This window comes from Centropristis striata, chromosome 16 (genome assembly GCF_030273125.1).
Source record: "Centropristis striata isolate RG_2023a ecotype Rhode Island chromosome 16, C.striata_1.0, whole genome shotgun sequence".
Lineage (NCBI taxonomy): Eukaryota > Metazoa > Chordata > Actinopteri > Perciformes > Serranidae > Centropristis > Centropristis striata.
Genome location: NC_081532.1, coordinates 25,862,149 through 25,999,910, shown reverse-complemented (window position 1 = coordinate 25,999,910; position 137,762 = coordinate 25,862,149). Strand labels below are relative to the sequence as shown.

Sequence of the window (137,762 nt, the reverse complement as noted above, 5' to 3'; positions counted from 1 at the left end):
ACCGCTAACTATTATTTTGGTTGATTTTCTCAAAATTCTAATTCGAGGCTGACATACTCAATATATTTATATGCTAGTTTGTCAAATGTTGTGGGTTTATTTTGTCACAATATTTAAATGTCTTTTCATTTAGTGGTGTGTTGTGACTGGACTTGCTGTCTCTTTGTTCCATAACTACATTTCCTGCTGACAACGCCAATCAAGTATTTTTAAAGATGAGCTAGTTAACACAAAGTGATGTAAATATGAATTGCTGTGCATGACTTTCATGCCATAAAAAAACACCTCACTTCTAATACTTGGCCGTATTATTCTGAGCATTCTGGCTATGGGTCCAAATTTCACAGTTGCAAATCCTTCCCATATCACTTTTTTGTCTTGCCACCAAAATAGATCTGGTTTGGGAACCTGTCTCAACTAATTGACATGTCATATGGCACTGAACCAACTTGTGCATTGTAACTTATTTTAAGCATGCATAATGTACAAAAAAGCATGTGAAAATAAAAGTGAGACCTGTTATTTGCAACATTTATTACTGTTCATAAGCACATCCATCTCTCCTTCAGCACTCCAGCTTCTTTTCATTTGTTCTGCGTCTCACAAATATTCTTCTTTTTGATCCAAACACCTCAAACTTCAATTCATCTGTCCATAACACATTTTTCCAATCCTTGTCTGACCAATATCTGTATTTGCCCATCTTAATCTTTTCCTTTTATTGGCCCATCTCAGATATGGCTTTTTCTTTGTGACTCTGCCTAGAAGGACAGCATCCTGTAGTCGCCTCTTCACTGTTGATGTAGAAACTGTGTTTGTGGGTACTATTTAATGAAGCTGCCAGTTGAGGACCCTTGAGGCGTCTGTTTCTTAGACTAGAGACTCTAATGTACTTGTCCTCTTGCTCAGCCGTGCACCGGGGTCTCCCACTTTTCTTTCTTTCTGTTCTGGTTAGTGCGAGTTTATGTTTTTCTGTGAAGGGAGTAGTACACACCGTTGTTTGATATCTTCAGTTTCTTGGCAATATCTCGCATTGAATTGCCTTTATTTCTGAGAATAAAAAAAGACAGATGAATCTCAGAAGAATGTTATTTTTTTCTGGTCATTTTGAGACTCAAATTAAACACACAAATTCTGATGCTCTAGATCAGTGACATACAGATCATGCTATTACAAATCACATTTTTGTAATTTTGAAATGTATTTATTTAGCTCCAACTAAATAGCTGCTGATTAGTGAACATGCAGGAACCCATGGTAAGAGTTAATAACTTTATTGGGGCTGAGATGGATAAAACAAAGGAAATAAAGGCAAAATTTATTATGACCTCTTTGAATCTCACACCCAACACACAGCCCATTACAAAAAAAAATTAAACTAACACTAAAACATTTAGTTAAGCATTTTCAAAAATAAAAAACTAAACTAAAACTAGCAAAATCCCTCTAAAAACGAATCAAATTAACTGCATTTAAAAACAAAAATTCACAACAAAATTAAAACTATATCTATATTGTTAACATTTCAAACAATGTTTGAATTTTGTATGTGTTTATCAGTTCCAAAGTTTAATAAATCAGACACTGATGGCACAGCGCTCTGTTTTTAAGTCTTTTTTTTTTTCAACCAAAAAGGCTTTGCCCTGGTTGGCTGAAAAAATATTTCACAGGGGGTACATCACTGGGGTTGAGGTTGAGGACCACTGCTCTAGATACTCAACTAGCCAAAGAAAGCTCATTTTTTTGCTTCTCAAATCAGCACAAAACAGTTTTCAGCTGTGCTGACCAGCACAGGTGTTTCCTAATGATCAATTAACACAATAAACATGGTCCAGTGCTGCCCCACAGAAGGTAAACTGTCCTTATTTCCCAGAGGCATTCAATCAATCTGCTAGCTAGCTGTCCATGCATGTTGGTGAGAGGCCCTTAATGCTTTGCCATCTTTGTTATGATATATTACCAAAAAAATAAGGGTATTTGCTGGTGCTGATAAATTACACCTGAAGACACACTACACAGAGGCTGGTATTACGACCCAGCTCCTTTTGGAGAGCAGTAACATATAATTGGGATAGGAAATGTGGAATGCGACAACTGGACAGTTCTGGTTACAGTCAGGCGTTTAATTAACCAGAATAACAGAAAGACCAATGCACAAAACTAAGTTGAATAAATTAGTTACTTAGCTCTTGGCTAAAAAAAGAAAATGCTCTAAAGCAGTAGTTCTCAACCTTTTTGAGTTGTGACCCCCAATTTAACATGCATATTGTCCGCGACCCCCGCTCACTGAACAGAATCTCACACGCACAGTTCAGATCACTAAAAAAAGGAAACAAAATGACCAAAAAAGACACAAATTGACCACAAAATGATCAAAAAAGACACAAAATGACCAAGAAAGACACAAAATGAGCAAAAAAGACACAAAATGACAAAAAAAATACACAAAATGACTACAAAATGATCAAAAAAGACACAAAATGACCAAAAAAAGACACAAAATGATGACCATAACAAGGATTTCCTGGACAATTTCCAGCCACTGCTCCTGTTTTGGAGTGTTCACATTGAGCCAGTTTCTTGTGACCGCTTTCTTCCTTGCTGCCAGTAATACTTTAGTCAAGTACAGATCTTCTTTCATTACAACCTTCTCAATATTCCCAAGATACATCACTAGACAAGTATTTGGAATTTCATATCCCAAGACACAACCGAGTTAACATTTTGCCAGTATTTACTCATTTTTTTACAGTTCCAGAAGATGTGTGCATGGTCTGCCTCCACGCTCCCACATCATCTCCAGCAGTCCTGTTGTATAGCGAGTTGCCTAGATTTTATCTTTGGTGTTATAAAATAGCGAGTTAGATTTTTCCAGAAGAACTCCCTCCATATTAATTAATTTGTTGATGTACATTGTGTCACCTTATCTCTTCTGTGAAATAATCTCTCAACTGCATGAATCAAACAAACTTAGGCTACGTTTACATGATGACTGTCTGAACAGAAGACGTAAAAGTGGTGTCACGTTTTCGGGTGGAAATCTGCTGCATACGGTGACGCAAAAGTGTGTGAACTGGATTGGGTATGCAGCCAGGCGGCATCACTTAAAGCGATAAGAGCATCTTTGAGCATGTAGAAGTTTTCACGCCACGCATTTTCATCAGCTACTCCTTCCACAAAGTTCTCCACCATCACTAGATCTCCCAGGTTTCGTCCAAAGCCGCCTGGCTCGCCTCCGACCAATTGGTGCATCCAAAATGTGATAGAGGTAATTCCAGATCCTTCTCTGTTCACTAATACTATCTGTACATATCCTGTACATTTGGTGGAAAGACTCCTGTAAGTGGGAAGACCTGTAAGACCTGCCAGAGCAGCTTGAAGGTCCGATGCATGGAAATAATCCACATGTTTCTTTATTTCCCTGTACTGGAGCATGTATGTGACGTAAACACATACGTGACGTGAGCAGATCTGAGTAGAGTTTTGCGTCTTGGCGGTGTAGACGGACACGCTACGGCAGAGCGGATTACAGTTTTCCACTCTGGAAGGTGGTTTCAGATTTTTTGCATATTTAAGCCCTAAAAACGCCATCACCGTCTAAATGAAAGGCACTTCCGATTAAATATTTTGTCGTTTTTACCTGCAATCTTCCTCGTGTAAACGGGGCCTTAATTACAAAGGTTTCAAAAGCACTGGCTGAACCACTTCGACAGGAAACAGCCAGGCAATATTACAACACTCTAAATGCTTTCTACTAACACAAATGATGCACAACCAAGAGCAAGGCATACAGTTCACTGGTTTACAGCCGCCTCAAATTTGGACACAAAGCTAGCTTTAAAGCTATTTAAAGTGCAGCTGGGTTTGAAGACTCCTGATTGGTAAACTTGGTCAAATCACAGCCGCACCAATCACAGACACCAGCGAACAGCCACCAGGAAGTAGGCGGTCTCAGCTCCAGAAGGACCAGTCCACTACAGGGAATCACACAGCTGGATTTGAATAATTGGAAGAACCACTCTTAGAAACAATACAATTAATACATGCTAAAGGGGCAGCCAGCGGTAGCTGTAACACTGGTGAAAGTTAAAATAAAACATTGAAAACATTGTACATTTAAGGTCATGTATTAAAAGTCCTTGAAAACAGTAACTACAATTAGGACCTTGATGTAAGCTCATTCTCTTTTTACTTATCTTCCTTTTTGCTTTTTCCAGTTTCATTCTGTAGGGAGCTACAAAAGAAAAACAACCTCCTGTAAAATGACGATATTTATCTATTTTATGAGTTGTGGGTTGCTCAGTCCAACACTCTTACCTCTGGAGAGCAGGGACAAAACTTTAAAGATTGAATAGAGCAAGTTAATTGCTCCCAATTAAATATCACACAACCCTTTTTACAATTACCATGTGGCTGGGGGGTACTCGAACATCATAAGTAAAAAGCTATGTCTTTGATGAGTACATTTCAAATATATCTTGTCGCACCAAGATTATCTGAGTGAACGCAGATTGAAAAACACACAGGGCAAGTGTGAGGCCCACTGGAGATCAAACAGAGTGGAAACACAGAGAGAAAGTCATCTGAAGGTAGACACGCTCCCCTGCTCTCTGTTTCTATTTAATTTCTGATTATCACACAGATATGTGGTGTGATTATTACAGAGCAATGCCAAATGCCACTCGCCCTGTTTGCTCAGGGCTCCTCTCCTTGGCAAGGCAATCACTGATGAATATTTAAAGCTCTCACTAACAGAAATAGATTGTCGGGGTCATATGAGGTGTCTGCACAAAGTGTCCCCCATCCTGTTTCGATGGACACATTCAAGGACGCTTAAAAGCTCATCAAAGAACTAAAAGGTTGACATGCTGATCTGAGGCCAGCTTGAACAGGAAGCAATCATTTTTCAGCAATGCAGCTCTAACAGTCTGAACAACATGATTAACTGTCTGTGAATAACCATTTATTTCCTACAAACTTCACTGCTGAAGCTGGTGCTAAATAAGTCACTCAATTCTTTCTAACATCTTATTAGGGCTGTACAGAAAATATCAATGGGGCAATATGCTGTGCTGATGCATGTATGGATACAGACACTACTGTACTGATACAGCAGCAAATGCTCTAATGTCGATTTTGAAAAAGAAACATCCCCTTTTATGCATTGCTCAAAAAAGCCAAAAACAAAATTCAGTTGAAGGAAATTATTTAAAATTCCAATGATGCTGCATTTGCATTAATTCATACTATAGATCAGGGGTCGGCAACTATTACTAACAAAAGAGCCATTGTTGGACAAAAAAAGAGAAATAATGTCAGAACGGAGCCGCAAAGCTTATTTTGAGCCTCACAATGAAGATGTAACAGCTAGGGCTGCACAATTAATCAAATTTTAATCATGCTCAAGATTTTGGCCGCCACAATTAAATTAACCTGATCGTCAGTGATATTTTCATTTTAAAATGTGGGCTCTCCTCCACATCTAATCAAGCACTTTCTACACCAGTAGTCCACCAACCACCAGGGTGCGAATGCATAGTTAAGGTTTCAAGTAGCTGCCTAAATAAATTACGAGCGATCGATAAGCAGGATGTGATGTAGTACTCAACGCCACAACAACACGTGCCATTTTTAAAAGCCGGCGAGGCAGTGTTGCCAACTTAGCAACTTTGTAGCTATATTTAGCGACTTTTCAGACCCCCATAGTGACTATTTTTCAAAAAAAAAAAAAACGACTGGCTACAAATCCAGCGACTTTTTCTGTTGTTATTGGAGACTCCTTCTTATTCTACGCGAGTCGAAGCGGCTCGGGGATGTTAACCCCTTAGCGTCCAGTCTGCAAATTGCTAATAGGCTAACAGTTAGCTCTGTAGCAGTACAGTGTGTATGTGCTGCTGCTGCAGGAGGTGTTCACTTAGCGATCTCTGTTTGTTTACAACAAGCACCGGACACTCTGTGCAGACACTAAAAACTGTTTCAATTGTTTGTTTAAAAGTAGTGCAATAAAGATACAGATGTTTTCCCTAACATGATGGATAATCATGATTACAATATTGATCAAAAGTCTGAGTCTAAATTAGCCTACCAACATTACTAATACATAATAATGAGCATTTATTAATATGATTTTGTCAGACTTCAGCGAGGAGCCAAGTGCAAATGAGAGGCTGGACACCAAAGGAATATCTCAGGAGATTGGGAAACGAAAGCTAGTCTAGCTACAGAGACTCAAAACTAGACTTGAAGTTGGCCAAATGTAGTTAAGGTGGTTAAAGGTTATAGGGAAAACAGAAATAACTGTTTATGTCGTATGATTTTTTTGTCACAGCCACAGAGAGCCACTGCAGATGGCCTAAAGAGCCACAGGTTGCCTACCCCTGATATAGACTGTCTTTTTAAAATGGGTAAGTAACCCATAGGCTGCAGCTCAAAACTATATGTTCAGAGCTTCATTTTGATGTATAGGTTTGTTTGAAAGTAACTGAGGTGCCACACCAGGCATTCGCCTCGCTATGGGCCTATGTGTGGTTGTGCAGAACTCAGTCCAGCACGTAATAAGGAGCAAGTTCAGGCAGTATATATCTGTTCCCATCTCTTTATTGTTGCTTTCCCATTTTGGATTTGGGTACATCGATCGCATGGACACCTCTTTGGGCGGAGGTTGTTTGAGTGTTGATGGATCAACCAAAGACATGACCACTGTTCACATTTGTGTCTTTTAACCATGACTACAATCTTTTCCTAACCTCAACTAAATGCTTGTGTTTACAATAACATCACCATAGAGATGGCACATCAGGAAATTATCTTGTCACAATAACCGTTATAATCTGGATGTGGAGAGATTTATAAAGAATGACCAACTTGAGGACATTAGAGTTAATATCAAAATACAGATGTATAACAGTCTGCAGTACAAATGGGTGAGTTGAAAGACGTTCATTTACTGCATTGGGACCCAATGTTTTGAAAACTTGGTCCATACTATGGATTAGAAGTCAGGATACCTATTAGTGATGGTCAGATGAAGCCTCATGAAGCCTTGAAGCTTTTCATCCAATTGGTTCAAAAAAAGGTTAATTTCTCAAGGCTTCATGTGCTGACAAACCCCCCTACTGGTCAAAACATTTATTGTCATTTCAACTAGTTGTGATGGCCTCTTGTCTGTCTTGCAACAGTGTCAGCATGGGAATAATTACTGCCAAGAAGAATTTCATTTGATTTTGTGTGGTTCATTCATTTCATTTAATCTTTTAATAAGTCACATCGGACTTTTAACCTAAAAATCGTCATGGAAAACCTGATGTGACGTATTTGTCACAATAACAAATATGGTAATAGGCCACTCAATTATTTTCGCAGTTTAAACAAATCTGGAAATGTAATATATGTTGTGAAGATGCAGAGAAAAAGGCAAATTTGTGGTTCTGTAAGCAGGAAAGGTGTCTAGTTTATTGATTTTAAAATAAGAAATACCATAAACGCCCAATGTGATATATATATATATATATATATATATATATATATATATTAATAGTGCAACAAATTCATTTCCAGATTTGTTTAAACTGCGAAAATAATTGAGTGGCCTATTACCATATTTGTTATTGTGACAAATACGTCACATCAGGTTTTCCATGACGATTTTGTCACATCACAGGTCTTTGGCATTTAGAGGTAGTATTTTTTAAAATTCATCAGAAATGTGTTCTATGTGGTCCACTTGGTCTGTGGTATAGCCCCCATTATTTTCCTTCAAGGATAAATGGGTCTGGGTTCTTATGGGTTGAGTGTCTGCAGCTATGATCAGGCTCTTTATAACAAACACCTACATAGATTCATAGAGAAACCATCCAAAGTACTAAACACAACTCAAGGCTTAGCATGCAAGCTGTCAAACAACTGTGGGAGAAGCGATAGCATCACTTTGACAGCAGAGGGTCTTTATCGTTGCTTTTGGAATCAGCTTCAGCAGCCACCTTGGCGCTGCCCACTCTGTCTGAGGATAAATCAGGTTAGCAGTGGATTAAAGAGAGGCACCTTGTTTATGTAATGTACTTTATTTTCCTCAGAAAGCTTTCACCGGTGTCAGGAAGCATTAGTGCAGAATTGTCAATCTTCCTCTCTCTCTGTCTCTCCCCTGCAGCTGCTAGTGCTCGCTTTCTCTCTGTTTGACTTTCTCCTCAGAGATTTGGTGAAGCTGCAGGATGATAGTTACTTCAAGTGTACGTCTCAGCTTTTGAGAGCTGATATTGGATAGAAATGAATGCTGAGAGAGGGAGAGACTTTGATCTACTTAGTGTCATAATCCCGGCTGTAAGGTCCTGGCTCTTGCAAGTGACAAATTGTCAACTGCTAATGATGTCATCAGGGCAGAGTGATAGAAAAGCAGCATTTTCACCTTGAGCTAGTTGTCTGCTTTACACAGACAACACATTTCTGTTTTTGAAAGCCCCAGAGAACTGAAAGACATCAATGAATCCACAAAGAACCCTAAGACTTTGTGTTATTTGCCCATCCTTTCATTTGAAAAGCATTTTATATTTTTTCATCGCTCCATTTTTGAAATAATGTGTTGATTTGAAGCCATTCCAGAACTAGAACAGATGTAAAATGAGAGTGTACTGGCTCAGATGCTGTTTATCTGATGAATTCATGTAATGCAGAAATTTTGCTTTTTCTGCCAAAGCAACTGTCAGTGTATGCCAACACAACCATAAAGTTACTTTCCTTCAAATCCTGCTCCAGCATTATCAGCTCATTTTCACAGAGATATTTGCTTTAGTCAGATAGCTGTGAAATCATCTGCAATTACGCCACATAATCTGAGTCTGAAATGGCTGGATAAGTGAAATCCATTCACTCATCCTCTTCCTTTCCTCCAAACATTCACTGTGACTGGAATAACATATTTTTATATTACAGGGTGTGCTGGTTTTTGCAGTGCATTTTGAGAAATGCACATCAGTGTTCTGTAAATGTCCGTCTGTTTTCTGTGATATCTAAGAATTCCAGTTCATGATTTTTCATAGGAAATTATATGAACCATTCATGAGGACATTTGGGCTCAAGCTAACTACCCATAGCTACTGAATCACTCCCAACACAAGAGGAATTCAATTGGGCAATCCACTTTTTTAAAGTATATTTTCTTGGCACCTTCACCTACGTATATTAGACAGACAGACAGACAGACCAAATATGTTATTCATGCATTGTATTGCATAGGTGAAACCTGACTTTAATGTAGGGCTGCATTATTATGGCGATTATTAATAACTATTATTCATCATGTTAGGGAAAACATCTGTATTTTTATTGCACTACTTTTAAACAATTAATAGGAACAGTTTTTAGTGTGCTTGTTGTAAACAAACAGAGATCGCTACGTGAACCCCTGCTGCAGCAGCAGCACATACAAACTGTACTACTACAGAGCTAACTGTTAGCATATTAGCAATTTGCAGACTGGACGCTAAGAGGTTGACATCCCCTCTGGCTCTGCAGCTGGGAAAGACTGCTGCAGGAGGACTGTGCCTCTTCGACTGGTTCTTACTCTTCTTAACGAGCCGCCGGCCCCCTCGGCTCCTTAAGAAGAGTAAGAAGGAGTCTCAAATAACACCAGAAAAAGCCACGGGAAAGTTGCTAAATATAGCAACAAAGTTGCTTAGTTGGCAACACTACTTTTTCAAATGGCGCGTGTTGTTGTGGCGTCGAGTACTATGTCACATCCTGCTTAGCGTTCTATCCAATCAGCAACCAGGCTTTTTTCAGGGGAGAAAAACGGCCCTGCCCCCTGGTGGTTGGGGGACTACTGGTGTAGAAAGTGTCTGATATACAGGAGAGCCGCATTTTGAAATGGAAATATCGCCGACGATCAGGTTAATTTAATCGTGGTGGCCAAAATCGTGACCACGATTAAAATTTGATTAATTGTGCAGCCCTACTTTGATGCACCAATCATCTTTTGTTGTTTTTGTCTTTATTCTATCACAGTGGTTCTTTATTAAACAGGTTACAAGAAGTGTGTTTGCATTCACTTCAATAACATAGGAGTCAGCTCTCTGCTGCAATCTGATTAAATTAAACATCATGTAAAATCTGGTTTCCGAAATCGATCTAGGGTATTGAAGGAACATGATTTGCTTCTTCAGCTAGGAAAGGAATGCCTGTGACAGCAGTGTACCACACTAAATGTAGAGATCATTATATGCAGTACACCTCTTTGGAACTGGAGAACAGCCTCCTCTCTGTTTGTGCATGTTCTGTTAATTGTGCACTGTGCACTTGTGGTTAACATAACATAACATTACAGATCTAATGTATGGTGGAGTGGGTTCAAATTTCAATATGCATTGTTGTTTAAGTGTGATTCTACGACCATTTATGTCCAACTGTAAGATTGAGAATTAAGTGCATGCCATTGCATCCACAGTGGTTGACATGCATAAATGACAATCAGGTGCATAGCCCAAAAATCACAATGTGAATCTATCGCCTTGTGGGCCCACCACTTGCAGGGTTAGGCCTAGGGGTTTGGTGTAATGCAAGCCAGGCAGCAGGCAAGGATGGATATCTGGGCTATTGACCCCCGGCTTTGACTACTGGCTCTAGGGAATGGAACATCACCTCGCCGGCAGACAAGGAGCCAGAGCCGGTACAGGAGGTGGAGCGTTACCAACTAGATATAGTTGGCCTCAGCTCCATGCATTGCGTTGGCTCCCCAGGGTGAGAGGCGCTAGGCGTGTTAGGGAATACTCACAAACCCCGGCTGTACATCACTGTGTTGGAGTTCTGCCCGAGGAGTGAGAGGGTCGCCTCAATGCCATGTGGGTTGCAGAGAGGAAATCTTTGACTGTTGTCTCTTCTGGGAGACTTCGTATGTCTGCTGTGTGTCTTGGACACTCAGGCCCCCTTCACCACTCCTCCTTTTTTCACGTCCTTCTTCAGGCTTTTTGGGATTGGTTGGCCCAGGGTTCTCCGGAAGCAGCAGGCCGGTATGGATTGGCCAGAATGGCTACAAAAATTTGGGTTTCGGAGGATTCAAGGAGACCATGGAGAAGGACTTTCAGCTGGCCTCAAGGAGGTCCTGGCAATCTGTCAGAACAGTTCAAACAGGGGAAGCAGGGCTTGGCTCAAGCTGTGTTCAGCGGGGGAGGATAACTGCTGACCCGGACAGGGGATATCATTGGGCGGTGGAAAGAAAACTGAGGAACTCCTGCATCTGACCATGATGTCCACTGAGGAGGAGGCAGAGCTGGAGGACTCAAGGGAAGGCTTGGCTGAGACAGTCAAAAAACTCCTCCACCAGGTTTGGTTGAGAATTGCCCTGAGATGCTGAAAACTCTGGACCTTCTGGGGCTGTCTTGGTTGACATGTCTGTTTAGTGTTGCAAGCAAGACGATTATGGTACCAGTGGAGTGTCAGACTGGGGTGGTGGTTCCCGTTATAAAAAAGGGAACTGGAACGTGTGCTCGACTAATCGAGGTATCACACTGCTTAGCCTCCCCAGGAAAGTTTATTGCGGAGTGCTGTAAAGGAGACTTCAATTGATTGTCAAACATCGGATCCAGGAGAAGCAATACCTGTCCTGGATGTAAAACATTGGATCCAGCTCTTAACCCTAGCAGGGCTTCCAGAGGGGGGAGTTGGGAGTTTGCTCATCCAGTCGACATGTGTTTTGTGGACTTGGAGAAGGCTTCCCCGGGAGGTCCTGTTGGGGGTACTTTGAGAGTATGGGGTACTGTGTTCATTTCTACAAGCCATCCGATCCTTGTACACCCAAAACATTAAAGCCACTAAAGTAAAAGTACAAAAGTATCAGCATCAAAATGTACTTTAAGGATCAAAAGTCAAAGGACTTGTATACAGAGTAGAAGAATGAAGCTACGTTAAAATTTAAATACTCTAGGAAAGTGCAAGTATTTACATTTACTCAATACTGTACTTAAGTACAGTACTTGAGTAAATGTACTTAGTTACACTCTATCACTGGTGGTGACATCACAGTGCGGGCAAGCTGCAGCACTGCATACAGCTGAGCTTAATAAATAAAATGAGTTCTGACCTTAGGGATGGGAGGCAATGTCATCAAACAGCTTGACAGCTTCTTGGCGTTGTGGTCGGTGCTTGCATGGAGACTCATTGAAAGAGGAGGGAATGATGAATATTGTGTCCATAAGGTGGAGTGTGGAATTAAGTTACATTTGCCAAGTTCATGAGCCATGTCAGCTCAAAGTGGTGGTTATGGTAATATGGTTCAAAAAGGTTAACACTATGTTTAATTATTTTAAGACTAGTAACACAGTGTGCTTAAAGGTCATCACCAAATGAAAACAAACAAGGTATTCAAACAACTTTGGTATTCTTACGTCTTATAGGGCAAAAAAGGTGTATAAAAACAAAATGGATGAAAAAATATTCATAAAAAGCTATGTAAACTGACCAATCTGGTTGTTGATGTTTCCTGTCCCACTGGATTTTGTTGGAGCAGTATATCCACATATCAGATTACTTATCTTTGTGCAGGGTACATAACACATATAAGTGATATGGCCAAAAAATAATTGTAAAACAAAAAAATTTAAAACTCTAGTACAGGGGTCTCAAACTCAAATTACCTGGGGGGCGTTGGAGGCAGTATCACAATCACCAAAACAGACACAAAGTTACTAAAAAAGACACAAAATGACAGAAAAAAACGAAATTACTAAAAAAAGACACAAAATGACCAAAAAAGACACAAAATGACCAAAAAAAGACACAAAATGACTTAAAAAAGTCAAAATTACCAAAAAAAAGACAAAATTACCAAAAAAGACACAAAATTACCAAAAAAGACACAGAATTACCAAAAAAGACACAAAATTATTTAAAAAAGACACAAAATTACCAAAAAAGACACAGAATTACCAAAAAAGACACAAAATTATTTAAAAAAGACACAAAATTATTCAAAAAAGACACAACATGACAGAAAAAAACTAAATTACTTAAAAAAAGACACAAAATGTTTTTAAAAAAAGACAGAATTACCAAAAAAGACACAAAATTACCAAAAAAAAGTAATAAAGGGACCTTCCACACACAAAACGGTAAAGTGCCATTCATATAAAACTCACATTAAACTTTCATATCAAGGTGAGGGCCACAAAATATCATCACAAGGGCTGCAATTGGCCCATGGGCCGCAAGTTTGAGACCCATGCTCTGGTACAACTGGATCAAGCTTTCACACATTCAATAAAGTAACGCTGGCTTGATTTCATGTATTATAGTTTTATTGTGATCCTGACATAATGCGAAAGAAGATTCCTCCAAAAACTTAGATTGTATTAAAAGTCAAGTTGCCGACTTTCAATTATGGCGGCTTGCTGAAGGGACACATGTAACACTGCTCCGCTACTGAAACCTCCAAATCCTTTCCAAAAAGCTTAATTCATATACCTCATTCGGCCCAACAACAACACAGGTGTTAAAGAGAGTACCGATGCCACCAAAAAGACAGCTCGCAGCCAGGTACAACAATCTAACCTAACTAATTTTGCAACTCCAAGCTCACTGCAAGCAGCATGCAAGTTACCATTGGCACCAGCGCCAAAGCTAGCATTAGCCCTGCAAAGCAGTCGAAACGGGACATTACTACTGCCAGGCAGGAGTCCCATACAACTTTAACAGCAATACTAGCAGCTATCAATGAAACAAAGTCTGAGTTTTCATCCAAATTTGATGGAAAAACAGCAGAAGAGAGTAAAGGTGGTTGTCTGAGCTATCTACCACTCTCCCCTTAGAGAAAATTACCTGTACATAAGACCATCAAGAACAGAATTTTCACCATATCTGGGACCCCTTCATTTGCTATGTATTAATAACACACTTGTCACATGTGACAATGTGGTACTCAATAGGCAGAAGTGTTTTTTCTTCTTTTTCCCCCTTTTTTCTTATACAATGGACTGAAATGGACTATAACTAATTTGATTCCCAACCTAGAATTGGAGTCATTTGTATGGGGGTTGGGTTGACATGTTTGTTTAATGTATGTAATTGTATTTCTCTGTTATGTTGAGAAAACAATAAAAAGATTGTTGGTAAAAAAATAAATAAATAATAATTATAATAAAAAAGTCAAGTGGCCAACCAACTATTAACATTCGATTAAAAAAAAAAAAAAAAAATTAAGAAAAAAATAAGTTTATTCATTTGCTGTTTCACTTCATTGTGTACACACATTTAAATAACTTCACCACTATATTTTAACTTGCACTGTGTTGTCTTAGATCCGGATTTTGCTTTACTTGCGTGATGTTCTTCTTTTTTTTTTTTTATTGGGTTTTTTTCCTGTCATTCACATACAAAAATAATGAAGACGTGTTAATTTATGCTTCAAATCAACACGAAAGAACAGAATAATAGTAGAAAAATGAAAGCACAAAAAACAACAACAAAAAAACAAAAACCTAGGTGGAGTCAAATCAAATACCAAAACAATAATAATAAGGTTTACAAATAAAAGAAATATATTTAAATAGCATTAATACAACTTGGAGGATGTCAAGTGTTTTAAAATTTACAGTTGTTAAATTTTACACTTTTTTTCTGCAGCACCCAACTCAAGGCAAAAAAGAGCACAAGGCAACAAAAATGATTGATGTTTTCAATCGAGCTATGGTGGATTATTTTTTGTCTGTTGGCAATGATGCTGTCAAGTGGAGGGAGGATGTGTTTGTGAGGCCTCTGGAGGCTGGCGGAGGACTCCCTGGGACTGATGCTCTGGATGCTGGCTGTTTGACAAGGACAGGGAAGGCTCCCTGCAGAGCGCACAGGAGATGAAATATGGATTGGACAAATCTATTTACTGTCAGCGCACTTTTACAAAGTAAGATATCAAAGGGGTAACTCAGAGAACACAGTGTTCGGAATGGCATTATGACAGAGAAAGATACTTCACTAGAGTGGGGCTCACTGAACAAGCAGGTGGCTGGAGGTGACAGAGTGTGAAGCCATCAAACATTGTTCAAGATTTGACTTTATCCACTACAATGTGTAAAAATAACTGAAGAGTATTTGACTTTTTGTTTGACCTGAACTGTATTTTTTTGCTCTGTAGTTTGCAGTCCTGACTCCACACTGGTTGGTCAAACTCAAAAGACCTGAAGCAGTTCAGCATATTTAATTAAGTGCAAGTTTGTTGCAATTACATGGTTGAATGCACTTATTGTACATTGTTTTGCAAGATACAAGTGTCAGCTAAATACAGTCTTGATTGGAAAAAGTTGCAAACCCTTTGTGCTGTAATCAACTGAATGTAGGTCACAACAAGACATCTAGGGGTGGATTCACAGAGAGTGTACGGCTTTTGCAGCCACTAATCATGTGCCAATAGGAAAAAATAGACAGTGTAATTCTCAAAGCACCCGCAAAGGGTGAAATGCACCTCTAACTGCGATGCCAAGCTAATAGCAGCTTGGTGCTCCTGCTATACATGCATGTACACTGCAAAAAAGGTGTGTCTAAAAACAAGATAAAAACACTAAATCTGAGGGAAATTATTTTGCTGCATGGACAGATAATTTCACTTGACAAGATTTCTTAAATTAAGATTATTAAATCTAGAAATAAGCATGTTGTACGCTTAAAATAAGAAATTAACTCTTAAAACAAGATAAATTAAAGCTGCAAGCAGCGATGAACTGGCCCGAGCAGAGTGACCTGACAATTATTTGTTTCTTACCAAGATAAAAAAAAGCCTTTAGATTGAGAAGTGTTACATAATTTTTTGTTGTTTTAAGAGTTAATTTCGTATTTTAAGCGTTCAACATGCTTATTTCTAGATTTAACAATCTCAATTTAAGAAATCTTGTCAAGGTAAATTATCTGTCCATGCAGCAAGATCATTTCCCTCAGATTTAGTGTTTTTATCTTGTCTTTAGACACACCTTCTTTGCAGTATATCAACTTGGTACTCCTGTTATATTTGCATGTATTTAAATGAGGTAATGTGCATACATTTGGTGCAAAAGCCGCCCTTTCTATGCAAATGACCCATTTCACAAACACCGTCTCCTGGATGTGTAGACCACCACAGACCGGCCGATCGGTCAGGACCTAATATTAATTGAAGTTCTGCCTCTAGAGATTTAAATGATCAATGGAGACCTGCTGTTGTGCATCTCTCTTATCTCTGAAGACACACTTAGTGTATCTTTACGGTTGAATGAGCCAAGTCTAATCAATTAAGAAAATCTGTATTAGCCCAGCCCAAGTACGGCGTGTCCAATTGGTATTCACCCCTCACAACCCACCCTTTAACCTCTAGTGCATGTATAGTCTGCCGCTTGAATAATTGCAATCATGTGTAAAAAGGAGATAAATTGCATTCATCTTCAAAACTTTATGGGTGTCATGGTACTATCTTCCACCCCCAATCCATTCTTTGGGAATTTTCCTCCTGATGTTCAAACTAATAAACTTTTGTTTTATGAAAATGATTAATTTAATGCATTCTGTTTTTATTTACTAATTACAGAGCATTGTACAAAAAAGATCATAGTTTCATTGTTATACTTTACAACAAAATAAACTTGATTATTTTATAAAGAGTCACTTATTAGAACACATTTTGACTATAATTATCAGGTCTTTGGGTTTTTATTGCTTAGACTGTGTATCCTTCTTTCCTTAATGTATAAATCTGAACTCTTGTTTCTTTACTCAGCTGCTTCTTTCTAGCCATTTATTTGGTAGTTTGTCAGAGATATGAAAACAGTTGAGATTTATTGGAATTTTTCTTCAAAGAGCTAAAACGAATAATGCAAATTGTGATTATTATTTTTTTTTTTTTTTTACTTTTGTACTGAAGTTGTCACTCTTCCAAATCTTCTCAACCCTAAAACTAAAAAAAATAAATCCAAAATCCATGCTGGTTTTTAAGAAAACCATTGTGAACAGAAAATTTAAGTTACTTTGAAACTTTTGGCCTGTAGTGTATGTCTTGGACAACATCATCAGAGATACAGTGGTGTGGAAAGGTGTTCGCCCCATTCCTGATTTGTTAATTTTTGCATGTTGGTCACACTTAAATGTTTCAGATCATCAAACAAATTTAAATATTAGTCAAAAATAACACATGTGAAAACAACATGCTGTTTTTATTATTGTGATGTGGATAAAACATCATTGTACTGATTGACTTCCTCATATATTTCAGCTGGTTTTGATTTATTTCCTCTCATCGAATGAAAAAGTGAGACCAAACTGTCTAGATGAAGGTTGTATTTTTAACACCAGCACTTCATAAATTGGTTTTCTAAAATTGGGAACTGAAAAGATGTAAAACATTGACTTTATTCTATTGTATATATATTTTGTACAAAATTTGTTTGTTGCAGTTCGATGAATCGCAAATGAGCTGGTAACACTGTTAAAGCAAAAATATAAAATGAAATTATTTTGGCATATTCTTGAGGCTAGTTGTTCTATAAAAGCATATTTTCCATCAGCTCCTCTCTATAAATAATAGATTCCTCAAGGAACACACTGTACACAATTTTACATCTGTATTTCTGTGCATGGAGATCATATAAAAATGAAATAATACTTCGTAGTTTTCTCAAACAATGGTAAAGAATATATTAAATAGTAGTGTAGAGTTTATGTGAAGAGACAAACACAGCAGCAGGTGATGATGCGCCACCATTGGCCAGTAGTGATGGTGAGTGTAGAGTGGACCAGGAGAGGAACATTCCCATCTGGGGCCGAACCAGATCCACAGCAGTGAGACCAGCAGGAGTGATGGAGCAGGACCACAGCTCCACACCCTGTGAAGAGAGAGCAGAGAAAAGTGCGAGTATTCTGGGAAAATAAAAGCTTGTGTCATCCCCTCACCTTGGACCTCTAACAATTAACACAACACAGTCAGCTTGGAACCTGGGAGTCATATTTGACCAGCAGCTCAACTTCAGTCAGCACATTAAAAGCCTTGTTCAGTCTTGCTACATACAAATTAGAAACATCGTCAAAGTCAAACCAATGCTCCCCAGAAACATACTTAAACAGCTCATCCACACTCTTATTTTTTCCCGCTTGGACTATTGCAATTCATTGTTCACTTGTATAAATGATGCAGCAATTACTAGACTACAATTGGTACAGAATGCAGCAGCAAGACTTCTCACAAACCTGTCCTCGCAGCATTACATTGGCTCCCCATCCGTTACAGAATTCAGTTTAAAATCCTCTTAATCACATATAAATATCTCCATGGTCTTGCTCCACTATTAACCTCCTACTCTGCACCGAGATCCCTCAGATCTGAAAACCACATGCTGTTAAGCGTCCTAAAGGGAGATCACGCCTTTACTGTTGTAGCTCCAACACTGTGGAACAAGCTTCCCTCAGTATCAGAACAGCGTCAGAACAGAGTCTGTGTATCATTTTAAAAAGCTTTTAAAAACCCACATGTACAGACTGGCATTTGTGCAGTAATTGTCATGTTTTTACACATATTTAAATTTTTGTTTCTATTATTTTATCTATTATTTTATGTAATGCTTGTTCAATGTTTTGATGATGTTCTCTTATTTTGTTTTAACTGTTGTATTGCCTCAATGACATTGTATTTTGTAAAGCTCCTTGTAACCCAGGTTTTGAAAGGTTCTATATAAATAAATAAATAAATACATGAATAAATATTGATGCCAAATTTCATCCTTATGTGATAACCATAGCAGGTTAGTTTGGTCCTGGCAGCAATATCAAAATATAGAGCTTTTGTCATGTAGAAATCTGATTGATGTTTATGAGATCATAAATATTAATGAGGTGAGATGGACACAATAGCTAAACTAATCTCTTTCAATGTCTATTGTGTATATATTTCAAATGTTGCAAGTTACAGATGGACAATTGTAGATGAACTTTGATTTCCTTTCAGTCTAGCTGTAATAGCTTTTTGGATTATAAGCTTTTTTTGTGCTTGAGCTTCTCTTCATTATGCAACAGGACACAGTTTGGAATGCGAAACAGCCGAGACATTGGCAGGCCAGACTGCTCACTGCTCATCTTCTGGCTGACCCCCTCTGCATATCAGTATATTTCCACAGCCCATTGGTATGCATTTGGCTCTCGGTACCGACTGGGTATAATCGTAGCCTCAGTTTCATGATGCCGTGTGCACAGTCCTCTCCCATCTGATGCCAGGAGCTCTGCTCAGCACTATCAGGACAGGGAATAAGCAAAAGTAGACAATGAATATTTTAAAACACTTTAAAATGCATGGAAACACTTTACTTCAAGAAACCTTCTCAGGTCAGATTCCCAGTTCGGACTTGTAAATCAAACTGTTCAGCATCAGTTCTTGTGACGATATAGCACTTTGACAAATTAAATTATATAAATAGTCCAGAGAGAGAAAATTCCTCTGCTGGAGAGGGGCTGCACTGAAGTTCATGGTTTGTAATTATACTATTCCTCTCTGTAGAGGAATGGCCTGAATTCCTTTCAGAATTGTTGATCTTGAGAGTTGTCACCACAAAGTTAATTTCCCCAGGGAGCGCCATATAAATTACATGCCACTGAACAGAGGTAATAGCTCTGGTCTTAGAGATATGTTTGGCAGCAACTTCCAAGAGGTACACAGAGAGAGCTGCCCTGATTTTTCTGTTACTCACAGCAGCACAGTGCTTCTTGCTCATTATTTTACAATTGGGAACAAGCATTTTGGCAACATCTTTCTATATTGCCTTGTGGTCTCTCAGCAATTTGTTGTGATTATATTCATATTTTTAAAAGGTGAGATAGATTTTGCAGTAATCTCAAAGCTGATCAAACGGTTTGAAGTGCATCTGTTGATTGGAGAACAAAGGATTTGGAGAATTGTAACCTACAGCTTTGTCACATGAGCTAATTGTTATCGAGTTCATACAAGTAGTTAACAGCAGCTGCCCCTACATAATCAACTACAACACAAACAAATTCAGCATCATGTGGATTCTTTAGAGCTAGTAGGTTGGGAGGAGTTTTACCACATGCAACTGTAAGATGGTATAGAACAGGGGTCTCAAACTGTGGCCCCCACCTTGATATGAAAGTTTAATGAGAGTTTTATATGAATGGCACTTTACCATGTTGTGTGTGGAAGGTCCCTTTAATTATTTTTTTGGTAATTTTGTGTCTTTTTTTAATAATTTTGTGTCTTTTTTGGTAATTCTGTCTTTTTGTGTGTGGTAATTTTGTGTCTTTTTTAGTCATTTTGTGTATTTTTGGTCATTTTGTTTATTTTTAAAGTAATTTAGTGTTTTTTCAGTCATTTTGTGTCTTTTTTTAGTAATTTTGTGTGTTTTTTTTTGGTCATTTTGACACTGCCTCCAGCGGCCCCCAGGTAATTTGAGTTTGAGACCCCTGGTATAGAGACTAGAGCTGCAACAATTATTCGATTAATCGAAAAATTAATCATTAATCATTAATTATTAAATTAATCGTCAACTATTTTGATAATTGAATAATTGGTTTGAGCAGTTTTTTAAAGGCAATAATTCCAAATTCTCTGATTTTAGCTTCTTTAATGTGAATATGTCTGGTTTCTTTGTTCCTTTATGACAATAAACTGAATATCTCTTTGGTTTGTGGGCAAAACAAGAGATTTGAGGTCATCTTGTGGTTTGGGAAACACTAATTTTATTTGATATTTTATTCACCAAACAACTAATCGATTAATCATTTAAATAAGCCCTAATAGAGACTAGTGTAGAGAGACTATCAACCTCTCCACAAGATCTTCAACCTCAGTCTACAGTTGGGGCGTGTGCCGGCACTGTGGAAGATTTCCTGTGTTGTGCCGGTACCAAAAATAAAATGTCCAGCAGAACTTAATGACTATGGACCAGTAGCCCTCACTTCTCGCACCATGAAGACCTTGGAGCGGCTGATTCTACGCCTACTGAGAGCTGAAGTCAAAGACAAACTCGACCCCCTGCAGTTTGCATAGAAACAACACATTGGAGTGAACAATGCTGTCCTCTACATGCTTCACCGTGCCCTTGCTCATCTGGAGGAAACTGGTGCTTATGTGAGAATCATGTTCTTTGATTTTTCAAGCGCATTCAACACCATCCAACCCAACATACTCAAAAACAAGCGAGTGGTTGTAATTTGGTTGTGAATTTTTGTTTTCAAATTCAGTTAGTTTTAATTACTTTTTAGAGTGATTTTGCGAGTCTTAGTTTATTTTTTATTTTTTTTAGTGTTAGTTTTAGTTTATTTGGAAGGGGCTTTGTAATGCGAGATTCAAAGAGGTCGTAATCGATTTTCCTTTTTTTCCTTCGATTTATCAAACATCCAAAGAGTGTTGAGTCGGTGACATGTTTGCTCAAGCACACTTCGGATTATCATAATAACTGAACGGATTGCGCTATCGGAAAATTTCCAATGTTTTCTGAAAGCTGAGAAGTTGCTCTTTACAGCCAATTTGGTGTCATTACGGTAATTTCACTGGTGCTTCTCCCGGAAGCCACAAAGCAGGAATAAACACACTCAGCGGCGGAGAAATAGAAACACTGGATTATGATTGAAAAAAACTTGATAAAGACGAAAACGAAGGACATTTTCACTATAATTTTAGTTAGTTTTAGTTAGTTTTGTAACCACATAATACAGTTTCAGTTAGTTATCGTTTTTTTTAAAAACTCCAATTCTACTCCAATTCCAATTCTCTCAAATTCAATTCTAGTTTTCGTTATTTCGTTAGTTTTCGTTAAGTATAATAACCTTTGTGCCAAGTTATAAGTATCTAGGTGTATACCTGTATGGCCGGGCCAAGCAGGGCCCTTTCCCCAAATTGGGTCTAGAACTCGCGAATATTCACAGAAACCCTGTTAAACAGGCTGAACCAGCCAGGACCCCACCTGCCCCTTACAAAAATACCTGTGACAGTCAATAATGGTCAGAGACAAGGAATTTCCCCAAGATCACAAATTTTATTAAATTCACAACTTCACATGTATTAAAATGTATTAAAGCTACCTAGTTAAAACTGTACAAAGCTTATTAAAAACAACATCTCTCGCATGTAAATCACACATATCATAGTTGCTTTTTGCGTATAAACCCTCTATAGAACCCCCAGGTCTTCTGGTAGTGGCATTTTAATAATCCCTAAGGATAATAAGTCAGAACCAAAACCCATGGTGCGTCTTTTTATTACTATTGTCCACAGCCTTCCTGAAGATCTGAGGGCAGCAGAGAATGTTGATATTTTTATTGTCCTTGTTGGTCTTACCAGGGTTTATGAGCATTTATTTCCTTTAAATTGATTATGAAAGTTTGAAAATGCATTACACACAAAAACAAAAACAATGCAGAATGTTTAATGCTGATACAGACTCTCAGCAGATAAATCATTTCAGTGTCTTAGTGTGTAAGTGCCGGTTTGGTGTTCCTTAATAATGCAAAATAGCAAATTGGATTTTTCTTGACTTTCACATAAATAGAATGTTGAAGAGGATATGTCGACCCATATGGTGCCATCCAGAATTGATGCCCTTTTGATAGAAGCGGCCCTTGTGTGATGCTGTAATTTACAGTGTGAAATGAATCAGTCAAGTGAGTCTTATTTGGGTTTATCGTCCTCAATATTGTATGTTTGAAATGGCTTCCAATTTTTCATTTAATAGGATTTTACACATATCGTAATTGTGGATGCCGATTTATGGCCAAAGCTTGTAACCTTTTGAATATGACCAGGAAGACGTGTCATTAATCCTGAAGGTTAATCACCACATCTGCGTGACACATTTCTGATTGTGTTCATACGGCACCATCGCTTGCTTCCTACTGAGACTGCTTTATGCTTTGGTTGCACAAACATTCTCCATCAGACTGGGGCTCTGTGTCTCAGAGCTCACTAATTACGCCCTCGATGTAACCAGCCTCCTTTTATGAAACTAACAACTTTCCTGTTATATATATTTTTTTCAACAACATCTTTATTGAGTTTTGTTTTACAAAATTGACACATAGGTCACAAGAAAAATACAAAACAAGCAAACATACAAGAACATGACGGCAAAAGGTAGCATCAAAAAAGAGCACATATATTTGTATAGAACAAATGAACATAAGTATAAAAATGCAGAGGGTAAAATTATTCTGCTCCAGGTTTGTTTATTAAATGAGCCAGATTATTATTCTTAATATAATGTATATAACGTCCCCATGCTGGTTGAAACACCTCTTGTTTATTCTTCAGCATGTATGTAATTCTTTCCAGGGACAAACTAAAGCTAATTCCTTAAACCACTGTGATATGCTTGGTTTACCAATGTTTTTCCATGTTAAAGCAATCACTCATTTTGCCTGTAACAAACACAAATTAAGAAAAACTTGTTCATGGTAATTTATGTTTTCCTGTTCTATTTTTATTTCCATCACCCTGTGTTCTCTGTCAAGCTTGATTGTTTATTTCCCATGTCAACGGACACAAAGACATACATAGGACAGTTTACCTTGTTAAATACAAACCCAGCTGTTCCTAACTGGCCTTGTGATGCATTTTTAAGAGTACCAGGAGGCCTAGGATAGAAGGGAGAAAATCCCTCCCACAGTTTCTCTGGTGATATTTGAGACAGCCTCAAATCCTAACATGTTTCTCTGCCTATCAATTTAAATTGATAGGCAGAGACATGCACACACATTCCATGGATGGATAAAATCAATTAATGAGAAGACAATGGGGGCGCCTCAATGGCTGAAAAAGTGCGCTAAAGTGCCCTCAAGAGTGGTGAAAACGAGAGGAAGTGCCTTATTGGCTGCTCTTTACACATGTAAATATAATTGGGTTACCTCTAGGGTGCCCCTTCATATAATAAATTATGATGATGTGCCCTCTAGAGCAAGAAAATTTGATAACGTGCCTTAATGAGTGCCCTTCTAGTGCCCTTCTACCAGTCTGGTTTCTCCATGGTTGTGAAGGTGTTGCTAAAGTGCCTCTAGATGGTGAAAACGAGAGGAAGTGCCTTATTAGCTGCCCTTTACACATGAAAAAAATGATTAAGTACCCTCTAGGGTGCCCCTTTACACAATAAATTATGATGATGTGTCCTCTAGAATATGAAAATTATGGCAAACCAAAAAACATGTTATGGTTAGCTAATGAGGCATAGACATTCCTCTCTTTGGTAGCCGACGAACAGGGAATGCCAAAGAGGCATTGGTTTCCTTTTGGCGTTGTTATGACAAAAATTAGGTGTTTGCTCTCATTTAGCTCTCAAAGTGAACAAGATTGATGCATTTTACTAGCCTGGCTAACGCCAGACTAATCACAAATGAGATTAATCGGGACACCAGCCATTCATTTCTCCATAGAGGAGGCGTGGTTTATGATCCTCCAGAGCCGTTTATTGGGCGTTACGAATGTCTATCAAAAGCGTCTGTACGTAGCTCTTAGCCAATCGTATCAGTTATACCAGATGACGTATGTACAGCGACAGAAATTGATGTTTACATAGCCAGACTAGCCCATCTCTACTTTGAGACCTAAAATGCTCAATTCTGCAACGTTTTTCAGCAGCATGTTTTGACTCTGGCTGCTCACACTCTCCTGGCAGTGTTGGTGTGTGTGTGTGTGTGTGTGTGTCTGTCTGTGAGAGGGTGTTGCTTGCTGCTTTGCTTCTCCAGTTCTCGCTTTCCGCAAGATTATTTTTACGCCTTATTCCCCCCTCATGTCATTCAGCCACACACATCCACTGATTTTATGGTCAATAGACGAGCTGCTGGGCGTCTCTGGGCAACATCCTTTTTGGTGGTGAAACAGGAGTTTAAAGTCAAACGTTGTTCTTCTTTTAAAATCAACTTTCGCTCTAAACTATTTAAAACGCCTTCTACAGCTAAATTGAAATAGAGTTTTGCGTCTGCTGCAGCCATGTTGGATCCGTAAGAAAATTACAAGCTTCCGTCTGTCGAGTAGTACGCGTCATCGTCTTGCCGTCCCTCCCCGTTCTGTGATTGGATCCCTAAAACAGGGCTAAGAAACGGCCTTCGTTTCCAGACTGTGTGGAGGTTCGAAATGAAATTTGAGCGTGCAAGGCAGTATGGGTATACCCAGGCTAGCATTTTACTTAAAAATGTACAAATTTTCTCCCAGGGAGCATGCCCCCGGATTTCCCTACATGGTTTGGTTCGATGGTTTTAATTGTCAATTAATTAATTTGATCTGGATCTCCTTTTAACTTAATGCTAATTGTAATCAAGGATGAGGACTATATGTCAAAACTATCTTTAACTTTGGTTTTGTCATATTTTCCCCCAAACCTCTCTACTTCCACAGAAAGTCTGTGCTGAACAAAATCTCCATTATCTGCTGACAGAGTAGGACACATGCAAAACTCACCCAGTACAATAATGCAATCATAAAATTGATTGAGGCTTCCTACTAGATTTTCCCACCATACAACATTTTGCAAGTTCTGCACCACCTCTATATACTGTGCATACATTCTGCACTCCTCAGTAGAAACACAAAAGGCTGAGATTCATAGCTTGTCTGAGGCTGCATGGCATGTACACAAATCTTTTCAATTAGGCTTTGTTACAGTCCGGGCTGGCCTACTTCTTCTCTCGGACCTATATAAAGGCCATCTGCATGAGGATATTTTTAGCCCAATTTTTCTTGTATATTTGATGTAATAAGAAAATCCTGAATCGTTGATGACGGCAGTTGCACTTGCTGATGAACATCAGCTGACTGTTGCTGCAGAACTGTATTTATTTTGTCTGTTTAATACTGTAAAGTGGGCAGAACAAACACCAACACATCCTATTCCAAGTGATAGTGTCCCTGAAGGGCACACAGATTATTCTTTATAAACTATTAAGATTTTATGGTTGATAGAAGTCTTCCTCTGAGGTTATGGAGTATTCCTGTGGGGACCTTTTAGAGCAAGCTGATTGTTATCTTGGCCTCTGAGCACACAGAATCTCTATCAAATAGAAGTTTGAACTTCATTTTAAGTTCTGTACAAAGTTGGATGGTGGCCAGAGACAAGGGGAACATTGGCTGAAGAGTACGGTTAATGTTCCTAAAGCTGCTCATCACACAGTGTGATTTATGCTCACGACCACTGTAGCCAATCAGATTTTCAATTAAATCACACCTGGCAAGTGTTCAATGGAAGGGATGTTTTCATTAAAAAAAAAAAAAATCATGAACAGGTCAGTCAGTCATCAAAAGAATAAAAAAAAAATAAAAAAAAATATTTCCCCTACAGTGTTGGAATAACATTCATGTTGCAAGCATTGTTATATTTGAAATGATGCTGTTTGTTTCCAAACCCTTCCACGACCGTTCCGCGCCCGGTGGAAATCAGGCTTTACACTATCCAACCAACAAGGTGTTATTGTTCCCATAAATGCAACCTCACTACATTTTCTCATATAATTTAAATACCATACAGTTGATCATTCCATTTGCTCTGCTTATTATATGAGATAGAAATACAGGTAACACTTTACAATAACCATCATTTATAAATGGTAAACAGATAGTTTGTTAATGTTTAATCATCATTTATATACCGTATTTAGGCCATTTAGAATTGTAAATACATAATTTATTAATGTTTAACTTACTACATCATTTATAAATGCCAAATAGATGGTATATTAATCTAAGTTTATAGTTACTTTACCATTAACAAACAATTAAATTATAATTAATAGTTTATTAATAGTTAATAATAATAACATTAATAACATTTTCAACACAATATTAAGTATATTAATGATTTTTGAAATGATTCATATAACTTTAAGAAATCGGTTGAATTTTTTTAAAGATTAAGTATGTATAGCACTTTGTTAATTTTAATAATTGGTTTATAAACCATCTATAAACATTATTTAGTTGGTTATTGTAAAGTGTTACCGAAATACAATATTCTGGTCATCTTCAAATCACATGCCATGTATGATGTATAGTAAGAAGAGTTAACGTAGAAGTGTTTCAGAAAGACAGATTTCCATCACAAACTCCCGGGGACATATAAATAGTAAAGCTGTGAAAAATCCATATGACTGGTGAGAGATCTCTCGCTGCACACCACCATACAGATTCAATCAGAGCCTCTCACACCACCCACCATGTGTCAGAATAGAGCAATCCATCACACACTCCGCTCACACTGTGGAAAGAGCTAAAGATCCAAGGACCAATGCAACAGCAGCATTCTCACATTTATCAGAAACTTTGAAAACTTAATTGTAAATGGGTCTTAAATCTAATTGTGGGATTTACTTTCCCTGTCTGTGTGAGAGCCTACACATCCTGATTGGATATTTGAGGCCTGCGGGGCTGTGTCTGCCTGACCCCTGGGCTCTGTGATTGGTGTGTTTGCTAATCAGAAGTGGCAGCCTGATTACACGGCTGGTCTGGGGAATAAAAAGCCACGAGGAACCTTGGAGTCACCTTACACCATATGAGCCCACGGAGCTTGGTGTCAAGTTGGATGTTTCTACGTCACTTTCTACCTACACACACACCTGAGATAATGACCGCAGGTTCTGAGGTCGGACGGTACAAGGGAATGATGGTATGGCCTCGGTTTCATTAGGAGATGGAGTCCATGAATCAACAGACTATTTCTATCCAGAGGAGCAGTTAATGAGGTCCAGTGTCATTGCAATGTGATGAGAATATAATTGTAACTGACATTTTTCTTCATGTGTAAATTAGATTTGCTCACAGTGATGCAATATCCAGCAAGAGTTTTCATGGCAGCTAGGATGAGTGGATTCGTGACAATGGCTTGCTCTACCTGTAAGTGAATCATGTTACAAAGTCGAGGAAATTTCAAGCATCAATTAAACTTCCAGATACAACAGGAATGGAGTGACAGGCAGCAAAACAGAGAGAGAGACAGAGAGAGAGAGAGAGAGAGAGAGAGAGAGAATTTTCAGCACAAAGTTAAAAAAATCTGCTTATTATTGCCTTTGAACAAACATTTTTTTTTTCTTACAGCGCTGTTTACAGTGAATACATAGTCTCTCGCACAGCTATTCTCAACCTTTGGGTCCTGACCCCAATTAGATGATTTTCTGTTGTTTTTTTTGATTTGTGTTGGGTTTTTTTTTGTAATTTCGTGTCTTTTTTTGGTCATTTTGTCTTTTTTTGGACATTTTGTGTCTTTTTTGTTCAATTTGATTCTTTTTGGGATAATTTTGTGTCTTTTCTGACAAATCCCAAAGTAGTAAGTTATTACTTTCCAAGGAGTCTCTGGCTTGAAGCTGACTGTTACACACTCAGGAGGTCAGAATGGACCTTTAAATTTATAGCAAAGGACTTAGATTAAAAGTAACAATAAATTGTCCAAAATTTGTTGTATCAACTGAGTTTGCATGATCTGAACTGTGCGCATGAGATTCTGTTCAGTGAGCGGGGGTCGCGGACAACATGCATGTTAAATTGGGGGTCGCGACTCAAATAGGTTGAGAACTACTGCTCTAGTAAATCCTGTTCTCAATGTGAAATTTAAGTATGTGTATTAAGTACAGAGCTGGGGCTAAACCATAGACTGTATATAAATAATGGACGTAGTCACCCATTGGTTTGTGGCCCGTTGGAAGCATCGAGTTCAGCGTTACACTCATCTCCATCTTGTTTCTGATACGGGGAGCAGACCATATCTGGACTGTGGAGGAGGAGAGGGATCTGATCACTGACTACAGCCTCTCTACACCTCAACCTGACTGAGAGAAGCTTCTGCTGATTCATGTTAGCATTAACTGGAGCATTAACTCGGATGTTAGTTTTGGCTAGCAAAAAACAAAAACTTACCTCAGAAAACTGAGCAGCGACTCCTTGGAGTGTCTGTTAGTCCAACCAAACACTGAACAAGACATTTTTACTGAACAAAAAGTTCACATAAACTGTCATTAAGTGAAAATACAGTGAAAGGGTCAAAGTTGTGAAACCAAACCGCTAAACGTCCTTTTTTATATCTATATAACTATATATATAACTTTATTGACACGTTGCCGTGGATACGCATTGTTCTTCTTCTCTCCTGATAACGGCTTGCCTTGTTAGTGACCTGTCAATCAAAGGTAGCCCCGCCCCAAATCATATGATTCTTTATCTTCTGTTTTCTTCTAAATGGGGCCATTATAAGAACTATTGACATCAAATTGTCTTGAAGAAGATTTTTTACTAGCGATTGAGACCATAGTGTTGTCCTGAAAAAACATTTCTGAGGTAATAAGTCAAGTGAGAAGTGTTAGCAGAGTAAACTTCACAGCTCCAGATGAAAGTGGCGAGATAAACAACACTGAAAAGATAAATCAGAATGAAACACTGAGATTTGCTGTGTTTTGTGTCATCATGACGTCAACCGCAAACAGCTGTGTCTGATGGCCTTTTATTTGACACGCCCACAATCAGTCACTGTCGGAATGCAAAATACATGATCAATAAACAATGTCACGATTGCCCATCATACATGAAAAACAAAGCAAATAACATTTAATAATTGAGAGCATTAACTCAACAAGAAGTTTTCAAATTTTTTCACTGAAATGAATGGACAGAATTTTTTTGCAGCCAAATTTAGCGCCCCCTGCTGGAATTTTCGGTAGAATGCAGCTTAAGGCACTTCCTGGTTTGCCTCCATGCTCAGACCCGGAGGTTGCCGCCTGGGCTAAACAACTCTGTAGCTTCTCTATTCTCTGTGTATAATTGTAGAAACATAGTTCTCTATACACATGGTTCCTTTTCTGGAATTTCAATCAATGTGAAAGTGGGCCCACTAACAAGCCTTACTCCTAATCCCACAGTTAAAAGAATGTAGGAAGGCTCTTAATTGCTTGTTTGCCTAGCAATGCCTTTGAGTAATACACCAGTATTTAAATGAGTACTCCTGATTTGGCAGTTTTTTTTTTCATTCTATAACATTGTTTGACTCGCTATGGACATATTATGCAGTTGTACTCACCAACACACCTGGAAACACACTTCAGTGTGTAAAATCAATGGTTCTCCTTTAATAGAATGCCTTTATTGTCACTATACGCAAGTACAATGAGATTTCAAACCTGACTCCAAAAAGCAGTGCGACAATAAATAAGAAATATATAAAATATGTATAAAATATTAAAATATACATTATATACATAAACATACATAGGCAAGTAAATGTAAAGACAAATATATATGATATCATGTAAACATAGGCAAGGAAGGGAGGTGAGGTGCACAGTCTTCAATTTACCAGAAGCAGATATGATGCTATGCAGTGTTCATAAATATATTGCACGTTGAACGACAAATTATTGCACAAATTATTGCACATTGCCAAGTATTGGTTATATAAAAAACAAATATTGCACAGTAAGACAGTCCGTATGGAAATCAGAGCATATTTTTTTATTTATATATCTATATCTATATCTATATCTATATATATATCTATATATATATATGTATGTGTGTATATATATATATATATATATATATATATAAAGGAAATGAGTGCATATGAGAGTTCAGGATGGTTCAGGAAGAAACTGTTTTTGAATCTGTTTGTTTTTTACCTTAAGCTCCCAGCATGCACGGTGTGGCCCCCACAGCCCCCCTCCTTACAGAATTAAAAAGCATGCAGAAGCTGCATGTGACGTTTCTTTTTTTCACATTTCTTAGTCAAAAATGTTATATTTTGCCTTTGTAAACCAAGTGCACTGTTAAATTGTAAAGATGACCATTATGCTAGTGTTCGCTCCACTTTCACTGTCTGTCATTCACAGTCCTGCTTTGTAAAACATGAGAGTCCATCACTGACGGAGTACATGGAGATGTTCTCCTTTAAAGGCCTGTATCTCAGTAATAAGGCGGAGGTGTAATCTGCTGCTTGACTGCTCTCCAGGGATCACACAAACATTAACATTTTATTACCAGACCTTTGAGGCCACAATGATGAATTCTGTTCATCAGCTTGTGTTTTAACACTTTGGCTCCCTGATGTCTTTTTAAAAGGCACTGCTCAATAGAGACTATATGAGGTGCGTCCGCATATAAAATGTCACTATTAAAAATGCCCATAAAAAGAGCATCTTCCACAGCCCCATGCAGCTGACATCTCTTCCGCTCCGACGTTGGCAGACCTTTTATACTTTTTTTCTCTCATCATGCCTGAGTGAGGTGAAAAATGAAAGGCAATAGTGTCTTGCTCCTGGAACGGGAGGGGGAAGTGGAGCGTGGAGCTCTCTATGTGGCCAACTGATGAGGAAGACATGGGGAGAGTTCGAGGGAACTCTTGGCTGCACATCACTGGCTGATGAGACATGATGTTTACATCAGCATGATCGCAGCCATTTAGCCTTTCTTACTGCCACAAATGACATTTTAAATCAAATGTTATTGAAGGTTTTAAGAAAATCTTTGAGATTTAAGCAAAGCCAGATATCATTAGGTGTTCCTCTCTGCTCTCTGTGTGGATCTCGTGTTTTAGCTGCATGGCTCCAGGGACGGCAGAGTTGGTTGGTCACTTGATCCCATTTTGGTCCAGACAATATCCAGGGTTCATGGTGCTTGAAATCCTTGAAAATGCTTGAATTTAAATGTTGTATATTCAAGGTTTAAAAGTGCTTGGATTTTGGATAAAGTGCTTGTAAATGCTTGAAATTCTATGGTTAAGTGAAATCTCCCCCTTTTAGTATGTAAGTACTCATCTAAAACATGCAATTTACAACAGGTGTAAGATACTGGAAAAGCTTGAAAATTTACCCTGAAAGTCCTTGAAAAATGCTTGAATTTGACCACTGCTGAAGTGTACGAACCCCGAGTATGAGAAATATCTTTCCAACTACTAGATGAATTGCAATGACAATTAATTCAGACATCCATGCTCCTCACATGATGAAACACAGAATTCCATCCCAACCCCCCGAATGCTAATGTTGCTTTGAACGTCAAATCAGTTTATATCTCAATCTTATATCTTATATATATGATAATATTAATTAATATAAGGATATGTCAGGGATCGAACCACCAACCTACCAATCAGTGTGTGACCGCTCTACCAGCTGAGTCCCATCTGTGCTTTGTGCTTCTAGTTGTACTTGTGTGAAATTCTGTTTTCTTTCAGGGCCTGCAGGCACCAGGGGCTGCAGATGAAATGGATAAATCTGGCAAAATTAGTGTACATGATGGACTCAAGTGCTCATATTAATTGATGTGTATTTTATCTTCTTAAAAAATATACATAATCAGATTACATCTCAATGTTTTAAAAAACTAAAGTTTTTATTTTTTATTCATAGTTTTTTAAAAACAATATGATTATTGACATTTTCTTACATAACAAAACCACATCACAAATGAACTATACAGGGTGGGGATTCTGTTCGGAGTGTTCCTGTATGTCTGTGTTTTATTGTGAAAAAACTTAATAAACAAAGTTTTAAAAACAAACAAACAAATGAACTATACACATACACATCACAAACATACACTTCTCAGCCACATAACACTTACATAATCATTAATGACTTCATACAATTGCAGGTATTGAACTATTGATTCATTCTGTTATAAGGTTTACGTAGCGGACCATTATTCCTCTTCATTGCCAGATCAATACCATTAACAAACACATTTAATGGTTTCCATGTCTTTTCAAACATATCCTGCCGTCCTTTCCGTATATATGTCACTTTCTCCAAAGGAAAAGTTGTGAGCATTTGCTTCACCCAATACGTAACATTTGGTCTGTTGGTCTTTTTTCCAGAACAATGCAATGGATCTTTTGGCATGTAATAGACACATATCAATTAATATTCGTTAACTTTTGTTAAATTTGTGAACTTTTGGGCAAAGTCCAACGACAAAAAGTGCAGAATCCATTGGAATGCTTTTTGAAATAATTTTTCCTATTGCCTTTTTAACCTCCTGCCAAAAAGATTTTATCTTACTGCATTGCCACATATAATGGAATAATGTCCCCTTCACCTCAGTGCATTTTCTACACACATCTGGGATATTCCTATTATATTTATTTAATTCAACTGGTGTAATATAAGTCCTCATCAACCATTTATACTGCAATAGTCTAAATCGGGTGTTGATTGACTGGGTGTGAGCCTTATTACATATAGATTGCCAGTCCTCTAAAGATATATCTGTGCCTACATAGCAAAATCGGGAGTGTTAATTCAACTCAGAGTGTTACATTTAATACTTTTTCTGAGTTTATATAATTCTCACAGATTCTGAGTTAAAATTACACTTTGAAAAGTGTTAATATTTTAACTCTTTAATAGTGTTAAATATTTGACATCCTTGGTGTTGTTTTATGACACCACATAAGTGCACTTTTAACTCGAAATTGTGTTATTCCTTTTCACTGTGAGTGTTAATTTTTAACATTCATTGTGTTACTTTGACACATTAAAGTGTATTTTTAACCCTAAAATCATGTTATTTCCATTCACTCATGTGATAATTAACATTCATTGTTTTGTTTTACGATACATTAAAAGTGCATTCTGTCTTCAGCCTAACATACAAGTCACAAAAACTGAAAATCAACTCCAACTGAAGTGAATCTAACTCAGGTGTTAACATGTAACTCGCTTGATTGACAACGCTGGCTGAGCTTTTTTTATCACTACAAGTGTTAAAACAACTCCAAAATCAACACTCACCAACTCAAAATTATTAACACTGAAAAAAAAACAACACTACAGAATTTGCTGTGTAGCTCTTCCTTCCATGCTTCTCGTTTATGATCTGTATTGTCAACCGCATTTGATAACAAATAATTATATATCTCTCCTATAGCACCTTTACTTAAGCTGTTCTTAGAGAAAAAATTTTCCATGTCCAAAATTGGAGGTCTGGTTAAAAGACTTTTTTGGTTCGCTTTATTCATAGTTGTTGATGTGGTCATACATATAATTTCTGTGGTGAGTCTAGAATAACAGAAGTGAGCTCATCAGTCATCACCTTGTCGCCCCGTGTTCGATCAATAGCAGCCGTCCAGGGCCAAGTCACATCGGCAAGGTGAGAACATTGGACACCCTGAACCAGAACTGATGATCAGACAGAAGTGAGCCACCTTGCTGGCTGTAGTCTTCTGTGGATTTCAGCTTCCATTTACCAGAGTGTCCCTCAACTCAGCAAAGCATCTGTCTCAATCAATGAGGCCAGTAACCACAGGCTCCAGACAGCCTGACTGTCTGCCACTGTGTTGTCTCTGACATTTACTCTGACTCGCCGTCTGAAGTTACCAGCTGCTGAACGCTCCCACTGAGCACTGGGTCAGCCAGCAGAAATCATTATGAAAGGCTGCAGGCCCAGAGCACGCCACACAATGCAACTGTGTTGCAAACACATGCTCATATCTCTAAGGAATAGAAGATATAAAAAAACCAAGTGTGTGTGCATGTGTGTATATAACGCCCACAAACGTAATAAAAATCTGCAGCTTTTAACTAGGGCCGTGACTTTAACGGGTTAATTTAGATTAATTAATTACACAAAAATTAATGCGTTAAAAAATTGTCGCATTTTAATCACACTTATTTTTGCACCGTTTCAGTTTCAGGCAGACCGATTATACTGGAGCACCAACTAGCGTTGATGAGTTGAGACAACAACAAACCACAGTGAACATGAAGGAAGAAGCTGATGAGACGCTTTGGTTGGCCCCGTGGATGATGGGACATTTAGTTACTAAAAACCAACGGATGGAAGCGTCGATAAGAGCGTGGTTGTGTTGCTATGCAACAAGGAATTCACATATCACCGCAGCACATCCAGCCTCAAGTATCACCTCAATGCTAAACATATAGCAGCTAGCGGCTAGTGTGCTAGCTAGCGTGGATTGTGTTTTACTTAAAAAACCAAAGTATTCTAGTTTACAGAAGGTCTACCTACCTATAGGCTACCTGAATTTATGAAATGTACTATATTTATAAATATGCTATTGCTACACTTAATGGCAAAAATTGCACTGGTCTGTTGGACTTGAACAAAAATAAACAATATTTTTGTTGCTTAAGCTTATGTATTCAGTCATTATTGAATGGTATACTAAAAATCCATGTGAAAAAAATTACTTTTCACTGTTCTCAGGTCAAATATTTATATGTGATTAAAATGCGATTAATTTCGATTAATTAATTACAAAGCCTGTAATTAGTTAGATTAATTTTTTTAATCGAGTCCCGGCCCTACTTTTAACCCTTTTAAGCCGGGAAAGCATTACCGCATTTCTACCATCAAAACCAGGGGCGCTGTTGTGTTATTCTACCATTAAAGCTGGGAAAGCGGATACTGTTGTTTTGTAGTATTTGTAGTTTTTTCCACCTATTTTCGATGACTTGGCCAATGAAATGCATCAGAATACATGTGGGAGTGTCGCAATGCAACATGGGACTTTTCCAGAACTGAAATCATGGCTGAAGACGACTATAGCAGAGGGATATAACAGAAATAAACTATAACAGGTCAGATATAACAGGTGTAAGCTCTCAAATACTTTTTGAATTTCATTTCTATCTGCTACAGAGGGTGAAAAATCTATTATTTAGTAGGCGTTGACACTTCTGTTGAATTTCCATAAAAACTTCCGGTTTTAGGGGGTTATTTTAAAATCGGCCAGAGGTTTTACAGGCATTTTTTCCAGGCGTTTTAGGCCTAAATGGGTTAATGCAACAATCCAACAAACATAATACATTTTTCACAAACGTAATAGCCGCTGCCTACTAAAAACGTAACACGAGATTTCCCACAAATGTAGTCACTATTACGTTTGTCCTAAATATTGTCCCAGATTACTAAGGACATATCATTCAATGTGATAAAATACTGGTAAATACTTTGTGTTGTCTGTTACAGCTGATAATATCTTTTAGTCAGATTAGATAGAATCTGTTTATTTGTAAATCAGATGATTGTAATGATATGGCAAATTGTTATCACATTGGGTCATACTGGTATAATCTTGGACAATAAGCTATGGCTAACCTCTACTATTACATCTGCGGAAAAAGTTCATTTAATTTATTCTGCTGCTCTGTGCGAGCTTTGACAAGCCTGAGAAAATAACTGATGATGTCATCAAGTTATCTCTCCTTAGGCTGGGTAAACTGAGGCACTAAAAAAGGACACAGACATTAAAAAAAAAGGACAATTGATGAATCACTTTGAAACAAAGTTACGTAAAGGATAATGTAAAGAATAATTTAGGGTGTGTAATGCCCGTGAATGTAATAATACCCACAAACATAACCACAAACGTAATAAAAATCTGCAGCTTTCAATGCAATAATCCCACAAACATAATACATTTTCCATAAACGCAATAGCCGCTGCCTACAACAAACGTAACCCGAGATTTCCCACAAATGTAATAACTATTATGTTTGCAGGGACTTATTACGTTTGTGGGGAAGTGAAAATCTTCAACTTTCAATATTGTACTAAGTTCCCACTAGTCAATCATTAAAGACTCCTTCTAGAGATGTTTCAAGGTGTATATAAAATACCTTTATTTGAATAATAGGCTAATGTGACTCATATAGTTGTCAGACCCAAAAGGTTAAATTATCTTGTTAAAATCCTTTTCCCTCATTAAAATCCTGATTCAAGAAATATGCAAATATATGGCATCCCAAAAGTTTGAAACCCAAACATTCAAGTGTAGGAGCAATATGAAAACACATTTTTGAGTGGAGGGGGAAAATCAATAGACTTGGCAGGTAGCGATGCATCTTCTTTGGTTCAGCACTGCAGAGAGAGAGAGAGAGAGAGAGAGAGAGAGAGAGAGAGAGAGAGAGATACTGCTTGCGTGCGTACGTACGTTGTGTGATAGCAGAGCGCAGATCCAACAGCTGGATTTTGCACCCACAGTCAGTATTAGTAGTGTGTATATAGAACAGGGATGGGCAACTTAAATGCTGCAGGGGGCCACATTTTTTCATGGACACTACCACAGGACCACATATAGGACCGTGCACTTAACCAGATATGATAAAACTGCAATTTTAAATATGTTTACAGTGCACTAACTTAACATATTTCATGCTCAAATGCATGTATAACAGTATAAATAGGAATACAAAAGGCTTAAAACAAATAAAACATAACCACTTACTGTGATTTATTTTTTTTTCAGTGCAAGAACAGCAGACCAACATTAATTGCAAGAAGTAATTTTGTGCATTTTTACACAACACTTTTAAGATTTCACTTTTCATTTCTTTTAAATGCATGTAGTTGTACTGAGGCCCATCTCAAGTGAGGGCCATATGCCGCCCCCAGGCATCCAGTTGCCCATCCCTGATATAGAAAAACAAACAGAAAACAACAACAACAACCACAACCATTATTCATTGCGTTATTACATTTGTGGGAACTTATTACAATATTGAAAGTTGAAGATTTTCACGTAATATGTCCCTGCAAGCTTAATAGTTATTACATTTATGGGAAATCTCGTGTTACGTTTGTAGTAGGCAGCGGCTATTACGTTTGTGGAAAATGTATTACGTTTGTGGGATTATTGCATTAAAAGCTGCAGATTTTTATTACGTTTGTGGTTTATTACATTTGCGGGCATTATTACATTCGCGGGCGTTACATGTATATGTTAGCATTAGGTATCTCTCACTTGAAGCAGAGTGATGACTTGTGCACAGATACAAGAATTATCATGAAATGTGCTTGAACAATGTATTGTGTCAAATTAATCCCATAATTAAAGTGTACCGTTAATAAAAAAAATAAAAGCAAAAATTCACCTGCAGGGTTGTGTTTTCACTTCTAAAAAGAAGTAATTTATTCTTTTATAGTTAATTAAGAAGTTCTGAAGGGAACCATGGCATAAACATTGCAAAAGGCAGTCTGACAGCGATTTAACAGTGATTAAACAAAACCAGAGCGAGACAGGATGTCATCTCGCAGGGCGGGCGTGGAACAGATTCAGCTTTGAAGCAGATGCCAGCTTTTGGAGCCTGTGAGATCCATCAGGCAGACAGGATGGAAGACGGTAAGCTGCTGAGAGGAAGTGAGCACAGCAAAGATAAATGCCTCCATGCTGGCTTTTGGCTCACTGAGGCCCTCCCAGAGCTTCTGGGGAAGGAGCGGGATGTAGGTGTGGAGAAATCAATGCGAACATATCATCTGTGTGTGGAGGTGGACTAAGTGATTTTCAGGAAAAGCTCTGACCACTTATAACAGTTGAGGGGTATAGTAGAGCCACTGTGGTGTGGGTCTGAACATAGAAGTAGTTCAGTCAGTATTGTACATATGTACATAAATGTTTGAGTTTTAAAATGACAGAATTTGTGAATTGTGATTTTTGATGACACTGTATCCTGACATAATACATGAGACAGACAAACTTTGAAAACATATCATGTTCCTCTCTCTCCTCCTGGTGCTACTCAACAACCAATCAGGGCTGATGAGTCTCAATGACTGCTTTGCAACTCGTCACATGAGGGACAGCTGATCAGATATGAATTAGGATTCTGTTACTGCATTTGAGAAAGTTTATGACCTGGCTGCCCTTTTGAAAACAGAGCAGTGAGTGGAGGGAGGGAGCTGCAAGAACAGGGGCCTTTCTCATGTTGCTCATTTTATATCTCATCTATCCTCTATCCTCGCTTGAACCGGAAGTTCTTTGTGTATGCCATCTTTACGAACGTCCCAAAGCTCTGATTTGTGCTTGGAGGATAGGGAACAGAGGATAGGGGATAGAGGAGGTATTCTGGCTAACACCAGACTATATCATAAATGAGATATAGTCTAGAGACCACCTATTCATTTCTCCGTAGAGGAGGCGTGGTTAGCGATCATCCAGAGCCGTTTATTGGGCGCTACGAATGTCTATCATAAGCGTCTGTACGTAGCTCTTAGCCAATCGTATCAATTAATAACAACAACAACAACAAAACCTGACATCTGCAACTCTTGATTGCATTCTCCTCCTCGGGACCCAGCTGTGCCGATGGAATACCGGGTGGGGCTGCCTCCTTTATCTGGTCTTCCATCAAGGCGATCAGTGGCGAGATGACCACAATGACCGGGGTCTGGCTAAACCCCAATAGCTTAGCCATTAACGGGGCTAGTTGGTAGATTAGGCTTTTGCCAAATCCTGTTGGAAGCAAGGCTAAAACATACTTTTTGGTGGTGATAAAGGAGTGGAAAGACAAACAATGTTCTTCTAAAATAAACTTTGGCTCTAAACTATGTAGAACACTGTCTACAGCTAGATTGGAAGAGAGCTTCACGTCTGCTGCAGCCATGTTGGATCTGTAAGAAAACTACAAAGCTACAAGCTTCCGTCTGTCCAATAGTACGCATCATCGTCTTGCCGTACTTCCCCGTTCTGTGATTGGATACCAAAAGAAGGGCTAAGAATTGGCCATGGACACCATGCTGGCTTGCAGTTCGAAACGAAATCGAGCATGCAAGGCAGCATGGGTAGACCCAGGCTATTGATGAGGCATATCGGAGGAGCCATTAGTGAGGATACATGAGAGCATCCTATGCGGAAATGTTTTAGCGGTGCCCCCGCCCCCCTTACTGGACATCAGCTAGTAAGTGTGTCATCACAAGTTTTATATTTTATTTATCTTCTGATTTGCCATCGAGTTAAAATTGTTATGTTTATTAAATAAATATTTTATTTATTTATTTATTTATTGTGGTATCTAAAAACTGACCTATGTGGCAAAGTTTAGTTCAATCCCCAATTGTAACAATCAAGTTTTCTATGACCACATCTCCTAATGAAGGTGTCTGACTTCAGATCAGAAATGTTAGTGTTTCAGTGACTGTGTTGAAAATTTTCAGCCTGATTTCTGTATACATGGCAGAATGTGGAAGACCATGGCTATCACACCTAGTTGACATTCAAAAACTTGTTTATTTTTGTACATGTGATTCAGTTTTTTCAACTGTATAACATATGTTAATTAAGGGCCAACCACCTGAGATGAAAGTGTTTATTTGCTCTGTAGGAACAAATACTTTGGGTCAAGTTTGGCATTAACTCCATTCATGTTCACATGTGAATTCAACAGTAAAACAATTTAGCTTTCCCTCCTTAACCAGGTCAAACTTGGGATGTGATCACATCTTACTGACATTTAAAAATTATTTTTCGTACATTCGGATTCAGTCTATTTCTGGAAAGAATTTCAATGGAAAATTCTACAAAACTAGGCCGGTTAGCTCAGATGGTCAGAGCGTGGTGCTAATAACGCCAAGGTCATGGGTTCAATCCCCATACTGGCCAGAAACTTGAAGTCAACACAGACAAGTACTTGACGAGGGCTGATGTTCTTCCAGCTTACTTATACATGTGATGTGAGCTGATTGGAATTTAAGCTAATTTCCCTCCACACAAGCGAACAAGCCATCTAAAACCTGACCTATATGGCAAAGTTTAGCTAACTCCCCAATGAGCTTAGTTCAAATAAACAAGGTGTGAAGGAGCTTTGTCACAACCTCAAGCTCAATGTTTACAGCCACACTTGTCTAAAGGACAACCACCTGAGATGAAAGTGTTTATTTGCTCTGTAGGAACAAATACTTTGGGTCAAGTTTGGCATTAACTCCATTCATGTTCACATGTGAATTCAACAGTAAAACAATTTAGCTTTCCCTCCTTAACCAGGTCAAAGTTGGGATGTGATCACATCTTTCTGACATTTAAAAATTATTTTTCGTACATTTGGATTCAGTTTATTTCTGGAAAGAATTTCGATGGAAAATTCTGCAAAACAAGGCCGGTTAGCTCAGATGGTCAGAGCGTGGTGCTAATAACGCCAAGGTCATGGGTTCAATTCCCATACTGGCCAGAAACTTGAAGTCAACACAGACAAGTACTTGACGAGGGCTGATGTTCTTCCAGCTTACTTATACATGTGATGTGAGCTGATTGGAATTTAAGCTAATATCCCTCCACACAAGCGAACAAGCCATCTAAAACCTGACCTATGTGGCAAAGTTTAGCTAATTCCCCAATGAGCTTAGTTCAAATAAACAAGGTGTGAAGGAGCTTTGTCACAACCTCAAGCTCAATGTTTACAGCCACACTTGTCTAAAGGCCAACCACCTGAGATGAAAGTGTTTATTTGCTCTGTAGGAACAAATACTTTGGGTCAAGTTTGGCATTAACTCCATTCATGTTCACATGTGAATTCAACAGTTAAACAATTTAGCTTTCCCTCCTTAACCAGGTCAAAGTTGGTCAAGTACTTGACGAGGGCTGATGTTGTTCCAGCTGACTTATACATGTGAAGTGAGCTGATTGGCATTTAAGCTAATTTCCCTCCACACAAGCGAACAAGCCATCTAAAACCTGACCTATATGGCAAAGTTTAGCTAACTCCCCAATTGTAACAATTAAGTTTCTGCGATCACAAATTATTTTTCATACATTCAGATTCAGTTTAATTCTGGAAAGAATTTTGATAGAAAATTCTACAAAAACAGGCCGATTAGCTCAGATGGTCAGAGCGTGGTGCTAATAACGCCAAGGTCATGGTTTCAATCCCCCTACTGGCCAGAAACTTGAAGTCAACACGGACAAGTACTTGACGAAGGCTGATGTTCTTCCAGCTTACTTATACATGTGATGTGAGCTGATTGGAATTTAAACTAATTTCCCTCCACACAAGCGAACAAGCCATCTAAAACCTGACCTATATGGCAAAGTTTAGCTAACTCCCCAATTGTAACAATCAAGTTTCTGCGATCACAAATTATTTTTCATACATTCAGATTCAGTTTAATTCTGGAAAGAATTTTGATAGAAAATTGTACAAAAACAGGCCGGTTAGCTCAGATGGTCAGAGCGTGGTGCTAATAACGCCAAGGTCATGGGTTCAATCCCCATACTGGCCAGAAACTTGAAGTCAACACAGACAAGTACTTGACGAGGGCTGATGTTCTTCCAGCTTACTTATACATGTGATGTGAGCTGATTGGAATTTAAGCTAATTTCCCTCCACACAAGCGAACAAGCCATCTAAAATCTGACCTATATGGCAAAGTTTAGCTAACTCCCCAATGAGCTTAGTTCAAATAAACAAGGTGTGAAGGAGCTTTGTCACAACCTCAAGCTCAATGTTTACAGCCACACTTGTCTAAAGGACAACCACCTGAGATGAAAGTGTTTATTTGCTCTGTAGGAACAAATACTTTGGGTCAAGTTTGGCATTAACTCCATTCATGTTCACATGTGAATTCAACAGTAAAACAATTTAGCTTTCCCTCCTTAACCAGGTCAAAGTTGGGATGTGATCACATCTTTCTGACATTTAAAAATTATTTTTCGTACATTTGGATTCAGTTTATTTCTGGAAAGAATTTCGATGGAAAATTCTGCAAAACAAGGCCGGTTAGCTCAGATGGTCAGAGCGTGGTGCTAATAACGCCAAGGTCATGGGTTCAATCCCCATACTGGCCAGAAACTTGAAGTCAACACAGACAAGTACTTGACGAGGGCTGATGTTCTTCCAGCTTACTTATACATGTGAAGTGAGCTGATTGGCATTTAAGCTAATTTCCCTCCACACAAGCGAACAAGCCATCTAAAACCTGACCTATATGGCAAAGTTTAGCTAACTCCCCAATGAGCTTAGTTCAAATAAACAAGGTGTGAAGGAGTTTTGTCACAACCTCAAGCTCGATGTTTACAGCCACACTTGTCTAAAGGCCAACCACCTGAGATGAAAGTGTTTATTTGCTCTGTAGGAACAAATACTGTGGGTCAAGTTTGGCATTAACTCCATTCATGTTCACATGTGAATTCAACAGTAAAACAATTTAGCTTTCCCTCCTTAACCAGGTCAAAGTTGGGATGTGATCACATCTTACTGACATTTAAAAATTATTTTTCGTACATTCGGATTCAGTTTATTTCTGGAAAGAATTTCGATGGAAAATTCTACAAAACAGGGCCGGTTAGCTCAGATGGTCAGAGCGTGGTGCTAATAATTCAGATTCAGTTTAATTCTGGAAAGAATTTTGATAGAAAATTCTACAAAAACAGGCCGGTTAGCTCAGATGGTCAGAGCGTGGTGCTAATAACGCCAAGGTCATGGGTTCAATCCCCATACTGGCCAGAAACTTGAAGTTAACACAGACAAGTACTTGACGAGGGCTGATGCTGTTCCAGCTTACTTATACATGTGACGTGAGCTGATTGGTATTAAAGCTAATTTCCCTCCAGACAAGCGAACAAGCCATCTAAAAACTGACCTATATGGCAAAGTTTAGCTAACTCCCCAATTGTAACAATCAAGTTTCTGTGATCACAAATTATTTTTCGTACATTCAGATTCAGTTTAATTCTGGAAAGAACTTTGATGGAAAATTCTTCAAAAACAGGCCGGTTAGCTCAGATGGTCAGAGCGTGGTGCTAATAACGCCAAGGTCATGGGTTCAATCCCCATACTGGCCAGAAACTTGAAGTCAACACAGACAAGTACTTGACGAGGGCTGATGTTCTTCCAGCTTGCTTATACATGTGATGTGAGCTGATTGGAATTTAAGCTAATTTCCCTCCACACAAGCGAACAAGCCATCTAAAACCTGACCTATATGGCAAAGTTTAGCTAACTCCCCAATGAGCTTAGTTCAAATAAACAAGGTGTGAAGGAGCTTTGTCACAACCTCAAGCTCAATGTTTACAGCCACACTTGTCTAAAGGCCAACAACCTGAGATGAAAGTGTTTATTTGCTCTGTAGGAACAAATACTTTGGGTCAAGTTTGGCATTAACTCCATTCATGTTCACATGTGAATTCAACAGTAAAACAATTTAGCTTTCCCTCCTTAACCAGGTCAAAGTTGGGATGTGATCACATCTTACTGACATTTAAAAATTATTTTTCGTACATTCGGATTCAGTTTATTTCTGGAAAGAATTTTGATGGAAAACTCTACAAAAACAGGCCGGTTAGCTCAGATTGTCAGAGTGTGGTGCTAATAACGCCAAGGTCATGGGTTCAATCCCCATACTGGCCAGAAACTTGAAGTCAACACAGACAGGTCCTTGACGAGGGCTGATGTTCTTCCAGCTTACTTGTACATGTGACGTGAGCTGATTGGCATTTAAGCTAATTTCCCTCCACACAAGCGAACAAGCCATCTAAAACCTGACCTATATGGCAAAGTTTAGCTAACTCCCCAATGAGCTTAGTTCAAATAAACAAGGTGTGAAGGAGCTTTGTCACAACCTCAAGCTCAATGTTTACAGCCACAGTTGTCCAAAGGCCAACCACCTGAGATGAAAGTGTTTATTTGCTCTGTAGGAACAAATACTTTGGGTCAAGTTTGGCATTAACTCCATTCATGTTCACATGTGAATTCAACAGTAATACAATTTAGCTTTCCCTCCTTAACTAGGTCAAAGTTGGGATCTGATCACATCTTACTGACATTTAAAAATTATTTTTCGTACATTCGGATTCAGTTAATTTTTGGAAAGAATTTTGATGGAAAATTCTACAAAACAAGGCCGGTTAGCTCAGATGGTCAGAGTGTGGTGCTTATAATTCAGATTCAGTTTAATTCTGGAAAGAATTTTGATGGAAAATTTTACAAAAACAGGCCGGTTAGCTCAGATGGTCAGAGTGTGGTGCTAATAACGCCAAGGTCATGGGTTCAATCCCCATACTGGCCAGAACCTTGAAGTCAACACAGACAAGTACTTGACGAGGGCTTATGTTGTTCCAGCTTACTTATACATGTGACGTGAGCTGATTGGCATTTCAGCTAATTTCCCTCCACACAAGCGACCAAAGCCATCTAAAAACTGACCTATATGGCAAAGTTTAGCCAACTCCCCAATTGTAACAATCAAGTTTCTGTGATCACAAATTATTTTTCGTACATTCAGATTCAGTTTAATTCTGGAAAGACTTTCGATGGAAAATTCTACAAAAACAGGCAGTTTGGCATTAACTCCATTCATGTTCACATGTGAATTCAACAGTTAAACAATTTAGCTTTCCCTCCTTAACCAGGTCAAAGTTGGTCAAGTACTTGACGAGGGCTGATGTTGTTCCAGCTTACTTATACATGTGAAGTGAGCTGATTGGCATTCAAGCTAATTTCCCTCCACACAAGCGAACAAGACATCTAAAACCTGACCTATATGGCAAAGTTTAGCTAACTCCCCAATTGTAACAATCAAGTTTTCTGTGACCACATCTCCTAATGAAGGCATCAGACTTCAGATCAGAAATGTTCATGTTTCAGTCTCTGTGTTGGAAACCTTCAGCCTGATTTCTGTATACATGGCCGAATGTGGAAGACCATGGCTATCACACCTTGTTGACATTTAAAAAGTTGTTTATTTTTGTACATTTGATTCAGTTTTTTCAACTGTATAACATATGCTAATTGGGACCACGTGGCCTAATGGACAAGGCGTCTGACTTCGGATCAGAAGATTGAGGGTTCGAGTCCCTTCGTGGTTAGAAACGAGAGCTTAGTTCAAATAAACAAGGTGTGAAGGAGCTTTGTCACAACCTCAAGCTCAATGTTTACAGCCACACTTGTCTAAAGGCCAACCACCTGAGATGAAAGTGTTTATTTGCTCTGTAGGAACAAATACTTTGGGTCAAGTTTGGCATTAACTCCATTCATGTTCACATGTGAATTCAACAGTAAAACAATTTAGTTTTCCCTCCTTTACCAGGTCAAAGTTGGGATGTGATCACATCTTACTGACATTTAAAAATTATTTTTCGTACATTCGGATTCAGTTTATTTCTGGAAAGAATTTCGATGGAAAATTCTACAAAACAAGGCCGGTTAGCTCAGATGGTCAGAGCGTGGTGCTAATAACGCCAAGGTCATGGGTTCAATCCCCATACTGGCCAGAAACTTGAAGTCAACACAGACAAGTACTTGACGAGGGCTGATGTTCTTCCAGCTTACTTATACATGTGATGTGAGCTGATTGGCATTTAAGCTAATTTCCCTCCACACAAGCAAACAAGCCATCTAAAACCTGACCTATATGGCAAAGTTTAGCTAACTCCCCAATGAGCTTAGTTCAAATAAACAAAGTGTGAAGGAGCTTTGTCACAACCTCAAGCTCAATGTTTACAGCCATACTTGTCTAAAGGCCAACCACCTGAGATGAAAGTGTTTATTTGCTCTGTAGGAACAAATACTTTGGGTCAAGTTTGGCATTAACTCCATTCATGTTCACATGTGAATTCAACAGTTAAACAATTTAGCTTTCCCTCCTTAACCAGGTCAAAGTTGGTCAAGTACTTGACGAGGGCTGATGTTGTTCCAGCTTACTTATACATGTGAAGTGAGCTGATTGGCATTTAAGCTAATTTCCCTCCACACAAGCGAACAAGACATCTAAAACCTGACCTATATGGCAAAGTTTAGCTAACTCCCCAATTGTAACAATCAAGTTTTCTGTGACCACATCTCCTAATGAAGGCATCAGACTTCAGATCAGAAATGTTCATGTTTCAGTCTCTGTGTTGGAAACCTTCAGCCTGATTTCTGTATACATGGCCGAATGTGGAAGACCATGGCTATCACACCTTGTTGACATTTAAAAAGTTGTTTATTTTTGTACATTTGATTCAGTTTTTTCAACTGTATAACATATGCTAATTGGGACCACGTGGCCTAATGGACAAGGCGTCTGACTTCGGATCAGAAGATTGAGGGTTCGAGTCCCTTCGTGGTTAGAAACGAGAGCTTAGTTCAAATAAACAAGGTGTGAAGGAGCTTTGTCACAACGTCAAGCTCAACGTTTACAGCCACACTTGTCTAAAGGCCAACCACCTGAGATGAAAGTGTTTATTTGCTCTGTAGGAACAAATACTTTGGGTCAAGTTTGGCATTAACTCCATTCATGTTCACATGTGAATTCAACAGTAAAACAATTTAGTTTTCCCTCCTTTACCAGGTCAAAGTTGGGATGTGATCACATCTTACTGACATTTAAAAATTATTTTTCGTACATTCGGATTCAGTTTATTTCTGGAAAGAATTTCGATGGAAAATTCTACAAAACAAGGCCGGTTAGCTCAGATGGTCAGAGCGTGGTGCTAATAACGCCAAGGTCATGGGTTCAATCCCCATACTGGCCAGAAACTTGAAGTCAACACAGACAAGTACTTGACGAGGGCTGATGTTCTTCCAGCTTACTTATACATGTGATGTGAGCTGATTGGCATTTAAGCTAATTTCCCTCCACACAAGCGAACAAGCCATCTAAAACCTGACCTATATGGCAAAGTTTAGCTAACTCCCCAATGAGCTTAGTTCAAATAAACAAAGTGTGAAGGAGCTTTGTCACAACCTCAAGCTCAATGTTTACAGCCACACTTGTCTAAAGGCCAACCACCTGAGATGAAAGTGTTTATTTGCTCTGTAGGAACAAATACTTTGGGTCAAGTTTGGCATTAACTCCATTCATGTTCACATGTGAATTCAACAGTTAAACAATTTAGCTTTCCCTCCTTAACCAGGTCAAAGTTGGTCAAGTACTTGACGAGGGCTGATGTTGTTCCAGCTTACTTATACATGTGAAGTGAGCTGATTGGCATTTAAGCTAATTTCCCTCCACACAAGCGAACAAGACATCTAAAACCTGACCTATATGGCAAAGTTTAGCTAACTCCCCAATTGTAACAATCAAGTTTTCTGTGACCACATCTCCTAATGAAGGCATCAGACTTCAGATCAGAAATGTTCATGTTTCAGTCTCTGTGTTGGAAACCTTCAGCCTGATTTCTGTATACATGGCCGAATGTGGAAGACCATGGCTATCACACCTTGTTGACATTTAAAAAGTTGTTTATTTTTGTACATTTGATTCAGTTTTTTCAACTGTATAACATATGCTAATTGGGACCACGTGGCCTAATGGACAAGGCGTCTGACTTCGGATCAGAAGATTGAGGGTTCGAGTCCCTTCATGGTTAGAAACGAGAGCTTAGTTCAAATAAACAAGGTGTGAAGGAGCTTTGTCACAACCTCAAGCTCAATGTTTACAGCCACAGTTGTCCAAAGGCCAACCACCTGAGATGAAAGTTTTTATTTGCTCTATAGGAACAAATACTTTGGGTCAAGTTTGGCATTAACTCCATTCATGTTCACGTGTGAGTTCAACAGTAAAACAATTTAGCTTTCCGTCCTTAACCAGGTCAAAGTTGGGATGTGATCACATCTTACTGACATTTAAAAATGATTTTTCGTACATTCGGATTCAGTTTATTTCTGGAAAGAATTTTGATGGAAAATTCTACAAAACAAGGCCGGTTAGCTCAGATGGTCAGAGCGTGGTGCTAATAACGCCAAGGTCATGGGTTCAATCCCCATACTGGCCAGAAACTTGAAGTCAACACAGACAAGTACTTGACGAGGGCTGATGTTCTTCCAGCTTACTTATACATGTGATGTGAGCTGATTGGCATTTAAGCTAATTTCCCTCCACACAAGCGAACAAGCCATCTAAAACCTGACCTATATGGCAAAGTTTAGCTAACTCCCCAATGAGCTTCGTTCAAATAAACAAGGTGTGAAGGAGCTTTGTCACAACCTCAAGCTCAATGTTTACAGCCACACTTGTCTAAAGGCCAACCACCTGAGATGAAAGTGTTTATTTGCTCTGTTGAAACAAATACTTTGGGTCAAGTTTGTCATTAACTCCATTCATGTTCACATGTGAATTCAACAGTTAAACAATTTAGCTTTCCCTCCTTAACCAGGTCTAAGTTGGTCAAGTACTTGACGAGGGCTGATGTTGTTCCAGCTTACTTATACATGTGAAGTGAGCTGATTGGCATTTAAGCTAATTTCCCTCCACACAAGCGAACAAGACATCTAAAACCTGACCTATATGGCAAAGTTTAGCTAACTCCCCAATTGTAACAATCAAGTTTTCTGTGACCACATCTCCTAATGAAGGCATCAGACTTCAGATCAGAAATGTTCATGTTTCAGTCTCTGTGTTGGAAACCTTCAGCCTGATTTCTGTATACATGGCCGAATGTGGAAGACCATGGCTATCACACCTTGTTGACATTTAAAAACTTGTTTATTTTTGTACATTTGATTCAGTTTTTTTAACTGTATAACATATGCTAATTGGGACCACGTGGCCTCATGGACAAGGCGTCTGACTTTGGATCAGAAGATTGAGGGTTCGAGTCCCTTCGTGGTTAGAAACGAGAGCTTAGTTCAAATAAACAAGGTGTGAAGGAGCTTTGTCACAACGTCAAGCTCAATGTTTACAGCCACACTTGTCTAAAGGCCAACCACCTGAGATGAAAGTGTTTATTTGCTCTGTAGGAACAAATACTTTGGGTCAAGTTTGGCATTAACTCCATTCATGTTCACATGTGAATTCAACAGTAAAACAATTTAGTTTTCCCTCCTTTACCAGGTCAAAGTTGGGATGTGATCACATCTTACTGACATTTAAAAATTATTTTTCGTACATTCGGATTCAGTTTATTTCTGGAAAGAATTTCGATGGAAAATTCTACAAAACAAGGCCGGTTAGCTCAGATGGTCAGAGCGTGGTGCTAATAACGCCAAGGTCATGGGTTCAATCCCCATACTGGCCAGAAACTTGAAGTCAACACAGACAAGTACTTGACGAGGGCTGATGTTCTTCCAGCTTACTTATACATGTGATGTGAGCTGATTGGCATTTAAGCTAATTTCCCTCCACACAAGCAAACAAGCCATCTAAAACCTGACCTATATGGCAAAGTTTAGCTAACTCCCCAATGAGCTTAGTTCAAATAAACAAAGTGTGAAGGAGCTTTGTCACAACCTCAAGCTCAATGTTTACAGCCATACTTGTCTAAAGGCCAACCACCTGAGATGAAAGTGTTTATTTGCTCTGTAGGAACAAATACTTTGGGTCAAGTTTGGCATTAACTCCATTCATGTTCACATGTGAATTCAACAGTTAAACAATTTAGCTTTCCCTCCTTAACCAGGTCAAAGTTGGTCAAGTACTTGACGAGGGCTGATGTTGTTCCAGCTTACTTATACATGTGAAGTGAGCTGATTGGCATTTAAGCTAATTTCCCTCCACACAAGCGAACAAGACATCTAAAACCTGACCTATATGGCAAAGTTTAGCTAACTCCCCAATTGTAACAATCAAGTTTTCTGTGACCACATCTCCTAATGAAGGCATCAGACTTCAGATCAGAAATGTTCATGTTTCAGTCTCTGTGTTGGAAACCTTCAGCCTGATTTCTGTATACATGGCCGAATGTGGAACACCATGGCTATCACACCTTGTTGACATTTAAAAAGTTGTTTATTTTTGTACATTTGATTCAGTTTTTTCAACTGTATAACATATGCTAATTGGGACCACGTGGCCTAATGGACAAGGCGTCTGACTTCGGATCAGAAGATTGAGGGTTCGAGTCCCTTCGTGGTTAGAAACGAGAGCTTAGTTCAAATAAACAAGGTGTGAAGGAGCTTTGTCACAACCTCAAGCTCAATGTTTACAGCCACACTTGTCTAAAGGCCAACCACCTGAGATGAAAGTGTTTATTTGCTCTGTAGGAACAAATACTTTGGGTCAAGTTTGGCATTAACTCCATTCATGTTCACATGTGAATTCAACAGTAAAACAATTTAGTTTTCCCTCCTTTACCAGGTCAAAGTTGGGATGTGATCACATCTTACTGACATTTAAAAATTATTTTTCGTACATTCGGATTCAGTTTATTTCTGGAAAGAATTTCGATGGAAAATTCTACAAAACAAGGCCGGTTAGCTCAGATGGTCAGAGCGTGGTGCTAATAACGCCAAGGTCATGGGTTCAATCCCCATACTGGCCAGAAACTTGAAGTCAACACAGACAAGTACTTGACGAGGGCTGATGTTCTTCCAGCTTACTTATACATGTGATGTGAGCTGATTGGCATTTAAGCTAATTTCCCTCCACACAAGCGAACAAGCCATCTAAAACCTGACCTATATGGCAAAGTTTAGCTAACTCCCCAATGAGCTTAGTTCAAATAAACAAAGTGTGAAGGAGCTTTGTCACAACCTCAAGCTCAATGTTTACAGCCACACTTGTCTAAAGGCCAACCACCTGAGATGAAAGTGTTTATTTGCTCTGTAGGAACAAATACATTCGGATTCAGTTTATTTCTGGAAAGAATTTCGATGGAAAATTCTACAAAACAAGGCCGGTTAGCTCAGATGGTCAGAGCGTGGTGCTAATAATTCTGATTCAGTTTAATTCTGGAAAGAATTTTGATGGAAAATTCTACAAAAACAGGCCGGTTAGCTCAGATGGTCAGAGCGTGGTGCTAATAACGCCAAGGTCATGGGTTCAATCCCCATACTGGCCAGAAACTTGAAGTCAATACGGACAAGTACTTGACGAGGGCTGATGTTCTTCCAGCTTACTTATACATGTGATGTGAGCTGATTGGAATTTAAGCTAATTTCCCTCCACACAAGCGAACAAGCCATCTAAAACCTGACCTATATGGCAAAGTTTAGCTAACTCCCCAATGAGCTTAGTTCAAATAAACAAGGTGTGAAGGAGCTTTGTCACAACCTCAAGCTCAATGTTTACAGCCACACTTGTCTAAAGGCCAACCACCTGAGATGAAAGTGTTTATTTGCTCTGTAGGAACAAATACTTTGGGTCAAGTTTGGCATTAACTCCATTCATGTTCACATGTGAATTCAACAGTTAAACAATTTAGCTTTCCCTCCTTAACCAGGTCAAAGTTGGTCAAGTACTTGACGAGGGCTGATGTTGTTCCAGCTTACTTATACATGTGAAGTGAGCTGATTGGCATTTAAGCTAATTTCCCTCCACACAAGCGAACAAGACATCTAAAACCTGACCTATATGGCAAAGTTTAGCTAACTCCCCAATTGTAACAATCAAGTTTTCTGTGACCACATCTCCTAATGAAGGCATCAGACTTCAGATCAGAAATGTTCATGTTTCAGTCTCTGTGTTGGAAACCTTCAGCCTGATTTCTGTATACATGGCCGAATGTGGAAGACCATGGCTATCACACCTTGTTGACATTTAAAAAGTTGTTTATTTTTGTACATTTGATTCAGTTTTTTCAACTGTATAACATATGCTAATTGGGACCACGTGGCCTAATGGACAAGGCGTCTGACTTCGGATCAGAAGATTGAGGGTTCGAGTCCCTTCGTGGTTAGAAACGAGAGCTTAGTTCAAATAAACAAGGTGTGAAGGAGCTTTGTCACAACGTCAAGCTCAATGTTTACAGCCACACTTGTCTAAAGGCCAACCACCTGAGATGAAAGTGTTTATTTGCTCTGTAGGAACAAATACTTTGGGTCAAGTTTGGCATTAACTCCATTCATGTTCACATGTGAATTCAACAGTAAAACAATTTAGTTTTCCCTCCTTTACCAGGTCAAAGTTGGGATGTGATCACATCTTACTGACATTTAAAAATTATTTTTCGTACATTCGGATTCAGTTTATTTCTGGAAAGAATTTCGATGGAAAATTCTACAAAACAAGGCCGGTTAGCTCAGATGGTCAGAGCGTGGTGCTAATAACGCCAAGGGCATGGGTTCAATCCCCATACTGGCCAGAAACTTGAAGTCAACACAGACAAGTACTTGACGAGGGCTGATGTTCTTCCAGCTTACTTATACATGTGATGTGAGCTGATTGGCATTTAAGCTAATTTCCCTCCACACAAGCGAACAAGCCATCTAAAACCTGACCTATATGGCAAAGTTTAGCTAACTCCCCAATGAGCTTAGTTCAAATAAACAAAGTGTGAAGGAGCTTTGTCACAACCTCAAGCTCAATGTTTACAGCCACACTTGTCTAAAGGCCAACCACCTGAGATGAAAGTGTTTATTTGCTCTGTAGGAACAAATACTTTGGGTCAAGTTTGGCATTAACTCCATTCATGTTCACATGTGAATTCAACAGTTAAACAATTTAGCTTTCCCTCCTTAACCAGGTCAAAGTTGGTCAAGTACTTGACGAGGGCTGATGTTGTTCCAGCTTACTTATACATGTGAAGTGAGCTGATTGGCATTTAAGCTAATTTCCCTCCACACAAGCGAACAAGACATCTAAAACCTGACCTATATGGCAAAGTTTAGCTAACTCCCCAATTGTAACAATCAAGTTTTCTGTGACCACATCTCCTAATGAAGGCATCAGACTTCAGATCAGAAATGTTCATGTTTCAGTCTCTGTGTTGGAAACCTTCAGCCTGATTTCTGTATACATGGCCGAATGTGGAAGACCATGGCTATCACACCTTGTTGACATTTAAAAAGTTGTTTATTTTTGTACATTTGATTCAGTTTTTTCAACTGTATAACATATGCTAATTGGGACCACGTGGCCTAATGGACAAGGCGTCTGACTTCGGATCAGAAGATTGAGGGTTCGAGTCCCTTCATGGTTAGAAACGAGAGCTTAGTTCAAATAAACAAGGTGTGAAGGAGCTTTGTCACAACCTCAAGCTCAATGTTTACAGCCACACTTGTCTAAAGGCCAACCACCTGAGATGAAAGTGTTTATTTGCTCTGTAGGAACAAATACTTTGGGTCAAGTTTGGCATTAACTCCATTCATGTTCACATGTGAATTCAACAGTAAAACAATTTAGTTTTCCCTCCTTTACCAGGTCAAAGTTGGGATGTGATCACATCTTACTGACATTTAAAAATTATTTTTCGTACATTCGGATTCAGTTTATTTCTGGAAAGAATTTCGATGGAAAATTCTACAAAACAAGGCGGGTTAGCTCAGATGGTCAGAGCGTGGTGCTAATAACGCCAAGGGCATGGGTTCAATCCCCATACTGGCCAGAAACTTGAAGTCAACACAGACAAGTACTTGACGAGGGCTGATGTTCTTCCAGCTTACTTATACATGTGATGTGAGCTGATTGGCATTTAAGCTAATTTCCCTCCACACAAGCGAACAAGCCATCTAAAACCTGACCTATATGGCAAAGTTTAGCTAACTCCCCAATGAGCTTAGTTCAAATAAACAAAGTGTGAAGGAGCTTTGTCACAACCTCAAGCTCAATGTTTACAGCCACACTTGTCTAAAGGCCAACCACCTGAGATGAAAGTGTTTATTTGCTCTGTAGGAACAAATACTTTGGGTCAAGTTTGGCATTAACTCCATTCATGTTCACATGTGAATTCAACAGTTAAACAATTTAGCTTTCCCTCCTTAACCAGGTCAAAGTTGGTCAAGTACTTGACGAGGGCTGATGTTGTTCCAGCTTACTTATACATGTGAAGTGAGCTGATTGGCATTTAAGCTAATTTCCCTCCACACAAGCGAACAAGACATCTAAAACCTGACCTATATGGCAAAGTTTAGCTAACTCCCCAATTGTAACAATCAAGTTTTCTGTGACCACATCTCCTAATGAAGGCATCAGACTTCAGATCAGAAATGTTCATGTTTCAGTCTCTGTGTTGGAAACCTTCAGCCTGATTTCTGTATACATGGCCGAATGTGGAAGACCATGGCTATCACACCTTGTTGACATTTAAAAAGTTGTTTATTTTTGTACATTTGATTCAGTTTTTTCAACTGTATAACATATGCTAATTGGGACCACGTGGCCTAATGGACAAGGCGTCTGACTTCGGATCAGAAGATTGAGGGTTCGAGTCCCTTCATGGTTAGAAACGAGAGCTTAGTTCAAATAAACAAGGTGTGAAGGAGCTTTGTCACAACCTCAAGCTCAATGTTTACAGCCACACTTGTCTAAAGGCCAACCACCTGAGATGAAAGTGTTTATTTGCTCTGTAGGAACAAATACTTTGGGTCAAGTTTGGCATTAACTCCATTCATGTTCACATGTGAATTCAACAGTAAAACAATTTAGTTTTCCCTCCTTTACCAGGTCAAAGTTGGGATGTGATCACATCTTACTGACATTTAAAAATTATTTTTCGTACATTCGGATTCAGTTTATTTCTGGAAAGAATTTCGATGGAAAATTCTACAAAACAAGGCCGGTTAGCTCTGATGGTCAGAGCGTGGTGCTAATAATTCAGATTCAGTTTAATTCTGGAAAGAATTTTGATGGAAAATTCTACAAAAGCAGGCAGGTTAGCTCAGATGGTCAGAGTGTGGTGCTAATAACGCCAAGGTCATGGGTTCAATCCCCATATGGCAAAGCACTAATAGCTCTTATTGCACTATACCTTGATTGTTTGCTTTTACTCTTCCTGTAAGTCGCTTTGGATAAAAGCGTCTGCTAAGAAAAAAAAAAAAAAAAAGAAAAAAAAGTTTAGCTAACTCCCCAATTGTAACAATCAAGTTTCTGCGATCACAAATTATTTTTCGTACATTCAGATTCAGTTTAATTCTGGAAAGAATTTTGATAGAAAATTCTACAAGAACAGGCCGGTTAGCTCAGATGGTCAGAGCGTGGTGCTAATAATGCCAAGGTCATGGGATCAATCCCCATACTGGCCTGAAACTTGAAGTCAAGACAGACAAGTACTTGAGAAGGGCAGATGTTCTTCCAGCTTACTTATACATGTGATGTGAGCTGATTGGAATTTAAACTAATTTCCCTCTACACAAGCGAACAAGCCATCTAAAACCTGACCTATATGGCAAAGTTGAGCTAACTCCCCAATGAGCTTTGTTCAAATAAACAAGGTGTGAAGGAGCTTTGTCACAACCTCAAGCTCAATGTTTACAGCCACACTTGTCTAAAGGCCAACCACCTGAGATGAAAGTGTTTATTTGCTCTGTAGGAACAAATACATTCGGATTCAGTTTATTTCTGGAAAGAATTTCGATGGAAAATTCTACAAAACAAGGTCGGTTAGCTCAGATGGTCAGAGCGTGGTGCTAATAATTCAGATTCAGTTTAATTCTGGAAAGAATTTTGATGGAAAATTCTACAAAAACAGGCCGGTTAGCTCAGATGGTCAGAGCGTGGTGCTAATAACGCCAAGGTCATGGGTTCAATCCCCATACTGGCCAGAAACTTGAAGTCAATACGGACAAGTACTTGACGAGGGCTGATGTTCTTCCAGCTTACTTATACATGTGATGTGAGCTGATTGGAATTTAAGCTAATTTCCCTCCACACAAGCGAACAAGCCATCTAAAACCTGACCTATATGGCAAAGTTTAGCTAACTCCGCAATGAGCTTAGTTCAAATAAACAAGGTGTGAAGGAGCTTTGTCACAACCTCAAGCTCAATGTTTACAGCCACACTTTTCTAAAGGCCAACCACCAGAGATGAAAGTGTTTATTTGCTCTGTAGGAACAAATACTTTGGGTCAAGTTTGGCATTAACTCCATTCATGTCCACATGTGAATTCAACAGTAAAACAATTTAGTTTTCCCTCCTTTACCAGGTCAAAGTTGGGATGTGATCACATCTTACTGACATTTAAAAATTATTTTTCGTACATTCGGATTCAGTTTATTTCTGGAAAGAATTTCGATGGAAAATTCTACAAAACAAGGCCGGTTAGCTCATATGGTCAGAGCGTGGTGCTAATAACGCCAAGGTCATGGGTTCAATCCCCATACTGGCCAGAAACTTGATGTCAACACAGACAAGTACTTGACGAGGGCTGATGTTCTTCCAGCTTACTTATACATGTGATGTGAGCTGATTGGCATTTAAGCTAATTTCCCTCCACACAAGCGAACAAGCCATCTAAAACCTGACCTATATGGCAAAGTTTAGCTAACTCCCCAATGAGCTTAGTTCAAATAAACAAAGTGTGAAGGAGCTTTGTCACAACCTCAAGCTCAATGTTTACAGCCACACTTGTCTAAAGGCCAACCACCTGAGATGAAAGTGTTTATTTGCTCTGTAGGAACAAATACTTTGGGTCAAGTTTGGCATTAACTCCATTCATGTTCACATGTGAATTCAACAGTTAAACAATTTAGCTTTCCCTCCTTAACCAGGTCAAAGTTGGTCAAGTACTTGACGAGGGCTGATGTTGTTCCAGCTTACTTATACATGTGAAGTGAGCTGATTGGCATTTAAGCTAATTTCCCTCCACACAAGCGAACAAGACATCTAAAACCTGACCTATATGGCAAAGTTTAGCTAACTCCCCAATTGTAACAATCAAGTTTTCTGTGACCACATCTCCTAATGAAGGCATCAGACTTCAGATCAGAAATGTTCATGTTTCAGTCTCTGAGTTCAACAGTGAAACAATTTAGCTTTCCGTCCTTAACCAGGTCAAAGTTGGGATGTGATCACATCTTACTGACATTTAAAAATTATTTTTTGTACATTCGGATTCAGTTTATTTCTGGAAAGAATTTCGATGGAAAATTCTACAAAACAAGGCCGGTTAGCTCAGATGGTCAGAGCGTGGTGCTAATAACGCCAAGGTCATGGGTTCAATCCCCATACTGGCCAGAAACTTGAAGTCAACACAGACAAGTGCTTGACGAGGGCTGATGTTCTTCCAGCTTACTTATACATGTGATGTGAGCTGATTGGCATTTAAGCTAATTTCCCTCCACACAAGCGAACAAGCCATCTAAAACCTGACCTATATGGCAAAGTTTAGCTAACTCCCCAATGAGCTTCGTTCAAATAAACAAGGTGTGAAGGAGCTTTGTCACAACCTCAAGCTCAATGTTTACAGCCACACTTGTCTAAAGGCCAACCACCTGAGATGAAAGTGTTTATTTGCTCTGTTGAAACAAATACTTTGGGTCAAGTTTGTCATTAACTCCATTCATGTTCACATGTGAATTCAACAGTTAAACAATTTAGCTTTCCCTCCTTAACCAGGTCTAAGTTGGTCAAGTACTTGACGAGGGCTGATGTTGTTCCAGCTTACTTATACATGTGAAGTGAGCTGATTGGCATTTAAGCTAATTTCCCTCCACACAAGCGAACAAGACATCTAAAACCTGACCTATATGGCAAAGTTTAGCTAACTCCCCAATTGTAACAATCAAGTTTTCTGTGACCACATCTCCTAATGAAGGCATCAGACTTCAGATCAGAAATGTTCATGTTTCAGTCTCTGTGTTGGAAACCTTCAGCCTGATTTCTGTATACATGGCCGAATGTGGAAGACCATGGCTATCACACCTTGTTGACATTTAAAAACTTGTTTATTTTTGTACATTTGATTCAGTTTTTTCAACTGTATAACATATGCTAATTGGGACCACGTGGCCTCATGGACAAGGCGTCTGACTTCGGATCAGAAGATTGAGGGTTCGAGTCCCTTCGTGGTTAAAAACGAGAGCTTAGTTCAAATAAACAAGGTGTGAAGGAGCTTTGTCACAACGTCAAGCTCAATGTTTACAGCCACACTTGTCTAAAGGCCAACCACCTGAGATGAAAGTGTTTATTTGCTCTGTAGGAACAAATACTTTGGGTCAAGTTTGTCATTAACTCCATTCATGTTCACATGTGAATTCAACAGTTAAACAATTTAGCTTTCCCTCCTTAACCAGGTCTAAGTTGGTCAAGTACTTGACGAGGGCTGATGTTGTTCCAGCTTACTTATACATGTGAAGTGAGCTGATTGGCATTTAAGCTAATTTCCCTCCACACAAGCGAACAAGACATCTAAAACCTGACCTATATGGCAAAGTTTAGCTAACTCCCCAATTGTAACAATCAAGTTTTCTGTGACCACATCTCCTAATGAAGGCATCAGACTTCAGATCAGAAATGTTCATGTTTCAGTCTCTGTGTTGGAAACCTTCAGCCTGATTTCTGTATACATGGCCGAATGTGGAAGACCATGGCTATCACACCTTGTTGACATTTAAAAAGTTGTTTATTTTTGTACATTTGATTCAGTTTTTTCAACTGTATAACATATGCTAATTGGGACCACGTGGCCTCATGGACAAGGCGTCTGACTTCGGATCAGAAGATTGAGGGTTCGAGTCCCTTCGTGGTTAGAAACGAGAGCTTAGTTCAAATAAACAAGGTGTGAAGGAGCTTTGTCACAACGTCAAGCTCAATGTTTACAGCCACACTTGTCTAAAGGCCAACCACCTGAGATGAAAGTGTTTATTTGCTCTGTAGGAACAAATACTTTGGGTCAAGTTTGGCATTAACTCCATTCATGTTCACATGTGAATTCAACAGTAAAACAATTTAGTTTTCCCTCCTTTACCAGGTCAAAGTTGGGATGTGATCACATCTTACTGACATTTAAAAATTATTTTTCGTACATTCGGATTCAGTTTATTTCTGGAAAGAATTTCGATGGAAAATTCTACAAAACAAGGCCGGTTAGCTCAGATGGTCAGAGCGTGGTGCTAATAACGCCAAGGTCATGGGTTCAATCCCCATACTGGCCAGAAACTTGAAGTCAACACAGACAAGTACTTGACGAGGGCTGATGTTCTTCCAGCTTACTTATACATGTGATGTGAGCTGATTGGCATTTAAGCTAATTTCCCTCCACACAAGCGAACAAGCCATCTAAAACCTGACCTATATGGCAAAGTTTAGCTAACTCCCCAATGAGCTTAGTTCAAATAAACAAAGTGTGAAGGAGCTTTGTCACAACCTCAAGCTCAATGTTTACAGCCACACTTGTCTAAAGGCCAACCACCTGAGATGAAAGTGTTTATTTGCTCTGTAGGAACAAATACTTTGGGTCAAGTTTGGCATTAACTCCATTCATGTTCACATGTGAATTCAACAGTTAAACAATTTAGCTTTCCCTCCTTAACCAGGTCAAAGTTGGTCAAGTACTTGACGAGGGCTGATGTTGTTCCAGCTTACTTATACATGTGAAGTGAGCTGATTGGCATTTAAGCTAATTTCCCTCCACACAAGCGAACAAGACATCTAAAACCTGACCTATATGGCAAAGTTTAGCTAACTCCCCAATTGTAACAATCAAGTTTTCTGTGACCACATCTCCTAATGAAGGCATCAGACTTCAGATCAGAAATGTTCATGTTTCAGTCTCTGTGTTGGAAACCTTCAGCCTGATTTCTGTATACATGGCCGAATGTGGAAGACCATGGCTATCACACCTTGTTGACATTTAAAAAGTTGTTTATTTTTGTACATTTGATTCAGTTTTTTCAACTGTATAACATATGCTAATTGGGACCACGTGGCCTAATGGACAAGGCATCTGACTTCGGATCAGAAGATTGAGGGTTCGAGTCCCCTGTGGTTAGAAACGAGAGCTTAGTTCAAATAAACAAGGTGTGAAGGAGCTTTGTCACAACCTCAAGCTCAATGTTTACAGCCACACTTGTCTAAAGGCCAACCACCTGAGATGAAAGTGTTTATTTGCTCTGTAGGAACAAATACTTTGGGTCAAGTTTGGCATTAACTCCATTCATGTTCACATGTGAATTCAACAGTAAAACAATTTAGTTTTCCCTCCTTTACCAGGTCAAAGTTGGGATGTGATCACATCTTACTGACATTTAAAAATTATTTTTCGTACATTCGGATTCAGTTTATTTCTGGAAAGAATTTCGATGGAAAATTCTACAAAACAAGGCCGGTTAGCTCAGATGGTCAGAGCGTGGTGCTAATAACGCCAAGGTCATGGGTTCAATCCCCATACTGGCCAGAAACTTGAAGTCAACACAGACAAGTACTTGACGAGGGCTGATGTTCTTCCAGCTTACTTATACATGTGATGTGAGCTGATTGGCATTTAAGCTAATTTCCCTCCACACAAGCGAACAAGCCATCTAAAATCTGACCTATATGGCAAAGTTTAGCTAACTCCCCAATGAGCTTAGTTCAAATAAACAAAGTGTGAAGGAGCTTTGTCACAACCTCAAGCTCAATGTTTACAGCCACACTTGTCTAAAGGCCAACCACCTGAGATGAAAGTGTTTATTTGCTCTGTAGGAACAAATACTTTGGGTCAAGTTTGGCATTAACTCCATTCATGTTCACATGTGAATTCAACAGTTAAACAATTTAGCTTTCCCTCCTTAACCAGGTCAAAGTTGGTCAAGTACTTGACGAGGGCTGATGTTGTTCCAGCTTACTTATACATGTGAAGTGAGCTGATTGGCATTTAAGCTAATTTCCCTCCACACAAGCGAACAAGACATCTAAAACCTGACCTATGTGGCAAAGTTTAGCTAACTCCCCAATTGTAACAATCAAGTTTTCTGTGACCACATCTCCTAATGAAGGCATCAGACTTCAGATCAGAAATGTTCATGTTTCAGTCTCTGTGTTGGAAACCTTCAGCCTGATTTCTGTATACATGGCCGAATGTGGAAGACCATGGCTATCACACCTTGTTGACATTTAAAAAGTTGTTTATTTTTGTACATTTGATTCAGTTTTTTCAACTGTATAACATATGCTAATTGGGACCAAGTGGCCTAATGGACAAGGCGTCTGACTTCGGATCAGAAGATTGAGGGTTCGAGTCCCTTCGTGGTTAGAAACGAGAGCTTAGTTCAAATAAACAAGGTGTGAAGGAGCTTTGTCACAACCTCAAGCTCAATGTTTACAGCCACACTTGTCTAAAGGCCAACCACCTGAGATGAAAGTGTTTATTTGCTCTGTAGGAACAAATACTTTGGGTCAAGTTTGGCATTAACTCCATTCATGTTCACATGTGAATTCAACAGTAAAACAATTTAGTTTTCCCTCCTTTACCAAGTCAAAGTTGGGATGTGATCACATCTTACTGACATTTAAAAATTATTTTTCGTACATTCGGATTCAGTTTATTTCTGGAAAGAATTTCGATGGAAAATTCTACAAAACAAGGCCGGTTAGCTCAGATGGTCAGAGAGTGGTGCTAATAACGCCAAGGTCATGGGTTCAATCCCCATACTGGCCAGAAACTTGAAGTCAACACAGACAAGTACTTGACGAGGGCTGATGTTGTTCCAGCTTAATTATACATGTGAAGTGAGCTGATTGGCATTTAAGCTAATTTCCCTCCACACAAGCGAACAAGACATCTAAAACCTGACCTATATGGCAAAGTTTAGCTAACTCCCCAATTGTAACAATCAAGTTTTCTGTGACCACATCTCCTAATGAAGGCATCAGACTTCAGATCAGAAATGTTCATGTTTCAGTCTCTGTGTTGGAAACCTTCAGCCTGATTTCTGTATACATGGCCGAATGTGGAAGACCATGGCTATCACACCTTGTTGACATTTAAAAACTTGTTTATTTTTGTACATTTGATTCAGTTTTTTCAACTGTATAACATATGCTAATTGGGACCACGTGGCCTCATGGACAAGGCGTCTGACTTCGGATCAGAAGATTGAGGGTTCGAGTCCCTTCGTGGTTAGAAACGAGAGCTTAGTTCAAATAAACAAGGTGTGAAGGAGCTTTGTCACAACGTCAAGCTCAATGTTTACAGCCACACTTGTCTAAAGGCCAACCACCTGAGATGAAAGTGTTTATTTGCTCTGTAGGAACAAATACTTTGGGTCAAGTTTGGCATTAACTCCATTCATGTTCACATGTGAATTCAACAGTAAAACAATTTAGTTTTCCCTCCTTTACCAGGTCAAAGTTGGGATGTGATCACATCTTACTGACATTTAAAAATTATTTTTCGTACATTCGGATTCAGTTTATTTCTGGAAAGAATTTCGATGGAAAATTCTACAAAACAAGGCCGGTTAGCTCAGATGGTCAGAGCGTGGTGCTAATAACGCCAAGGTCATGGGTTCAATCCCCATACTGGCCAGAAACTTGAAGTCAACACAGACAAGTACTTGACGAGGGCTGATGTTCTTCCAGCTTACTTATACATGTGATGTGAGCTGATTGGCATTTAAGCTAATTTCCCTCCACACAAGCGAACAAGCCATCTAAAACCTGACCTATATGGCAAAGTTTAGCTAACTCCCCAATGAGCTTAGTTCAAATAAACAAAGTGTGAAGGAGCTTTGTCACAACCTCAAGCTCAATGTTTACAGCCACACTTGTCTAAAGGCCAACCACCTGAGATGAAAGTGTTTATTTGCTCTGTAGGAACAAATACTTTGGGTCAAGTTTGGCATTAACTCCATTCATGTTCACATGTGAATTCAACAGTTAAACAATTTAGCTTTCCCTCCTTAACCAGGTCAAAGTTGGTCAAGTACTTGACGAGGGCTGATGTTGTTCCAGCTTACTTATACATGTGAAGTGAGCTGATTGGCATTTAAGCTAATTTCCCTCCACACAAGCGAACAAGACATCTAAAACCTGACCTATATGGCAAAGTTTAGCTAACTCCCCAATTGTAACAATCAAGTTTTCTGTGACCACATCTCCTAATGAAGGCATCAGACTTCAGATCAGAAATGTTCATGTTTCAGTCTCTGTGTTGGAAACCTTCAGCCTGATTTCTGTATACATGGCCGAATGTGGAAGACCATGGCTATCACACCTTGTTGACATTTAAAAACTTGTTTATTTTTGTACATTTGATTCAGTTTTTTCAACTGTATAACATATGCTAATTGGGACCACGTGGCCTAATGGACAAGGCGTCTGACTTTGGATCAGAAGATTGAGGGTTCGAGTCCCTTCGTGGTTAGAAACGAGAGCTTAGTTCAAATAAACAAGGTGTGAAGGAGCTTTGTCACAACCTCAAGCTCAATGTTTACAGCCACACTTGTCTAAAGGCCAACCACCTGAGATGAAAGTGTTTATTTGCTCTGTAGGAACAAATACTTTGGGTCAAGTTTGGCATTAACTCCATTCATGTTCACATGTGAATTCAACAGTAAAACAATTTAGTTTTCCCTCCTTTACCAGGTCAAAGTTGGGATGTGATCACATCTTACTGACATTTAAAAATTATTTTTCGTACATTCGGATTCAGTTTATTTCTGGAAAGAATTTCGATGGAAAATTCTACAAAACAAGGCCGGTTAGCTCAGATGGTCAGAGCGTGGTGCTAATAACGCCAAGGTCATGGGTTCAATCCCCATACTGGCCAGAAACTTGAAGTCAACACAGACAAGTACTTGACGAGGGCTGATGTTCTTCCAGCTTACTTATACATGTGATGTGAGCTGATTGGCATTTAAGCTAATTTCCCTCCACACAAGCGAACAAGCCATCTAAAACCTGACCTATATGGCAAAGTTTAGCTAACTCCCCAATGAGCTTAGTTCAAATAAACAAAGTGTGAAGGAGCTTTGTCACAACCTCAAGCTCAATGTTTACAGCCATACTTGTCTAAAGGCCAACCACCTGAGATGAAAGTGTTTATTTGCTCTGTAGGAACAAATACTTTGGGTCAAGTTTGGCATTAACTCCATTCATGTTCACATGTGAATTCAACAGTTAAACAATTTAGCTTTCCCTCCTTAACCAGGTCAAAGTTGGTCAAGTACTTGACGAGGGCTGATGTTGTTCCAGCTTACTTATACATGTGAAGTGAGCTGATTGGCATTTAAGCTAATTTCCCTCCACACAAGCGAACAAGACATCTAAAACCTGACCTATATGGCAAAGTTTAGCTAACTCCCCAATTGTAACAATCAAGTTTTCTGTGACCACATCTCCTAATGAAGGCATCAGACTTCAGATCAGAAATGTTCATGTTTCAGTCTCTGTGTTGGAAACCTTCAGCCTGATTTCTGTATACATGGCAGAATGTGGAAGACCATGGCTATCACACCTTGTTGACATTTAAAAAGTTGTTTATTTTTGTACATTTGATTCAGTTTTTTCAACTGTATAACATATGCTAATTGGGACCACGTGGCCTAATGGACAAGGCGTCTGACTTCGGATCAGAAGATTGAGGGTTCGAGTCCCTTCGTGGTTAGAAACGAGAGCTTAGTTCAAATAAACAAGGTGTGAAGGAGCTTTGTCACAACGTCAAGCTCAATGTTTACAGCCACACTTGTCTAAAGGCCAACCACCTGAGATGAAAGTGTTTATTTGCTCTGTAGGAACAAATACTTTGGGTCAAGTTTGGCATTAACTCCATTCATGTTCACATGTGAATTCAACAGTAAAACAATTTAGTTTTCCCTCCTTTACCAAGTCAAAGTTGGGATGTGATCACATCTTACTGACATTTAAAAATTATTTTTCGTACATTCGGATTCAGTTTATTTCTGGAAAGAATTTCGATGGAAAATTCTACAAAACAAGGCCGGTTAGCTCAGATGGTCAGAGAGTGGTGCTAATAACGCCAAGGTCATGGGTTCAATCCCCATACTGGCCAGAAACTTGAAGTCAACACAGACAAGTACTTGACGAGGGCTGATGTTCTTCCAGCTTACTTATACATGTGATGTGAGCTGATTGGCATTTAAGCTAATTTCCCTCCACACAAGCAAACAAGCCATCTAAAACCTGACCTATATGGCAAAGTTTAGCTAACTCCCCAATGAGCTTAGTTCAAATAAACAAAGTGTGAAGGAGCTTTGTCACAACCTCAAGCTCAATGTTTACAGCCATACTTGTCTAAAGGCCAACCACCTGAGATGAAAGTGTTTATTTGCTCTGTAGGAACAAATACTTTGGGTCAAGTTTGGCATTAACTCCATTCATGTTCACATGTGAATTCAACAGTTAAACAATTTAGCTTTCCCTCCTTAACCAGGTCAAAGTTGGTCAAGTACTTGACGAGGGCTGATGTTGTTCCAGCTTACTTATACATGTGAAGTGAGCTGATTGGCATTTAAGCTAATTTCCCTCCACACAAGCGAACAAGACATCTAAAACCTGACCTATATGGCAAAGTTTAGCTAACTCCCCAATTGTAACAATCAAGTTTTCTGTGACCACATCTCCTAATGAAGGCATCAGACTTCAGATCAGAAATGTTCATGTTTCAGTCTCTGTGTTGGAAACCTTCAGCCTGATTTCTGTATACATGGCCGAATGTGGAAGACCATGGCTATCACACCTTGTTGACATTTAAAAAGTTGTTTATTTTTGTACATTTGATTCAGTTTTTTCAACTGTATAACATATGCTAATTGGGACCACGTGGCCTAATGGACAAGGCGTCTGACTTCGGATCAGAAGATTGAGGGTTCGAGTCCCCTGTGGTTAGAAACGAGAGCTTAGTTCAAATAAACAAGGTGTGAAGGAGCTTTGTCACAACCTCAAGCTCAATGTTTACAGCCACACTTGTCTAAAGGCCAACCACCTGAGATGAAAGTGTTTATTTGCTCTGTAGGAACAAATACTTTGGGTCAAGTTTGGCATTAACTCCATTCATGTTCACATGTGAATTCAACAGTAAAACAATTTAGTTTTCCCTCCTTTACCAGGTCAAAGTTGGGATGTGATCACATCTTACTGACATTTAAAAATTATTTTTCGTACATTCGGATTCAGTTTATTTCTGGAAAGAATTTCGATGGAAAATTCTACAAAACAAGGCCGGTTAGCTCAGATGGTCAGAGCGTGGTGCTAATAACGCCAAGGTCATGGGTTCAATCCCCATACTGGCCAGAAACTTGAAGTCAACACAGACAAGTACTTGACGAGGGCTGATGTTCTTCCAGCTTACTTATACATGTGATGTGAGCTGATTGGCATTTAAGCTAATTTCCCTCCACACAAGCGAACAAGCCATCTAAAACCTGACCTATATGGCAAAGTTTAGCTAACTCCCCAATGAGCTTAGTTCAAATAAACAAAGTGTGAAGGAGCTTTGTCACAACCTCAAGCTCAATGTTTACAGCCACACTTGTCCAAAGGCCAACCACCTGAGATGAAAGTGTTTATTTGCTCTGTTGAAACAAATACTTTGGGTCAAGTTTGGCATTAACTCCATTCATGTTCACATGTGAATTCAACAGTTAAACAATTTAGCTTTCCCTCCTTAACCAGGTCTAAGTTGGTCAAGTACTTGACGAGGGCTGATGTTGTTCCAGCTTACTTATACATGTGAAGTGAGCTGATTGGCATTTAAGCTAATTTCCCTCCACACAAGCGAACAAGACATCTAAAACCTGACCTATATGGCAAAGTTTAGCTAACTCCCCAATTGTAACAATCAAGTTTTCTGTGACCACATCTCCTAATGAAGGCATCAGACTTCAGATCAGAAATGTTCATGTTTCAGTCTCTGTGTTGGAAACCTTCAGCCTGATTTCTGTATACATGGCCGAATGTGGAAGACCATGGCTATCACACCTTGTTGACATTTAAAAAGTTGTTTATTTTTGTACATTTGATTCAGTTTTTTCAACTGTATAACATATGCTAATTGGGACCACGTGGCCTCATGGACAAGGCGTCTGACTTCGAATCAGAAGATTCTAACTCCCCAATTGTAACAATCAAGTTTTCTGTGACCACATCTCCTAATGAAGGCATCAGACTTCAGATCAGAAATGTTCATGTTTCAGTCTCTGTGTTGGAAACCTTCAGCCTGATTTCTGTATACATGGCCGAATGTGGAAGACCATGGCTATCACACCTTGTTGACATTTAAAAAGTTGTTTATTTTTGTACATTTGATTCAGTTTTTTCAACTGTATAACATATGCTAATTGGGACCACGTGGCCTAATGGACAAGGCGTCTGACTTCGGATCAGAAGATTGAGGGTTCGAGTCCCTTCGTGGTTAGAAACGAGAGCTTAGTTCAAATAAACAAGGTGTGAAGGAGCTTTGTCACAACCTCAAGCTCAATGTTTACAGCCACACTTGTCTAAAGGCCAACCACCTGAGATGAAAGTGTTTATTTGCTCTGTAGGAACAAATACTTTGGGTCAAGTTTGGCATTAACTCCATTCATGTTCACATGTGAATTCAACAGTAAAACAATTTAGTTTTCCCTCCTTTACCAGGTCAAAGTTGGGATGTGATCACATCTTACTGACATTTAAAAATTATTTTTCGTACATTCGGATTCAGTTTATTTCTGGAAAGAATTTCGATGGAAAATTCTACAAAACAAGGCCGGTTAGCTCAGATGGTCAGAGCGTGGTGCTAATAACGCCAAGGTCATGGGTTCAATCCCCATACTGGCCAGACACTTGAGGTCAACACAGTCAAGTACCTGACGAGGGCTGATGTTCTTCCAGCTTACTTATACATGTGATGTGAGCTGATTGGCATTTAAGCTAATTTCCCTCCACACAAGCGAACAAGCCATCTAAAACCTGACCTATATGGCAAAGTTTAGCTAACTCCCCAATGAGCTTAGTTCAAATAAACAAAGTGTGAAGGAGCTTTGTCACAACCTCAAGCTCAATGTTTACAGCCATACTTGTCTAAAGGCCAACCACCTGAGATGAAAGTGTTTATTTGCTCTGTAGGAACAAATACTTTGGGTCAAGTTTGGCATTAACTCCATTCATGTTCACATGTGAATTCAACAGTTAAACAATTTAGCTTTCCCTCCTTAACCAGGTCAAAGTTGGTCAAGTACTTGACGAGGGCTGATGTTGTTCCAGCTTACTTATACATGTGAAGTGAGCTGATTGGCATTTAAGCTAATTTCCCTCCACACAAGCGAACAAGACATCTAAAACCTGACCTATATGGCAAAGTTTAGCTAACTCCCCAATTGTAACAATCAAGTTTTCTGTGACCACATCTCCTAATGAAGGCATCAGACTTCAGATCAGAAATGTTCATGTTTCAGTCTCTGTGTTGGAAACCTTCAGCCTGATTTCTGTATACATGGCAGAATGTGGAAGACCATGGCTATCACACCTTGTTGACATTTAAAAAGTTGTTTATTTTTGTACATTTGATTCAGTTTTTTCAACTGTATAACATATGCTAATTGGGACCACGTGGCCTAATGGACAAGGCGTCTGACTTCGGATCAGAAGATTGAGGGTTCGAGTCCCTTCGTGGTTAGAAACGAGAGCTTAGTTCAAATAAACAAGGTGTGAAGGAGCTTTGTCACAACCTCAAGCTCAATGTTTACAGCCACACTTGTCTAAAGGCCAACCACCTGAGATGAAAGTGTTTATTTGCTCTGTAGGAACAAATACTTTGGGTCAAGTTTGGCATTAACTCCATTCATGTTCACATGTGAATTCAACAGTAAAACAATTTAGTTTTCCCTCCTTTACCAAGTCAAAGTTGGGATGTGATCACATCTTACTGACATTTAAAAATTATTTTTCGTACATTCGGATTCAGTTTATTTCTGGAAAGAATTTCGATGGAAAATTCTACAAAACAAGGCCGGTTAGCTCAGATGGTCAGAGAGTGGTGCTAATAACGCCAAGGTCATGGGTTCAATCCCCATACTGGCCAGAAACTTGAAGTCAACACAGACAAGTACTTGACGAGGGCTGATGTTCTTCCAGCTTACTTATACATGTGATGTGAGCTGATTGGCATTTAAGCTAATTTCCCTCCACACAAGCAAACAAGCCATCTAAAACCTGACCTATATGGCAAAGTTTAGCTAACTCCCCAATGAGCTTAGTTCAAATAAACAAAGTGTGAAGGAGCTTTGTCACAACCTCAAGCTCAATGTTTACAGCCATACTTGTCTAAAGGCCAACCACCTGAGATGAAAGTGTTTATTTGCTCTGTAGGAACAAATACTTTGGGTCAAGTTTGGCATTAACTCCATTCATGTTCACATGTGAATTCAACAGTTAAACAATTTAGCTTTCCCTCCTTAACCAGGTCAAAGTTGGTCAAGTACTTGACGAGGGCTGATGTTGTTCCAGCTTACTTATACATGTGAAGTGAGCTGATTGGCATTTAAGCTAATTTCCCTCCACACAAGCGAACAAGACATCTAAAACCTGACCTATATGGCAAAGTTTAGCTAACTCCCCAATTGTAACAATCAAGTTTTCTGTGACCACATCTCCTAATGAAGGCATCAGACTTCAGATCAGAAATGTTCATGTTTCAGTCTCTGTGTTGGAAACCTTCAGCCTGATTTCTGTATACATGGCCGAATGTGGAAGACCATGGCTATCACACCTTGTTGACATTTAAAAAGTTGTTTATTTTTGTACATTTGATTCAGTTTTTTCAACTGTATAACATATGCTAATTGGGACCACGTGGCCTAATGGACAAGGCGTCTGACTTCGGATCAGAAGATTGAGGGTTCGAGTCCCCTGTGGTTAGAAACGAGAGCTTAGTTCAAATAAACAAGGTGTGAAGGAGCTTTGTCACAACCTCAAGCTCAATGTTTACAGCCACACTTGTCTAAAGGCCAACCACCTGAGATGAAAGTGTTTATTTGCTCTGTAGGAACAAATACTTTGGGTCAAGTTTGGCATTAACTCCATTCATGTTCACATGTGAATTCAACAGTAAAACAATTTAGTTTTCCCTCCTTTACCAGGTCAAAGTTGGGATGTGATCACATCTTACTGACATTTAAAAATTATTTTTCGTACATTCGGATTCAGTTTATTTCTGGAAAGAATTTCGATGGAAAATTCTACAAAACAAGGCCGGTTAGCTCAGATGGTCAGAGCGTGGTGCTAATAACGCCAAGGTCATGGGTTCAATCCCCATACTGGCCAGAAACTTGAAGTCTACACAGACAAGTACTTGACGAGGGCTGATGTTCTTCCAGCTTACTTATACATGTGATGTGAGCTGATTGGCATTTAAGCTAATTTCCCTCCACACAAGCGAACAAGCCATCTAAAATCTGACCTATATGGCAAAGTTTAGCTAACTCCCCAATGAGCTTAGTTCAAATAAACAAAGTGTGAAGGAGCTTTGTCACAACCTCAAGCTCAATGTTTACAGCCACACTTGTCTAAAGGCCAACCACCTGAGATGAAAGTGTTTATTTGCTCTGTAGGAACAAATACTTTGGGTCAAGTTTGGCATTAACTCCATTCCTGTTCACATGTGAATTCAACAGTTAAACAATTTAGCTTTCCCTCCTTAACCAGGTCAAAGTTGGTCAAGTACTTGACGAGGGCTGATGTTGTTCCAGCTTACTTATACATGTGAAGTGAGCTGATTGGCATTTAAGCTAATTTCCCTCCACACAAGCGAACAAGACATCTAAAACCTGACCTATGTGGCAAAGTTTAGCTAACTCCCCAATTGTAACAATCAAGTTTTCTGTGACCACATCTCCTAATGAAGGCATCAGACTTCAGATCAGAAATGTTCATGTTTCAGTCTCTGTGTTGGAAACCTTCAGCCTGATTTCTGTATACATGGCCGAATGTGGAAGACCATGGCTATCACACCTTGTTGACATTTAAAAAGTTGTTTATTTTTGTACATTTGATTCAGTTTTTTCAACTGTATAACATATGCTAATTGGGACCACGTGGCCTAATGGACAAGGCGTCTGACTTCGGATCAGAAGATTGAGGGTTTGAGTCCCTTCGTGGTTAGAAACGAGAGCTTAGTTCAAATAAACAAGGTGTGAAGGAGCTTTGTCACAACGTCAAGCTCAATGTTTACAGCCACACTTGTCTAAAGGCCAACCACCTGAGATGAAAGTGTTTATTTGCTCTGTAGGAACAAATACTTTGGGTCAAGTTTGGCATTAACTCCATTCATGTTCACATGTGAATTCAACAGTAAAACAATTTAGTTTTCCCTCCTTTACCAGGTCAAAGTTGGGATGTGATCACATCTTACTGACATTTAAAAATTATTTTTCGTACATTCGGATTCAGTTTATTTCTGGAAAGAATTTCGATGGAAAATTCTACAAAACAAGGCCGGTTAGCTCAGATGGTCAGAGCGTGGTGCTGATAACGCCAAGGTCATGGGTTCAATCCCCATACTGGCCAGAAACTTGAAGTCAACACAGACAAGTACTTGACGAGGGCTGATGTTCTTCCAGCTTACTTATACATGTGATGTGAGCTGATTGGCATTTAAGCTAATTTCCCTCCACACAAGCGAACAAGCCATCTAAAACCTGACCTATATGGCAAAGTTTAGCTAACTCCCCAATGAGCTTAGTTCAAATAAACAAAGTGTGAAGGAGCTTTGTCACAACCTCAAGCTCAATGTTTACAGCCACACTTGTCCAAAGGCCAACCACCTGAGATGAAAGTGTTTATTTGCTCTGTTGAAACAAATACTTTGGGTCAAGTTTGGCATTAACTCCATTCATGTTCACATGTGAATTCAACAGTTAAACAATTTAGCTTTCCCTCCTTAACCAGGTCTAAGTTGGTCAAGTACTTGACGAGGGCTGATGTTGTTCCAGCTTACTTATACATGTGAAGTGAGCTGATTGGCATTTAAGCTAATTTCCCTCCACACAAGCGAACAAGACATCTAAAACCTGACCTATATGGCAAAGTTTAGCTAACTCCCCAATTGTAACAATCAAGTTTTCTGTGACCACATCTCCTAATGAAGGCATCAGACTTCAGATCAGAAATGTTCATGTTTCAGTCTCTGTGTTGGAAACCTTCAGCCTGATTTCTGTATACATGGCCGAATGTGGAAGACCATGGCTATCACACCTTGTTGACATTTAAAAAGTTGTTTATTTTTGTACATTTGATTCAGTTTTTTCAACTGTATAACATATGCTAATTGGGACCACGTGGCCTCATGGACAAGGCGTCTGACTTCGAATCAGAAGATTCTAACTCCCCAATTGTAACAATCAAGTTTTCTGTGACCACATCTCCTAATGAAGGCATCAGACTTCAGATCAGAAATGTTCATGTTTCAGTCTCTGTGTTGGAAACCTTCAGCCTGATTTCTGTATACATGGCCGAATGTGGAAGACCATGGCTATCACACCTTGTTGACATTTAAAAAGTTGTTTATTTTTGTACATTTGATTCAGTTTTTTCAACTGTATAACATATGCTAATTGGGACCACGTGGCCTAATGGACAAGGCGTCTGACTTTGGATCAGAAGATTGAGGGTTTGAGTCCCTTCGTGGTTAGAAACGAGAGCTTAGTTCAAATAAACAAGGTGTGAAGGAGCTTTGTCACAACGTCAAGCTCAATGTTTACAGCCACACTTGTCTAAAGGCCAACCACCTGAGATGAAAGTGTTTATTTGCTCTGTAGGAACAAATACTTTGGGTCAAGTTTGGCATTAACTCCATTCATGTTCACATGTGAATTCAACAGTAAAACAATTTAGTTTTCCCTCCTTTACCAGGTCAAAGTTGGGATGTGATCACATCTTACTGACATTTAAAAATTATTTTTCGTACATTCGGATTCAGTTTATTTCTGGAAAGAATTTCGATGGAAAATTCTACAAAACAAGGCTGGTTAGCTCAGATGGTCAGAGCGTGGTGCTGATAACGCCAAGGTCATGGGTTCAATCCCCATACTGGCCAGAAACTTGAAGTCAACACAGACAAGTACTTGACGAGGGCTGATGTTCTTCCAGCTTACTTATACATGTGATGTGAGCTGATTGGCATTTAAGCTAATTTCCCTCCACACAAGCGAACAAGCCATCTAAAACCTGACCTATATGGCAAAGTTTAGCTAACTCCCCAATGAGCTTAGTTCAAATAAACAAAGTGTGAAGGAGCTTTGTCACAACCTCAAGCTCAATGTTTACAGCCACACTTGTCCAAAGGCCAACCACCTGAGATGAAAGTGTTTATTTGCTCTGTTGAAACAAATACTTTGGGTCAAGTTTGGCATTAACTCCATTCATGTTCACATGTGAATTCAACAGTTAAACAATTTAGCTTTCCCTCCTTAACCAGGTCTAAGTTGGTCAAGTACTTGACGAGGGCTGATGTTGTTCCAGCTTACTTATACATGTGAAGTGAGCTGATTGGCATTTAAGCTAATTTCCCTCCACACAAGCGAACAAGACATCTAAAACCTGACCTATATGGCAAAGTTTAGCTAACTCCCCAATTGTAACAATCAAGTTTTCTGTGACCACATCTCCTAATGAAGGCATCAGACTTCAGATCAGAAATGTTCATGTTTCAGTCTCTGTGTTGGAAACCTTCAGCCTGATTTCTGTATACATGGCCGAATGTGGAAGACCATGGCTATCACACCTTGTTGACATTTAAAAAGTTGTTTATTTTTGTACATTTGATTCAGTTTTTTCAACTGTATAACATATGCTAATTGGGACCACGTGGCCTCATGGACAAGGCGTCTGACTTCGAATCAGAAGATTCTAACTCCCCAATTGTAACAATCAAGTTTTCTGTGACCACATCTCCTAATGAAGGCATCAGACTTCAGATCAGAAATGTTCATGTTTCAGTCTCTGTGTTGGAAACCTTCAGCCTGATTTCTGTATACATGGCCGAATGTGGAAGACCATGGCTATCACACCTTGTTGACATTTAAAAAGTTGTTTATTTTTGTACATTTGATTCAGTTTTTTCAACTGTATAACATATGCTAATTGGGACCACGTGGCCTAATGGACAAGGCGTCTGACTTCGGATCAGAAGATTGAGGGTTCGAGTCCCTTCGTGGTTAGAAACGAGAGCTTAGTTCAAATAAACAAGGTGTGAAGGAGCTTTGTCACAACCTCAAGCTCAATGTTTACAGCCACACTTGTCTAAAGGCCAACCACCTGAGATGAAAGTGTTTATTTGCTCTGTAGGAACAAATACTTTGGGTCAAGTTTGGCATTAACTCCATTCATGTTCACATGTGAATTCAACAGTAAAACAATTTAGTTTTCCCTCCTTTACCAGGTCAAAGTTGGGATGTGATCACATCTTACTGACATTTAAAAATTATTTTTCGTACATTCGGATTCAGTTTATTTCTGGAAAGAATTTCGATGGAAAATTCTACAAAACAAGGCCGGTTAGCTCAGATGGTCAGAGCGTGGTGCTAATAACGCCAAGGTCATGGGTTCAATCCCCATACTGGCCAGAAACTTGAAGTCAACACAGACAAGTACTTTACGAGGGCTGATGTTCTTCCAGCTTACTTATACATATGATGTGAGCTGATTGGCATTTAAGCTAATTTCCCTCCACACAAGCGAACAAGCCATCTAAAACCTGACCTATATGGCAAAGTTTAGCTAACTCCCCAATGAGCTTAGTTCAAATAAACAAAGTGTGAAGGAGCTTTGTCACAACCTCAAGCTCAATGTTTACAGCCACACTTGTCTAAAGGCCAACCACCTGAGATGAATGTGTTTATTTGCTATGTTGAAACAAATACTTTGGGTCAAGTTTGGCATTAACTCCATTCATGTTCACATGTGAATTCAACAGTTAAACAATTTAGCTTTCCCTCCTTAACCAGGTCTAAGTTGGTCAAGTACTTGACGAGGGCTGATGTTGTTCCAGCTTACTTATACATGTGAAGTGAGCTGATTGGCATTTAAGCTAATTCCCCTCCACACAAGCGAACAAGACATCTAAAACCTGACCTATATGGCAAAGTTTAGCTAACTCCCCAATTGTAACAATCAAGTTTTCTGTGACCACATCTCCTAATGAAGGCATCAGACTTCAGATCAGAAATGTTCATGTTTCAGTCTCTGTGTTGGAAACCTTCAGCCTGATTTCTGTATACATGGCCGAATGTGGAAGACCATGGCTATCACACCTTGTTGACATTTAAAAAGTTGTTTATTTTTGTACATTTGATTCAGTTTTTTCAACTGTATAACATATGCTAATTGGGACCACGTGGCCTCATGGACAAGGCGTCTGACTTCGAATCAGAAGATTCTAACTCCCCAATTGTAACAATCAAGTTTTCTGTGACCACATCTCCTAATGAAGGCATCAGACTTCAGATCAGAAATGTTCATGTTTCAGTCTCTGTGTTGGAAACCTTCAGCCTGATTTCTGTATACATGGCCGAATGTGGAAGACCATGGCTATCACACCTTGTTGACATTTAAAAAGTTGTTTATTTTTGTACATTTGATTCAGTTTTTTCAACTGTATAACATATGCTAATTGGGACCACGTGGCCTAATGGACAAGGCGTCTGACTTCGGATCAGAAGATTGAGGGTTCGAGTCCCTTCGTGGTTAGAAATGAGAGCTTAGTTCAAATAAACAAGGTGTGAAGGAGCTTTGTCACAACCTCAAGCTCAATGTTTACAGCCACACTTGTCTAAAGGCCAACCACCTGAGATGAAAGTGTTTATTTGCTCTGTAGGAACAAATACTTTGGGTCAAGTTTGGCATTAACTCCATTCATGTTCACATGTGAATTCAACAGTAAAACAATTTAGTTTTCCCTCCTTTACCAGGTCAAAGTTGGGATGTGATCACATCTTACTGACATTTAAAAATTATTTTTCGTACATTCGGATTCAGTTTATTTCTGGAAAGAATTTCGATGGAAAATTCTACAAAACAAGGCCGGTTAGCTCAGATGGTCAGAGCGTGGTGCTAATAACGCCAAGGTCATGGGTTCAATCCCCATACTGGCCAGAAACTTGAAGTCAACACAGACAAGTACTTGACGAGGGCTGATGTTCTTCCAGCTTACTTATACATGTGATGTGAGCTGATTGGCATTTAAGCTAATTTCCCTCCACACAAGCAAACAAGCCATCTAAAACCTGACCTATATGGCAAAGTTTAGCTAACTCCCCAATGAGCTTAGTTCAAATAAACAAAGTGTGAAGGAGCTTTGTCACAACCTCAAGCTCAATGTTTACAGCCATACTTGTCTAAAGGCCAACCACCTGAGATGAAAGTGTTTATTTGCTCTGTAGGAACAAATACTTTGGGTCAAGTTTGGCATTAACTCCATTCATGTTCACATGTGAATTCAACAGTTAAACAATTTAGCTTTCCCTCCTTAACCAGGTCAAAGTTGGTCAAGTACTTGACGAGGGCTGATGTTGTTCCAGCTTACTTATACATGTGAAGGGAGCTGATTGGCATTTAAGCTAATTTCCCTCCACACAAGCGAACAAGACATCTAAAACCTGACCTATATGGCAAAGTTTAGCTAACTCCCCAATTGTAACAATCAAGTTTTCTGTGACCACATCTCCTAATGAAGGCATCAGACTTCAGATCAGAAATGTTCATGTTTCAGTCTCTGTGTTGGAAACCTTCAGCCTGATTTCTGTATACATGGCCGAATGTGGAAGACCATGGCTATCACACCTTGTTGACATTTAAAAAGTTGTTTATTTTTGTACATTTGATTCAGTTTTTTCAACTGTATAACATATGCTAATTGGGACCACGTGGCCTAATGGACAAGGCGTCTGACTTCGGATCAGAAGATTGAGGGTTCGAGTCCCTTCGTGGTTAGAAACGAGAGCTTAGTTCAAATAAACAAGGTGTGAAGGAGCTTTGTCACAACCTCAAGCTCAATGTTTACAGCCACACTTGTCTAAAGGCCAACCACCTGAGATGAAAGTGTTTATTTGCTCTGTAGGAACAAATACTTTGGGTCAAGTTTGGCATTAACTCCATTCATGTTCACATGTGAATTCAACAGTAAAACAATTTAGTTTTCCCTCCTTTACCAGGTCAAAGTTGGGATGTGATCACATCTTACTGACATTTAAAAATTATTTTTCGTACATTCGGATTCAGTTTATTTCTGGAAAGAATTTCGATGGAAAATTCTACAAAACAAGGCCGGTTAGCTCAGATGGTCAGAGCGTGGTGCTAATAACGCCAAGGTCATGGGTTCAATCCCCATACTGGCCAGAAACTTGAAGTCAACACAGACAAGTACTTGACGAGGGCTGATGTTCTTCCAGCTTACTTATACATGTGATGTGAGCTGATTGGCATTTAAGCTAATTTCCCTCCACACAAGCGAACAAGCCATCTAAAACCTGACCTATATGGCAAAGTTTAGCTAACTCCCCAATGAGCTTAGTTCAAATAAACAAAGTGTGAAGGAGCTTTGTCACAACCTCAAGCTCAATGTTTACAGCCACACTTGTCTAAAGGCCAACCACCTGAGATGAAAGTGTTTATTTGCTCTGTAGGAACAAATACATTCGGATTCAGTTTATTTCTGGAAAGAATTTCGATGGAAAATTCTACAAAACAAGGCCGGTTAGCTCAGATGGTCAGAGCGTGGTGCTAATAATTCAGATTCAGTTTAATTCTGGAAAGAATTTTGATGGAAAATTCTACAAAAACAGGCCGGTTAGCTCAGATGGTCAGAGCGTGGTGCTAATAACGCCAAGGTCATGGGTTCAATCCCCATACTGGCCAGAAACTTGAAGTCAATACGGACAAGTACTTGACGAGGGCTGATGTTCTTCCAGCTTACTTATACATGTGATGTGAGCTGATTGGAATTTAAGCTAATTTCCCTCCACACAAGCGAACAAGCCATCTAAAACCTGACCTATATGGCAAAGTTTAGCTAACTCCCCAATGAGCTTAGTTCAAATAAACAAGGTGTGAAGGAGCTTTGTCACAACCTCAAGCTCAATGTTTACAGCCACACTTGTCTAAAGGCCAACCACCTGAGATGAAAGTGTTTATTTGCTCTGTAGGAACAAATACTTTGGGTCAAGTTTGGCATTAACTCCATTCATGTTCACATGTGAATTCAACAGTTAAACAATTTAGCTTTCCCTCCTTAACCAGGTCAAAGTTGGTCAAGTACTTGACGAGGGCTGATGTTGTTCCAGCTTACTTATACATGTGAAGTGAGCTGATTGGCATTTAAGCTAATTTCCCTCCACACAAGCGAACAAGACATCTAAAACCTGACCTATATGGCAAAGTTTAGCTAACTCCCCAATTGTAACAATCAAGTTTTCTGTGACCACATCTCCTAATGAAGGCATCAGACTTCAGATCAGAAATGTTCATGTTTCAGTCTCTGTGTTGGAAACCTTCAGCCTGATTTCTGTATACATGGCCGAATGTGGAAGACCATGGCTATCACACCTTGTTGACATTTAAAAAGTTGTTTATTTTTGTACATTTGATTCAGTTTTTTCAACTGTATAACATACGCTAATTGGGACCACGTGGCCTAATGGACAAGGCGTCTGACTTCGGATCAGAAGATTGAGGGTTCGAGTCCCTTCGTGGTTAGAAACGAGAGCTTAGTTCAAATAAACAAGGTGTGAAGGAGCTTTGTCACAACGTCAAGCTCAATGTTTACAGCCACACTTGTCTAAAGGCCAACCACCTGAGATGAAAGTGTTTATTTGCTCTGTAGGAACAAATACTTTGGGTCAAGTTTGGCATTAACTCCATTCATGTTCACATGTGAATTCAACAGTAAAACAATTTAGTTTTCCCTCCTTTACCAGGTCAAAGTTGGGATGTGATCACATCTTACTGACATTTAAAAATTATTTTTCGTACATTCGGATTCAGTTTATTTCTGGAAAGAATTTCGATGGAAAATTCTACAAAACAAGGCCGGTTAGCTCAGATGGTCAGAGCGTGGTGCTAATAACGCCAAGGGCATGGGTTCAATCCCCATACTGGCCAGAAACTTGAAGTCAACACAGACAAGTACTTGACGAGGGCTGATGTTCTTCCAGCTTACTTATACATGTGATGTGAGCTGATTGGCATTTAAGCTAATTTCCCTCCACACAAGCGAACAAGCCATCTAAAACCTGACCTATATGGCAAAGTTTAGCTAACTCCCCAATGAGCTTAGTTCAAATAAACAAAGTGTGAAGGAGCTTTGTCACAACCTCAAGCTCAATGTTTACAGCCACACTTGTCTAAAGGCCAACCACCTGAGATGAAAGTGTTTATTTGCTCTGTAGGAACAAATACTTTGGGTCAAGTTTGGCATTAACTCCATTCATGTTCACATGTGAATTCAACAGTTAAACAATTTAGCTTTCCCTCCTTAACCAGGTCAAAGTTGGTCAAGTACTTGACGAGGGCTGATGTTGTTCCAGCTTATTTATACATGTGAAGTGAGCTGATTGGCATTTAAGCTAATTTCCCTCCACACAAGCGAACAAGACATCTAAAACCTGACCTATATGGCAAAGTTTAGCTAACTCCCCAATTGTAACAATCAAGTTTTCTGTGACCACATCTCCTAATGAAGGCATCAGACTTCAGATCAGAAATGTTCATGTTTCAGTCTCTGTGTTGGAAACCTTCAGCCTGATTTCTGTATACATGGCCGAATGTGGAAGACCATGGCTATCACACCTTGTTGACATTTAAAAAGTTGTTTATTTTTGTACATTTGATTCAGTTTTTTCAACTGTATAACATATGCTAATTGGGACCACGTGGCCTAATGGACAAGGCGTCTGACTTCGGATCAGAAGATTGAGGGTTCGAGTCCCTTCATGGTTAGAAACGAGAGCTTAGTTCAAATAAACAAGGTGTGAAGGAGCTTTGTCACAACCTCAAGCTCAATGTTTACAGCCACACTTGTCTAAAGGCCAACCACCTGAGATGAAAGTGTTTATTTGCTCTGTAGGAACAAATACTTTGGGTCAAGTTTGGCATTAACTCCATTCATGTTCACATGTGAATTCAACAGTAAAACAATTTAGTTTTCCCTCCTTTACCAGGTCAAAGTTGGGATGTGATCACATCTTACTGACATTTAAAAATTATTTTTCGTACATTCGGATTCAGTTTATTTCTGGAAAGAATTTCGATGGAAAATTCTACAAAACAAGGCCGGTTAGCTCAGATGGTCAGAGCGTGGTGCTAATAACGCCAAGGTCATGGGTTCAATCCCCATACTGGCCAGAAACTTGAAGTCAACACAGACAAGTACTTGACGAGGGCTGATGTTCTTCCAGCTTACTTATACATGTGATGTGAGCTGATTGGCATTTAAGCTAATTTCCCTCCACACAAGCGAACAAGCCATCTAAAACCTGACCTATATGGCAAAGTTTAGCTAACTCCCCAATGAGCTTAGTTCAAATAAACAAAGTGTGAAGGAGCTTTGTCACAACCTCAAGCTCAATGTTTACAGCCATACTTGTCTAAAGGCCAACCACCTGAGATGAAAGTGTTTATTTGCTCTGTAGGAACAAATACTTTGGGTCAAGTTTGGCATTAACTCCATTCATGTTCACATGTGAATTCAACAGTTAAACAATTTAGCTTTCCCTCCTTAACCAGGTCAAAGTTGGTCAAGTACTTGACGAGGGCTGATGTTGTTCCAGCTTACTTATACATGTGAAGTGAGCTGATTGGCATTTAAGCTAATTTCCCTCCACACAAGCGAACAAGACATCTAAAACCTGACCTATATGGCAAAGTTTAGCTAACTCCCCAATTGTAACAATCAAGTTTTCTGTGACCACATCTCCTAATGAAGGCATCAGACTTCAGATCAGAAATGTTCATGTTTCAGTCTCTGTGTTGGAAACCTTCAGCCTGATTTCTGTATACATGGCCGAATGTGGAAGACCATGGCTATCACACCTTGTTGACATTTAAAAAGTTGTTTATTTTTGTACATTTGATTCAGTTTTTTCAACTGTATAACATATGCTAATTGGGACCACGTGGCCTAATGGACAAGGCGTCTGACTTCGGATCAGAAGATTGAGGGTTCGAGTCCCTTTGTGGTTAGAAACCAGAGCTTAGTTCAAATAAACAAGGTGTGAAGGAGCTTTGTCACAACCTCAAGCTCAATGTTTACAGCCACACTTATCTAAAGGCCAACCACCTGAGATGAAAGTGTTTATTTGCTCTGTAGGAACAAATACTCAAATGGGTCAAGTTTGGCATTAACTCCATTCATGTTCACATGTGAATTCAACAGTAAAACAATTTAGTTTTCCCTCCTTTACCAGGTCAAAGTTGGGATGTGATCACATCTTACTGACATTTAAAAATTATTTTTCGTACATTCGGATTCAGTTTATTTCTGGAAAGAATTTCGATGGAAAATTCTACAAAACAAGGCCGGTTAGCTCAGATGGTCAGAGCGTGGTGCTAATAACGCCAAGGTCATGGGTTCAATCCCCATACTGGCCAGAAACTTGAAGTCAACACAGACAAGTACTTGACGAGGGCTGATGTTCTTCCAGCTTACTTATACATGTGATGTGAGCTGATTGGCATTTAAGCTAATTTCCCTCCACACAAGCGAACAAGCCATCTAAAACCTGACCTATATGGCAAAGTTTAGCTAACTCCCCAATGAGCTTCGTTCAAATAAACAAGGTGTGAAGGAGCTTTGTCACAACCTCAAGCTCAATGTTTACAGCCACACTTGTCTAAAGGCCAACCACCTGAGATGAAAGTGTTTATTTGCTCTGTTGAAACAAATACTTTGGGTCAAGTTTGGCATTAACTCCATTCATGTTCACATGTGAATTCAACAGTTAAACAATTTAGCTTTCCCTCCTTAACCAGGTCTAAGTTGGTCAAGTACTTGACGAGGACTGATGTTGTTCCAGCTTACTTATACATGTGAAGTGAGCTGATTGGCATTTAAGCTAATTTCCCTCCACACAAGCGAACAAGACATCTAAAACCTGACCTATATGGCAAAGTTTAGCTAACTCCCCAATTGTAACAATCAAGTTTTCTGTGACCACATCTCCTAATGAAGGCATCAGACTTCAGATCAGAAATGTTCATGTTTCAGTCTCTGTGTTGGAAACCTTCAGCCTGATTTCTGTATACATGGCCGAATGTGGAAGACCATGGCTATCACACCTTGTTGACATTTAAAAAGTTGTTTATTTTTGTACATTTGATTCAGTTTTTTCAACTGTATAACATATGCTAATTGGGACCACGTGGCCTAATGGACAAGGCGTCTGACTTCGGATCAGAAGATTGAGGGTTCGAGTCCCTTCGTGGTTAGAAACCAGAGCTTAGTTCAAATAAACAAGGTGTGAAGGAGCTTTGTCACACCTCAAGCTCAATGTTTACAGCCACAGTTGTCCAAAGGCCAACCACCTGAGATGAAAGTTTTTATTTGCTCTGTAGGAACAAATACTTTGGGTCAAGTTTGGCATTAACTCCATTCATGTTCACGTGTGAGTTCAACAGTAAAACAATTTAGCTTTCCGTCCTTAACCAGGTCAAAGTTGGGATGTGATCACATCTTACTGACATTTAAAAATTATTTTTCGTACATTCGGATTCAGTTTATTTCTGGAAAGAATTTCGATGGAAAATTCTACAAAACAAGGCCGGTTAGCTCTGATGGTCAGAGCGTGGTGCTAATAATTCAGATTCAGTTTAATTCTGGAAAGAATTTTGATGGAAAATTCTACAAAAGCAGGCAGGTTAGCTCAGATGGTCAGAGTGTGGTGCTAATAACGCCAAGGTCATGGGTTCAATCCCCATATGGCAAAGCACTAATAGCTCTTATTGCACTATACCTTGATTGTTTGCTTTTACTCTTCCTGTAAGTCGCTTTGGATAAAAGCGTCTGCTAAGAAAAAAAAAAAAAAAAAAAAAAAAAAAAGTTTAGCTAACTCCCCAATTGTAACAATCAAGTTTCTGCGATCACAAATTATTTTTCGTACATTCAGATTCAGTTTAATTCTGGAAAGAATTTTGATAGAAAATTCTACAAGAACAGGCCGGTTAGCTCAGATGGTCAGAGCGTGGTGCTAATAATGCCAAGGTCATGGGTTCAATCCCCATACTGGCCTGAAACTTGAAGTCAACACAGACAAGTACTTGAGAAGGGCAGATGTTCTTCCAGCTTACTTATACATGTGATGTGAGCTGATTGGAATTTAAACTAATTTCCCTCTACACAAGCGAACAAGCCATCTAAAACCTGACCTATATGGCAAAGTTTAGCTAACTCCCCAATGAGCTTAGTTCAAATAAACAAAGTGTGAAGGAGCTTTGTCACAACCTCAAGCTCAATGTTTACAGCCACACTTGTCTAAAGGCCAACCACCTGAGATGAAAGTGTTTATTTGCTCTGTAGGAACAAATACTTTGGGTCAAGTTTGGCATTAACTCCATTCATGTTCACATGTGAATTCAACAGTTAAACAATTTAGCTTTCCCTCCTTAACCAGGTCAAAGTTGGTCAAGTACTTGACGAGGGCTGATGTTGTTCCAGCTTACTTATACATGTGAAGTGAGCTGATTGGCATTTAAGCTAATTTCCCTCCACACAAGCGAACAAGACATCTAAAACCTGACCTATATGGCAAAGTTTAGCTAACTCCCCAATTGTAACAATCAAGTTTTCTGTGACCACATCTCCTAATGAAGGCATCAGACTTCAGATCAGAAATGTTCATGTTTCAGTCTCTGTGTTGGAAACCTTCAGCCTGATTTCTGTATACATGGCCGAATGTGGAAGACCATGGCTATCACACCTTGTTGACATTTAAAAAGTTGTTTATTTTTGTACATTTGATTCAGTTTTTTCAACTGTATAACATATGCTAATTGGGACCACGTGGCCTAATGGACAAGGCGTCTGACTTCGGATCAGAAGATTGAGGGTTCGAGTCCCTTCATGGTTAGAAACGAGAGCTTAGTTCAAATAAACAAGGTGTGAAGGAGCTTTGTCACAACCTCAAGCTCAATGTTTACAGCCACACTTGTCTAAAGGCCAACCACCTGAGATGAAAGTGTTTATTTGCTCTGTAGGAACAAATACTTTGGGTCAAGTTTGGCATTAACTCCATTCATGTTCACATGTGAATTCAACAGTAAAACAATTTAGTTTTCCCTCCTTTACCAGGTCAAAGTTGGGATGTGATCACATCTTACTGACATTTAAAAATTATTTTTCGTACATTCGGATTCAGTTTATTTCTGGAAAGAATTTCGATGGAAAATTCTACAAAACAAGGCCGGTTAGCTCAGATGGTCAGAGCGTGGTGCTAATAACGCCAAGGTCATGGGTTCAATCCCCATACTGGCCAGAAACTTGAAGTCAACACAGACAAGTACTTGACGAGGGCTGATGTTCTTCCAGCTTACTTATACATGTGATGTGAGCTGATTGGCATTTAAGCTAATTTCCCTCCACACAAGCGAACAAGCCATCTAAAACCTGACCTATATGGCAAAGTTTAGCTAACTCCCCAATGAGCTTAGTTCAAATAAACAAAGTGTGAAGGAGCTTTGTCACAACCTCAAGCTCAATGTTTACAGCCATACTTGTCTAAAGGCCAACCACCTGAGATGAAAGTGTTTATTTGCTCTGTAGGAACAAATACTTTGGGTCAAGTTTGGCATTAACTCCATTCATGTTCACATGTGAATTCAACAGTTAAACAATTTAGCTTTCCCTCCTTAACCAGGTCAAAGTTGGTCAAGTACTTGACGAGGGCTGATGTTGTTCCAGCTTACTTATACATGTGAAGTGAGCTGATTGGCATTTAAGCTAATTTCCCTCCACACAAGCGAACAAGACATCTAAAACCTGACCTATATGGCAAAGTTTAGCTAACTCCCCAATTGTAACAATCAAGTTTTCTGTGACCACATCTCCTAATGAAGGCATCAGACTTCAGATCAGAAATGTTCATGTTTCAGTCTCTGTGTTGGAAACCTTCAGCCTGATTTCTGTATACATGGCCGAATGTGGAAGACCATGGCTATCACACCTTGTTGACATTTAAAAAGTTGTTTATTTTTGTACATTTGATTCAGTTTTTTCAACTGTATAACATATGCTAATTGGGACCACGTGGCCTAATGGACAAGGCGTCTGACTTCGGATCAGAAGATTGAGGGTTCGAGTCCCTTTGTGGTTAGAAACCAGAGCTTAGTTCAAATAAACAAGGTGTGAAGGAGCTTTGTCACAACCTCAAGCTCAATGTTTACAGCCACACTTATCTAAAGGCCAACCACCTGAGATGAAAGTGTTTATTTGCTCTGTAGGAACAAATACTCAAATGGGTCAAGTTTGGCATTAACTCCATTCATGTTCACATGTGAATTCAACAGTAAAACAATTTAGTTTTCCCTACTTTACCAGGTCAAAGTTGGGATGTGATCACATCTTACTGACATTTAAAAATTATTTTTCGTACATTCGGATTCAGTTTATTTCTGGAAAGAATTTCGATGGAAAATTCTACAAAACAAGGCCGGTTAGCTCAGATGGTCAGAGCGTGGTGCTAATAACGCCAAGGTCATGGGTTCAATCCCCATACTGGCCAGAAACTTGAAGTCAACACAGACAAGTACTTGACGAGGGCTGATGTTCTTCCAGCTTACTTATACATGTGATGTGAGCTGATTGGCATTTAAGCTAATTTCCCTCCACACAAGCGAACAAGCCATCTAAAACCTGACCTATATGGCAAAGTTTAGCTAACTCCCCAATGAGCTTCGTTCAAATAAACAAGGTGTGAAGGAGCTTTGTCACAACCTCAAGCTCAATGTTTACAGCCACACTTGTCTAAAGGCCAACCACCTGAGATGAAAGTGTTTATTTGCTCTGTTGAAACAAATACTTTGGGTCAAGTTTGGCATTAACTCCATTCATGTTCACATGTGAATTCAACAGTTAAACAATTTAGCTTTCCCTCCTTAACCAGGTCTAAGTTGGTCAAGTACTTGACGAGGACTGATGTTGTTCCAGCTTACTTATACATGTGAAGTGAGCTGATTGGCATTTAAGCTAATTTCCCTCCACACAAGCGAACAAGACATCTAAAACCTGACCTATATGGCAAAGTTTAGCTAACTCCCCAATTGTAACAATCAAGTTTTCTGTGACCACATCTCCTAATGAAGGCATCAGACTTCAGATCAGAAATGTTCATGTTTCAGTCTCTGTGTTGGAAACCTTCAGCCTGATTTCTGTATACATGGCCGAATGTGGAAGACCATGGCTATCACACCTTGTTGACATTTAAAAAGTTGTTTATTTTTGTACATTTGATTCAGTTTTTTCAACTGTATAACATATGCTAATTGGGACCACGTGGCCTAATGGACAAGGCGTCTGACTTCGGATCAGAAGATTGAGGGTTCGAGTCCCTTCATGGTTAGAAACGAGAGCTTAGTTCAAATAAACAAGGTGTGAAGGAGCTTTGTCACAACCTCAAGCTCAATGTTTACAGCCACACTTGTCTAAAGGCCAACCACCTGAGATGAAAGTGTTTATTTGCTCTGTAGGAACAAATACTTTGGGTCAAGTTTGGCATTAACTCCATTCATGTTCACATGTGAATTCAACAGTAAAACAATTTAGTTTTCCCTCCTTTACCAGGTCAAAGTTGGGATGTGATCACATCTTACTGACATTTAAAAATTATTTTTCGTACATTCGGATTCAGTTTATTTCTGGAAAGAATTTCGATGGAAAATTCTACAAAACAAGGCCGGTTAGCTCAGATGGTCAGAGCGTGGTGCTAATAACGCCAAGGTCATGGGTTCAATCCCCATACTGGCCAGAAACTTGAAGTCAACACAGACAAGTACTTGACGAGGGCTGATGTTCTTCCAGCTTACTTATACATGTGATGTGAGCTGATTGGCATTTAAGCTAATTTCCCTCCACACAAGCGAACAAGCCATCTAAAACCTGACCTATATGGCAAAGTTTAGCTAACTCCCCAATGAGCTTAGTTCAAATAAACAAAGTGTGAAGGAGCTTTGTCACAACCTCAAGCTCAATGTTTACAGCCATACTTGTCTAAAGGCCAACCACCTGAGATGAAAGTGTTTATTTGCTCTGTAGGAACAAATACTTTGGGTCAAGTTTGGCATTAACTCCATTCATGTTCACATGTGAATTCAACAGTTAAACAATTTAGCTTTCCCTCCTTAACCAGGTCAAAGTTGGTCAAGTACTTGACGAGGGCTGATGTTGTTCCAGCTTACTTATACATGTGAAGTGAGCTGATTGGCATTTAAGCTAATTTCCCTCCACACAAGCGAACAAGACATCTAAAACCTGACCTATATGGCAAAGTTTAGCTAACTCCCCAATTGTAACAATCAAGTTTTCTGTGACCACATCTCCTAATGAAGGCATCAGACTTCAGATCAGAAATGTTCATGTTTCAGTCTCTGTGTTGGAAACCTTCAGCCTGATTTCTGTATACATGGCCGAATGTGGAAGACCATGGCTATCACACCTTGTTGACATTTAAAAAGTTGTTTATTTTTGTACATTTGATTCAGTTTTTTCAACTGTATAACATATGCTAATTGGGACCACGTGGCCTAATGGACAAGGCGTCTGACTTCGGATCAGAAGATTGAGGGTTCGAGTCCCTTTGTGGTTAGAAACCAGAGCTTAGTTCAAATAAACAAGGTGTGAAGGAGCTTTGTCACAACCTCAAGCTCAATGTTTACAGCCACACTTATCTAAAGGCCAACCACCTGAGATGAAAGTGTTTATTTGCTCTGTAGGAACAAATACTCAAATGGGTCAAGTTTGGCATTAACTCCATTCATGTTCACATGTGAATTCAACAGTAAAACAATTTAGTTTTCCCTACTTTACCAGGTCAAAGTTGGGATGTGATCACATCTTACTGACATTTAAAAATTATTTTTCGTACATTCGGATTCAGTTTATTTCTGGAAAGAATTTCGATGGAAAATTCTACAAAACAAGGCCGGTTAGCTCAGATGGTCAGAGCGTGGTGCTAATAACGCCAAGGTCATGGGTTCAATCCCCATACTGGCCAGAAACTTGAAGTCAACACAGACAAGTACTTGACGAGGGCTGATGTTCTTCCAGCTTACTTATACATGTGATGTGAGCTGATTGGCATTTAAGCTAATTTCCCTCCACACAAGCGAACAAGCCATCTAAAACCTGACCTATATGGCAAAGTTTAGCTAACTCCCCAATGAGCTTCGTTCAAATAAACAAGGTGTGAAGGAGCTTTGTCACAACCTCAAGCTCAATGTTTACAGCCACACTTGTCTAAAGGCCAACCACCTGAGATGAAAGTGTTTATTTGCTCTGTTGAAACAAATACTTTGGGTCAAGTTTGGCATTAACTCCATTCATGTTCACATGTGAATTCAACAGTTAAACAATTTAGCTTTCCCTCCTTAACCAGGTCTAAGTTGGTCAAGTACTTGACGAGGACTGATGTTGTTCCAGCTTACTTATACATGTGAAGTGAGCTGATTGGCATTTAAGCTAATTTCCCTCCACACAAGCGAACAAGACATCTAAAACCTGACCTATATGGCAAAGTTTAGCTAACTCCCCAATTGTAACAATCAAGTTTTCTGTGACCACATCTCCTAATGAAGGCATCAGACTTCAGATCAGAAATGTTCATGTTTCAGTCTCTGTGTTGGAAACCTTCAGCCTGATTTCTGTATACATGGCCGAATGTGGAAGACCATGGCTATCACACCTTGTTGACATTTAAAAAGTTGTTTATTTTTGTACATTTGATTCAGTTTTTTCAACTGTATAACATATGCAAATTGGGACCACGTGGCCTAATGGACAAGGCGTCTGACTTCGGATCAGAAGATTGAGGGTTCGAGTCCCTTCGTGGTTAGAAACCAGAGCTTAGTTCAAATAAACAAGGTGTGAAGGAGCTTTGTCACACCTCAAGCTCAATGTTTACAGCCACAGTTGTCCAAAGGCCAACCACCTGAGATGAAAGTTTTTATTTGCTCTGTAGGAACAAATACTTTGGGTCAAGTTTGGCATTAACTCCCTTCATGTTCACGTGTGAGTTCAACAGTAAAACAATTTAGCTTTCCGTCCTTAACCAGGTCAAAGTTGGGATGTGATCACATCTTACTGACATTTAAAAATTATTTTTCGTACATTCGGATTCAGTTTATTTCTGGAAAGAATTTCGATGGAAAATTCTACAAAACAAGGCCGGTTAGCTCTGATGGTCAGAGCGTGGTGCTAATAATTCAGATTCAGTTTAATTCTGGAAAGAATTTTGATGGAAAATTCTACAAAAGCAGGCAGGTTAGCTCAGATGGTCAGAGTGTGGTGCTAATAACGCCAAGGTCATGGGTTCAATCCCCATATGGCAAAGCACTAATAGCTCTTATTGCACTATACCTTGATTGTTTGCTTTTACTCTTCCTGTAAGTCGCTTTGGATAAAAGCGTCTGCTAAGAAAAAAAAAAAAAAAAAAAAAAAAAAAAGTTTAGCTAACTCCCCAATTGTAACAATCAAGTTTCTGCGATCACAAATTATTTTTCGTACATTCAGATTCAGTTTAATTCTGGAAAGAATTTTGATAGAAAATTCTACAAGAACAGGCCGGTTAGCTCAGATGGTCAGAGCGTGGTGCTAATAATGCCAAGGTCATGGGTTCAATCCCCATACTGGCCTGAAACTTGAAGTCAACACAGACAAGTACTTGAGAAGGGCAGATGTTCTTCCAGCTTACTTATACATGTGATGTGAGCTGATTGGAATTTAAACTAATTTCCCTCTACACAAGCGAACAAGCCATCTAAAACCTGACCTATATGGCAAAGTTGAGCTAACTCCCCAATGAGCTTTGTTCAAATAAACAAGGTGTGAAGGAGCTTTGTCACAACCTCAAGCTCAATGTTTACAGCCACACTTGTCTAAAGGCCAACCACCTGAGATGAAAGTGTTTATTTGCTCTGTAGGAACAAATACATTCGGATTCAGTTTATTTCTGGAAAGAATTTCGATGGAAAATTCTACAAAACAAGGTCGGTTAGCTCAGATGGTCAGAGCGTGGTGCTAATAATTCAGATTCAGTTTAATTCTGGAAAGAATTTTGATGGAAAATTCTACAAAAACAGGCCGGTTAGCTCAGATGGTCAGAGCGTGGTGCTAATAACGCCAAGGTCATGGGTTCAATCCCCATACTGGCCAGAAACTTGAAGTCAATACGGACAAGTACTTGACGAGGGCTGATGTTCTTCCAGCTTACTTATACATGTGATGTGAGCTGATTGGAATTTAAGCTAATTTCCCTCCACACAAGCGAACAAGCCATCTAAAACCTGACCTATATGGCAAAGTTTAGCTAACTCCGCAATGAGCTTAGTTCAAATAAACAAGGTGTGAAGGAGCTTTGTCACAAGCTCAATGTTTACAGCCACACTTGTCTAAAGGCCAACCACCTCAGATGAAAGTGTTTATTTGCTCTGTAGGAACAAATACTTTGGGTCAAGTTTGGCATTAACTCCATTCATGTTGACTTGTGAATTCAACAGTAAAACAATTTAGCTTTCCCTCCTTAACCAGGTCAAAATTGGGATGTGATCACATCTTACTGACATTTAAAAATCATTTTTCGTACATTCGGATTCAGTTTATTTCTGGAAAGAATTTCGATGGAAAATTCGACAAAACAAGGCCGGTTAGCTCAGATGGTCAGAGCGTTGTGCTAATAATTCAGATTCAGTTTAATTCTGGAAAGAATTTTGATGGAAAATTCTACAAAAACAGGCCGGTTAGCTCAGATGGTCAGAGCGTGGTGCTAATAACGCCAAGGTCATGGGTTAAATCCCCATACTGGCCAGAAACTGGAAGTCAACACAGACAGGTCCTTGACGAGGGCTGATGTTCTTCCAGCTTACTTGTACATGTGACGTGAGCTGATTGGCATTTAAGCTAATTTCCCTCCACACAAGCGAACAAGCCATCTAAAACCTGACTTATATGGCAAAGTTTAGCTAACTCCCCAGTGAGCTTAGTTCAAATAAACAAGGTGTGAAGGAGCTTTGTCACAACCTCAAGCTCAATGTTTACAGCCACACTTGTCTAAAGGCCAACCACCTGAGATGAAAGTGTTTATTTGCTCTGTAGGAACAAATACTTTGGGTCAAGTTTGGCATTAACTCCATTCATGTTCACATGTGAATTCAACAGTAAAACAATTTAGCTTTCCCTCCTTAACCAGGTCAAAGTTAGGATGTGATCACATCTTACTGACATTTCAAAATTATATTTCGTACATTCGGATTCAGTTTATTTCTGGAAAGAATTTCGATGGAAAATTCTACAAAACAAGGCCGGTTAGCTGAGATGGTCAGAGCGTGGTGCTTATAATTCAGATTCAGTTTAATTCTGGAAAGAATTTTGATGGAAAATTCTACAAAAACAGGCCGGTTAGCTCAGATGGTCAGAGTGTGGCGCTAATAACGCAAGGTCATGGGTTCAATCCCCATACTGGCCAGAAACTTGGAGTCAACACAGACAAGTACTTGACGAGGGCTGATGTTCTTCCAGCTTACTTATGTGATGTGAGCTGATTGGAATTTAAGCTAATTTCCCTCCACACAAGCGAACAAGCCATCTAAAACCTGACCTATATGGCAAAGTTTAGCTAACTCCCCAATGAGCTTAGTTCGAATAAACAAGGTGTGAAGGAGCTTTGTCACAACCTCAAGCTCAATGTTTACAGCCACACTTGTCTAAAGGCCAACCACCTGAGATGAAAGTGTTTATTTGCTCTGTAGGAACAAATACTTTGGGTCAAGTTTGGCATTAACTCCATTCATGTTCACATGTGAATTCAACAGTAAAACAATTTAGCTTTCCCTCCTTAACCAGGTCAAAGTTGGGATGTGATCACATCTTACTGACATTTCAAAATTATTTTTCGTACATTCGGATTCAGTTAATTTTTGGAAAGAATTTTGATGGAAAATTCTACAAAACAAGGCCGGTTCGCTCAGATGGTCAGAGCGTGGTGCTTATAATTCAGATTCAGTTTAATTCTGGAAAGAATTTTGATGGAAAATTCTACAAAAACAGGCCGGTTAGCTCAGATGGTCAGAGTGTGGTGCTAATAACGCCAAGGTCATGGGTTCAATCCCCATACTGGCCACAAACTTGAAGTCAACACAGACAGGTCCTTGACGAGGGCTGATGTTCTTCCAGCTTACTTATACATGTGACGTGAGCTGATTGGCATTTAAGCTAATTTCCCTCCACACAAGCGAACAAGCCATCTAAAACCTGACCTATATGGCAAAGTTTAGCTAACTCCCCAATTGTAACAATCAAGTTTCTGTGACCACATCTCCTAATGAAGGCATCAGACTTCAGATCAGAAATGTTCATATTTCAGTCTCTGTGTTGGAAACCTTCAGCCTGATTTCTGTATACATGGCCGAATGTGGAAGACCATGGCTATCACACCTTGTTGACATTTAAAAACTTGTTTATTTTTGTACATTTGATTCAGTTTTTTCAACTGTATAAAATATGCTAATTGAGACCACGTGGCCTAATGGACAAGGCGTCTGACTTCGGATCAGAAGATTGAGAGTTTGAGTCCCTTCGTGGTTAGAAACGAGAGCTTAGCTCAAAGAAACAAGGTGTGAATGAGCATTGTCACAACCTCAAGCTCAATGTTTACAGCCACACTTGTCTGAAGGCCAACCAACAGATTGAGTTCATAGGGAACCGGGTTACTGCTCCCATATTATTGGGCTATTCCATTATGTTGACCGGCTGCGGGGGAGAGATCAGCTGTCCTGCACAAGTCGGGCTCAGCAGTGGCATCGGCCGAGAGGCAAGCGGATCATAAGCGGCCAGCCCATCACGGCTGTCATTGTTGCCAAAGCAAAGGCTAAACGTAAAAAGAAGCCGGTCATCTGCTCCTACAACCCAAACAGGTAATCATAGGTTAGGGTGACCATATTTTGATTTCCAAAAAAGAGGACAATCGGCACGGCCTCGAGACACAAATTCAGACAGGCTTCTCGGAGGTTGATGAACATGCTTTATTATGCTTCAATGGTGCAAAATTAACTTCTGTAATGAAATAAAATGAAATCTGCAAAAACTTGTAACAAAATAATAGCTCTCGTAGACTCTTTTCAAATAAATGAATAAATAATATGAAATAATGTTCTAAATATGAACTCTTCTAAATCTAGCTTCAACAATATATCTCTTAATAACTGCAATAAGATAAATAATAGAAGGGTCTCACAAAGATACTAACTTAACAAACAAAAAGGATCTATACCAGGGGTGGGCAACCTTTACTAACTAAAGAGCCACTGTTGGCAAAAGAAAAGGAGAAAAATCGCGGAATGGAGCCGCAAACCTTATATTGAGCCTAAAATGAAGATTTAACAGCCTAATAAGTCTAAATTAGCCTACCAACATTATTAATAGTCATATTGAACATTTATTAATATGATTTTAAAAACTAGTCTATCTCTGGGAACTCAAAACTAAACTCGTTGGCAAAACTTTAAGGTTAAAGCGCCGGGCCGCAGACTTTCATAAGCTATGCAAAGCTTTATTTTTTTCAAACCTTGGAAATCTGCCCTAACAGACTTCGATTCCCACAGCCCTTTGAGTGCTCTGAGTGCGAGATGTGAAAAAATAAAACTTTGTCATAGAGCTAAACCAAATACATCACCGGAAAGGTCTTGGCCTGGAGAGTAACATATATCAATTTCAAGGTTCTATAATATTCTTGCTTTGAGATATTGACCTTTGAACCTTAACCCTGGGGCATATTTAAATGATTATAACTAAGAGACAAAAAGGGTTACAGACATGAGACCTACCATTTTAGTTGACTTAAATGTCCAAACTTTTTTAATATGCTGTAAAAAGGCTATACAATTTTACAATTGAAGAATACAAATAGTTTTTGGTCTACACCATTGATAAATGAAAATTTTAATGTAAAAAAATATATATAATATTTTTGTCTCAGCCACGGGGAGCCCCTGCAGGCGGCCTAAATAGCCACATGAGGCTCTGGAGCCACAGGTTGGCCACCCCGATCTATACTTTTCATCTTTAGGCCAAGTTGTCTTTGAGCTTTGAGATCTCCAGCACCTTTATTAGACACTGAGACATATGTGCCAGCATTGCACACGGTGCACTCCGCCTCCCACCTGTCCCGACCGACGGTACGTCGGAAATTTTTTTTTGCAGTTCATCTGTGAAGCTGCACTTACGCTTCGGCATGTCCTGTGCAATGTTGCTCCGCTGTTCGATCTGCCCTCTGTCTGCTCTGCTCTCTGTCTCTCTGTGTGTGTGTGTGCGTGGCGCTGACCCGCCCACTAGGCAGCCTCTTGGTAATTACGTCTCGCAAAATTGTGTGCAAAGCGCCGGTCAATTTACGTGCACGTGTACTGGTCCTATGAAAAAGAGTGAACACCGGACATTTTCGTGAATTTATAAAACCTGGCCGGACGCCCCGGACAGGACGTAAAAAGTGGACATGTCCGGGCAAAAGAGGACGCTTGTTCACCCTATCATAGGTTGATGTCATGTACAGCACACAGTGGTGGGCAAAGTACTTATTCTGCAGTTAAACAGTCTGTGTTTTATTTTCATGAACTCAGAGAAACAGCATGTTTTCATCTTTGTGATGCATGCACTGTACAATATCAAAGTATGAACATTGTGAGGTGACTATGAAGCTCATGTTTTGCAATACATTACCTAAAATAATTACCTTGCTGCCCTTTTCAGGAAAGAGTCAGGTGTGAGAGCAGACGTCTATAATGTCATAAAAAACATGACCGAGGCCCCAATAAGTTACCTGGTCAATCAGACAGCTGCTAGGGTGACAGTACAGGGAAGGGAACTTCCAATCGGATGTGGTTTGAGTTACCAGGTAAATAATACACTAACAGTCTGCGCACTGCACAGTATCTGGAGGAAAAATGGTTCAAATATTCATATTCATATCAACATAAGTAGACTATGACAGCTTACAGTTGATCAATTTATTTTTATTACATTTGAAAACATTGAAGCAATGTGCATTCCTCTACATCTGTTCTCATAATGATGTATGGGGGGCCCCCAGAAGGCAAAATGTGCAACACTTACAGCTAATCACAGTATATCAACAAATACAACTATTCCAGTCACAAAAACAATCTTTACACATATATACACACATGAAAAAAAATAAAATTATTTCAGGTGAGCTATCTTTTTGACATTTTAAATCCCTTGCTCAACACAGAGAAATAAAGGATAACTAGCCTATAATATGTGAGGCTGAAAATTTGAGAGCATGCTTACAACATACCAAATTTGATTTATGTTGCCCCACCTGATGTTGCGTATCCTCCCCGATACAATTTTGAATGTCTTTATTTTGGCAATAGCTCTCTCCACATGAACTCTGAGCAGCTATCTTTTTTGTTTTGTGTACGTCAGCGGCAGACATCTGTTTGTTTGACTGAGCAAAAGGGGGGATATTTACTCTCAGTCCAATTTCTTCCAAGTCTTTCTCAATCAGAAATCCTTTGTCAACCATTACACCATCACCTTTGTTCAGGTAGCTATGAGACATGAGTGTTTTCAGAAACTCAAGGAATTTGCTTTTCTGAACAATTTCCTTGCCAGTAAAAAGAGTAGATGTAAACATGATAGCGCCACGTGGATCACATGCAATCAGTGATTTCAGACTGTTGGTTGACTTGTAGTTCGAGAAACTTTGACTCTGCAGTACTAACGAACTTGGCCTCTCAATCTTTACTTCTGTGCAGTCAAGTATTGCTAGAGTTGTTCCGAAGTTGATCTTATATTTATCTGGCATTTGGGAGATGATGGTGTCTCTATGTGGCCATACAGGTAATTCACCAAGTACATCAAACATGTAATCGACCCATGAGTTGAAAAGAGTGCCTGCGCTTCGTTCTGGTATCTGAAATCTGTAAGCCAGATCCTTTAAGTCAAAATTTTGGCGCAACTTCATGAGAACCAGCAAAAGTTGGTGACGTAGTGGCATTTCATTTATTTCTTGATCAACCCTCTTATATGTTAATGGGACAAAGGTTTGTGGAGCTGTATAAGTATTTGGCACAGCAAACACAGAGCACAAGTTGTTAAACTAATCGTAACTGAAGCCAGTGCACTACCGGAAATAGTTTGAAATTTTGCTGCGGTGCAGGAGTTATGGTGTCAGTGTTGTTAGAGTCTGTTTTTTTTTTTAAAATCTTCAATTTCAGCATCCTTCTGAGCCAGCATAGTCCTTAATTTCAGCAGCTCTTGCTCCACTTCCCCTGAGGGCAGCTCCATTGGCACTGCAAATATAAATGAATGGTTTAAAATGAATGAAGGAAAACATAAAGATGCTGGTGCAAGCCAAATGTCACAAACCAACCAACATATCTGTAAAATTATTCAAACTAAGGGCCCATTCACATTTCCTAAATGGAAAAAGGCAGCACACCAGTGCCAATAACCACAACAGAGCACTCCCTCTCATATGTTATTATTAGTTATATTGTAATTTCAGCTGTTTCTGTATTTGTCATAACTTCAATTTCCTTCTCCTGTAGCTTCCAGTGTTAAACAAGCCAGCATCATCCCTGCCCGTATCCTGTTCCTGTGCCGACAAGATCCCCAGGCCCCTCTCCCCAAACATCTCTCTACCAACACCTACAGTCAATCAGAGTTTCAGTCTTGAAGAAGCAAGGAAAATTCAAGTGGCGACAAAGGCACAGGATGCCTGTGAGAAATGGCACAAAGATCGTGAGGGAAGGCTAACAGCCTCTAAATTTGGAGAAATACTGAAAAGAATGTATGGGGGGCCCCCAGAAGGCAAAATGTGCAACACTTACAGCTAATCACAGTATATCAACAAATACAACTATTCCAGTCACAAAAACAATCTTTACACATATATACACACATGAAAAAAAATAAAATTATTTCAGGTGAGCCATCTTTTTGACATTTTAAATCCCTTGCTCAACACAGAGAAATAAAGGATAACTAGCCTATAATATGTGAGGCTGAAAATTTGAGAGCATGCTTACAACATACCAAATTTGATTTATGTTGCCCCACCTGATGTTGCGTATCCTCCCCGATACAATTTTGAATGTCTTTATTTTGGCAATAGCTCTCTCCACATGAACTCTGAGCAGCTATCTTTTTTGTTTTGTGTACGTCAGCGGCAGACATCTGTTTGTTTGACTGAGCAAAAGGGGGGATATTTACTCTCAGTCCAATTTCTTCCAAGTCTTTCTCAATCAGAAATCCTTTGTCAACCATTACACCATCACCTTTGTTCAGGTAGCTATGAGACATGAGTGTTTTCAGAAACTCAAGGAATTTGCTTTTCTGAACAATTTCCTTGCCAGTAAAAAGAGTAGATGTAAACATGATAGCGCCACGTGGATCACATGCAATCAGTGATTTCAGACTGTTGGTTGACTTGTAGTTCGAGAAACTTTGACTCTGCAGTACTAACGAACTTGGCCTCTCAATCTTTACTTCTGTGCAGTCAAGTATTGCTAGAGTTGTTCCGAAGTTGATCTTATATTTATCTGGCATTTGGGAGATGATGGTGTCTCTATGTGGCCATACAGGTAATTCACCAAGTACATCAAACATGTAATCGACCCATGAGTTGAAAAGAGTGCCTGCGCTTCGTTCTGGTATCTGAAATCTGTAAGCCAGATCCTTTAAGTCAAAATTTTGGCGCAACTTCATGAGAACCAGCAAAAGTTGGTGACGTAGTGGCATTTCATTTATTTCTTGATCAACCCTCTTATATGTTAATGGGACAAAGGTTTGTGGAGCTGTATAAGTATTTGGCACAGCAAACACAGAGCACAAGTTGTTAAACTAATCGTAACTGAAGCCAGTGCACTACCGGAAATAGTTTGAAATTTTGCTGCGGTGCAGGAGTTATGGTGTCAGTGTTGTTAGAGTCTGTTTTTTTTTTTTAAATCTTCAATTTCAGCATCCTTCTGAGCCAGCATAGTCCTTAATTTCAGCAGCTCTTGCTCCACTTCCCCTGAGGGCAGCTCCATTGGCACTGCAAATATAAATGAATGGTTTAAAATGAATGAAGGAAAACATAAAGATGCTGGTGCAAGCCAAATGTCACAAACCAACCAACATATCTGTAAAATTATTCAAACTAAGGGCCCATTCACATTTCCTAAATGGAAAAAGGCAGCACACCAGTGCCAATAACCACAACAGAGCACTCCCTCTCATATGTTATTATTAGTTATATTGTAATTTCAGCTGTTTCTGTATTTGTCATAACTTCAATTTCCTTCTCCTGTAGCTTCCAGTGTTAAACAAGCCAGCATCATCCCTGCCCGTATCCTGTTCCTGTGCCGACAAGATCCCCAGGCCCCTCTCCCCAAACATCTCTCTACCAACACCTACAGTCAATCAGAGTTTCAGTCTTGAAGAAGCAAGGAAAATTCAAGTGGCGACAAAGGCACAGGATGCCTGTGAGAAATGGCACAAAGATCGTGAGGGAAGGCTAACAGCCTCTAAATTTGGAGAAATACTGAAAAGAAAAAAAGTTACAGAGGAATTAATTCAGTCGATTTACTACCCCAAACCCTTCACCTCAAAGGCACCACTGCCAGTGAGCCAAAGGCAAAGGAGGTATACCAAGAGACATGTACACGATGCTGGCCTAATGCTACAGCCAGAGCTGCCATTTCTTGGTGCTACCCCGGATGCTATTATATGTGATGATGGAGAAACTGGACTGCTCGAAATTAAGTGCCCCTTTGGATCAAGAGACATGACCATAGAAGAAGCTGCCTCAACGATCAAAGACTTCTATGTCATCAACAATGGACAAGACATCAAAATTTCAAAAAGCCACAACTGCTACTATCAAATCCAAGGGCAGCTGCTTTTAAGTGGACTTGATTTCTGTGATTTTGTCCTTTACACAAGAGCAGATCTGTACATTGAGAGAGTTCACAAAGATGTCCTGTTCATCAATTCAATGATTACAAAGCTTCATGAATTTCATGTAAATAACCTTTGTCCCAAGAAATAGACCTTGATCACCTCCTCTCCTGATTTTTCTGTTCTTTGAGGTCCTTCTGGGAGCTGATTCACACCTGTAAATGAAAAAAAAATAACATCATTAGGGCTGCAAGAAAAAAATATTTTCATTATCAATGTGTTTTGGTCATTTTATGGATTAATCGATATTAAGTGGATTAATAATATGTCGTAAAATGTTTCAACGTGTTTCTCAAAACCCAATGTTTTCTGCTATTAAAGCTGCTGGGATTTTTTCAACAGTTTGCAGATCCTTTTTCTGATTTTTGCCTTCAGCTTGATATTATGTCATCAATGCTCAAGTGTGACTTGAACCTGTGTATGTTCATGTATGTGTGCACCCAACACGCATTTGAGGTACCTCTTTTTTGGAGATGGACGACACCTCTTTCCTACAGTATATCCAGTCCTTGTAGCTTGATGAGGATAGGGAAACTCAGTGCTGGGCCCTCCATTGACAAAATGCTTAAACAAAAAATATAGCATTTTATTAGGAGTTATTACTCACATTAAACCGGCACAAATCAATGACCTTTTGAACATCCTTACCTCTTGTCTATTGACACGGTATGTAAATAGTTTGAATATTTAGTTATGTTGAAGAGTAGTGAAAAAGATTACATGTTTTTCTAAAAAGTATATCACAAAGCTCCCCTGTTGTATTGACAGAAAGTTGCATACGTCTTTTTAGCCTTTTTACCATCTTTACCAAGAGTACCTCTCCGTTAGTTTGGTGCTACAGTATTTACATGAATCATTCAGCACAACATTGCTAACATTTGTTATCTCGGTTATTCACAGATAAGTTAATGAAGCTAAGCTCCGAAAGTTAACGTTAGTATAACTAGAGCCCTTTGGACAACAGCTAACAATCATGTACGATTGCAAAAGTACAAAAACGAGCACATAACAGGCCAATGAACTCCCAGCAAACAAAGTGACATGATGTATAACGCAGCTAGAAGCTAACGTTAGAAAGGGTTAGCCTAATGTTAGCTAATGTTAGGCTAACGTTAGTGATGTTAAAGATAACTTTAACCTCTCTAACATCTAAACATCTTTAGCAGAGTGACAATATGTTACCTCAAATACGTTGTTGACTTACCTTAGAACAGATGTAGACATCCTTGTTAATTTTATCCACGTTAAATTGGTGTTGTGGTCTACCGCATAACTTGATCCAGAGCAGACACTTATCTGGGTTGAGATATGGCTTAGGAAATGGTAGAAAATACACCCCGTCGCCCAGCCTCTCGGGATATCTTGTGTTCTTGTACCCAGAGTTGCAGGTACCCCATGCACACCGTTTGACCATTTTAAACTTAAAATCTCAAGAAAAAACACATAAAAACGACTGAAAACGGACTAACTCCAATGCATTTCAAAGGATGTGGAAGCAGAGAATGTCCGAGTGTATTGAGTTAGCTATGCGCACTGTGATTGGCTCATCGCCTTTGGGGGTGTGGCTTAGCCATAGGCGAATTATACAAATCTAGTTTTCGATGACCACATCTCCTAATGAAGGCATTAGACTGTTCATGGTACATGGTACTGTATATGGCAGAATGTGGAAGACCATGGCGATTACACCTTGTTGACATAAAACAATTTGTTTATTTTTGTACATTTGATTCAGTTTTTTCAACTGTATAATTTATTTCCCCCATTCAGATTTATATGGATATTATGAGTTATATAAGTAAAAGTAAGTAATTATAAGTAAAAAGGAAAACAACAGTAGAGAGGATGAAAGTCTGTCTGTCAGCAAGAAACACTATCACATCGTTTGCCAATTTCATCAGTCCCACATGAGGCTGATCATTGCTGAGTGTAGGTTTGATATTGTGACCTCATTTACATTTTCATTTAATAATCTAATCGAATAAAACATTGGCCGGTGTTCAGCGGACACAATAATGTTCTGGGATATTAGATAATGAATTTATCACCAGGATCGTCTATATACAGACGCAAATAATAATAATAAACTATGAAATTCTGAAAGGGCCACGAGGGCTACTGCCGATGCGTGTGTGTGTGTGTGTGTGTGTGAAACATATGTATCTGGCGGAGTGTGTGTGTGTGTGTATGTGTAACTAAAATCACGTAAAGTTACCTGTGTGTGAAACATGTGTATCTGGAAGAGTATGTGTGTGTGTGTGTAACTAAAATCACATAAAGTTACCTGTGTGTGTGTGTGTATGCGTGTGTGTGAAACACACACACACGCATACACCGGCAGTTGCCCCCGTGGCCCTTTCAGAATTTCCCCAGAGGAAATTTTCTAGTTATTATCATTACTATTAGTGCATGTCTACAGCTGTTAAAGTGACTGACAGCTGATCCAGCTGTGTCATTAGAAACGGACGTCACTTCACATGATGCTTCAGAGGGAAGGACATCTCATGTCTCTTAAAAGGTTTCCTCTCTCCTCACCTCGCGTCTCTCCATGCATCCCCGGTGGGCGGGACTAAGACACAAGTGAACGACAGTTAGGGAGGCAGGGATGCAAATAAGAGAAGCCCCGCATCTCACTCGTCTTAAAATGTTTGGCTGTTTTTCTTTTCTTTTTTTTCCACAGTTTTCTACCTACTTCAAGGCTCAAAATGACATAACTCACAACATATTTAGATACATAGATTTTGTGTATTTCTATTAAATCGACCACATTAAGACACCAAGACATTGGAAACACTGTAGAAAATTTCGTCCATTGTGATTTGGTATCGCTAACATTTTGGAGATTTATGCAAAAATTCAGTTTTTCCTTGAATGGATGGCAATCACTTCTGTTATAAGGTCTCTAGTTTGTGGTTGTAAAGTTTCATGAGGTTTTGATTATCGTAGAGATCACAGCAGCTCATTTTATGCACTGAGCTCAAGTTTCACTGCAATGAAATGCTACTATTGGGACTCATATCATCACACATGAACAAAGTTGGGCTCTTTGAATATTCAAGTACAATAGGAGGAAAAAAATGTATTTTACTCCATGAGAAAAAACTAAATGTTTTCCACGAAAATGCATGCTATTAGCGTGAAGGGCATGCCTATAATGAGGAGATATGTAGCAATACATTATTTCACCATCATCCCAACAAGCAATTCCTGGCTGTCGTAAGGCGTATCTGTGTCCATGACCACTCCTCACGCCTTCATATGTTCAAGTCAAATCATAAACACCAAATTGAAAATTCATCTGTTATTCAGACCATGCAAAGTTGTTGAGTGAAATCCGGTAGAAGTAAAAATAATTTAATACTTAAGCATGAACAAGAGAAGAGAAATATGTAGAGGACAATTTTTTCCCCACCACCATTTCTCTCTGTGGTCACTAATCTCAGTATGACATACTGAACTTCACTGATTCCTCTCTATTAGGGCTGCACGATTATGGCCAAAATGATAATCACGATTAGTTTGATCAATATTATATTCATGATTAATCACGAGTATTCATCATGTTAGGGAAAACAACAACAAAGAAACCAACCTAATAAGTGTTTTCCACCATTATCAAAACATACCATCAATTAGAAATGCAATTTGCAATTGCAGACAGAGCATGCCAGAAAAAATATGATGTTTGATTTAGAATCAAAGTTTCCCTTTGCCAATTTCACAGTAGCCAAAATGAGTTGAGTGGATGCAATAATAAGCCAAGCACAGGTTCTGAAAAAATACTGTAATGAATTGAACATTGAATTAAAAGGCACACAATAATTACAATAACAATAGACTCAACATTTGTACAAGGACATACAAAAACAAATTTGAACAGATTTTCTAAATTATGAGCTGGAAGAATAATACAAATAATAATAAAAAGAAGAAAGTGAAGAACAATAATCAAAACACATTTCAAGGAATAGTTTTTTCATTTTTTTTGCCTGGACCACCAGTGTCTCCATGGCCCGCTTGCCACATGCCTCAGCCTTGCCCTCTTCTCTCCTTCAGCACTCTGCTTCTTGGCCTGCTGAACACTGCCACTTGCTTGAGAGCCATACTTGCTCTGTTGCTGCTGCCTTTCTTTCTTGTTGACCTTCTGCTGGTGTTTATATGTGGCTGCTGCACAGTTAATGTTCTTGCACATTGTTCTGTCCACCTCCCCAAACTTCACGTCCTCCCTTCTAAAGAGCTGCATGGCTGTCTTCCCCCTGGACTGCAGGGTGTACTTGACCGTCTGGATCGCATTAAATGTTTCTATATTCATGTTGCCACTCCTTTGGTCAATCACGTCATTCATTAGACTAAATGACGACTCAACCCTTGGTCCATGAAAGATGGAGAGGCAACATTTAACCAGCACACTCAGGGAGGGGTACTTATCTGGCTTGTCAAAGACATGACCCCACCACTCCACAATGCTCTCTCCCTCCTTGAAACTGGGGATGGTCAGGTCAACATTGAACCGTACAAGTTCTCTCTGAATGTCCTGGTCTGCTGGCAAGAGGTGCCTCAGCATACCACTCAGCCTGGAATGGATGAGAATTTGAAATCAGTGGAAGGACATGAGTAACAAAAATCCCAAAGCACCTGGTAATATGGCAAAAAAAAACTTAAAATGTTATTCTTACCTCTTCAATTGGATGGTTGCCTGTGAGTGGCCTCTCAGAAGAGGGTCCAGAGCAGACAGGGCTGTCAGTTCAGAGTCGGACTGGCCAAGGGGAGCTTCTTCTGGAGGTACACTGCAGTGGTGATCTAGGCTTTCCTGACATCTGCAAGGAATGGCACCAACAACTGACACAAAACACCAAATACCATTATTTTAAGTCAATTGAGAAAAAAAGTCAAGGGTACACGGTACTTACAGCATGTTTTGGATTCTGGCTCCTGAACGTGTCAGCCTCCTGTCCCACATATATTTCCTTGGAGGGCAGCAGCATATGATCCTCCAGGACCCTTAGAGCCCTGGGAGACAGCTGTGTAAGGGAAGTAATTAATGGGAGTAATATCTTAAATGACTTTCAAAAGACCCCAGGATGCTTAACAAAAAAGGAAACACTAAACTGATGGAACAGACAAGAGAAAAGTATAAAATAGGGATAAAATCAATCAACTAATGTGGGCAGAGTGGGTGTAAGGAGGACTTAATTACATCAGTAATATGTTCGGCCTTCACAAAGCAAGCCAAGTAGGCCAGGAACAGCTCAAGCTGCTGATCGTGAAGTTTGTGGACCAATGTCTGGCTACCCTGTGTATGTATAACAAATTATAATGAAATTGATTGACTGCCAACATTGAATGTGCATGCAGGTGCAATCAAGTTGCAGTAATTCCTAGCACAACTAGCACTAACCTGGAAAACCATGACGTACTCCTTGAGAATAGCCAGCACACCCATGTAGATGCTGAGCCGTAGGATTGTTGTCGTCTCCTCATGCCACAACTTCTGATACACCCTCCTTTTTCTCTCATGGCCTTGTGGAGTCATGCCTGTGAAAGATGAATTAATGTAAGTGAAAAACACAATACATATTCCTCCTGATTAGTAACTTAATAACAAGTATAAGTGCAAATTATTATAAGGGATTGGAACATAAAGTCTCATCACCTTTCCTGTTGAGTTCCTCCTGAACCACCTTGATTCTGGCTCTTGCAGCCTGATTGACGTGGTACATGGTGTACATCAGTTCCAAAGGCTCCCTATACAGCTCCTTATCCGCAGTGGAGAGGTATCCATAATAGAGAACTTTGTACGCAGGCATCATGGCATGGGTTGCCATGCTGGCATCATATGCAGACAGCCAACGATGAGGAACAAAGCCCCTCTGTGGGCTGGAGGCGGGAAGATTTAGTATCATGGCTATCTCCTTGAGGTACATCACCTGACAAAAGACAGAAAAAGATTTTGAAAGAAACACATAAACATTCTACACATTCCATAGTTTTATCACAGTACAGTACAGCAGGGACAGCAGCAGTGGTCTAGACTAGAGCTGACAAATTCAGGTTATACCAAATTCACATGGGTGGAGTGTAACAGGACAGTAAAGCCCTGTAGTGTCAAATGTGCTTGGCATTTTGTTTACCTGGTCTGAACTCCACTGATGGTCAACCTGGAGATCGCTGAACAACTTCTCCAAGTAGCTGTCAAAGGGCTCTGAGAATTTCTTTGCGGCATTGTGAATATGATGGCAGGAGTCTCTATCAATATCCAGCAGGTTGGGACAATATTGGTGGATCCTGGTCTCGAGGCCGGTCTTGCTGCCCCTCATCACAGCACGTGGAGTCCACAACATGTTGTTGGAGGTGCTCTCATCTAAATTTAATGAAAAAGAAAATCTCCTCATGTTGCAAAAGATCCTCTCAGAGTAGGTCCGCCCTATGCAAAGTCGGACAGATTTGTCACATCACATGCATAATCCAATTGATTCAATATAAATCATACAACAGGTCATTCTGGCAACATAGCAGTAAATAAAGCAACATGGTACAACATGTGTGAAGTTCACTAAGGTGGAAATTAAAACACTGAAAAAGTAGGTAAGACAGAAAATGTAAATACCTAAACCATGGATCATCTTGTATGAAGCTGCCGTCCGCGACAGCTTCATTCCCTGCAAAGCTGGTTTATCCAAGGCAAGGGTCTGGGCAAGCTCAACAATTACAGGAGCCATAGAAAAGGGGATGGAATGCTCCGCCAAGGTTCCAAGGACCATTGCCTAAAACACAAATTATGTAATTAATGTAAAGATAATGTATCATTATGAATAATAATAATAATAAATAATACATTTACATTGAATAAACAATCTAAAAGTGCTAGTTTACTCTGTCTATGCTGCCTGTGCCAACTGACCTACATCACCTACCTCTGCATTTGCTATGCGGTTTATAACAGGTATCTTTCCCTGGCACTGCTGCCTGATTGTTTCTGGGCCCTTGCTTGCTTGACTCTGGCTTGCTGGACTCTGGCTAGATGATGCTGGAAGGAAGGTGCTGGCAACACTATGTGTGGAAGCGATCATCTCCACCTTCTTCTTGTGAATCTCCGTCTGGCAGTGAGCCTGTAGAGCATGGCTGCCTTTGTTTGCATAATTTATATCTTTAAGGCAGAGAACACATCTGGTGAATCCCTGCCTGTTAATTTTGTTGAAAACATCCCCTAGATGAAAGGACACCTCTTGCCCTTTTACTGAGACCTTGCCTTCCAGTTTTAGCCATGACCAGTTCCAGCTGCATTTCATCCCAGCATCCAGGTGTTTAACAAGGGCTGCATCCTTCTCTCCTAACACACTCATTCTGCAAAAATAATGTTTGTATTAGTGTTAACGGTACTTTAGTTTTAAATGTACCCACCCTCTGAAGCCTTTCGTGACACATAAACATCACGAAATGAGGTTGTGGATCTCTCCCGTCGTCTTCTCCCACGCGGATTGTCCCGCAGGAAGAAATGACGCCCTGGCTGTCAGTGGATGGAGCGCACAGTCTACGAATGCGAGACGCTCAGCTTTCACGATTTGAAATGGCTCAAATCCACTTCAAGTTTTAATGAATCAATAAATACCATCAAAGACTGCTATTAAAAATGTGGAACCTGTCAGGGTTCATTACAATGTATGTTTTATGTGTCACGTAAGGCTTCAGAGGGTGGGTTACAGTATCTACTAAGCAGTGGTTTAGTCTAGTTTTTTGCAGTGGGTATACTGTCTATACTCGTACTCACCCGTCCCAGAACAACACATCTTACAACAACAACCATCTTGGAACAACACCTCATAAGCACCATCACAACCTTGTGTCTGATGCTGCATCCTAACATGTTGATAACATACCCAGTCTGTCAGATTGCTCTCAAGATGTATACTGGAGGTTATGCATTAGTTAATGTGATTCAGATTCAGATGTTTTTTAGTTCAAGAATAAAAAACATCTGAATCTGAATCACATTCATTAATGCATAGCCTCCAGTATACATCTTGAGAGCATTCTGACAGACTGGGAATGTTATCAACATGTTAGGAGGCAGCATCAATAAGACTGGACATATCAGTTAGGAAAGCTGGCGCTGTGATTTCCCTGATGTTCATGAACGCGACATACACTGAGCGGCTGAGAAGCCTGTCAGTCATTGTCGTTCCCATGACAATGGGTTGTTTTGAGGTGGGCGGGAACTGGGGATGTCCTGAGAGCCGGCAGGGGAGAGAGCCGAGCTTGAAGTTGGTCAATTCATGACAATGACAGAAGTTCGTTAGCTTGTTTTGTTGTTGGCTACAGCCCACATTGTTCACAAATAAAGCCCCGTGAAACCAGCTGATGGTAGTGAATGTACTGAGGAACAGTACAATATATTTAAATATACCAACAATCACCTGCTATGCTAATTTCACTTGCCGGTTGGCGTTATGGTCGCGTCAGGCTCCTTTTTATCCTTGGATATCTAGAGAAGCCTCAGCTTTTTCTCCGACCTCTTCTGCTGAAGCTGCAGTGTCACCCGAAGCGTCTGTGGGTTCAGTGCCACGCTTCGGAAAACACTGAAAAACTGTTGTCTGGCGTTGTTTTAGTTTCATCTCATTGTAATTAACGCGCTGATTTTCTCCTTTATGCCGAGAATGCCCGCGAAATAAATTGGTTGCTGTTTTCATCACGGGCAGCATCAGAGGTCTAAAAATCATGTGAACACAGACTGGGTTGATTTAATTAATTAATCAACATGTGAAAACTGTCACACTCGTGCATCAAGTGGATATATGAAGAAAAAAAAAATCTAGCGAGAGTATAGGGCGTATACCTGCGTATCACATGGACTACACCACTGCTACTAAGGTGTTCTCTAGTTTAGCCTTATTGATAGAAAATTGGACAACTTCACCTTCAGCCTTGCCAGTCCTCTCATTCAATAGCATCCACACGTCCTGGAAATACGAGTTAAAGAGAATTTAGAAAGATGCAATATAACCAGTCTTTCTTTTCTGTGATTTACCGTTAGCTTTACAAGCTCGAAGCTAACTTCAGTAACAATATCTAGTTAACAGTAGCGTTAGCAAATCATTTTCCCCCGGAGCTTCAGCTGGCTAGCAGCTAACGTTATGTTCTCTCGCTGTGTTCAACGACTCAATTCATCAAGCTGTAGCTAACGTTAACTAAGCCTATGTCAACAGAGCTCCTGGGTAACTTAGATATACCAGAAAATACAAAAAATTATTGAAACCATCACTCACCAAATTCAGTCCGGTAAATCCAGCTTCTGGTGGTCTGCACTCTGACTCCTCGATGTGCACTCTGGTCAGGGTGCCGTTCCCGGCCGCCCCAAAAAAAATTTCTCATCGAATCGACCTGTGGGAATTGACGACGGGCAGAGGACGGAACAAAAATGCGGCACAGCCATTCCAAGGCCATTCCGCGCCCGGTGAAAATCCACAGTTCGTAAGGAGCCGCCGGCACCCGTTTTTGGAAAAATAGCCGCTAAGGGCTTCTGAAAAGTTGCTAAATTTAGCAACAAAGTTGCTAAGTTGGCAACACTGCTTCGCTGGCTTTTACAAATGGCACATGTTGTTGTGCCGTCGATAGGTCACATCCTGCTTAGCGTTCTATTCAATTAGCAACCAGGCATTTTTCAGGGGAGGAAAACGGCCCCGCCCCCTGGTGGTTGGTAGACTACTGGTGTAGAAAGTGCTTGATTAGATATGCAGGAGAGCCATACTTTAAAATGGAAATATTGCCGACAATCAGCTTAATTTAATCGTGGCGGGCAAAATCGTGATCTCGAGTAAAATTTGATTAATTGTGCAGCCCTTCTCTCAATAACTAGAGGTTGCACTAAAGTCTTTTTCAAATGTAAAACCCCACAGTGGCAGGAACTAGTCTGTGGAACAAACTTGATGACATTATATCTTCTCTACTGAGGACAGATCAGATCCCACTTCTTTGCTTTGGCATTTGGAATGTATTTAATTGGCCGATCAGCCTTCTGTAATGGTTGTTTATTAGTTCTCGTATTACTCATTCATCTCTGCCTGGATGTATGCATGTTTTGTGTTGTCTGTTTTATTCTGCCTGTTTGTAAAGAAATGTAGTCAGCTTATGTTTTAAATGTTATATAGAAACACATTTGACTTGATTTATACATGCTCATTGAGTTGACTTACAATGTTGCCATATTTAATGTAGTATAAATTGTATATGCATGTACAATGTCATTTTTTCAACTTCTCCTTTAACATTATTCTTGGTAAATAACATCACCATAATGTGTATTCATTGGAATTCATTTCAAAAGGAAGCAATATCTACTCCTCTATCCTCTTACTGAGTGAATATAAGAAGAGACAGTAGTGGAGCTGTGAGAGCTTGACATCTCACTGAGGCAATTAGCTGAGTGCAAAACACACTCGCAGAGGAAACACTCTCACCTAACATCCTGATCAATATGTGTGTTTTCTGGTTGGCTGTGTCCCATAGCAATTATCACACAAACACACACACACACAAACACACACACGCACACACACGGGTCGAAGTACATTTGACCCACACCCCTGCAAAGTCAAATAAAAGATCCACTCCAGCCTAATCTGCTCTGTGGTGTGCTGACAAACACTCAGTGAGCACACACACACACACACACACACACACACACACACACACACACACACACACACCAGGGATGTTTGAATGTTGTTTTCCTTATTTTTATCACCATATTGGAGGAAGGTGGTGCAGCATGAATAAACTTTGGGATATATGATAACAGTCATAAACTTTGAAAGAGCCGAATGTTTAAAAAAGATTAAGTTGAGTTTAACTTTTAAGGGACTCTAATGTCTGGTCATCTTAAAGGATTAGTTAAATGTTTTAGGAAAAACTGCTGTAGTGTGTAAGCCTGGGTATACCCATACTGCCTTGCGCGCTCGATTTCATTTTGAACCTGCAGCCAGTCTGGCAACTAAGGCCATTTCTTAGCCCTGTTTTAGGGATCCAATCACAGAACGGGGAGGGACGGCAAGACGATGGGGTGTACTACTCGACAGACGGAAGCTTGTAGTTTTGTTATGGATCCAACATGGCTGCAGCAGACGCAAAAGTCTCTTTTGATTTAGCTGTAGAAGGCGTTTTAAATAGTTTAGAGCGAATTTTAAAAGAAGAACAAAGTTTGACTTTACACTCCTGTTTCACCACCAAAAAGGATGTTTTAGCCTTGCTTCCGACAGGATTTGGCAAAAGCCTAATCTACCAACTAGCCCTGCTACCGCTCACTGCTGTAACGCCGGTGATCTCGCAGCGAGCTGGGGGACAGCGGAGCCGCCCAGAGACCCCAGCAGCTTGTTTATTGCCCATAAAATCAGTGGATGTGTGTGGCTTAACACTGCCGGTAGACTGTGAGCAGCCAGAGTCAGAACATGCTGCAGATAAACGTTGCAGAAGCAGAATTGAGCATTTTAGTCTCAAAGTAGAGATAGGCTAGTCTGGCTACTTAAACATCAATTTCTGTCGCTCTACATACATCATCTGGTAAAGCTGATGCGCTTGGCTAAGAGCTTCATACAGACGATTTTGATAGACATTCTAAGCGCCCAATAAACGGCTCCGGAGGATCGTAAACCACGCCTCCTCTACGGAGAAATGAATGGCTGGTTCCAGACTAATCTCATTTGTGATTAGTCTGACGTTAGCCAGGCTAGTAGTGTGTATGTCGTTTCATTAAATTATAAACAGGGTACTGACAACTGTAGAGGTGTGAATCCCCAGAGGCCCCACAATATATTTTATCCCCATGCTTGAGTCACGATACGATATGATTGCGATATGGTGAGTATTGATACAATATATTGAGATCCACAAAATTAACGACAACAACTTCAGCATTTTATCAAACTTTCAAAAACTTTAACCTTCACTGCTCTGATTTTTTTTTAATGAAACATAAAAAAGTCTAACTTTTCAGCATTATTTCCCATAACTTCCCAACACAATATCCTGACACATGGTGCCTATAGATTCCTTATATCTTCTAGATTCATATAATACCAGGATCTCCAGTATATTCCTTAAAGTGAGCCTGCTACGGCCTTGGAAAAAAACAAAAACAGCGAAAATACTGAAGGCTGCTGGAACGCTAAATATGGATACTTGGCGGACATGAATCAATATAATATTGCTACACAAAATATCGCAGTATTATGCTGTATCGATTTTTTCTCCCACCTCTGGTCAATTCCTGTAAAATCACACATGGATTTAGTGGAGACTATTTTCAAGGGAAACATGTTACCACTTCCAGTGGTAGGTTTCCTGTTTTTTCTCCATAACTAAAGTGTAATTTTTTTGACAGTAAACATGTAATAATGTGGAATTGAAACACTGTAAAGAAAATGTTGTTTGTTTGAAGAATCAGTATAAAACTGTGTGGCAAACCCTTCCTCTGCCACCTCTTTCTGTTCTGAACTTTTCTCAGTGGAGGTACATACTTTATTTACTTTTTCTTGTTTGCCCTGTATGTGACACTTACTTGGACAACTGATGCATGAATGTATTGAAATAGCTTTATGTTTGGGAGCCAAGGTTCTATTGATTTTCACACATAAATCTGCTTTTGAGAAGAGCAGTATGTGGAGTAGTGGAGCATACTGTGACTTTGTTCAGGGTTGTTACACAGATGCTGTTATTTGTGAGATAAGATGATGATATGGGATATTGTAATAAACCACTGGTTAAAAAAGAGTGCAATCATTTTTTTTTTACTTTTGAATTAAAACAATATATTAAAAGCAACATGGAACATAGTCTGGTTTCATTTTTTCAGCCTACTTGTGCAAAGATTGATATTACTTAATTGGAAACAAAAGGCAGCCCCAACTTATTCAAATCTTATGACAGATGTTATGAGACATTTCGAGCCGGAGAAAATCAGATCACAACAAAGTTCTATAGAATTTGGCAACCATTTATTGATTATTTTAACCAGAACACATAGTCTGAGGGCAAGTTATAGAAGTGCTCTTAATAGAGGGAAATAACTTTTATTTTGTTTTATTAATTTTTAATTCATATATGCATATATATGTTGGGCCGTGTTGGGCCAGTTTTAGTCTTAAAGTTATAGGGCAATGCTTCATCATTTTTAGTAAAGCACTGTAATAAAGGAGTATGGCCTTGTCTTTTGCACTAACCTTTTCCTCTCCATGCAGGCTAGAAGGGTGCTGTATATTTCAGCAACAAGTTCACTCAGTAAGTGGGCTTTCAGCTGAGCTGGCCATAGAAATATATTTAATCCTGAATCTGTGGACTCCATTCCTTCTCTGCATAGTGCAGCCAAACAGTAGACCAAAACAATGGCATAAACCTTTACATAATGGCACATGTGAAGTTTTTTAAAGCTATGTGTTAACATGTAATAGGATGCAGCGTGCCTGTGAGCGACAAAGAGAGAGAAAGACAGAAGAGGCAGAGTTTATACCTTTACTGAAAGGTTACATGTTTCGCCACTATTTATCAATTAAATAAACACATTTTGGAACTATTTGCATCTTTATTTAGCCTAGATCTTCTTAACTGCTTTAACTGGTTCTGCCCATCAGCTCTTTGGCAAAGGTGTAATGTCTAATGTGATACGTACACTAGTGATGGGAATTTGGACTCTTTTTAGTGATCCGGATCATTTGTCTCACCACGAAGAGCCGCTCTTTCGGCTCCCAAATGGCTCTTCATTTTACCACTTATATCTTTTATAATTTGGATAAACTGAATTTCCCTAATTCAGCCAAATTTAGCACTGTTTTGACTTGTGATTTGTATTTGAACACATATACCACTTACATTTCAATAAATTGTTGTAGCCAGTTGTATTTAACTCTCTAACTTGCTTGAAGAACCACTCTGCTACACATAGCAGATAGAAAATGCCTATAAAAACCTAAGCATAGAAATATGCTTAGGTTTTTAAAAACGGACAGCTATTGACATTTCTTTTTTTTGTATTCAAACACACACACACACCCAACAAAACAAGTAAATTACTGGAAAAATAGAAATGAAATACAGCAATCAAGTAAATGTGCTTTGTTAATGCCAACTACTGCCTGATCTGTAGTGGACAAAAAACCCCAAATATTTTTGGTATAGAGTAAAAAAAAATAATAAATAAATGAAATAATGAAAATAAATATAATACAATGTGCAAAACAGCAGCATCCAACAGTTTTAGGTGTCTCAGCGCTGCCACCCCCGCCCCTCCCTGCTTGGTGGTATGATCCTTGTCAATCCTCACATGATTGGTTCACACATCATGCATGTGACACCTGTAGTCAGCGTCTGAAGCACTCGCAGGTACTTTTTCTAACGAGAAAAGTCATTATTATTATTTTTTTTTTTTTAAAGAATGGCTTGCTGACGGACGTGAGTCGGCTCCCACTTAAAAGAGCCAGCTCGGGGCGTCCTGGTGGCTCACACTGGTAGAGTGCGTACCATTAAGGAAGAGTCCTTGCTGTGTCGGACCCGGGTTCAAATCTTCTGAGATCCCTTTGCTGCATGTCTCCCCCTTTCTATCTTTCACTATCTAATAAGCAGTAAAATGACAAAAAAGAATCTTTAAAAAAAAGAAAGAAAAAAAAAGAGCGGCTTGAATCGGCTCGTTCCTAACCGACACATCACTAACAGTTTGAGTTCTATGTGAAAAGAGTCAGTGGATACTTCCATTTGCTTTGACAAATGCAAATCAATTCATGCTGCTCTTATAATAACTAATACAAACCTCTATTTAATAATCTCTTTTAAAAAAGAAAGGCATCTTGCGTGTGTGTAGAAGCCTAAGCATGTCTGTCGCCAAGGTGAGGACACAGTGTGCTGTGTTCATCAATCATGCTTTTAGAAACCATTACTGTGTGTCTCTGTAACCTCGTGGGAACATGTAGGATGGAGGAGTCAGACGCTCAAGGCTGAACACCACACTGTGTATGTGTCCATGCTATCTGTTATACTGCTATAGTGTGTCTGTGTGTGTGTGTGTGTGTGTGTGTGTGGCAGTGTTTGTAGTTTTTTCTAAATAAATGTCTTAGTTTCCTTGGTGACAGGTGCATCCATCAGTTGCAAATATTCTACAGACAAATTTAATTTATGACAAAATCAATGAAGGAACATGTCAAGGATTAAGGCTGATCAACAACAACTCTATTGTATCATACACCTTCTAATACAGCTGATGCTTGGCCCTTGCCTAAATATTGTGGTAAAATCAAGGCTGGCTGAAAAAAATAGCTTTCTTCAGGCATGAAAAAAGTAATCAGTTTTAATCCGTTAATATACTTATAAATATAAACTAACCTCTTACATCCTCATACCTGTAGTATTTATATGTCACTTTTCATGACAGGGTTATCGTACAGACTGCCTTTATCATAAGAAACAACATAAGCATTGGTCATGTATTCAAACTTTTAAAGGAATATTTCCACAATTATTTATTTAATATTTCCACACTTATTCTCACTCTTCTTAATGTAGGGGTATCTGGATGACGCAGGGGGAGTCACCAAGATAATTCTCACTGAACCTAACCCTTGCCAGAGCCTTCGGAGGAGCGAACTCTTTAAAAACCAATTGTACGACCCCTAAAAAAGACCTCTTCTTTCCTTCCAAACAACAACCATGTGGCAACCAAAAACCTACAACAACTTCCAATTTGAGTTAAGCCAGTACAAACCAGACCCAAACCAAACAGGTACAAACCAGAGCAACAATGGCTTCTATAAAACAAGACGATCCAACACCAACCAAACGAATGAGAATGGACGAAGTTGAAAAACTTGAAGAAGAATTCCTGAGGGAACTATGGGACAGCCCAGAAAGCCCAGAAAAACAACAACCAACCCTAACAAACCCTGAAAAGGGGATAATTCCAAAAACCCCAACCACCAACAATATAGTGACCCAAACCCACCTTTTTAAGAGCCATGAACACCTGGGTGACAAATATAAAAACTGGGAACTAAACCCCAACCGCTCCTCATAATAGGAGACTCCAACATCGCCAGATTACCACACATCCAGGACAGCCGCATTCAGGTAGATTGCTACCCTGGAGCCAACCTCAACCACGCTACAGTCTTGCTTAGACACAAAACCCCGGTGTCAAACCAAGTTAGTAAAGTAATCTTATCGTTCAGCCTCAACAACAGAAGCCAGGGGAACCCCTCCATTTTGGAAAAAAAAGCCTTCAAAACATGCAAAAACAGCCTTCCCCCAGGCAGAAATACTAATCTCTATCATTAACACCTCGGACCAACTGAACGAAACAATTAAGAAAAACATCAAAATCCTCAACCACCTCATTAAAGAGACATGTCACCTACCCCGAATGGCCAGGGACAAATTCTTCACTGAAACCGATAAGATACATTGGACCCCCAAACGGCAAGCTGCTACAACGGCCTCCAGCAGGGGGCACCAAAATATGTAGAGGTAAAGGTAATTAAGGTCAATTTTGCTCTCAGAAATTGACAAAATTAATATTTAACACTTTAAATGATTTAAGTTATTTTCGGGGCACCACCTCTTTACTTAGAAAGAGGAAAGATAGCAATTCATAGTAAATCAGTCTCATAAAGTTAACAAATTATCAATTTGGAATATTGATTATTAATTATGAATATCATTTTAATCAAATTACCTTATAAATATTTAATAACGGTTGAAGGAATTTTGGAGTTTTTTTCATAGCAGAGGTTTAGCAAATCACTCATTCATGTGCAACATTAAAAGGAGAAGCATATTAATCCAAAAAGATATTTATTCTAAAACAAAGTAAAGCAAACAGAACACACAATAACTAATCTAAAAGACTATTTACAGGGAAATGTGGGTGAAAGATTATGTGTAACAAATGGCCGATCAAGGGTGGCCATTTAAGCAAATCAAAATGGCGGAAGCCCTTTTGTTCTTGGAGAACAATAGACCATGCAGCCTTGAAAGTCTGCCTTTGTAGGAAGCCAAATTAAAAGTATATTTTATGTGGATTAGTGTGTGAGAAAATCAAATGAGTTATAGTTAATTTACATGTACAACTTAAAGTCTGTAGAGCAAGATTAATCATACAACTTCAAATGATCTGGCTACACAAAATATCACAAACATACTGAACAAACACACAACAGATCAACACCATTGATTAAAGCTTAACAAACTTGTTCTTGCTTGTACTAACTGCCCAGTACTATACCACAGAGTCCAGAGCTGAAAGGGGGAAGCAGAAATCCTTCAGAAGAAGAATCAGGTCCCTTTTGGGTTTGGTGTTTCCAAAGTAATTTGCTGTTGTTGGCTCCAAAAGCTTGGTGAAGGTCTCTGTGATTATATCCAGTATAGATCACAGGCAGGAAACTTGGAAGCGTGGTGGTGGGCCCAAGCTTGGTTTGGGGCCTTGTCGGCCTTCCCTTAGAGCTGGGGAGAGAGGGAGATTGTCTGGTCCACCTTCTGGAGTGCAGACCAGGACAGCAGACATGCCCAGTGCTGTCCTCTGGGGGAGTCGAGGAGAAGAGAGAGAAGAGGTGGCTGCAGGAGATTTTGTGTCTCCACCTGGGAGTTGTACTTCCTGTTAGAATTAGCCAATGAGACGCCTTTAGGTATATGCAGATGGCCGTGGCCATGGTCATGATGGGGGTCGTTTGTCTTTGTTTGGAGGGGAACAAAGAGAGACCTCCATTTTGAAGCATGTTATCAAGAATTATCAATGCATTCAGTCCATAAATCCAAATGAAAATTGTGGAATAGCTGTGACCCCTACATTAACGTGACATTAAATGATATCCATGTCTTGTCTGTGTGTTGAGTATGGAGCTGCAGGAGATGGTTGACGTGGCTTAATTTTAACATTTCTCTCAATGTATGAGTAGTAAACAGATGTCTGCATGTTCTTTTGGAAATCTTTGGTCACTAGCTGTCTTCCCATGTTTCCTGTCCATACAGGTATATCTCACAAAATTAGAATATCGTGGAACAGTTCAATATTTTCTGTCAATCATTTCAGATAGTGAAACTTATTACACAAACAGAGAACTATTTCAAGCCTGTATTTCTTGCAATTTTGATGATTTTGACTTAGAGATAATGAAAACCCAAAACCCAGTGTCTCAGAAAATTAGAATATTGTGGAAAAAGTTCAATATTGGAAACTCATGGTGTCACACCCTAATCAGCTAATTAACTCAAAACAACTGCAAACACTGAAAAAATGGAAGAAGGGGGGGTTGTTCAATTTACATTTATGCATTTTGTATATGCTACATAATTGATTTATATTTCTCTCTAAAACATGATTAAATCTTTAAAAAGCATTTCAATATTGAGGAATTTAAAATCTACATGTCTCTGTCATTTGAAGAAGAAAGGATAAAGTTATGTTTTATCAGCCAGAAGTTGAAAAGCCCGCCTCCTAGGGCGGGCTCATGGACAGAAAACGGTTACTGAAGACCTGCAGGATCCGCCATTTTCTCCCTCGCAGTGATATTTTCTGTGGATTTGGACTGCTCAGGACACATAAAGGTAATTAAAAACTTGTCAAATATGAGTCTGTGTTAGAAACAGGGTGTTTATAATCATGGTTTGAAATGGTTTGGCTTTTTATCTGCCGGTAATATCGAGTAAATCCAAGCCAGTCTTCATGCTAACGTTTTCGGTCATTAGCTGGTTGCTAATGGTAGCGGGAATATCTTTGCATTAGTTTTTATGTCTAGTAACGTAATGTGTGCAGAGCAACTAGTATGTAAAGGGGAAATTCATAGAACATAGGCCTAGGTCTATTCTATTTTTAAATTAATTAATTAATTAAAAATAATTAAATAATTAATTAAACAAGTTAATGAGTGTGGGGGATGGGTAACTCTGACATGCTAATTTATTACATACATGCTGCTGCTTATTTTCCGAAAATAAATTTCTCCACTGTGAAAGGGAGAGTAATGATTGACTGCGGACAGCCAGGACAGTCCGTGACTTTTCATAAATATATGTGTTTGATTTGGGAAGCCTACAACTTAATAAACTCAAACACTCTTTTTTTGAGTATTTATTCCTCAATTTTTTTTGGTAGACAGGCTTGTGATTATTTTTTTTTATAAGGAGGGCAATACCAATAGTTTACAATAGCGTTTTTAACAGCGTTTCACCGTCTCTCATATCCGTCAGTCAGCCCCCCTTCCCTGCACGCTCTCTCTCTCTCTCTCCCTCTCTCTCTCACGCACTTACACACACAAACATGGGCACATGGACAGGTCGCGCTGTAATGGTGATAAACGCCCCCTCCCCCCCTCTCGTCGACAGTCCGATTGTACCCCTTGTCTCCTGAAAACCTGTGGGAAACACTGCCTTTAGTTCATTATAAACTATAGCTCTTTTGCAATTGTTATGTCATGCCTTGAGTTGAGTTTAACATTTATTTATTTTTTCTGTGTAGATATCCTCCGGCCAAGGCCAATATTTGATATAATGTATGTCTGTGGGTGCTGTGGGTGCTCAGAGGCTCTGTAGTAGTGGTGAGTATTACTGTTCAATTGCTTTGGTTGGTTTACTGGATGTGTTTAATTATGAATGGATTTCTCAGCATGATGATGATGATATTATTTTCAAAAATATTGTAATGATAATTGCTGTAAATCCTACTGTATTTAAGGTTTTAATGTTCCTTTTTGTAGAAACTATTTTGGATAAGTGTTTCTAATAATTAGTCTCTCAGGATAACACAAAATAATTTAACGGCACCACAAACTACACCTTTTTTGTAAGTTTCTCAACAATTTCTAAATTATATTACTATAACTTTTATGATGGTAAGATTAATTGATTTCTGGATTAGACTGCATTGGTTTAGGATTAGAGGGTGCCCTAATAAACTGGCAAGATTATGCATTTTAAATTATGGTAAAGATTTGCTCTGTTTGTGTAGGATGTGTGTCAGTGAGTTGAACTTCCATTTGTTTCTCTCTTTCTCTAGTGAATGTGGCAGTGTAAAGGTTGTTCAGTCGCTGTGCAAAGTAGGTCTAAATTACTTCACCATTATAAACTGAAACACCCACATTTTGGACGCACCATAAATTATCCATGTACGTATTCTAAATGTCCCTGTACATTTAAGACATGGAATGCTTTAATCATCCATCAAAGTAGAGTGCATTCCACACAAGATAATCAAACATTAAAAGAGTTGTCTATTTTTAGCTGTCACTTATGTGCATGCAAAAATTTGGCTAATGAAAAGGAGTTTTTTCTTCATATCAACACACATCTGAAGAAAAATGAAAATGTATGTTGCATGTTTGTTGGCTGTAGTTTTCAAACAAGTATTTATGGAACCTTTAAGTCTCATAAGAGTCGCCGACACACACCTCACACATTATCTGATTTTCTACCAGGTATTGTAAAAACAACTACAACAGCATCTCCACCATTAGACAAACTCAAACAAAGCAACTTGTGCTTCTGCTTTTCTGCCTCAGGATGATGACGTGGATCTGGGAAGAGAATGTGTCATAAAGGTACTCTGCGTTTACCTGAACGAGGACCCGGAGAATCTATTGAGAGAGTATGTGGTAAGTATTACTTAGGTTTAGTGTGTTGAGATGTTATCTTTCATATTTTATATAAGCTTTAAAACATCTACCCATTGTAATTATTTCACAGTCAGCTAACTTGTAAGATAATATGGTAGTGATCTTAATAAATTACTCAATACAGATATGCAGTATTCCCCATATGGACGTGGCATGTAGTGTAATCACACTTTGATTCTTTTTGTGCATTGTACAGGCAGCAGATGAATCCCTCCTCCAGGAATCCATTGAGGAAACCACTATGGGTATATATGTCTGGAAACACAGAGATGCCAGTGAAAAACCAGAGGACATCGGCATTGTCCTCGAGTCCCAGGTTGTGATGCAGGATTTGGACAATGTTCCCTTAGCTGCTGCCATGCTGTTTGGCCTAATATATTCTTTGAACTTAAACTACCCTGCTGAACTCAAGTATACCTTTGAAGTGCTGCAGAAGGTGGTCATGGAGCTTGAAGGCAGTGCACTGTCCAAAAAAGCCCAAGTCCTGAAGAACAGACTTTATCAGTGAACTGGCTATCCTGGCTCGCGAGCTTGATTCTTTGTCAAGACATGCACTATGTCTCCTACCTCTTCCAGTTGTTGGACTTAACTTTTTTTATATTTTTTTTTAAAGGAATTCTAACCGAATCTCTCCCCCCTTGGCTTTGGGTTCTGCTAAATGGTGTGCACAAATCTCCCTCTGTTATCCACGCGAACCTGCACACATTTCTTACTCCACTCTTTGTTGGCAAAAAAAAGCCTATCCAACTTATTTGCTTGATTTTTTTTTTTTTGTTTAGACATGCATTATGGCACCTAGAGTTTGAGGTGATTTTTGTTAATTGGAAACAAGCCAAAAATTTTTTCAGTGTTCACATTATGGAACATCGCGTCCATCATGTGTTGTATGTACATAGATGAGTTTTAATGTGTGGTCACTGTAGCTTTGGCTTTGAGTTTTGTTAACCAATAATATTCTGTCTTTGTTGAGAAAAAAAGGGCTATCCAACTATTTTTCTGGTAATACTGAATGCATTGTTTCATCTACCTCTTCTAATATGATTTATTTGGGCAAGTGGGAGGCTTTATTTTTCCACTATTTTCTTTAATCGAACTGAAACAGACTACTACCCCGATTTTTAGGGTTTGGGGTGATTTTTCTTTATTGTAAACACGGATACATACTCACACACTCACACCCACACACCATATTTTCTACACTGCAATTATTTGGAACTGCTTACCTCCTTGAATGTTCTAATAAACATAAATGGAAATTTTCAATTAAATAGTGTTTACTTTTTCCACAGAATTGTCAATATAATGTGATTTACTGTACATTACCCGGGTAGTACACAGCAAGTTGTATATTTAGTCATTATGGATGTTTATTATGCACTGTCTAGAGTTGATAATTGAAGATATGTTGGTCTATTGCCACATGTCCTTTTTTAGTTTCAGCTCGATTAAGTGGGGGTGTAGAAATTAATTTCTTAAATTACCAGTCATCTTATAAAAGTAATTTAAATATTTAAAGTATACCAAACTTAATAGTGTGCAAGTTACCTGTGGAAGTTATGTTAGCTTTACACAAAAATATTATGTTGGTCCAACTGATGATAATTAAATATCATACACATTAAAAAATAGCGTTCATTTAACATAAAAAAAATCAGTCGATTTAGCAGAAGATAATCTAATATACTTAACATAAAAGAAATATTTTGAATTTATGTAAGAAAGTCATGTTGGTTTAACAAATAATAATTTAATGTACAGAACATGAATATATCAATTTGAGTAAACATAACTTTAATATGTGCAACCGATGTCCATAATTTTATTATGTAAATCCAACAGACTTTTTTTTTCAGTGAAGGTTTAATGAGCCTTTAAATGGTCTCTCAGTCTGGGTCAGTAGGCTACCTAATCATGGGGAGGACTGCTGACTTGACAGATGTCCAGAAGAGATTATGAACTTTTATTATGTTTATTAGGATAATTCATATTCCGTAGAGAAAAGTAATAGCACACCGATCCCAATCAAACCGCATGTTTTGATATATGCTTCGCCCAGACCACTGGTCCCTACAGCTATTGCTCTATGGGACCAGTGCTCGGTGCGATTGCCCCGTGGCCCTAATGAAAAGTAAGAGATGAATGTGTGAAAGCAGTGTTTGGATCTCAGTTAATATACATGACTGCAACTGTTGTTTTCTTTATTGTTCAAATATCGTTTACATTTGGTATTTCTTTGCTTTTTTCTTTCCCCTATTGTTTCCAGCTCTGTATGTTGTTTTCATATGTTCACATCCCTGTATCTTGAGAGAAAAGGCATCTGAGGGGAAGCCTCTGGGCTGTGCCCTACAGAAAATACCACATCTGCAACAATCAATGTAGTTTCTTTGTTCTTTGTGACAGCACATTGGCAGTCTAAACCAGTTGGCTTTACATAAATCTGGGTTCTATGTTCTCAGAACAAAGATTAAGCTGGCAGGGATGAAAAGCACAGGGCTATGTGGGCGTGACCCCTGAGGCAAGAAGCAACAATTGTTCTATACAATGCTCCAGTTTACAGATTCATGGCCAACAGCAGCTGGATCGGTGCCCTACGTGCAACACAAAACTACTTCTGTCTCCATGAAATGAGTTAACATGAGGTATAACTTAAATCATCTGTAATCACAGGAGGAAAATTAATGACATTCTGTATATCCAAGATAAAGAAAATATGATATCACATAAGATAAATTAAGCAACAAAAATGTGAAAAGAAGGAACTGATTAATTCATAATTAGCTGTTTCTATATGAAAGTAGAGTGCTTGATCTGGTTTAGTAGCATTCTACATCAGTAGTGATCCTCTCATTACAGTCTGTGCAGGTGCTATGTGATCATGTTTGGAACATTACACAGTTGTCCTCTGTACTTTATTGAACATCATGTTTATAACTATTGTATACTGACTTGTCTAAACTCAGTAATCACTCAGTCTTTTCATGTTTACAGTATATTGAAGTTATATGGAATGTTAACATTATTTAATAGATTTTCTATTTTCAATATGTTTTCATTTTTTATCTTTCTATGTTTGGTCTGCACTTTGTGCATACTTTTTCAATGAAATAGCAGAAGCTTCACATAATCACAGTCATTCAGTTCAACAGTTACATAAGCTCTCAGCGTGCTTGTGTCTCTGTGAGGCTCTATTAAAGACAGCAGTGTTTTAGGGCTCTACCCAAATCAGTATTTTTAACCATATTATTTTATTTTTTAATAAATACTGTAGCATGTTGTCTGTATGTGAGTCGAATTTTTCTTTATTGCTTGAAACATATTTGTAAGTGCTGCTGTTATACTAGCTCTCCAATGTTCTATCAGGTTGAAATTGTTGTTATATAGGGAAACATTGCTTTTGGTACTATGAGTGTGGTTATGAACATTGATAATGGCCTTCCCCAATGTTGACCTGATGCTAAAGATAAGATACCTAAAGATAATAAAACTCATCCTGGGGCTGTGCTGGACATGAGGTACAGGGTTTACAATCTCCTTGCTACAATACTTTATATTATTACTGATTTATTTTTCTCAATATGCCTTATTGACAATTCACTCCACCACTAGGGACTTTTTGCGCACCCTTCCCTCTGTGGCCACTGGCCAATAGAAGGCACTAGGGCGTTGCCCTCCCTGGTGGAGAGTGTGTTTTTAATTTTTAATTTTAATTTGATTATTTATCAACTATCAACTATGAGATATATATGAGATAAATGTCCATTGGAAATGTGGGAAACAAGCGTTAGGCTACTTGTCTAAAGCACCCCTAAAGCAGAGACGAGTAGCCAATATGGGACTGTTGCTGGGGCAAGATACGCGTATAGCAACGTTAATTTGACTAATCAGTGCCATCAAAAATAATCCCCGGAGGGTGATTCTGAATTTGTTATATGTTTAGGCTCGTGGTTGAAGTCTGACGGCATTGGCAATGATGGACACTGACACTAGGGCTGTTTCCACTACCCCCCAATACCCGGAACGAGGTGGGTCTCACTCGCCAAAACGCCCCTAATTTGAATATGAGCCGTTCAGAGTGGGCTTTTGTCGGGACATTTTTAGTCCCTGTCGAAGAGCAGGGGCTTTTTTCTTCCCTGAAATAAGCCTGGTTACTGATTGGATAGATCGCTAAGTGGGATGTGACATACTAAGCGGGATGTGACGTAGTACTCTACGTGACAACAACACACGCCATTTTGTCCAGACTTAGAAGCTCAGGGGTATCATATAAGAATGGGTTGTTCATCCCACTTATGGTGTGCACCAGAGCTAGTGCTTGCTCTTTGAATGTCTTCTGTGTTGTCATTCCTTTCCTTCTTCATGGTGTTATTGTTTCTTGCCTACTTCTAAAATATACTCCTGTTCAAACTCTTTTAGGAGTCATGCTTGTTCAGGCCCAACAATCATCCACTTCTTGAATGTTGAGGGATTTTCAGTGAGTCCCACTGCACCCCCAGAACCCTTCACCAGACTGTAATTCTGTTCATTAGCCTGGTCTATTGGTATGCTTGAGAATATGTTTCTAGTCTTGGGAACAACCCAATGACCATGTTCATCAAATTCCTCGTGAATGGATGTAGGCAACCTTTCCATGTTGCGGATGTGGACAGAAATCCATCTGGCATAGTTCTGGTCATCAAGACCAAAGAACCATCCGACGAGAGCTTTCAGTGACTCCACATAGAGGGGGAAATCCTGTTCTCTGTGGGCCCGCACAAATATTAGACCCAGATTTCCATGTTGAGGATGGTATCCCAGTACTGGATTGTTAGACTCCTGGTGATCATATCTTGTCTCCAAGCTTCTTTGCTCTTTTCATCATGTGGTCCCTCAGTCACCATGTCTAAGAAGGCTTCCTGCTGCAGCTTTGCCAATGCCAGAGCACTCACTTGGTGGGCATGTCTCATCCTAGTGAGGTGGGATGCTTTCAGGAAGGAGTCAGCTGTGCCAGAGGATGTGATACTGGCCTCAGTCAGTGCAGTGGTCCATCCAGCGCCCTCCAAGTAGTCCCCATATGTCTTCCACATTGCCATTTTAATATGGAGGCCGCCAAACATGACTACATACTTATCCTCACCATGTGTTTGAGGCCAGTTCCACTGAACAAAATTTGTGGCTTTGTGGCTTCTCGCTGCAAATCCATCCCATGCTTTATCATGGAAGCTGTAGCAGCCTTCTCATTGAACAGTGGCAAGAGCTGTGTGAGAGCAGGCTGTAAATCATCTCGTACATTGTGTAGAGATGCATGGTAGGGGGACCAGGCCACAATGTCCCCCTTGTCTAACTCCTCCTTTTCAATCAGCGTAAGTGAATGCTCAAGGCAAAATTTCTCTTTCATATGTGCTCCCCAGGTGTCCCTCAAAAGCTTTTTTTGGGTGGTTTGGGAACAGCCTGATTGGCCTTCTTGTGTGCTACTGCCGGCACAGTGTTGAAGTGGTCAGGCAACCGTTGATTCTTTTTTGTTTCTGGCAAAGGCATGCCTATTCCATCCTGGAAGTGTCCCACATTGGACTTGGAGGGGAACTGAAAGAGACTGATGCCTGTGCCATGGAAGGACCCTTTATCTGTGGTACTTGATGGGTTATGATCAAGGTTGTCTAAGGCACTCACAGTAAAGAGCCCTTAAATTTGAACCCATCAAAGTTAAACATATCACGGCGCACAATTTTGGCTGCCTTGGCCAGAATCAGTGCATCCTCTTCATAACCGCAGTACTTCAGGACTTGTTCTTTGAAGCAAACCTTGTTGATTTCTTTGTAGATATCAAGCAGGCGGTTTTCATACAGTTCACACAGGGAAAACGTGATGTAAAATTTACCCCCTTAAACACAATTTTCCACATGAGTGATGAGCTCTGCAAAGGCTCTGGCTTGGATTTGCTTCTCTTGTTTCTGACTGTCAAACGAGTCTTGGTGTTGCCTTGTTTGCGAACGATGTCGATTTTGGATCCCAGTCAAGCAATCCAGGTGATATTTTGCTCTTTCTGCAATGAGGTCACCACCCACAATTCTGGTCAATAATTCAGTTTCTTGCAGGTCTGTAGCCATAACCCTGACATTGTCATCTGCCTCAAGAGTCATGAACATGAAGATGTCCACCAGACTTTTTGCAAAACAAACATGTGCTCTTGTCCAGGGGCTTGCATTGTTGAGGTCATTTCCCATCTGCAGCACAGGTCTCTGAAGATTAAGCTCTGTCCCTCTTCCGTGCTCTTTCCAGTTTGTTCAGATTGAATTTTGTGTAATAAGATTTATGCCACTGTGCTTGATGCCTGACCAACTGGCCCACATTAAAGTATTCTTCAAAAGCAATGGGTGCTGGCAGTCTATTCAGCTCCCTGAAAGCATTCACATTATCCAGGAAGGATTTGTATGGATCAAATAGGTCTTTACATCCCACTGAATTTAAAGGACATCAAAGTGCTTCATTGGTAGGCTGTTGGCATACATTACATAACACCCAATCCATTATGTGCATGAGTCTTCAGTCAAAGGCTGTAACTGCTGCGACATACAATAAGTATATTATAGTATGTATAATTTAAACTAACAGGATTTAATAAATATATTAGTTGTTGAAGTTGTCACAGTCCAATTTGTCACCATTTTACCAGAAAAAAGTCACATTACTGGGGATTTCCACCGGGCGCGTTACAGCAGCGGCACGGCTCCACCGCGGTTTTGCTGCGTCTTCTGCCCGGCGTCAATTCACACCGGGCGCGTTACAGCAGCGTTACGTCAGCTTAGCGAGCCGGTCGTATACACGCGAGATCACGCGATAATCCTGACCATACGGGAGATCGCGAGATCCCGTGATAAACTCTAAACTCTATTTATACAGTCTATGGATAAACTGTGTGTATAAAGTAAACAACAACAACAACAACCAACAGCTTACTTTGCTTCTCTGACGTGAAAGATCTGTTGATCTGACCATCTATCCTTATAAAAACAGTATGTTATGTCATAAATGATTTTATGCTGTTCCACTTCAACAACCAGTCTCTTGTCGTCCGTGTCGCCAATCCTCTGAGACCCTTTGATTGATTGATTGCTGATCTGGTGCCCCGGTCATAACATAATGTTGATGTGAAGTAGTTTTAGGCTGCATGAACTGCGTATTGTTTTATTTTTGAAAGGGGGTGGAAGTGTTTTACCTTGATTCTGAGTCGGACTTCCTGTCTGGTGCGATCTGCTCTGTTGAGATTTACGCGGTTTGGCAGCGTCTCGCGGAGAAATAGAAGTCCTACCTAATGCTCGCGTAGAGACGCTGCTGAGACGTTGCTGTAACGTTACGCAGCGAGCCCGGTGGAAATGCTCTCATTGATTAGAGTGTTACCTATTTGCAACGGTGAACGCGCCCGGTGGAAATCAGGCTTTAATGTTAACATTACCATCGCACAGAACTATTAGAAAGTCAGGATATCTAATAGTGAGCTGGCAATTAGCAAACATTAATAGCAACAACAACATAATAACAATACAATCAGATCGAGTTGTGCTAGCTCTTGATGTTTGACGTTTGTTCGCAGATACGTACCAGCTGACGCACCAAAAGTTTGATTGGGCCAAGTCGTTGCCCTAGTGAAAAAGATTCCATTGAAAGGTTATATTTGTTGGCTCCATTAATAGTGAAGGACAAGCGTTACTTACCTTGTCTGCTGGAATGCTTGTGATGTGCGTTGCAAAAATATGTTGTGTATAACCTACAATGGTGTAGATATTGTCATATATTGTCAAAATGAACCAAATAAAGTATTGTTGGTGAAAGTAATAACCTTCTGATATTCTCAATAGCTTTAAATGATTCCTTGACCCAGATAATTTATTTTTTGATGCAAAGATTGACCTTTTAAGTGGCTTGGAAGATATATTGGTTCTCATAGACTTTATATAGCTGCCATCTCCGATCTGCAATCTTGATGAAGGGGCTCCTATCAAAAATTGAAACCTATGGTGATAGAGAGCATGTGGAAAAAATGTGGTGCTTTTTGTCTGGTGTGTCCCCATTCTTCTCAAATATTGTCCTAAGCTGCCTGACTATATGGAACTAAGTACATTTAGTCAAGTACTTTACTTAAGTGCAATTTTGAGGAACCTGTACTTTACTTGAGTATTTCTGTTTTATGCAACTTTATAATTGTATTTCACTACATTTTGAGAAGAATATTGTACTTTTTACTCCACTTCATTTATCTGACAGCTTAAGCTACTTTCAGGAAGAGATTTAACATGAAAAACATGATAAATTTAAAGTTATTAGACATTTGTTTTTTAAATGATACCTCATATTAGTATATTAAGTAGTTAAAATTAGTCCTGTCTTTTCTAAAATTAAAACACTGCTTACATATTTTTTACATATACTTTTGTACTTTCACATAAGTAAGTTTGGTTTGCTGGACTTTTACTGTAGTGGAGTCATTTCAAAGTTTGGTATATATATATATATATATATATATATATATATATATATATATATATATATATATATATATCGTGTGTTTTGAAAAATACATATCACATATCAGAATAATCTATTACTGTTAAGCCCAGCCCACTATAAATATTAAAATAGGCCGAACCATTATATGGTCGTATTATACCTACATGTTTGACGTTTGCAGAAAAAAAACCTGCATGAAAGTCAGTTTAGTATTCAGGGAGTTATGATTGATTATACTGATTGACTTCATTGCACCTGCCAAACAGATTACACTGAGTGGAGACCGGACCGGACCACGGCTCGTCAGCGTCAATAGGTAGTATCGGTCGATGCAGCGTTTACTCCAGGGGTGTCAAACTGATCCAGGAAAGGACCAAGTGGCTGCAGGTTTTTATTCCAACTTAGCAAGAGCACACCTGATACGACGTCAAACGAGTGAAGACTGCCCAGGTGATTAGATGAGTAGAGTCATGTGTGCTCCTGCTTGGTTGGAATGAAAAACCGCAGCCACTTGGCCCTTTCCTGGATCACTTTGACACCCCTGGATATGTCTATAAATGTGATGCCAGGGTTCAACCGGGTTCAACCTGCAGGGGCTTTGACCAAACGGGTTCAACCTGCAGGGGCTTTGACCAAACGGGTTCAACCTGCAGGGGCTTTGAACAAACGGGTTCAACCTGCAGGGGCTTTGAACAAATGGGTTCAACCTGCAGGGGCTTTGAACAAACGGGTTCAACCTGCAGGGGCTTTGAACAAACGGGTTCAACCTGCAGGGGCTTTGAACAAACGGGTTCAACCTGCAGGGGCTTTGAACAAACAGGTTCAGGGGCTTTCAATCATTTTTGTACCACTTGATGTGTCAGAACGTTCTTAAAACTTGAAAAATATTTGTGGAAGATCAAGTTCTGGCAACTAGCCATTACAAAAGTGAGAACAACATTATATGTCAAGTCCCATTAATATATACAGATATACAGAAAGCAGCACTTCAAGCAAAAAAATAGACATAACAAGTCAGCCCACTGACTTTCAGTTACACAGAAAGGTCTATAGCCACCAAAAGTTCTCATACCACATCAAATTATGTTTGTTTTTTCAATAGTGATATTAGGTATAAACAGTCATTATTGCGTTTAGCTCTGATCATTTTGTAGTTCTTTTAAACTTTAATAACCCAACCAAAAAGAGGACATGAAGATGACTGGAGTTGAACAAAGTTCCTCTGTCCGGGCACCGTTGGGTATCTTGTCAATGTGTAAAAGAGGCAGATTTATCCAACTTTGCACACTGCTACCTGTGTGATTTGCTGTAAATCTGGCTCACCCTTTGGACTTAAATGGAGCTCTTCAAAGTGGGGGAATGTGATGAGGCAGGAGGAGGGGGAGCTTAGCTCGGGGCTTTTAGCTAGAGGATCATATTGAGGCTGTAAAAAGCCTCCACAGACTGCAATAAAATGCTTTCCTGTTTTTATTTCATTTCAGTGAAATTTTTATCCTTATCTTTGACAGGTAGGATGGAGAGAGAATGGAGACTGCGTGAATGAAAATTAATTTTACATGCTTTGAAACAAATTGGCTCTGCTGCTGATCAAATGTGTGAGAAATTGTTCTAAATATAAATGTTGTGTAGAGAAGAGTGATTTTTTTTGCTTTTGCCTGTTTTCAGTTTGCATTTATATTTAATTTGTGACGATTTCAGTCAGAAGACACTTAATCGAAGACGTTCAAAAAGTAATTAAATGAATAATAGATCAATCAATCAATCAATCAATCAATCAATCAATCAATCAATCAAAACAAGGTACAACTCCAGTGAAATGAAATCCCTTCAGCTCCTTTAGTTTATTCATCATAAAGGAGACCAAAGAAGGTGATGAGGTGTGGGGGAGCAGGGAGGTGAGAGGGTGAGATAGGAGTAGAGGGGGAGGAAGAGACCTAGAGGGCTACACACTCGTCAGGTTAGGGCCGGGCGATATATCGATATGAAAGATATATCGACATATTTTTAAATGTGATATGGAATAAGACTATATCACATATAGTGATATAGTTCAAAAAAATGTCTTTCTTTATATATAAATGCTGCCCTTACTAGGGTTTGTCATATTTACTTCTTTTGTAATGTTCATTATTCTTTTCTCATATAAATATATTTATTTCAGAAAAAGATTGGCCTATTTTATTTCATAAGATATTTTTATTTAAGATATTGTTTTAAATGTGCACTTTATGGAGCTTTGATTAAAAAAAAGGTACTCCTGTTGTTATATAGTATTTATGTTCACTTAAACAGTTTTAATAAAGCTACTTGTGACATGTCGGATTTGGCTGTGACTTTGACTGAACATTTGCTCTCACGTTGCGATAAAAATACCAGGATATATATCGTATATCGATATTCAGCCTTAATATATCGGGATATGACTTTTGGTCCATATCGCCCAGCCCTACATCAGGTGATCAGCCCATTTCACCGTGTTTTTTTGTAAACTCTTCAGCATTCTTCAAGAATTTTTTACGGTCCTTGGATTGTTCTTCTGCTAGGTCTGGCCGAAGGGGGTGCTCCAGCTGGGGGTCGTTGTCCAGCACTATGAGGGACTGAATTACTTGGGCTGCCAGATCTGCCAAGAGTCCCACCCAGTTGTAAGGTTCCATCTGGTGCTTTAGGATCCAGCTAAGCTGTGAAACAAACACCACAGCTACCAACACACCACCCTCGCTATCCAACTTCTGCACACTGGTTAGCACTATGGCTTGTAGAAAAGCACCATGAATGTCTGTGGTCTTTGCCTCGGTGCTCCCTCCTTTGTTCTAAAGGTGGATCAGAATTAGTCTTGCTTGTCCATGTGGGTGGTGTCCATCTTCTCCACCTTTTTCTCTGTGTCTACTCTGATGCTTGATGTTCAAATAGCAGAATACTGGTGAGTTGATTTCCTTATCCTGATAAGCAACTCATAGTCATATGTCTACATTGCCCATTGTAAATCACAGAAAAGTGAAGCTAATATTGTTAAACGGGTGGGAGCATACATTTGCATAAATTCAGCACAAATGTAGTGAAGCAAGTGGAGAGGAAAAGTCTTTGGCGATTAAACCCCATTATAACTGTCACTTTAAGCATACACAGCAGAGAAGAAAGCACTTTTCAATTTAGAAGAGCAACAAGATTATCTTGTGTCTTAACTGAGATTAAAGTGGAAAAAGCAGAGAGGGACTGAGAAATGTAAATAATTGGAGTACTAGAATACTTAACCCTTAAAATTATTTGAATATCAATTAGTTTGAATTTGTGAACAAAACTTTAGTTTCTTGCATGGCTCCATGGTAACCACAGAATCTGAAAAACAGCAGAAAATGTAGTAAATCACATTCACATCGATTAAATCTTTCAATGTATAACACTTCTGCCATTATACTGCCCCAGGCTTGCACAGCCTGTGAGTCTCTGCACTGTTTTCAATAGTAAGACTTGTATGTGTTTGGGAATTACTAATCAAACGATTGTACGAAGCTGAGGCAAAAAAAAACCTCGCCAAAGAGCTTGTGGTGGTATTTTGTGCACAGACCGAACAACGGTGCTCTGCACGCTCTGCAGATTAGAAATGGCATATCACAGCAGAACGACAGCAATGTACGAGCACCTGAGGCAGAAGTATCCCAGGGCGATTTAGCTTGATAATGCTGCTTGATGTTGTAGCAGCAAGCTGCTTCACATCGATGTGCCGGTCATACACTTCAGTTAGTGGTCAACCATGCCCTGAAGGATCCCCAGATAAACAGGGCACTTGGAGCTGCAAGGTGCCTTGAATATTTTAAAAGGAGTGAGTTGGCCAGCAGTAGGCTAAAAAAAAAAACCATATGCAGTGGGGCACACCTCAGCATAAGTTGATCCAAGACGACCCGGTAGATGGAACAGCTCCTATTACGTGGTGCAGCCTTGGCCGGAGACCGCAACACTTTCCAACCCAGGAGAGAAAGTGGGCAAGCCACAGTCTTCCTGAGTGGTGAAGATTATTGAGAAATGCATTGAGGAAACCTTTAAAATTAAATTATCCGACTCCAACAGTAAATCCTCACCTATTTCTCTGCGCAGATCGTTTGATGGGGAATGATGAGCAGGAGAAGTCCAAGTTCTCAGTTTAACATAATTGTATTACAATACGTCAAGAAATTTGCAGTTACAGAGACTCTGAGTTCAAACTACACTCCCTTGATTTACATGATTAAGGCGGGTCAGTTCATGAAGTCTGGACCCCCCTTCTGTCCCTTGAACCCTCTTTTATAACCTAACAGAGGTTTTATTAAGAATGTGGGTAGAAGTCTCTCAGGAGGTGCATCCCTCTCGAACCGTTGATTCGTCTGTTTTAATCAATATTGTGGACACGTCATGTCACCAAGCAGAGAAGACAGTTATCTCCTCTCCTCAGCACACCATGTCCATGACCTGACCTGTTACCAAAACATTCAACACAACCTCCTGCCTTGTTATGACTTGCAGAAATATTGGTGATATTTTGCAGATTTTGCAATGTTAACTTAAGATGTAAAACACAAAATATATATTTTTACTCTAAATAGGACACAGAAAGTTTAGGCAGATAAAATAAATGTATCTAGAGTAATCATAGTTTTAAACAATATTAGTACATGATCATTGTATCAAAAGCATCTTACATGATTAATATATAAATGCATAGAGAGAGGGTACACACACAGTTAGTGAATTACGCATGCACTGCAGGTTAATCAGGTTGACCTAGTCAATCAGATAGTGACCCCCCTCCACAGAGACAGAAAACAGAGACAGAATAACTGATTATTTCTAACACTCTACATCCACTGATAAAAAAAAGGATCTGGAAGTCCACACAGAAAACCTCCGTTGAGTCTGCTTCTGTCAACTCTATCCAAACAGCTGCAGAAAGGGGATAGTGCAATACCAAATTCAGAGATGGTGGTAAAAATGTGTGTGTGATTGCTGTTGCTCTGATCCCAGGTTTTGCAAGCTGAAGTTCCTCTCAGAAGCGGTTGTCCCAGCCTCTGACCAGACACGAGTTTCAAAGAGGAGGCAAATGTCTGTTCTAGATGCATAGCTGGGCTCAGACTGAGAGGAGCACAGCACTGAGGAAGACAAAAACTCAGAAGAAGAACATGTTCTCATGGTGAGGAATGAGTTTGTAGTGGAAATCTTCTCTGCTGCTGGTGAAGAATGAAATAGAGACTTCTGCCGGCCGACAAGTTTTTTATTTTCTTTGCAAAGAAAAGGCCACTTAACATGCGAGTGGTCAAAGTGAAAAAAGGCCCCGAATGAAGGGAAAACTGTGCAATTTATGCCTGGGGAACGCCCCCTAAGATGTGGGTCACACCTCTGTGCTCACCGGAGATACAGCGTCAACACCCTAGCCCCCAGGGTGGCCTCCTGCAGTAATTACATTTAGTTACAAAATTGGGTCTACACATCACGATGTAAAACACCAAGAGGACCTTTCCAGGTGTGAAAACCTTGCCTGGACATTACATTTTAAATACAAAGAGGACATTGAAGTAGTGGCAGGAAAGGGGGAGGAAGATTGGCATCTCAAGTGGCTGAGAGCAACTTTACTTTGACAAGGTACTCGTATTTTATTGAAAAATGTATTGCAAAAGATAACCCCTAAATTCCACTGAAGATCCATCGACAGAGCCGATACACATTTATTATAATCACTGTGTGAGATCCACCAACTCCGCTGCATAGTGAGTCTGACGTCGCACGGCCATCCGTCAGCCCTCGTAACACTTGTGCAGAGCTTCTATTTTTGACAGATGACGGAGCACGGCGCATCAATTCAGCACAGAGCAGATCGTTCGGTGCAGGAAGTCGTGCACAGACACAAAATAAAACATCCAGTATATTTTCCAAACAAAATACCTCAGGTTCACTGCAGATCGTATTTCACAACTTGAAGACGTCATGATGGGCGGGGACAGACCTGAAGTCAACAGGTTAGAGGTTTTCAGTCGTCTTTTCAACCCAAAATAGGAAGTGGCTTGGAAAAACCATTGCAGGAGTAATGTATCCATATGAGTAAAAGTTACTAATATGGTTCAATAAATGGTGTTTGAAAGCAAATGATGGAAGAGTGGGGAGGTCCGGAGAAAAGGAAGGTGGGAGAATTTTACTTTATTTTTCGTTATAATGATTTCATACCAAACTGTGAAACCAGAGAGTAATTTACGTTAAGATAACATTTTGTTTTATTTTTGAAAAGTGTTATTCAAATTGTGCAATTTTTACTGTATGTTCTGTTCTGTTCCTGGTAATAAAAGTGACTTGAAATGTACATTGTGTTATTATTTTGCTGTCGTATTGCTAAATGTAGATTGCATTAAATTCCTTTTAGTTAAATGGAATACGCTCTGTTTTGGAGAGACTTTATATTGGAGTGTAAAACACAGATTAGCAGTTAAGACAGTTGAGGAATAACGCTGCAGGGCATACTTTGTGTTTCATATTTGAATTGAATTTGATTATTTCATATCAGAAGATTATTGAATATTATATTTAAATATAAATGACAAGTTTTTAACATTTTATTTTTTAGGTACATTTGTTATATTAATCGATAGAATAATCGAAAAAATAACATATGGATTAATCAATAAAAAATGAATGATGCAGTCCAATAAGCAGGGCTTTCCTCTCAGACATGGAGCAGCCAGCCAGTGGGGAAGGTAGTGAGCTAGGGGGGGTCTGGGGGCCCCCCTGCACAAAATATTTGCCATAAAAGCCCAAATTTCACACATTGACACAACACACATTGAAATGCCACTATTCCATCGTCACTGATCTTAACCACTGATCTTAAATTAATGACTTTCCCTGCCTGATTGTAGGCAATCATTGTAAAGAAGAATAAGTCTTATTGTATTTTTATTTAAGGCATCATATTTTTTTTACAGCTTTCTTGTAAATTCTGAGGTAACTTCTGTTAACACTTGAATGTGCTCTTATTTTAAAAGCTACAAGTGTTTAGCCACAGGAAGTCATTCATATAGATATGCTTGAACAAGACATTTTTACTGAACAAAACGTTCAAATAAACTGTCACTAAGTGAAAATACAGTAAAAGGGTCAAAGTTATGAGACTAAACCGGTAAACGTCCTCTTTTATATCTATATAACGTTATATATAACTTTATCAACACGTTGCCGTGGATACGCATTGCTCTGCTTCTCTCCTGATGACGGCTCGCCTTGTTAGTGACCTGTCAATCAAAGGTAGCCACGCCCCAAATCATACGATTCTTTATCTTCTATTTTCTTGTAAATAGGCCATTATTAGAACTATTGACATCAAATTGTCTTGAAGAAGATTTTTTAATAGCGATTGAGACCGTAGTGTTTTCCTGAAAAAAATTCTGAGGTAATAAATCAAGTGAGAAGTTTTCAAATTTTGCACTGAAATGAATGGGCAGATTTTTTTTGCAGCCAAACTTAGCGCCCCCTGCTGGAATTTTCGGTGGATTGCAGGCTTAAGGCACTTCCAGGTTTGCCTCCTTGCTCAGACCCGGAGGTTGCCACCTGCTCTCAACACACAACTACCAGTGCTATGGTTGGCCTTAGCCTACTGGGTATAGAGCCCCTTGATTAATACAGAACAGAGCCTGATGTGCTATTTATTTTAGAACATGGGTCTCAAATTTGCGGCCCGCGAGCCAATTGTGGCCCTTGTGACAATATTTTGTGGCAATCACCTTGATATGAAAGATTAATGTGAGTTTTATATGAATGGCACTTTACCGTGTTGTGTGTGGAAGGTCCCTTTAATTGCTTTTTTTGGTAATTTTGTGTCTTTTTTAATAATTTTGCCCTTTTTTTTGTAATTTTGTGTCTTTTTTTGGTCCTTTTGTGTCTTTTTTTTGGTCCTTTTGTGTCTTTTTTGTCATTTTGTGTAGTATATTATAATAGTAAGTCTTTTTTTGGTCATTTTGATACTGCCTCCAGCGGCCCCCAGGTAATTTGAGTTTGAGACCCCTGCTTTAGAACATTCACAAACAAAACAAATATATCAAATAAGCCGTTTAGATCAGTAAAACAATAGCAGGTAAAAGTCACATCCCTATATACCAAACTGGTTTAGTAATGCATCAGTTTAGGGCAGTCATATAAGTCATACAATCCACCATTCTAAAGAGAAACGAACAAGTCATATTTTCTTTGTTACCGTGTAACCAATAAGAGCAAAGCTATTGTTCAGTTGGAGACAGAGGCACAGGAACAGCCGCTGTGAGAGCGATGACTATTTTCTCTTTGTCCTTAATTTCTGTGATCCAGTGAGGCTCTGCTCTGTCTACATCTTATATTTACAACCGTGGGTGCAGTGAAAAAGGTCAATGCTGCCTCACTTATGGCCAGCTAGCCAAGGATAGCTTCTCTCTAGGGGCCTTTGTGCTGATGCCCTGTTTTCGTTGTCAGCTTCCTGCTTGTCAGTGGCCGCTTTGTTCTCGGCCTACCTGGGGGAAGGGCCTCCTGTCAGCTTAAATTAGCACACATTCATTGCAAAGATTAGTTTGTTTTAGTCCTGTTGCAACAAAAAAAGGAAACTAGCTCATAAGCAGTGTCATTTTAGTGTTTCTAATATTAAACAGACTGAGGAAACTTGCTTTGTTTCCTGTCAGTGTCTAAAATTGATCGATTAAGGCTAATACTAGGTTTTGAAACGAGCTAACATTACTGATAAATTGTCGACAAACATTGCCGAGAAGACACTTTCCTTACACCTCATTCCCTTATCCAAATAATTCATAATCAATAATCCTGCCTCATTCAATCTCAAAGTTAATGTTGATCCCAGGGAGGAGGAGGAAACATTAGCTTCTCAATGAGCGCATTAAAGCACCTCGCTCAGATTTATGGGTGTAATTTACTGTGGGCATGCCTGGGTTATCAATTTAAAGACCATGTACAGAACCAACAAGCATTTGCATAATGTCATCTCACAGCTTTATGCTGACTGTGATGGAAGGTTAAAGAAGCTGCAGGTCCATACGCATGAATGCTGATGTACTGACACAGCAAAAAATGTGAGCACAAGCATGTCAGGTAAGATTTCTGGATCAGTAATTAATTATTACTGATAGGATTGGGGGAATGATAATCTTAACATTCAGTCATTCATGTCACTCTGCTTTAAAGAAGGAGTTCATACAGGACTACACCAACAAGGACCTAACCTTCTAACCTAAACCATAAAATAGCTCCTTTGTCAATACCACCCATAATGACACATATGGGCGATTGTCAAAACGACCATTATGAGGAGACTGGTATCCCCTCAAA

General features: G+C 39.4%; 1 long non-coding RNA gene and 83 other non-coding genes across 84 annotated transcripts; all 84 read left to right on the top strand.

Moving 5' to 3' along the window:
• The first annotated feature begins 40,218 nt into the window (after positions 1 to 40,218).
• trnai-aau (transfer RNA isoleucine (anticodon AAU)) lies at positions 40,219 to 40,292 on the top strand. The gene has a single exon. It is a non-coding gene; the product is annotated as a tRNA-Ile (tRNA).
• A 491-nt stretch (positions 40,293 to 40,783) lies between these two features.
• On the top strand, positions 40,784 to 40,857 carry trnai-aau (transfer RNA isoleucine (anticodon AAU)). Its single transcript has one exon. It is a non-coding gene; the product is annotated as a tRNA-Ile (tRNA).
• Positions 40,858 to 41,493: 636 nt separating this feature from the next.
• On the top strand, positions 41,494 to 41,567 carry trnai-aau (transfer RNA isoleucine (anticodon AAU)). Its single transcript has one exon. It is a non-coding gene; the product is annotated as a tRNA-Ile (tRNA).
• A 264-nt stretch (positions 41,568 to 41,831) lies between these two features.
• On the top strand, positions 41,832 to 41,905 carry trnai-aau (transfer RNA isoleucine (anticodon AAU)). Its single transcript has one exon. It is a non-coding gene; the product is annotated as a tRNA-Ile (tRNA).
• Positions 41,906 to 42,396: 491 nt separating this feature from the next.
• On the top strand, positions 42,397 to 42,470 carry trnai-aau (transfer RNA isoleucine (anticodon AAU)). Its single transcript has one exon. It is a non-coding gene; the product is annotated as a tRNA-Ile (tRNA).
• A 584-nt stretch (positions 42,471 to 43,054) lies between these two features.
• On the top strand, positions 43,055 to 43,128 carry trnai-aau (transfer RNA isoleucine (anticodon AAU)). Its single transcript has one exon. It is a non-coding gene; the product is annotated as a tRNA-Ile (tRNA).
• A 264-nt stretch (positions 43,129 to 43,392) lies between these two features.
• On the top strand, positions 43,393 to 43,466 carry trnai-aau (transfer RNA isoleucine (anticodon AAU)). The gene has a single exon. It is a non-coding gene; the product is annotated as a tRNA-Ile (tRNA).
• Positions 43,467 to 43,957: 491 nt separating this feature from the next.
• trnai-aau (transfer RNA isoleucine (anticodon AAU)) lies at positions 43,958 to 44,031 on the top strand. The gene has a single exon. It is a non-coding gene; the product is annotated as a tRNA-Ile (tRNA).
• A 584-nt stretch (positions 44,032 to 44,615) lies between these two features.
• trnai-aau (transfer RNA isoleucine (anticodon AAU)) lies at positions 44,616 to 44,689 on the top strand. The gene has a single exon. It is a non-coding gene; the product is annotated as a tRNA-Ile (tRNA).
• Positions 44,690 to 45,415: 726 nt separating this feature from the next.
• Positions 45,416 to 45,488, top strand: trnar-ucg (transfer RNA arginine (anticodon UCG)). The gene has a single exon. It is a non-coding gene; the product is annotated as a tRNA-Arg (tRNA).
• Positions 45,489 to 45,819: 331 nt separating this feature from the next.
• trnai-aau (transfer RNA isoleucine (anticodon AAU)) lies at positions 45,820 to 45,893 on the top strand. Its single transcript has one exon. It is a non-coding gene; the product is annotated as a tRNA-Ile (tRNA).
• Positions 45,894 to 46,657: 764 nt separating this feature from the next.
• trnar-ucg (transfer RNA arginine (anticodon UCG)) lies at positions 46,658 to 46,730 on the top strand. The gene has a single exon. It is a non-coding gene; the product is annotated as a tRNA-Arg (tRNA).
• A 331-nt stretch (positions 46,731 to 47,061) lies between these two features.
• On the top strand, positions 47,062 to 47,135 carry trnai-aau (transfer RNA isoleucine (anticodon AAU)). The gene has a single exon. It is a non-coding gene; the product is annotated as a tRNA-Ile (tRNA).
• Positions 47,136 to 47,899: 764 nt separating this feature from the next.
• Positions 47,900 to 47,972, top strand: trnar-ucg (transfer RNA arginine (anticodon UCG)). The gene has a single exon. It is a non-coding gene; the product is annotated as a tRNA-Arg (tRNA).
• A 331-nt stretch (positions 47,973 to 48,303) lies between these two features.
• On the top strand, positions 48,304 to 48,377 carry trnai-aau (transfer RNA isoleucine (anticodon AAU)). The gene has a single exon. It is a non-coding gene; the product is annotated as a tRNA-Ile (tRNA).
• A 764-nt stretch (positions 48,378 to 49,141) lies between these two features.
• On the top strand, positions 49,142 to 49,214 carry trnaq-uug (transfer RNA glutamine (anticodon UUG)). The gene has a single exon. It is a non-coding gene; the product is annotated as a tRNA-Gln (tRNA).
• A 331-nt stretch (positions 49,215 to 49,545) lies between these two features.
• trnai-aau (transfer RNA isoleucine (anticodon AAU)) lies at positions 49,546 to 49,619 on the top strand. Its single transcript has one exon. It is a non-coding gene; the product is annotated as a tRNA-Ile (tRNA).
• A 764-nt stretch (positions 49,620 to 50,383) lies between these two features.
• Positions 50,384 to 50,456, top strand: trnar-ucg (transfer RNA arginine (anticodon UCG)). Its single transcript has one exon. It is a non-coding gene; the product is annotated as a tRNA-Arg (tRNA).
• A 331-nt stretch (positions 50,457 to 50,787) lies between these two features.
• On the top strand, positions 50,788 to 50,861 carry trnai-aau (transfer RNA isoleucine (anticodon AAU)). Its single transcript has one exon. It is a non-coding gene; the product is annotated as a tRNA-Ile (tRNA).
• Positions 50,862 to 51,306: 445 nt separating this feature from the next.
• trnai-aau (transfer RNA isoleucine (anticodon AAU)) lies at positions 51,307 to 51,380 on the top strand. Its single transcript has one exon. It is a non-coding gene; the product is annotated as a tRNA-Ile (tRNA).
• A 764-nt stretch (positions 51,381 to 52,144) lies between these two features.
• trnar-ucg (transfer RNA arginine (anticodon UCG)) lies at positions 52,145 to 52,217 on the top strand. The gene has a single exon. It is a non-coding gene; the product is annotated as a tRNA-Arg (tRNA).
• A 331-nt stretch (positions 52,218 to 52,548) lies between these two features.
• On the top strand, positions 52,549 to 52,622 carry trnai-aau (transfer RNA isoleucine (anticodon AAU)). Its single transcript has one exon. It is a non-coding gene; the product is annotated as a tRNA-Ile (tRNA).
• A 764-nt stretch (positions 52,623 to 53,386) lies between these two features.
• On the top strand, positions 53,387 to 53,459 carry trnar-ucg (transfer RNA arginine (anticodon UCG)). The gene has a single exon. It is a non-coding gene; the product is annotated as a tRNA-Arg (tRNA).
• A 331-nt stretch (positions 53,460 to 53,790) lies between these two features.
• trnai-aau (transfer RNA isoleucine (anticodon AAU)) lies at positions 53,791 to 53,864 on the top strand. Its single transcript has one exon. It is a non-coding gene; the product is annotated as a tRNA-Ile (tRNA).
• Positions 53,865 to 54,628: 764 nt separating this feature from the next.
• Positions 54,629 to 54,701, top strand: trnar-ucg (transfer RNA arginine (anticodon UCG)). The gene has a single exon. It is a non-coding gene; the product is annotated as a tRNA-Arg (tRNA).
• A 424-nt stretch (positions 54,702 to 55,125) lies between these two features.
• trnai-aau (transfer RNA isoleucine (anticodon AAU)) lies at positions 55,126 to 55,197 on the top strand. Its single transcript has one exon. It is a non-coding gene; the product is annotated as a tRNA-Ile (tRNA).
• Positions 55,198 to 55,426: 229 nt separating this feature from the next.
• On the top strand, positions 55,427 to 55,500 carry trnai-aau (transfer RNA isoleucine (anticodon AAU)). The gene has a single exon. It is a non-coding gene; the product is annotated as a tRNA-Ile (tRNA).
• Positions 55,501 to 55,945: 445 nt separating this feature from the next.
• On the top strand, positions 55,946 to 56,019 carry trnai-aau (transfer RNA isoleucine (anticodon AAU)). Its single transcript has one exon. It is a non-coding gene; the product is annotated as a tRNA-Ile (tRNA).
• A 491-nt stretch (positions 56,020 to 56,510) lies between these two features.
• trnai-aau (transfer RNA isoleucine (anticodon AAU)) lies at positions 56,511 to 56,584 on the top strand. Its single transcript has one exon. It is a non-coding gene; the product is annotated as a tRNA-Ile (tRNA).
• Positions 56,585 to 57,357: 773 nt separating this feature from the next.
• Positions 57,358 to 57,431, top strand: trnai-aau (transfer RNA isoleucine (anticodon AAU)). Its single transcript has one exon. It is a non-coding gene; the product is annotated as a tRNA-Ile (tRNA).
• A 764-nt stretch (positions 57,432 to 58,195) lies between these two features.
• On the top strand, positions 58,196 to 58,268 carry trnar-ucg (transfer RNA arginine (anticodon UCG)). The gene has a single exon. It is a non-coding gene; the product is annotated as a tRNA-Arg (tRNA).
• Positions 58,269 to 58,872: 604 nt separating this feature from the next.
• Positions 58,873 to 58,945, top strand: trnar-ucg (transfer RNA arginine (anticodon UCG)). Its single transcript has one exon. It is a non-coding gene; the product is annotated as a tRNA-Arg (tRNA).
• A 331-nt stretch (positions 58,946 to 59,276) lies between these two features.
• On the top strand, positions 59,277 to 59,350 carry trnai-aau (transfer RNA isoleucine (anticodon AAU)). Its single transcript has one exon. It is a non-coding gene; the product is annotated as a tRNA-Ile (tRNA).
• Positions 59,351 to 60,517: 1,167 nt separating this feature from the next.
• On the top strand, positions 60,518 to 60,591 carry trnai-aau (transfer RNA isoleucine (anticodon AAU)). Its single transcript has one exon. It is a non-coding gene; the product is annotated as a tRNA-Ile (tRNA).
• Positions 60,592 to 61,355: 764 nt separating this feature from the next.
• On the top strand, positions 61,356 to 61,428 carry trnar-ucg (transfer RNA arginine (anticodon UCG)). Its single transcript has one exon. It is a non-coding gene; the product is annotated as a tRNA-Arg (tRNA).
• Positions 61,429 to 61,759: 331 nt separating this feature from the next.
• Positions 61,760 to 61,833, top strand: trnai-aau (transfer RNA isoleucine (anticodon AAU)). The gene has a single exon. It is a non-coding gene; the product is annotated as a tRNA-Ile (tRNA).
• Positions 61,834 to 62,225: 392 nt separating this feature from the next.
• trnar-ucg (transfer RNA arginine (anticodon UCG)) lies at positions 62,226 to 62,298 on the top strand. The gene has a single exon. It is a non-coding gene; the product is annotated as a tRNA-Arg (tRNA).
• Positions 62,299 to 62,629: 331 nt separating this feature from the next.
• On the top strand, positions 62,630 to 62,703 carry trnai-aau (transfer RNA isoleucine (anticodon AAU)). The gene has a single exon. It is a non-coding gene; the product is annotated as a tRNA-Ile (tRNA).
• A 764-nt stretch (positions 62,704 to 63,467) lies between these two features.
• trnaq-uug (transfer RNA glutamine (anticodon UUG)) lies at positions 63,468 to 63,540 on the top strand. Its single transcript has one exon. It is a non-coding gene; the product is annotated as a tRNA-Gln (tRNA).
• A 331-nt stretch (positions 63,541 to 63,871) lies between these two features.
• On the top strand, positions 63,872 to 63,945 carry trnai-aau (transfer RNA isoleucine (anticodon AAU)). Its single transcript has one exon. It is a non-coding gene; the product is annotated as a tRNA-Ile (tRNA).
• A 764-nt stretch (positions 63,946 to 64,709) lies between these two features.
• Positions 64,710 to 64,782, top strand: trnar-ucg (transfer RNA arginine (anticodon UCG)). The gene has a single exon. It is a non-coding gene; the product is annotated as a tRNA-Arg (tRNA).
• A 331-nt stretch (positions 64,783 to 65,113) lies between these two features.
• trnai-aau (transfer RNA isoleucine (anticodon AAU)) lies at positions 65,114 to 65,187 on the top strand. The gene has a single exon. It is a non-coding gene; the product is annotated as a tRNA-Ile (tRNA).
• Positions 65,188 to 66,354: 1,167 nt separating this feature from the next.
• trnai-aau (transfer RNA isoleucine (anticodon AAU)) lies at positions 66,355 to 66,428 on the top strand. The gene has a single exon. It is a non-coding gene; the product is annotated as a tRNA-Ile (tRNA).
• A 1,050-nt stretch (positions 66,429 to 67,478) lies between these two features.
• trnar-ucg (transfer RNA arginine (anticodon UCG)) lies at positions 67,479 to 67,551 on the top strand. The gene has a single exon. It is a non-coding gene; the product is annotated as a tRNA-Arg (tRNA).
• A 331-nt stretch (positions 67,552 to 67,882) lies between these two features.
• On the top strand, positions 67,883 to 67,956 carry trnai-aau (transfer RNA isoleucine (anticodon AAU)). The gene has a single exon. It is a non-coding gene; the product is annotated as a tRNA-Ile (tRNA).
• A 764-nt stretch (positions 67,957 to 68,720) lies between these two features.
• On the top strand, positions 68,721 to 68,793 carry trnar-ucg (transfer RNA arginine (anticodon UCG)). Its single transcript has one exon. It is a non-coding gene; the product is annotated as a tRNA-Arg (tRNA).
• A 331-nt stretch (positions 68,794 to 69,124) lies between these two features.
• Positions 69,125 to 69,198, top strand: trnai-aau (transfer RNA isoleucine (anticodon AAU)). Its single transcript has one exon. It is a non-coding gene; the product is annotated as a tRNA-Ile (tRNA).
• Positions 69,199 to 70,365: 1,167 nt separating this feature from the next.
• Positions 70,366 to 70,439, top strand: trnai-aau (transfer RNA isoleucine (anticodon AAU)). The gene has a single exon. It is a non-coding gene; the product is annotated as a tRNA-Ile (tRNA).
• A 764-nt stretch (positions 70,440 to 71,203) lies between these two features.
• Positions 71,204 to 71,276, top strand: trnar-ucg (transfer RNA arginine (anticodon UCG)). Its single transcript has one exon. It is a non-coding gene; the product is annotated as a tRNA-Arg (tRNA).
• Positions 71,277 to 71,607: 331 nt separating this feature from the next.
• trnai-gau (transfer RNA isoleucine (anticodon GAU)) lies at positions 71,608 to 71,681 on the top strand. Its single transcript has one exon. It is a non-coding gene; the product is annotated as a tRNA-Ile (tRNA).
• A 1,050-nt stretch (positions 71,682 to 72,731) lies between these two features.
• Positions 72,732 to 72,804, top strand: trnaq-uug (transfer RNA glutamine (anticodon UUG)). Its single transcript has one exon. It is a non-coding gene; the product is annotated as a tRNA-Gln (tRNA).
• Positions 72,805 to 73,135: 331 nt separating this feature from the next.
• trnai-gau (transfer RNA isoleucine (anticodon GAU)) lies at positions 73,136 to 73,209 on the top strand. Its single transcript has one exon. It is a non-coding gene; the product is annotated as a tRNA-Ile (tRNA).
• Positions 73,210 to 74,259: 1,050 nt separating this feature from the next.
• Positions 74,260 to 74,332, top strand: trnar-ucg (transfer RNA arginine (anticodon UCG)). The gene has a single exon. It is a non-coding gene; the product is annotated as a tRNA-Arg (tRNA).
• Positions 74,333 to 74,663: 331 nt separating this feature from the next.
• trnai-aau (transfer RNA isoleucine (anticodon AAU)) lies at positions 74,664 to 74,737 on the top strand. The gene has a single exon. It is a non-coding gene; the product is annotated as a tRNA-Ile (tRNA).
• A 1,050-nt stretch (positions 74,738 to 75,787) lies between these two features.
• On the top strand, positions 75,788 to 75,860 carry trnar-ucg (transfer RNA arginine (anticodon UCG)). The gene has a single exon. It is a non-coding gene; the product is annotated as a tRNA-Arg (tRNA).
• A 331-nt stretch (positions 75,861 to 76,191) lies between these two features.
• On the top strand, positions 76,192 to 76,265 carry trnai-aau (transfer RNA isoleucine (anticodon AAU)). The gene has a single exon. It is a non-coding gene; the product is annotated as a tRNA-Ile (tRNA).
• Positions 76,266 to 77,029: 764 nt separating this feature from the next.
• Positions 77,030 to 77,102, top strand: trnar-ucg (transfer RNA arginine (anticodon UCG)). The gene has a single exon. It is a non-coding gene; the product is annotated as a tRNA-Arg (tRNA).
• Positions 77,103 to 77,433: 331 nt separating this feature from the next.
• On the top strand, positions 77,434 to 77,507 carry trnai-aau (transfer RNA isoleucine (anticodon AAU)). The gene has a single exon. It is a non-coding gene; the product is annotated as a tRNA-Ile (tRNA).
• A 445-nt stretch (positions 77,508 to 77,952) lies between these two features.
• On the top strand, positions 77,953 to 78,026 carry trnai-aau (transfer RNA isoleucine (anticodon AAU)). The gene has a single exon. It is a non-coding gene; the product is annotated as a tRNA-Ile (tRNA).
• A 764-nt stretch (positions 78,027 to 78,790) lies between these two features.
• Positions 78,791 to 78,863, top strand: trnar-ucg (transfer RNA arginine (anticodon UCG)). Its single transcript has one exon. It is a non-coding gene; the product is annotated as a tRNA-Arg (tRNA).
• A 331-nt stretch (positions 78,864 to 79,194) lies between these two features.
• Positions 79,195 to 79,268, top strand: trnai-aau (transfer RNA isoleucine (anticodon AAU)). The gene has a single exon. It is a non-coding gene; the product is annotated as a tRNA-Ile (tRNA).
• Positions 79,269 to 80,032: 764 nt separating this feature from the next.
• Positions 80,033 to 80,105, top strand: trnar-ucg (transfer RNA arginine (anticodon UCG)). The gene has a single exon. It is a non-coding gene; the product is annotated as a tRNA-Arg (tRNA).
• Positions 80,106 to 80,436: 331 nt separating this feature from the next.
• On the top strand, positions 80,437 to 80,510 carry trnai-aau (transfer RNA isoleucine (anticodon AAU)). The gene has a single exon. It is a non-coding gene; the product is annotated as a tRNA-Ile (tRNA).
• A 764-nt stretch (positions 80,511 to 81,274) lies between these two features.
• trnar-ucg (transfer RNA arginine (anticodon UCG)) lies at positions 81,275 to 81,347 on the top strand. Its single transcript has one exon. It is a non-coding gene; the product is annotated as a tRNA-Arg (tRNA).
• Positions 81,348 to 81,681: 334 nt separating this feature from the next.
• On the top strand, positions 81,682 to 81,755 carry trnai-aau (transfer RNA isoleucine (anticodon AAU)). The gene has a single exon. It is a non-coding gene; the product is annotated as a tRNA-Ile (tRNA).
• A 764-nt stretch (positions 81,756 to 82,519) lies between these two features.
• On the top strand, positions 82,520 to 82,592 carry trnar-ucg (transfer RNA arginine (anticodon UCG)). Its single transcript has one exon. It is a non-coding gene; the product is annotated as a tRNA-Arg (tRNA).
• Positions 82,593 to 83,015: 423 nt separating this feature from the next.
• On the top strand, positions 83,016 to 83,087 carry trnai-aau (transfer RNA isoleucine (anticodon AAU)). The gene has a single exon. It is a non-coding gene; the product is annotated as a tRNA-Ile (tRNA).
• Positions 83,088 to 83,318: 231 nt separating this feature from the next.
• Positions 83,319 to 83,392, top strand: trnai-aau (transfer RNA isoleucine (anticodon AAU)). The gene has a single exon. It is a non-coding gene; the product is annotated as a tRNA-Ile (tRNA).
• A 764-nt stretch (positions 83,393 to 84,156) lies between these two features.
• Positions 84,157 to 84,229, top strand: trnar-ucg (transfer RNA arginine (anticodon UCG)). Its single transcript has one exon. It is a non-coding gene; the product is annotated as a tRNA-Arg (tRNA).
• A 331-nt stretch (positions 84,230 to 84,560) lies between these two features.
• trnai-aau (transfer RNA isoleucine (anticodon AAU)) lies at positions 84,561 to 84,634 on the top strand. Its single transcript has one exon. It is a non-coding gene; the product is annotated as a tRNA-Ile (tRNA).
• A 764-nt stretch (positions 84,635 to 85,398) lies between these two features.
• On the top strand, positions 85,399 to 85,471 carry trnar-ucg (transfer RNA arginine (anticodon UCG)). Its single transcript has one exon. It is a non-coding gene; the product is annotated as a tRNA-Arg (tRNA).
• Positions 85,472 to 85,805: 334 nt separating this feature from the next.
• Positions 85,806 to 85,879, top strand: trnai-aau (transfer RNA isoleucine (anticodon AAU)). The gene has a single exon. It is a non-coding gene; the product is annotated as a tRNA-Ile (tRNA).
• A 764-nt stretch (positions 85,880 to 86,643) lies between these two features.
• trnar-ucg (transfer RNA arginine (anticodon UCG)) lies at positions 86,644 to 86,716 on the top strand. Its single transcript has one exon. It is a non-coding gene; the product is annotated as a tRNA-Arg (tRNA).
• A 331-nt stretch (positions 86,717 to 87,047) lies between these two features.
• trnai-aau (transfer RNA isoleucine (anticodon AAU)) lies at positions 87,048 to 87,121 on the top strand. Its single transcript has one exon. It is a non-coding gene; the product is annotated as a tRNA-Ile (tRNA).
• Positions 87,122 to 87,885: 764 nt separating this feature from the next.
• On the top strand, positions 87,886 to 87,958 carry trnar-ucg (transfer RNA arginine (anticodon UCG)). The gene has a single exon. It is a non-coding gene; the product is annotated as a tRNA-Arg (tRNA).
• A 334-nt stretch (positions 87,959 to 88,292) lies between these two features.
• On the top strand, positions 88,293 to 88,366 carry trnai-aau (transfer RNA isoleucine (anticodon AAU)). The gene has a single exon. It is a non-coding gene; the product is annotated as a tRNA-Ile (tRNA).
• Positions 88,367 to 89,130: 764 nt separating this feature from the next.
• trnar-ucg (transfer RNA arginine (anticodon UCG)) lies at positions 89,131 to 89,203 on the top strand. Its single transcript has one exon. It is a non-coding gene; the product is annotated as a tRNA-Arg (tRNA).
• A 423-nt stretch (positions 89,204 to 89,626) lies between these two features.
• Positions 89,627 to 89,698, top strand: trnai-aau (transfer RNA isoleucine (anticodon AAU)). The gene has a single exon. It is a non-coding gene; the product is annotated as a tRNA-Ile (tRNA).
• Positions 89,699 to 89,929: 231 nt separating this feature from the next.
• Positions 89,930 to 90,003, top strand: trnai-aau (transfer RNA isoleucine (anticodon AAU)). Its single transcript has one exon. It is a non-coding gene; the product is annotated as a tRNA-Ile (tRNA).
• Positions 90,004 to 90,448: 445 nt separating this feature from the next.
• trnai-aau (transfer RNA isoleucine (anticodon AAU)) lies at positions 90,449 to 90,522 on the top strand. Its single transcript has one exon. It is a non-coding gene; the product is annotated as a tRNA-Ile (tRNA).
• A 578-nt stretch (positions 90,523 to 91,100) lies between these two features.
• On the top strand, positions 91,101 to 91,174 carry trnai-aau (transfer RNA isoleucine (anticodon AAU)). The gene has a single exon. It is a non-coding gene; the product is annotated as a tRNA-Ile (tRNA).
• A 584-nt stretch (positions 91,175 to 91,758) lies between these two features.
• Positions 91,759 to 91,831, top strand: trnai-aau (transfer RNA isoleucine (anticodon AAU)). Its single transcript has one exon. It is a non-coding gene; the product is annotated as a tRNA-Ile (tRNA).
• Positions 91,832 to 92,411: 580 nt separating this feature from the next.
• On the top strand, positions 92,412 to 92,485 carry trnai-aau (transfer RNA isoleucine (anticodon AAU)). Its single transcript has one exon. It is a non-coding gene; the product is annotated as a tRNA-Ile (tRNA).
• A 643-nt stretch (positions 92,486 to 93,128) lies between these two features.
• On the top strand, positions 93,129 to 97,173 carry LOC131987703 (uncharacterized). Its single transcript, XR_009395824.1, has 2 exons — positions 93,129 to 93,278; positions 96,933 to 97,173. It is a non-coding gene; the product is annotated as an uncharacterized LOC131987703 (long non-coding RNA).
• Positions 97,174 to 137,762: the final 40,589 nt, after the last annotated feature.